Below are 142,687 nucleotides of genomic sequence, written 5' to 3'. Positions count from 1 at the left end.
CTTTCTTTCATTAGTTTTGATTTGTTCTATCTTTTTTGTATGTGTGTGTACTTTTCAAAAGAAGAAGATGTGATTCTCTTGATTTAGCAGCTTGTAACAGTAGTCTTCTCTCAGCCCACTGTGGATGCGTCTCTCCCGGTGTTCCGGTTTTAAAAGTGACCCTGTAAACTGGAGACCTTCAGCTGAACGTGTCAGTGTTTGTGGAGTTTACACAGCTGTTGAAACTCAGAGGGAGTTCCTGGGAATGCAAACTAGTTTAGTTTTTATTAAGATTTCAAAATATCCTCATCAGATATTTAATGATCGTCTAAAGACGTTTATGAGGGATGCATCCGGCTGAGAGTCTCCAGTTAACAGGGTCGCTGTTTAAACCAAAACACCGGTCGATCTCTGCCACGGCTTTTTGAGTTCAAAAGGATTTTAAAGCCGTGTTGAAACGTCTTTGCTACTCGCGCTTATCTCCTCTCACGTGTTGATTCAGTGAATCCATCTGTGATGAAATATAGCACCATCTAAAACAGTGCCAGCTGAGTCTCTTCATGCTAACAGGCTAACTGTTGTGTTGCTCATAATGATACCTGCCTGTCCGTCTGCTTCTATGGTGTCATCTGTGATGAATGGCATTCCTCTTTGTTTTACTGCCCTCTACTGGTCTGGTGGTGTAGTGCATTTACTTTTTTTTCTCCATATGTCACAGGCCTGATTTACACAATCTACCGGGACTTCAGCCCGCGGTTGAAACGCAGACAACAATGGGGGCACAGGAACCTTTTAGTTCAGCGTAAAGTAGTTCTGGGGGCTAAAAGACCCCGGAACTCTTGGTCGAAATGCACCTTTTGATGGCTTGTTTGTCACAGAGGTCAGTCTGGACAAGACCGCCTGCTGACGTCAAACGTCTTCAGTGAACTTGGCAGAGTTGGAGTATCACACGCAGAACAGAGTCACAGTGACGCTGTACTCGATACATGAGCATGTGTGGAATGCATCTTGTCCAATTCGATTATGTGGTCAGAACCAACCTTGTATAATCCACGATTCATTCTACAGAGGTGACTTTAAAACTCACTGGAAACAGTCTCACATGCACAAAAGGTTCATGTTTAGACCTGGAGTCTGAACTCCTACACAGCTACATTCACACAAAGTGCAGGAACAATGAAACAGCTACTGGAGTTATGTGTGATTAGTGTGTGCTTCATCATGTTCATGCTGTACATCTACATTCCAAAGTGCAATTCTTCTCCTGCCCATTCAAAGCCTGGAGCTGAGGCCGTCCTCTCCGTTCAGCGTCTTCCCTGTGTGGGGACAGCTGTACCTTGTTCTTCTTCCACACTGCTCACAGCAGCCAGCGTGCAGACCAGCAGAGAATAGTCCCTCCCCGTGCCTCGGGAAACACATTAGCTTCACCTGGAGGAGGGAGGTCAGCTGACAGCTTGTTGACAAGCTTGTGCATCTAAAAGAAGGAGGCGCACTTTGCCTCGGAGGAAGTTGACATGGACCTGAAGCAGATCTGTTGACGAGGACACGGTCCATGTTCCCTCCAGCCCTGCTGCACTGTCTGGTGGGCTGAAGTCCTGAATGGAAACAACAAGAGACATGGTGACTGTCTGAACATGGTGACTGCTATCTATCACTTTAAGGGAATATAAACAACTTGCACTATAACACAGAACATTTCCCACAGTAATGAAAGTGAAACGGACACTTGATCTGTGAATTGACTAATGAACACCAGAAACCTTTAAAGCAGACTCATGTTACCTTGAGAAGAAAGTGAAATAATGTTAACCTGATGATCTCTTGGTGAGGACAGAACCACCATGTAACCTTTCTAGGCTTGGTAAACTTCCCGTAACCTCTCATTCAAATGTGTCTTTGTGTTGGTGTGTGAGAACACTGTTAAATGTTCCCAGTATTCCCTCCGCCATGACACAAACTGTTCATTCAGCTGGAGTTCTTCTAACACAAGGCCTCAGTCTGGACCTGGAACTTTTCAGGCTGTTTAACCGACTTCAGCAATCTAAGAATAAGTGTGAACAGCAGCTGCACTGCCCTCAGCAGTGTCATGTAAGGCTTATAGTCACACTAGAGGACGTCTTATGACATCTTCATAAGACGTCCTCTATAAATGTCTTATGACATAGTTTCAGAAACTAAACCTAGATTTAAGTGTGACAGCTTTTTTAAAATAGAAAGGAAAAGCAAACAGTAACAAACGCTGTCTCTTCAGCTGCTGTTCAGAGAAAATAAATAAGTCATTGAAACCTTGAAAATATGGAGCTGTGTTGTGTGCTCTCTAGGAAAATATATATATTTTTAACTTAACTCCTTTCACTCTGGTTCAAAGGTTAATCAAATACTTGCTTCTGCACTTCCTGAACAATGTATTTGTACCTTCGTACCTGCTGCAGCTCACCTGGATGTTTAGGCTGCGCAGCACGGCACTGATGCTGAGCAGGTTCCTGATGGAGTTGTCGATGTGGCTGTGCAGTGCTGTGTTGGTGACTGATGTCTGTAGCAAGCTCAGGGCTTGTTTTAAGAGCCACAAGCCAGTCTGCACCTCCTGGGCTTGCTCCAAAGCCTTCAGAAATAAAGAAAGCAAGAGCTGAAGAGTCTCATTATGCAAGAGATACGGAACAAAAATAGAGCACATTAGGTTCCAGGAACTTGTAACACATCTCCAGCCCCTCTAAATCTGTTTCCAGTGGTAACTTACATTCTTCTTCTCCCATACATCAAATTCCACTCTGGTCTGGGGAACAGTGACGGAGTCCGATAGGCTACATCCTTCCCTGCATGACTTCTAAGAAGGCACAAAGAATTCTGTTAATGTTCTGGTCCTCTTGTGTCGTTGAACTTCATGTTCAGTTTGGAGGATTCCAGGATCAAAATATGTCTGAATCCATGCATACATTTTCCCCTCACCATAGCCACTTCAGCGTCTCGTGCCTCCTTGATGAAATGGTCCAGGACCCTTAGGTCACAGATCGGTCTCAGCGGGGATGGAAGGCCTGGTTGGGTCCATTCCAACACTATCAACAGCAAGGCAAGCAGTCCTGTGATCACAGAAGAACAAACACAGTCACTCAGCAGCTGCTGAACACTGACTGAACATGTTCTCATTCAGAACATTTATGTTATGTTTCTGGTTGATGGTTATAAGCTGATGATGAATGTTTTTAAACTCTGTATGCCTGTCCACAGAATGCTGCATGAGGATTTGAGAATAAGTCATTTGCTAGCCGCTGTGCCGCTGTGCTAAAGAAAGTCTTACCTTCTACATGAAGGAGGGGTAGAGTCCTAAGCTGGCTTAAACCTGAGGACTCTTTCTCCTTTGGCATTAAGATTCCCCCTGCTCTACGCCAGGCTTTTGGGATAACTATATAGAATGCAGAATTTGTCCCCATTGTTTTTGCATATACAAACTCCAATCAAAAGTCTCAGAGAACTAAAAACTGTCCTCTCACACAGGGGTTCCCAAAGTGTGGGTCGGGAACCCCTGGGGGGTCACGAGACACAAATGGGGGTCGTTAGATGTGTTCCAGAATGTTCTTTTTTTAAGTTATGTAAAAATAGTACATTTTATCCATTATAGTAAAGAAAATCAACAAAAATAGTAGCTGAACTTGAAATAAAACCTTGAAAATAGAAAATGTAAAGAGTGTTCTGCCTTACTTTTCTCCAGATGACTCCTAAGTTTAGGGTTAGTGAACAGTGAATTATCTGAAGCATCAGTAGCAGCAGGTTCATTCATAACAGCACAGGAAACACAGACACATGCTCATATAGGTAGGGTCATTTTCTGCAGACCAGCTAAATGAAGCCACATTAAATCACTTTGAGGGACAGTGGGGGTCACGGGCTGAAACGTTTGGGAACCCCTGCTCTGTCAGAGTCTGGGAGGAGCAGCAGAGCTGAATGGAAAGAAAAACCTTGTTTTTTAAGGTTTGTCATGATGAGGTACTGAATGTAGATTTGTAAGGGAAAAATGAATCTCAACACTTTTAGTAGAAATCCCATAAGTGAATAGTGAAGTAGCCAGAAATACTTTCTGATATATGCACTGTTTGCATTTATCAAAAAATGCTGAAAACCAACCCCCCCCCCCCCCCACACACACACACACACACACACACACACACACACACACACACACACACACACAATGAAAAAGTGCAACACACAGTACAACCAATGGAAAATATCGGGGGAAAGGGAAACTATAAATCCTAAAATCAGTCACTCTCTCTCACACAATACAGTTTAACCTTGTATCTGACCCATTGTTATTACACTAATTCATGATTGAAAGTCAGCTTGAAGCTTGAGCACTACGCTTTTGAACTTATAAAATCCTGAAAGTATTTATGCATTTCATCCAGATCTCTGTTTTCTTAAAACCTTTGGTCAATGTCAGCACAAAACAGCAGAGCACGCTGATGGACAGAGAGAGGTTCAGCCTTGCTTAAAGATCTTATTTGTAAATGGTAAATGGAGTTGTATTTATTAGGGATGGGACATGATTTTCGAATGCTCAAATATTCGTTCACTTATTAAAAGTTGAAGAGTTAATGTGACTATTATGTCACTTTGAAAGTACTCTTTTCATGGTTTTCACCGGGGCCTGGTTGTAATACAGTATTCCTGCCAGATGGAGGTGATAAAGTGTCTTAAAGCTGTTTGCTAACTGCATTAAATAACAGAAGAAGAAGAAGGCTAACAGCATTAAACGTCGAAAGAAGTTGAAAACGTTAGTGACAGTCTCTGGAAATCAAGCGGCAAACTCTGGTCTTAAAATATGAAGCCCATGCTTAAGTTCTAAAAACTGCAGTTCATGGAGCGTCCACTAGAGGCTGGCTGCAGAAACACCAGAAACCACATACACACCCATTCAAAGAGACGATCTTTACAGCAGAAATAAACATGTTTACAGCCTGGTTCAAAAAACTGTTTAGGTCTGAGTAGCTCATTTCTCTACCTGTACACACTGTACGGGTGAATTTATTATAACTCTGTATTTATGAAGATATCAAACTTACGAGTTTTGCCCAAATAAGGACATCGCTGACTTGAGTGACAGGCGGGAACACTGTAGCTGTTAGCGAGGAGGCTAAAGGCCCGCCTCTTTACCTCACACTAGATCCACAGAAGTTAGGTTGAGTTCAGCATTTCCAATATGGCACCCGCCGACAATCGGCTTCAAAACAGTGCTTCAGGTACAGATGGGTGACGTCATAGAGAGTGCGTCCATTATTTATACAGGCTGGAAATACATATACAGAGACTGAGCATGGCTGTAAAATGTAAACATACGCGTACACAGTGTCCGCTACTAGCAGCACCTTGTGCCACTCAATTACGAATAATCGCTGAATAGATGTCAGTGATTATGGAATAGTATTTTGGCTTGAAATGCTCATCCCTAGTACTATTTAATATAATATAGTGCTTTTCTGGTCTTTCTCACCACTCAAAGCTCTTTTACACTACTCATCACAGTCACCCATTCACAGCACATTCACTCACTGATGGTAGAGGCTGCTATAGTAAGGGACCATCAGTGTTAATCTCATTAATACACATTCAAACACCTCTGAACATTAGAGGGAGCAGTTTGGGGTTCAGTGTCTCGCCCAAGGACACTTCAGCATGTGACTGCAGGAGCTGGGATCGAACCACAAACCTCCCGACTGATCGACTCTACCCACTGAGCCACAGCCGCGCCTATATTTGTACTTTAATTCATTTTCCACAACTTCTTAATTCCCCCCATTGCTGCTCAGCAAATATAAACGTTGTGGATCGTTAATACCCTTGATAAAATCCCTTTATTCATATATCTTCAATTTGCTGTTATTCTGTTTTCTGGATTTAATAAGATTATGAAGCATCATGTCTCATGAACTTCTGAGAAAATATGATTTGAAGTGCTGTGTGATTGGGATATAGTCACCTGTACAGAAACGTACAGACATGACTACAACTTAGAGAAGACTGTTGGCTTATACATCCAGCTGTATGTGTCTTTTAGGCCTGATGACACAGACAAGCTGATAGTTTTGCTTGATTGTCTGACTGCCATTAAGGACTGGATGGCTGACAACTTCCTGCAGCTAAACGCTGACAAGACAGAGGTCCTTATTGTTGGTTCTGATACTATAGCTTCCAGGGTTGCTCAGTGTATTGGTTCCCTCTCTTCTGCTGTCCAGTCTAAATTCATAAATCTTGGAGTTATATTCGATCAGTCCATGTACTTTGATCACCACATAAAACAGTTGTCCCGGTCATGCTTCTTCCATTTACGAAACATTGCCAAACTCAGGTCTGTTGTGTCACATCCTGAACTGGAAATGATCATACATGCTTTTGTTTCATCCCGACTGGACTATTGTAATTCACTTTTCACCTGCCTCAGTAAATCGTCCCTCCATCGTCTTCAATTAGTCCAGAACGCTGCTGCAAGGCTGTTGACCAAGTCCAGCCGGACAACCCACATCACTCCGATTCTATCTTCCCTACATTGGCTTCCAGTTAAATTTAGGATTCATTTTAAAGTTCTCGTTTTCGTGTATAGAGCTCTGCATGGTCAGGCTCCTGAATACATCGCCGACCTGCTCCACCCCTACCTTGCCAGTAGGCCACTCAGGTCTTCTGACCAGGGCTTGCTGGTTGTCCCCCGAGCGCGCTTAAGAACAAAAGGTGACCGTGCTTTTGAAGTTGTGGCACCGACATTGTGGAACGCTCTTCCTGTAAATGTCCGTTCTGCTATATCTGTTGTCGCCTTTAAAAAACTTGTGAAGACACATTTATTTAAGCAGGCCTTCGACTCACTGTGTTCACACTAATGTTCTATTTATGCTATTGTCTGTTTCTTTTAATGTGTTGGATATTTTCCTGTGAAGCACTTTGTGATTTTATTCTGTGAAAGGTGCTATACTAAATAAAATGTACTTACTTACTTACTTATAGCCCAGATTTAGAGAATCAGAGTGGTTCTATATCTGGGCTGTTAGCTAAAAAGCATCATTTTTAAATAAAGAAAGGATAGCAGTTCATAAACTCATGTATCAAGGTTGGAATTAGAGAGGTTCTACTGTTCCCAGTCATGTGGGCATCTCGCCTCATTCCTCCGTGTCTATGCTGAATGCACTCTTTCACAGGGGCCAGGATGTGTGACGCAAAAGGATGATAGAAGACACAGGATCAGCCCAGGCAGACAGGTCAGACACAGGCTAGTTCAAGTACCCAGACTTTCAGACAGATTGCTGAAAATGAGTACAAAAAAGGTAATCTAATATCACAGGTTCCTCTCGAAGAACGTTTAGAATCAACACATCCTTACATTATCATGCATCTGGTTCTTTGCACATGTATGTACAGTGTGTAATAACTATTATGAACCCAGTGTTGTTTCCTCCTTGTCTTCCATGACCCGTTATTGGGAGATACTGATTGACAGATAGAATCAGTGTGTCTATAAAAAGGCACAAATGACTCGCGTTTCTCAGAATCTGTCTGTAAACATTTTTCACTATGTACATTTGGAACAGCACCACAACCTCCTTCTGCACATTTTCAGAGCCATTCATAGGCTCACTGTAAATTATGAATTATTTATGAGGATTACACAAAGTAACCAAAGAAGAAGAAGATGAAGACGGCATTAAACTCATTTTAAAGTGTCTCACACGAGTAATAAATCCTTTCACACTGGGCCTGTCGTCATCCTCTCTGCGGTTAAGTTCCACTTTATTTTGACAGTTCTGAATTTAAGAGCAGACTTTGGTAAATTTTTCAACTTCAAAGTAAATGACAAACTTTAAATCTTTGTGCATATGGTCCTTTTCAGACCTACTATGGTGCTTTAATCTACACAAACCCAGGAGGTCTGACCACGTTACCATTCAGGAGGAAGACTTCAGATCAACAGTGCTGCTTCAAGTACACTTAACATACCTTTTATACAGCCCTCGCACAGGCAGAGGGATATCTGCACGTCATTTTCAGAATTGCGGCCACATTGCTAAACGAGTGTGTGTGTGTGTGTGTGTGTGTGTGTGTGTGTGTGTGTGTGTGTGTGTGTGTGTGTGTGTGTGTGTGTGTGTGTGTGACTCAGCTTGAGGATTATTGGTGACCCTCTCAGCCACTGCCTACGTGAGAATGCATCAACCTGAGCTGCTCACGAGCACGTTCTCTATCTACGTTCTCACCATGTTGGTGGAATTTGCGATCCAGGAAGGTGGCCAAACTAAAAGTTAACAGCCGAGTGCGCCAACATCAGCTGCCAAAAGACATGTTGCTATTTCAAGTTGGAAGCAGCGGCAGAACTTTGCATAATGGCAAGCTTCACTCCAGGTATGTGACAGATACTTTCAAAGGTGTCTGGATGCTCATGTGAGATGATGACTTTTACATTTGAACTTTACAGAAAGAGCCAAGATAGTTCAACAACTAGTCAGCATGACACTAAAACTTAAAATTGCACAGGTATCTGATAAGGCAGTACTATTTAAAGCAAACCAGAGCAATGAGATTGCCGCTGTTGTCCTTTCTATTTTAAAAGGCTCTTTCCTGTGACAAAGTGCAGAACTGTGAGTAAGAAGCTATCAGATGACACACGTGAGCTCACTTCCTGTTAAGCTTTACTGGAATCCCCACAGCACTCAGCCTTCCAGAACCTTTCGTTCACTTCTGCTGATGTGGGATGTGATGGCTGCAAAAAAAAGTGCTGAGTCAGCTTTCACATTAGGTGCCCTTAAGTATACAGTGTGCTGTGTCATGCTAGAGAAGAATGACAGAGGTATTTTTACTCGTGAACAAGACAGCAACATCAAACTGCAATACTCTGCAGACAAAGACCTCCAGTTGTGTTACAGTGACAGTAACACATTTTAACAATGGATGGGAATCGAACCAGCAACACAGATAGATTTAATCCCAAACTCAAAGAATAAGACTCAGGACCAGCAGGTTGCAATGCAAACATGCTTCCAAATGACTGCGTTATGGAGACTGACATGTCCCATCAGGTTTGTGTCACAGCCATCAATTGGTATCATTTAAGGGTCATTATATCAATAGCTTAAATGTTAAAGAGCTATCAAAATATATTTCCATGAACTGTGATAAATGAAGACAATCCAGGAGAAAGCATGCAGAAAGTGGTCTTTTAGGATGTGACATTTGGCACACAAGTCAGAGAATAACATAAAACAGTCAAAACTTCTCAAATAAAGTCAGATTTAAAACAAAATGTGAGATACTCTTAAAATTAAGTATTTTTCCATTTAGTTTTGGTAAGTTTTTAGTTTTATATTTATCCTGAGCACTTTAAGATATTTCCATTGAATAAAAAGCAAGATACTATTTATGTATTACTATTATTATAGATTAAAGTAATATTAATAATAAAAATCAGCATGCTATCCTCTTTAATTAACGCAATAAACGCGTGCGTAAATACTGAACATACACAGTTCAGAACAGTGGCACTGAACACAAACGCATCAGACCAGGCAATAAAACAAGCGCTCTTACCTCTACCCGTTTTCTGCAACATTCGCAAATAAGTGCCGCATGTTTTAAAAACATTTTGAAAGAATCAAACAGAGTAACGAGCTTCAGAGCTCGAGTTCCAAACACCAGTCCAGTCAGTCCAACATACAACCACTGGTCCCTGCGTTAGACCGACCGGCGTGTAGGTCCTGATAAAAAGACATGTGCTGCTGGTGAGAGCAGGCACCTATCAGACTTTGCATCACCGCTGTGCAAAACCTTTTATTTACCTCCCCTAAGGATATAGCGATAACGCACTGGCCCACAAGGACGAGGGCGCGCCTTTTGCGCACCGTGGTGAGCGATTAAACATCAACCCTGCATGCAGTCCCCCTGTGTGGAAAGCGTGAAAAAGACTTGCTACAAATGCCAGTGAACAGAGAGAAAAAAATCTGGAAGGCATGTCCATAACTCACTGGGAAACTCCATAGCGGTGTCCACATAGCCCCTCACAGGGTCCTCGCGTTTTGGCCCTTACGTCCGACTATTGGGTCATTAATTGGAAACGAAGCTCTTTTGTGGATCTCCTACACTTATCCGGTAGGTGTTTCTTAAAACTGATCCTGTTTGATTTTTTTTATTGATGACTTTGAAAATGAAGTTGCATTGTTTCTATGACGACAATCTCAACTACCTCCTCCCTTAAGTCAAAACTGTTTTCTTTCATTGTTATCCAAATAATAGGCTATCCCTGTTTATCAAATATTTGGCCTAAAAAGTAAATATTGTCTTTAAAAGCCTCGCGGAGACTTCCCACCCATTGTTCGGATAGCTTTCAGTTACGGTTACAGTGATATATATTCTACTGCTTCGTGTTAAGAATAAAGATCAATATGTAACTTATTCATGGAGAGGTAGACTGGTTTGAATGGTTTCATATAAGACAGTTAGTGGTACCTGCTTTAGTCAGGTTGCAGTCGGGGACCACACTGGTCAATGATGCCACACAATAATCAAGCTGTGACATAGATCAGGGGTTCTCAAAGTGAGGGTTGGGACCCCCTGGGGGGTCGCCAGACACTAATTAGAGGTCGCAAGATTTATTTATTTATTTATTTAAGTAATCTAAAATGTCGTATTTTGCCATTACTGTAAATATATGTATTTAAAAGTAATTCATTTAGAAATACAAAACATATTTTTATGTTTTTCTGCCTTTCTTTAGATAACTCCTAAGTTTAGAGTTAGTGAACAGTTAATTATCAAAGCATCAGTAGCAGCAGGTTAATTCATAACAGCACAGGAAACACAGACACATGCTCATATAGGTGACTCATTTTCTGTTGACCATCTGAGGTATGAAGCTACATTTAATCACTTAGAGCAGGGGTTCCCAAAGTGTGGGTCGGGACCCCCTTGAGGGTCGCCAGACACAAATGGGGGGTCATGAAATGTCTTCCAAATGTTTTTTTTAGAGTTATCTAAAAATAGTACAATTTACCCATTATAGTAAAAGATATGGACAAAAATAGGAGCTAAACTCGAAATAAAACCTTGACATTAGAAAATGTAATGAGTTTCCTTCCTTTCTTTTCTCCAGATGGCTCCCAAGTTTAGGGTTAGTGAACAGTTAATTATCAAAAGCATCAGTAGCAGTAGGTTAATTCATAGCGGCACAGGCAACACAGACACATGCTCATATACTGTAGATAGGGTCATTTTCTGCAGACCAGCTAAATGAAGACACATTAAATCACTTTGAGGGACAGTGGAGGCCGCGAGTCTTTGGCACCTATATTTTGGGTGTCGTGGGCCTGAAAGGTTTGGGAACCCCTGACATACATGAATGTGTTTAACCTTTAAATAACCTGAAATGTCAGTTTCAGAGTAAATACTGAATTTCTGATCTCTTCAGAGAGGGTAGATTTGTGTAGGGTTGTCACGTTGTCGGCAGACAATACAGTACGTGGTGAATAAGTCTATTTTGAAACACCACCACGCCCCCTTTTCCATTAGAATACACACATCTACCTGTTTCTAGCTTGTGAACATCAAACACATCCACGTCCATGTATACATGTTGATGGGATTACAGACAGTGAAAAACATTCTCTTAGATTGTTTTAAACTTGAGGTTACTGTAATCTGGTCCCACATCATAGAGCTCATCACTTGATATTGAGTCTTGACAGTTCTAACAAGCATGGAGAATTTATAATCAGAGCCCAATATTCTCCCCACGTTGAGTTTATTTATAAACTATAACAGACTCTTAAGTAATATATGGTCAGTGGGGAATTTAAACACCTATATGAAAAGGAAGGAAAGCCCTGAAACAGGATGACAGGATACCTTTGTGAAGAACAAGGGGAGTCCCTGAACATGTGATGAGTATGACCCGCATGTTAATACGGTAGATGCACCCAGCTGAACATCTTTGGACTTACGGGATCCTGGATGTTGTTCTTGACATCCATTTTCTATACATGAAATGATGTAACATGTTTGGAAGAATAATGACGTTGGCCCTTTTCATAGATTTCAGAAATCTATAAGGAGGAAGTCTAAACAAGGATCGGTTGTATCGTTGTATTTCTGAGGATACATTTGTTCCCTTTGTATTTTGCTCGCACCCCCCCCCCCCAGTGCAGTGTGTCTGTATCCCTGAAAGGAGCAAATGGGATTAAATACACCACAGAAAGTTCTTCTAAGAACAGTGTACAACAGATGCACTGATTACACCATTGATCACTCAGTTTATCCTGCTGTGTGTGCAATATAATTTCACTCTGTAGACCAGGGGTGTCCAAAGTACGGCCCGGGGGCCAATTGCGGCCCAAGGTCCATTTATTTATGGCCCCAAGCTTCCATCTTAAATTGTGTTATTTATAGCACAGAAATTAATCACATTCTGAATCATCTGTACATTTGCAGTTTCTTTCAAGCGCACACACAAAACTAAAGTCAATCCAGAAACGTCTCAAAAAGCTTCATATGGACTACCTGTTTAAAGCCAAAGCTCTAGGAATTCTTCAAGACGGCAATAAAAAAGAAACACAAGAACTCTTAAAGTTGACAAGTTTTCAAATTAATGTTTTTATCATGATGAGAAAATGTTCTTGATGAACACTAAAACTTCAGAAGACACAAAAGAGGACAAAAGACAAGATCAAATTATGAAATTGTGCAGAAAAGGGAAAATTTGGTGCATCAAAAATGTTCAGAACTCAGGAAAATAATTATTTTGTTCTTAAAATGTTGCCTGCTTGTCAGAAAGGTCTTAAAAACCACATAAAAAAGAAGTGTGATGAAATCTAGATCATGATCCTGCCATAGGAAAATAATGATACAATACTTTTCCCACATTGCCCGACCAGATAACGTTTGCTCATGTGTACATGGCTTGTGGAGAACTGAGGACTACCTAGTTGCTGATTTATTGAGACAAAATTTAAAATGATTGTTATTAAATAAATATTTCATACATAACTTTTGGGATTCCTAAGTCTCAGTAGGAGCCACTGGCCCTGAGGTATTCTGACAACATTATATGTGGCCCTCTTTGAAAAAAGTTTGGACACCCCTGCTGTAGACCGTTAGGTCAGAGGAGGCTGTCAGGGTTTTGAAATGATTAAGTGCATTCAACTAAAATTTAAACTTTACACAATAAGAAAAACCTGCAATGTGCTGTAACATTATTCAGTACTGCAATGATAATTAGGGATGGGACATGATTTTTGAATATTCGTTCACTTATGACAAATCGAATAATGTGAATGTTATTTCATTTGGAAAGTACTCTTTTCAGCGTTTTTACCGGTGCCTGGTTGCTATTCAGTATTCCCACCAGACGGTGGCTATAAAGCGTCTTTCAGCTGATTGCTAACCGCATTAAATGACAGAATAAGAAGAAAGCTAAAGAATTCAAAATCGTTGGCTACAGTCTCTGGAAATACATGTCTGTAGTTACGTGAAATTCAGAGATAATCGCAGACACTGAGCATGGCTGTAAAATGTAAACATACACAGCACGCTGCTGCGTCACAGAAACACCGACATAAAGGTTGAGACAGACGCTGACAGTGCCCGCTACTCTAGCAGCACCTCGTCCAGCTCCATTATGAATAATCACTGAATAGATGTCAGTGATTATTGAAAAGTATTTTGGCTTGAGATGCCCATCCCTAACTAGTGAGAAAGTACAGGGAGACAGTGACACAAGAGCTGTTCTATTTCATAAGGTCTTCATCAACCACATTTATTCCACTCTTCCCTCCTGCCTCAGCCAACCTGTAGCTAACCTCACAGCGACCCCCAGTTTCCACAACAGTTAACCTGAGGCAACCAAAGCCCAGCTTCATCATACAGTCAATTGATGTAAATACATGACTTACGTATCCAAAGCTACATCTGATATGTCACATGATGAGTTCAAATGCAAAGCACATAAACATAAGATTGTTGTTTTTTTAAAGTATCATTTAGGTCATCTTTTTTATGTGTCTATTGGATTTCTAGAACTAGCAATGGGAAAGCCATATATACATATATATATATATATAGTTTACATTGTAAGTTTTTGTGTTTTAAGTTGCATGTAAAAACCGTAGTCTGTATAAATAATGGACGTAGTATCTGTGAGGTCACCCATCTGTTTCTGAAGCGCTGTTTTGAAGCCAATTGTTAGCGGTTGCCATCTTGGAAATGATGAACGCAACATAACTTCTGTCGAGCTAGTGTGAGGTAAAGAGACAGGCTTTGAGCCTCCTCGCTATCAGCTACAGTGTTCCCGCCTGGCAATCAAGTCAGCCATGCCCTTTGGGCAAAACTCTTACCTTAAATATCTTCATAAATACAGAGTTATAATAAATTCACCCCGTACAGTGTGTGCTGATAGAGAAATGAGCTATTCAGATTTTAACAGTTTTTTGAACCAGGCTGTAAACATGTTTATTTCTGCTGTTAAGATCGTCTCTTTGAATGGGTGTGTATGTGGTTTATGGTGTTTCTGCAGCCAGCCTCTAGTGGACGCTCCATGAACTGCAGTTTTTAGAACTTCTGCATGGGCTTCATATTATAAGACCAGAGTTTGGCGCTTGGTAAAAACGTATGTATAACATACCATTTACATCATGTATATAATGTCACTGATTATGATTCACTGGAGATGAGAAAACCAAAGTTAATAACATAAGAGAGTAGAAATGCAAAAAAACATGAAAAGCAGTCAGAAAAGTTCCTGCCCAATGAATCAATCAATCAATCAATCAATCAATCAATCAATCAATCAATCAATCAATCAATAAATAAATAAATAATCACAACAAATGTTCTCCTCAGACTCTTTCCAAACAAAGCAGGTCTAGGCAACTCTATGTTCTATTATTAACAAAGACCCAACACCAAGACAGGATAAGATCCAGTCCCATCTTCCAGACAGGACTCAGTCTGATCTCATCTTAATCCACCATGAGCAGAGCACTTTGCAGCATTTAGCAAGTTACAGTGGCAAGGACAAACTTCCTTTAACAGGCAGAAACCTCCAGCAGGACCAGACTCATGTTAGACACACATCTGCTGGGACCGTGTTGGAGAGAGGGATAGAGGGAGATGAAGAGAGAGAGATGTAGTTGTATCAGCTGGAGTCTGGCACGTCCACAGCAGAGATCCAGAGATCCAGAGGAACTTACGAGGCAGGGAGCTCAGGGACTCCAGGAAGTCTATGGTTAGTAACTTTAATGGGACAGGGAGAGTACAATACAAAGAACAGAAAGTGAGTTCTAACTCTCATGATGCTGTTTAATGGTGTAATGAATGACCTCTTGTGATCAGGATCTAAAAATGAGCTCTAATGGATTTTGGGCTGGTAAAGAGATGTTCTCTTGTGACCTCCTCCGGGACATCTTGATCCTTACCAATCATGCTTATTGTACAGTATATTGGAAGATGATCACTGTCCCTTTGGTTAATAATGAAAGGTAATTACACACACGCACAGCATGAGATGTCTACTGGCAACAAGTAGTGGAAAGATCACCCATATTGAAGTGAAGAGGAAACTCCCCAAATGTTCTTACAATAGAAAGATCATTCTTCCTCAAAATGGCTTCAAACATTTCATACTGAGCATACCTCACAGTTTTATAATGCTTCCTTTAGTATGAGGGGGACTACAGTTTAGCATGAAAGCAACACAACCTTTTTTTTAAAAAAAAAGCAATGCTATTGGCATGCCTTTGTCCAAAATACAAATCAAACAAATTCAGCTCCACTACCACCTCCAAGATAGCTTCAATTGAACCTGATGACAAAAGGACTCATGAAACAGTAATGACTCATCTGTGCTACTATCCAAAACACTTCTTCCATAGTCAAATGTAGGCCATTCCCAAGCTGGAAACATAAAGCAGCAGTGTTGAAGTTCATCTGTGGTAAAATTCTCAGAACAGATATCCTTCAATTTGGCTTCCTCGTGATACGATACAGCAAACAGAACAAGGACAAGCAAACGGGACAGCATGGTGTTACCTACTGATGGCACAGGATGCATTTTATTGGATTGAAGATGTGTGAAGATGTACCTCTGTAAAATGTGGATATAATGAGATCTAACAAGAGAATCATTTCTCATTAACAGGTTGAGACGAGTCATTGGCTCAGTCAGAAATGTCATGCAGAAAACCTATTTTCTGCTCCTGAAGCAGGCGTGTTTATGTGTCCTCAGCCTGACCCGAGGCAGTCCCTTTGGAGCCAGAGTAAAGGAAACATATAGATGTTTCCTGGAAGTCCTCTCTGTATGTCACAGAGGCAGGGCTGCAGGAGGCTCGTCCATCAGACAGGAAGCACAAGTATGTTTGCATACGCATTACAAAGAGCCAACATGCAATGTCAAGTGACACACATCGCTTCACTCAGGCATGCAAACGTGCCAGGAGGTAACTGTTATCAGTATACTATTTTACAAGCGTGTGTGAGGAACATGCACATCATGCACGCAATGCATACCCAAGTTTACACAAGTGAATGGTGAAGGGTAGCAAAACAAAAAGAGTACTGAGTTACTTATCATGATGGGAAAAATAGTTATAACAATAATAAAAGGAAAAATGATTCTTGTGCGATATTAAGACAACCCTCATGTTTCCAAGAGCAAAGAAGAAATCTGATTAACACCTCTGGATGTCACCTGTCTCACGTCTACTTGTCTCCTCCTCAAAATGATGATGCAGAAATGTAAAACATGGGAATCCCAAAGTGACTAATATGCATTTGAACTAAATTAACTTTATTTTCAGGGTCATTTGAGACACATTCAGCCATACCTTAAGTCTTTCTATTGTGAGTCAGCTTTATGGTCACTGCAGAGCTAAGCTGAACACAATGTTGACTGATTGTTGAACTGTTTGCTCAAAGGGCTGTTTGCTTATGTCTGAGCCAACATGAGAGAGAGAGAGGAGAGGGAGACAAGGTACGTGCTGCAAGCCATGCTTCGTGGCCAGGGCAGGGGATTGAGGTGGGAGGTGAGGGACGTGTGGGGAGTGCGGGGGCAGGGGAGTCCAGTCTCAGTGACTCCTCGGGTGGAATTGGATATGCTTATTGGAATTAGAATGATATAAAAGAGGTGTGGTGATGTTCATTTTCTGGAGGATCCTGAGTGTTCTCTCCCTGTGCCAGGCGTATAAACACACATAAACAAGGACGTCCAGAGGTGATGAGAATGATGAAGGAAATGCTACATGAGAGTCAGTCTGTAGAAATTACATCTGTGTAATTGTGTGCGTGTGTATCTGTGTGTGGGTGTTTGTGTGTGTGTTTTTGTGTGGGTGTGTATGTTTTGCTTTCTCATCCAGTTTTCAGGCCGAGAGCCAGCCAGGTCTACTCCTCTGGCGCGACACAAGACAGGAAGCTGACATAAAAGAATGGGGGGACCGACTGTGAGGGACGCAGGAGCCAAGGCAGGAGCCAAGACAGCAGACAGTGACGAGGTCGGAAGTTATTGTTTCAGCTTACAGGCATCCACAGTGACCAGAATCTTATCACTATACTGACCCCACTTTGATCCTGTGGTGATGTCCACAAGAGCATTCCAGGACAGGAACCTCATCACTGAGTTTCTCCCGGCACAAATGCTGTCATTTGACCAGAGGGTATCACGTTAAACCCTTCTCTGTCCCAAGACTCACACTGCAGTGGCAGCCACGTGCCATCCAGTGTTTCAGAATAGCTGTGAGAGTCATGACAGCTACAGTGGGACACTATATGTGCATTTTTGACCAAGAGTTCTGGGGTCTTTTAGCCCCCAGAACTACTTTCCCCTGAACTAAAAGGTTCCTGTGCCCCCATTGTTGCCTGTGTTTCGACCGCGGGCTGAAGTCCTGGGTAGATTGTGCAAATCAGGCCAGTGACATATGGAGAAAAAAAAAAGTAAATGAACTACACCACCAGACCAGTAGGGGGCAGTAAAACAAAGAGGAATGCCATTCATCACAGATGACACCATAGAAGCAGACGGACAGGCAGGTATCATTAAGTAATGATACCTAAGTAATATTAATCAATCAATCAATCAATTATGAGCAACACAACAGTTAGCCTGTTAGCATTAAGAGGCTCAGCTGGCGCTGTTTTAGATGGTGCTATATTTCATCACAGATGGATTCACTGAATCAACACGTGAGAGGAGATAAGCGCTAGTAGTGTTTTGGTTTAAACAGCGACCCTGTTAACTGGAGACTCTCAGCCGGATGCATCCCTCATAAACGTCTTTAGACGATCATTAAATATCTGATGAGGATATTTTGAAATCTTAATAAAAACTAAACTAGTTTGCATTCCCAGGAACTCCCTCTGTGTTTCAACAGCTGTGTAAACTCCACAAACACTGACACGTTCAGCTGAAGGTCTCGGTATGGTATTGTCAGAGTGCTGAATACTATATTGATGATAAGAGAAAAATAATGATATTCAGCAGGTGGAATTGGAGGATGAAAGCACCTGTCAGGAACCTTGGTTTCATCTTTGACAGTATGTTCAGATTTGATAAACAGGTCAGCTCAGCTTCTTCCAGTTGAGACTTCTGGGCAAAGTAAAGACCGATCTCCCTCCTCAAGAGTTTGAGAAGGTGAGCCACATGTTCATCGTTTCTCAGCTGGATTATTGTAACTCTTTGTATTGTGGTGTTGATCAGTTGTCTCTTCGTCGCCTACAGCAGGTACAAAATGCAGCTGCACACCTGCTGACTGGGAAGAGATGACGTGATCACAAGACGCCTGTACTGGCTTCTCTTCACTGGCTTCCTGTCAGGTTCAGGACCCAGTTTAAGACTTTGTTGTTGGTTTTTAAAAGTTTACATGGGTTGGCTCCACCATACCTGAACCAGGCTGTAAACATGTTTATTAATGCTGTAAAGATCGTCTTCTTTGAATGGGTGTGTATGTGGTTTCCTATGTTTCTGCAGTCAGCCTCTAGTCGACTCTCGATGAACCGCAGTTTATAACACTTCCACATGGGCTTCATCGTTTGAGACCGGAGGTTGCCGCTTGGTTGAATGACGTTTTTTTTGTGCCTGAAGGCATCTTCTTAATTACCTTCAAAAATGTTAGAGGATTACTGAAGCCATCAGTCATTTCATTTACATTAAAGATTGAAATAGCTGCAGAAATGAGAGAAATATGTTTCTTAAATGCTTAAAATATATAGTCTGTTTTCAGTATACAGAGCTAGATCTCCCTCATACATTATATCACCAAGTTCATTTGAAAACCATGGGCTGTCATATTGTCTAACACATTTTTGAAATGGAACATGCCTAATAACCTGTCAACATAGTGATTCCAAATGTGATTGTCACAGTCTGCTCACCTCCTCCCCTCTGTCAGTAATTTTCCACTCTCCTTGCCTCTGCTCCACTCTGCTGGCCAGCCACACCCTCTCATCAGGCAACCCAGTTCACCTGCACACTCACCTGCTCCTCATCTGCAATCAAGCCGCTTTATAAGCAGCAGCCACTCTCCACTCCTTGCCAGATTGTTCTTTGACCTCATGCAAGACTTTCCAGCGTTCTTCTCCGGACTGATCTCCTGTTGCCGACCCTGCCTGCCCGTGACCATCCCTCCTCGCCGCTTCCCAGGAAAACACCTACGCCTTCTGTCCCTGACTACAAGTTCTGCCTTCGCCCTTCTGGGGTTCTGCCTGTCCGTCCTTGTGGCCGTTTGGTGTCCTGTCCTCCTGTGGAGTACGAGTGAGTCTGTTCTTCAACTCCCTCCAGGATCTGTCTGTCACCGGTGCTCGATTCGTCAGGCTGCCATCGAGCCCCGAGAGAGACTCCATTCCCTACCTGTGTTCGAGGTAAAGAGTCTATTCACCTGTTGCCCGTGTCTATTGATGAACTGATCAATAAAGGTCATTACCAACTGATCTCTTGGCTTCCGGTACTGCTTGTGGGTCCTAACTCAACCCATTACAGTGATACAATTTATTTCTGGGTCTTGAATCAGCCTAACTTATCCTGATCACAGAAATAAAGCTCATATCAAAATGCCTGCCCACAGACCTATTTAAAATGTCTTAAATAAAATACATGGATGTTGCTTTATGCTCGTTAGACATGTTTGCTAGATTAGGGTCAAGCTGGGTTAACAAATTTGTTCAGGGTTTGGCCTCAACAGTGATTCTATCATTTGAGTCAAGTGTTTAAAGTTTTAAAGGCAAAGGATCAGAAGCATGAGAACGCCAGACCAGGTTTAAGTCCCTGATAGTAGTTTGTCCGGTTGGTTTATTAGCACTTTCAGTTTCAACAAAAAAAACTCGAGGAACATAAGCATGAGCGGGAGCAGACCAATATTTTAAATTTAGATGTGATAAGAATATTAAGTTTGAGCTTCAAAATGTAGGCCATAGAAGGTGGAGCACAGAGCTAAAGCTCTACATCTCCCTTTGTGGCCTTGAATCTAAGAAAATAACTTTATTTAGAAATGCAGCCTTAATGTTCAGTGTCTAAGTAAATTGGCTGGCTTCACTTTCAAAGAGCAGACCTCCTAAAAACTAGATTTCAACATGACAGCATATCAATGATCTCAGCAATGTTCACTTTCTACAGATTTACAAAATATTTAAATGTATGTATCGCCCAAGCATTGTACCTGTGAAAAAGCATATTCAAATTTTTAAAATACTCAATCGTTTCACAGAGCAATCTCAAAGGCAAAAAATAATTAAATATATAAATAGATTAAATATATTTATATGAATAAAATTTTGAAAATAACTTTCTTGGCCAATCGCATAGATAATACTATACTTGAAAAAACAAGAAGTTATTGTTTAGGAACATGTACTATTGTTAGTATACACATGTATCACTAGTAGACAAACAAAGTCTCTTGGTGAGGAAACCTAAGTACAAACAAGTGTGGGTGACAAACCACCCGCTGCCAGTAAAACAGAGCAAGAAAACAGGAGATTTTTGCAAACACCAGGAAGTCTTAGATTGGATATGAGTCAACAAAAGAAAAAGAAAGGAAACTACTGCAGCAAACCTCAGTCCTCACGAGGCACCATCCTGATCAGACACTAGTAACAACAGGTAGGGTCAGCATGCCATCCTAACAAACACTGAAGCTTTCAACTCAACACATATCCCAACTTCTCAACAGGCTCAGGAGATCATATTTATGATTAATTTGTGAAGACTTACACAGCGTTGTTTAAACTAAGACTTCAGGCAGCTGCTTATTAGTTTACGCCATGCCGGGCATTCCCCACATGGTGGTTCATAAACTGTGGTGTGGTAGTTGTATGCAGATGTTACGTGAAAACATTATCCTTGGAACAAACTATACTAGCAGTATGTACTGATGTGGTCTAAATTCAGTATGTAGTATGTGAACAAGAGTAAAATCTGCAGTATGCCAAAACTCCCCGGATGTCTACTGATTCAGGAACATGTCTCAGTCTGCATCGGACCAGTCTCCCTCACGTACTGTTTCCCACAATGCACAGTGCTAACATTCCTCTTCTTTTTTCTGACGGGGCACTCAGTTTTTAGGTGCTGTGAAAATTATTAAATTCCATATAAACCACTTCTTAACTTTTTAAATCATAAGTGATGCTAAAGAAGGAGTTTATCTATCAGCCTGGTCGTTGTTTACTTCAGCTCTGAAACCGGAAATCCAGCGACGCCTGACCCAGCATCCTGCAGACCAGATCCAACAGAACAGACAGACTACAGACTACCTTCAGACACAGTATGTAGAATGTACTACAGTATGTACTACAGACTAGCTCTGTGTTGTCCTCACTCTCTCCTTGTTTCTTGTTACTCTGTATTAAGGTATTAAGGCCCAAACAAGTCAACCGACAATTTAGCATACAAATATAATTTCAAGAAGACAAAGTTGGAATGTTCAAATGCCAAATAGACAGCATTAGAAATATTACTCCAACATTAGCATTTTCCCTTTATGTAATTCAGACTATAGTTTGTTTGCATTTGAAACATCTGATTCATCTTGGCCAAGCCTCTTTGTGGCTTATGAATGGGATCTCATAGCACAGCCAAAATATGGTATCCAGCCCAATGATGTTAGGATAGCATCTCTGTTTTTACCTAACCATTATCAGGGGAAAGAGTAGAAACCCAACAGCCGTAAGTCCCACTGAGGCTAAAGCACACAAATAAATGAGAGAGAATGAGGGACGTCTATTTTTCAACGGATTCCTGTTTATTTTATGATGGTGCCAACTAAGACAACAAATACACATAAACATGCCAAGAACAACACTTGCATCACACACTCCAATAATAAGACTCACAAAAAGCATTAACCAAATATCAACTGCCTATATGAAGGCAAGGCAAGCTTTATTTGTATAGCGCATTTCATACACGAGGGCAACTCAATGTGCTTTACATTAAAACATTAAAAGCATTGGAGACATTCAGACAGGCATAAAAGAACATAATTAAAATGACAAATATAATAAAACAAAAGAAAAGGAAAATTAGAAATATATTAAAAATTACATTAAAATTTTAATTTAAAGTGGGTTAAAATAATCTAAGATAGGAAGGCAGAGGTAAATAAAAAAGTCTTAATCTTTGATTTAAAAGAGGTGAGAGTTGGAGCAGACCTACAGCTTTCAGGGAGTGTGTTCCAGATATGTGGTGCATAATGACTAAACGCTGCTTCACCATGTTTCATTCTGACTCTAGGGACTGAAAGCAGACCAGTACCTGATGACCTCAGAGGTCGAGGTGGTTCATAAAGTAGTAGCAGATCAGCAATGTATTTTGGGCCTAAACCATTCAGGTCTTTATAAACCATCAGCAGGATTTTAAAGTCTATTCTCTGACAGACAGGAAGCCAGTGTAGGGATCTAAGAACTGGAGTGATGTGATCTACTTTTTTGGTCCTTGTTAGGACTCGAGCAGCAGCATTCTGTATGAGCTGCAGCCGTCTGATGGACTTTTTAGGGAGTCCTGTAAAGACCCTGTTACAGTAGTCTAGTCTGCTAAAGATAAATGCATGGACAAGTTTTTCTGCATCCTGCTGAGACATAAGTCCTTTAATCCTTGATATATTCTTAAGGTGATAGTAGGTGGACTTTGTAATTGTCTTAATGTGGCTGCTGAAATTAAGGTCTGAGTCTATGATTACACCAAGGTTTCTGGCTTGGTTTGAACATTTCATCTGTGCAGATTGGAGCTGAGCAGTAACCTTTAACCTTTCTCCCAGCTGACGGGGAGGTTAACTTATCCAGTGCCTACAAGATAAGATAATCCTTTATTCATCCCCCAACGGGAAATTCATGGAGTTACAGCAGCAAACAAAAAGGTGTACAGTACAAGAATTTAACAAGAATATACATAGGAAAGAAATGTTCATCAAAGACGACAGATTGGCCATAATTCTCCTGTCAGCCACCACCTCCACAGGGTCCAGGACTGAGCCAGCCTTATGGCTATAACATTGTTATCTAGTACTATTACTTTTCAAAAGAAGATTCTCTTGATTTAGCAGCTTGTAACAGTAGTCTTCTCTCAGCCCACTGTGAATGCGTCTCTACCGGTGTTACGGTTTTAAAAGTGACCCTGTAAACTGGAGACCTTCAGCTGAACGTGTCAGTGTTTGTGGAGTTTACACAGCTGTTGAAACACAGAGGGAGTTCCTGGGAATGCAAACTAGTTTAGTTTTTATTAAGATTTCAAAATATCCTCATCATATATTTAATGATCGTCTAAAGACGTTTATGAGGGATGCATCCGGCTGAAAGTCTCCAGTTAACAGGGTCGCTGTTTAAACCAAAACACCGGTCGATCTCTGCCACGGCTTTTTGAGTTCAAAAGGATTTTAAAGGCGTGTTGAAACGTCTTTGCTACTCGCGCTTATCTCCTCTCACGTGTTGATTCAGTGAATCCATCTGTGATGAAATATAGCACCATCTAAAACAGACCAGCTGAGTCTCTTCATGCTAACAGGCTAACTGTTGTGTTGCTCATAATGATACCTGCCTGTCCGTCTGCTTCTATGGTGTCATCTGTGATGAATGGCATTCCTCTTTGTTTTACTGCCCTCTACTGGTCTGGTGGTGTAGTGCAGTTACTTTTTTTTCTCCATACGTCACTGGCCTGATTTGCATAATCTACCTGGGACTTCAGCCCGCAGTCGAAACACAGACAACAATGGGGGACCAGGAACCTTTTAGTTCAGGGTAAAGTAGTTCTGAGGGCTAAAAGACCCCGGAACTCTTGGTCCAAATGCACCTTTAGTGAGTGGTCGCCTGAAATGCACTGGTATCAAGACGAAAAAGAGAAGAGATGGTTGGCGACCTGTCCAGGGTGTACCCTGCCTTCTGCCCAATGTCAGCTGGGATAGGCTCCAGCCCCCCACGACCAAGAACGGGGTAAGTGGTCCTTGAAGGCCACCATTGCTGCTGGAGCTTCACCATCACGTTTCAATCTACAATCTGACCCTGAGATATCGCTAATTACTCTCAATTTTACATACTGTACCTTTAGACCAGATCAGTATACCTTGTTTTATCTGAAAGGCTGTTTTTTTTTGATACATGCATGGACTATTCTCTGCATTGTTGGACAAGGGAAAATGAAAAATATCATCATAAAAGGAAAATGGCTGCATAGTCTAGATACAGATAAGAGCCTATTTGTAAGTCAATACAATGTCTATTTTCATGGGTTAAGTCAAATGGTGAATGCTTAATGGACTGTTTATATAGCACTTTTACATTACTTCTCAAATTCACCCATACACTGATGTGGGACCTGGGATCGAACCCCCATTGAGAAATGTTGTAGTCCTGATATCTAGTTTCCCATTTGTTCTGCCTGACTACCTCCCACTAGACTACACAAACTAAACCAAGTGTTTCTACAGCAGACAGACAGCACATGCATGTCATGGCTGTGTAGCTGCCCCACTCCTGTGTCTGTTTATTCTAGTCGGCTTGTTGCCTCAGAGATATTTTAGGTTCCATTGTGGTTCTATGACCTCTTTGCTCCAAAAACAAAGCCATGAGGAATTTTCACAATCATTCTCTCTCTCTCTCTCTCTCTCTCTCTCTCTCTCTCTCTCTCTCTCTCTCTCTCTCTCTCTCTCTCTCTCTCTCTCTCTCTCTCTCTCTCTCTCTCTCTCTCTCTCTCTCTCTCTCTCTCTCTCTCTCTCTCTCTCTCTCTCTCTCTCTCTCTCTCTCTCTCTCTCTCTCTCCCTCTCTCTCCCTAACACAATCTCAGCAGGTGTGTGTCTAACATGAGTCTGGTCCTGCTGGAGGTTTCTGCCTGTTAAAGGAAGTTTGTCCTTGCCACTGTAACTTCTTGCTAAATGCTGCAAAGTGCTCTGCTCATGGTGGATTAAGATGAGATCAGACTGAGTCCTGTCTGTAAGATAGGACTGGATCTTATCCTGTCTTGATGTTGGGTCTTTGTTAATAATAGAACAGAGTACGGTCTAGACCTGCTCTGTTTGGTAAGAGTCTTGAGAAAACATTTGTTGGGATTTGGCGCTATACAAAAAAGACTGATTGATTGATTGATAACTATAATTTGCAAAATGTTTACATTTTGATTGAATTCTGGCTTGTGTTGTACTAACTCTCAAATGTACGTCAATTTGGACTAAAGTGTCTTCTAACTGTAATTGTGATGTTGTAAATTTAAAATGAGCTCAAATAAAGCCATCAACTGTGAAGTGTTGTCTGTGTTGTATGTTTTTCTATCCTGTGGTCATGTACAACTTACTTAAAGTCTGCTTTGCACATAATGAGCATCCTCAGCTAAAGAAGAGCAGCACTGTCTCAATCTGCTTGCATGCAGCTCGGGCGTTTAATATCTCCTGACTGCACCGAGTTCTAAAGATTGCAGAAGGATACTGTAGATACAATGATTCAGTTTATGGTGAGTAAAAATGGACTTAGCGTTATAAAACTACCACTTCCTAAGATTAATACATTTTGTGTGACAGAAAAATATTTTCCTCCTTCAATGAATTTATTGAAGTGTATTACCGAGTTTACATTAATACATCTCATCTGCCAACATTTATGGTCTGTAGAAACTTGTTGTGTATTGGTGATGATTTAACTGATACGAGTCATGAGAACACTGTATGTGATGGATGCTTTATTTTCAAACTCATGGTTTGGTTGTTGACAATCTCCGCACCCACCTTGACAAGATAGAGAGAGGCTCTTTAAGGACCGACTGACAGACGTCCTGTCCAGTGGGACTGCTGCAGGGTGAGGAGGGGCCCAACTGTCGCGTCTACCTCATGCCTCCTTCCTGTCAAAGAATACACAGAGGCTTAAGTGACCAAGTACACGTATAAATAAAATCAATCAATCAGACTTTAATTGTAAAGCACTTTTCATATAATGATATTGTAACACAAAGCGCTGTACATAGAAATAATATAATTATAATAATAATCCCAACCATGCCCTGACCCCGAACCCACCCCACAATCCATGTAAGGTTAAGAACATGATATACAATAATAAGAAGAATTAAATAAATAGTAAAGTAATTTAAAAAATAATAATAATGATAATAAATCTAAATAAATAAATAAGAATTAATTAATTAAAAAGAAGTTGCTGAACGAACTGAGGAAACGCTCTCATGATATCTTAGTGAGGAAACACGGGAGGAAACATAAGAAAAACTCAACACAGGAAATGAAACTCACCAAAACAAAAATTAATTAATAAGATGCACTAAAAGATTAAACCAGTAAAATAAACCTAGATGCCACACTTAACGTTAAGCAAAGTTAAACAGAATAAAATATTAAAATGCTCAGAGGTCATCTGTAAAAATCCTAACATAATAAGATCAAATTTACAGCTAAATAAAACATGAAATAATCCACAATAAATTAAATATATACAGTATATATACAAAATAAAAATAATATAAATGTGCCTATAATAATTTTAAATAAGACATTATGTACTTTAAAAAGTGATTAAAATTTGAACTAGATAATAAATAATATAGTGAGATGGAATAAGACTATTATAGGAATAAGACTCAGTTAAAATACAGAAGTTGCTATGGTCATATTATGACCTCATTAAGACAAGTGGTAAAATGAATGCCCTAAAGTAGCACACTGAATTTTCTGTAAGGGGTTAAGAACCTGTATTTGGGGGAGGTCTGTGTCCAGTGGTGCCACTGTTCCCTCCTTCAGTGTATCTCAAGCAGTTATCAGACTCACAGCACTCACAGAAAGCATCATCTCTGTCTGCTGAACGCCATCTGAATGACAGAGACACAGTTTGATGAAGGACCTCATTAGTAAAACCCAAACTATAATGTTTACATCAAAGGATGCTGCAGGGTTAACTTCAGGCTATAACACCTCATCAGGAACCGACTGAACCACTGAGGGTAAACTACAGTGTGGGAGCCTCACCTGAATGTAGGACCATGAAAAAAGCAGGCCTTGTCGAGGTGGCTGGGTGAGTTTGGTGTCAGGGTGACCTTCAGGTGGCAGGTGATGAACAGCTAGAAGAAAAAAAGTCAAAGCAATATAGTAAATAAATGCAAGATTCAATTTAACAATGTCAATAAATCATCGATTAAAAATGAATGTAGACTGAATTATTATCTTTACGTAAAAATGTGAATAATCAGGCAGCTATGATCCAACAGAGTCCGGTTACCTGGTCTCCAGACTCCTGGTTGAAGCGGGGGACTTGGACACTGAAGCACAGTCTGTTGTTTTGCTCCCTGGGAAGGATTTTGGATGAGGACCCTGGCAATACACTGTCCATTAGACATCTGTAATGGACACACACGATTTCACCAGAGGCACTAAACTGACATGAAGCATCAAACCAAACACAAGGTGAATGATGGCGATAGTTGCCTGTGATGACCTATAGCATTACTTTAAGCGTGCTTGGGTGATTGACACTGTGTCATACAACATATATTTCATGTGCTGAACATCCACATGTCATTCAACTACCATGTTCTTTAACTCTGAAGATAATATTTACCCATGCTTAGTGATAAATGTATAGCTTGGTAAAGACAGAGGGTCGGGCTTCAGCGTGGCAACACAGGAGTCCACGTAAAGAGTAAGTGGAGGATGGAGAGGGGCCTCAACACCAGCCTCCAAAAACACTGCTTCCCCCTGCTGGTACTCTGAGGAACTACGCAGAGAGGAACAGTCCTCTGAACAAGAACAAGTACCCTTTAATAAATGTTACAGATAGATCAATACATACAAATATTACTGTTTCAGAGACATATTAGAAATGTGAAGTCAAAGTTCAATTACAGCAATATCCAATCCACTTAATTTATATAGCACATTTCAAAAAACAATCAAGTTTAGCAAAGAGCTGCACAGGGAGGTAAAATAAGTAAAAACACACAGAACATAAAACGCTGTCAGAAAATAGAATAAAAAAATTTAAGATAATAAAAACACATTAAACACTTTAAAAAAAAGGTTAAAAACACACACAAAAATGAAATAAATAATAAAAAATAAAATGCTGGGTTAAAGGCCAAGGGGTAAAAATCATCGACTGTATAAAATATGGACGTAGTATCCGTGACGTCACCCATCTGTTTCTGAAGAGCTGTTTTGAGACCAATCGTTGGCGGCGCCATATTGCTTCTGTGGAGCCAGTGTGACGTAAAGAGGCGGAGTTTGAACCTCCTAGCCAACAGCTGCAGTGTTCCTGCAGTCAGCTGTGCCTCTCATTGGAAGACTCGTAATCTTAATATCTTTGAAATTGCTGCTTTAGAAAAAAATTCACCCCCCTCACAGTGAGAGGACACCGAGAAATGAGTTATCCAGACTACACTCATCTTTTGTACCAGGCTGTAAACATGTTTATTAATGCTGCAAAGATCAGCTTTTTCCCATTCATGTGTATGTGGCTTCTGGTACTTCCGGAGCCAGCCTCAAGAGGATCCTCGATGAACTGCAGCTTTTAACACTTCCACATCGGACTCATATTTTTAGACCGGAGGTTGCCGCTTGGTAAAAAAATATATTTTAAGGCGGGATTTAAAAGTCGTTAATGTTGGGGACAATCTAACATGGGGGGGTAGCTCATTTCACAGTTTTGGGGCCACTGCCGAGAAGGCACGGCCACTCCTGGTTTTCAGCCTGGTCTTAGGGACCACTAGAAGCTGCTGTCCTGTAGACCACAAAGACCTTGTGGGAGTGTAGCTTTGCAGGAGGTCTGAAATATACTGTGGAGCTACTTAAAGATTTAAAAACAAACAATTAAATCTTAAAATGAATCCTGAAATGAAGAGGGGGCCAGTGGAGGGAGGGGAGGATGGGGGTAATGTGCTCTTGCTTAAGGGCGCCAGTTAAAAGTCGAGCAGCAGCATTTTGGACTAACTGTAGTCGTGACAGGGAGGTCTGGTTAACGCCAGCATAAAGTGTGTTACACTCTTCCAGACAAGTCCAAATAAAAGCATGTATCATTTTCTCAAATTCATTAAAAGATAAAACCGATTTAATCCTAGATAAAAGCCTCAAATGGTTAAAACAAGATCGGACTACAGCATCGATCTGTATATCTAATTAAAAATCTCCGTCCATTATAACACCCAGATCAGTTCCTGTGGGTTTAACGTAAGGTTGCAGGGAGCCCACGTCCAATATTGTGGCCTTATGTGCAGCACTGGATTCAAACACAATCATTTCAGTCTTGTTTTCATTAAAGTTTAAAAAGTAATATAAAAAATAAAATATCACCTTCCATGGTATGAAGGGAGAAGTGCAGGAGGCCAAAGGCGCTGATAGTGGAAGTCATGGGCTGCCAGGTTGGGGTTATTGGTTCTCCACGTACTGTCTGCTTTCTGGGCTCACACAAAGATCAGGTTCAGATCTTTAAAAAGAGTTGGTAAAAACGGACTGCAGCTGTTGATGCAGCATAAAAAGTCAAAACCAAAGAATGTATATGGTAGCAACTCTCAGGGTACCTACATGAGGGCAGATTTAATAACATTGCATCTTAACATTACCTTTTATAATGGCACTCAACAGGTATGACAGTGCTCATCCCTCTGACTATCTCAGTGCCTGTAGAGACAGGAGTGACGGGGGGAATCAGGAACAGCTGGTTGGAAAAAACGAACCCCTCGGGATGTGCCTGATGATTTGACAATAAGAATTAATGTAAGAAAAAGGGAAAAGAAAAGAAATGTATTATTACATTCATTAAAAATATAACCTGATTATGTTATTGTACGTTATCTGGGTATCACACAGTCTAGTAACACTACATTTTAACGTTAGAGTGGGGATAGTCTTGCAATGCGAAGTGCATTATTTCACAGGGTTTGGTACTGTAGAGCAGGGGGTCCCATACCTTTCAGCCCACAACCCCCAAAATAATAGGTTCATTTAGAGTCTACAGAAAAGTAGTCACCTACATGCACATGTGTCTGTGTTTCCTGTGCTGTTATGAATGAACCTGCTGCGTCTGATGCTTCTGTTAATTAACTGTAAACTAATCCTAACTCTAAGCCTAACCTCAGGAGTCATCTAAAGAAAGGCAGAAAACTAATGAAAAAGGTATTTGGAAGCTTTTATTTCTAAATGAATTAATTTTAAACATATATGAAGAGTCCATTTTTAAAGACAGATAACTCACTATTTCAAATTTTTCAAAATGTTTCAAAAAACTTAGTTTTTCTAGAACTAGCTTAGGTGTTATCAATCCACTGAAGTTGGGTGGCTTTGCCCAAGTCAAAATGACATTACTAATTAGAGGTATCTTAAGAAATCAACTTGATTAAAAATGAATAAAATATTTTTTGCTGAGAGTTTTGCTTTTGCAAATTAACTCTTCATACATATTTACAGTAATGACAATATGCAACATTTTAGATCACTTAAATACATTTTTTTTTTAAACTGCAACCTCCCAGGGGGTCTCGACCTTTTTTGGCCCATGAACCCCAAAATATAGGTGTGAAAATCTTGCGACCCCCACTGTCCCTAAAACGTGATTAAATGTAGCTTCATACTTTAGCTGGTCTGCAGAAAATTTGCCACCTACATGCACATGTGTCTGTGTTTCCTGTGCTGTTATGAATGAACCTACTGCTACTGATGCTTTTGATAATTACTGTTCACTAACTCTAACCTCAGGAGTCATTTAAAGAAAGTCAGAAAACTAATGAAAAAGGTATTTGAAAGGTTTTATTTCTAAATGAATTACTTTAAATATATATATATTTACAGGAATGCAATATACGACATTTAAGATTACTTAAATAAAAACTGCGACCATGAATGAGTGTCTGGCAACCCCCCAGGGGTCCTGACCCCCACTTTGGGAACCCCTGCTGTGGTGAACAGGAAGCATTAGTTTAGGGTAACACCTGATAGCTGATACACAGAAGTTAACTAGAAACTAAGATTTTCATAGAGAGCAATTTTAGAAAAAAAATACACCTGAGATCCAGTGAGATCTGAATTATAAACTTTTTCCTACAGCTTCTCATTAACCCTTCTCTGCTTTCCATGCACCCTTCTCTCCCATCTCTCCTTCCCATGCACCCGTCTCTCCTTTCCATGCACCCTTCTCTCCATCCAATGCACCCTCCTCTCCTTCCCATGTACACGTCTCTCCATGACATGCCCCCTTCTCTCCTATCTCTCCTTTCCATGCACCCTTCTCTACTTCCAGTGCACCATTCTCTCCTGTCTCTCCTTTCCATGCACCCTTCTCTCCATGTCATGCCCCCTTGTCGCCCATCTCTCCTCTCCATGCACCCGTCTCTCCTTTCCATGCACACTTCCCTCCATTCAATGCAACCTTCTCTCCTGTCTCTCCTTTCCATTCACCCTTCTCTCCTTCCCATGCACCCGTCTCTCCTTTCGATGCACCCTTCTCTCCATCCAATGCACCCTTCTCTCCTTCCCATGCACCTGTCTCTCTTATCTCTCCTTTCCATGCACCCTTCTCTCCATCCAATGCACCCTTCTCTCCTTCCCATGCACCCTTTCTTCTGTCTCTCCTTTCCATGCACCCTTCTCTCCTTCCCATGCACGCTTCTCTCCATGCCATACCCCCTTCTCTCCCATCTCTCCTTTCCATGCACCCGTCTCTCCTTTCCATGCACCCTTCTCTCCTTCCCATGCACGCTTCTCTCCATGCCATGCCCCCTTCTCTCCCATCTCTCCTTTCCATGCACCCGTCTCTCCTTTCCATGCACTCTTCTCTCCATCCAATGCACCTGTCTCTCTTATCTCTCCTTTCTATGCACCCTTCTCTCCTTCCTGTTCACCCTTCTCTCCTGTCTCTCCTCTCCATACACCCTTCTCTCCATGACATGCCCCCTTCTCTCCCATCTCTCCTTTCCATGCATCCTTCTCTGCTTTCCATGCACCCTTCTCTCCCATTTCGCCTATCCATATACCCTTCTCTCCTTCCCTTACACTGGCCTTAGTCCCACAGTCTTGAAGTCCAGCAGATATAACCATCTCATGTTCTGACACTGTTGGTTCGCAGGATCTCTGCTGTGTCTTGGTCGCTCCAAGTCTCAGAAACTCAGGCCTGAACGGAATCCGTCTGTCTTCGAAGAACTGTCTCTTCACAGAGATCATCACGTTGACTTCTCCGCATCTCACCACCAGCCCAGCTCCTCCTGGTGAGTCCCTGTTTTCTCTCTCTCCATCATTCAGAGCTCCGCTGACAGACAGAAAACCCGACAACAGGGAGAGGAAAATCACTGTTTGTTCACGGGCCTTCATTTGTTGAGGACAATAAGAAGCTGTGAGGAGAAAGAGCGGCATTAATTACAGTCAGGTGTGTTCAGGTACGCTGCCCCCTATGTGCACCGGCTTGCGTTGTGTTCATGCACCCTTCAAAGTCAGACCAAACCCTTTTACTACCCTGCTGAGACTAACCCTTCAGGATTACGTTACAATTAGGAAAGATGTGATTCCTCATTCAGATGTCACTGAATACCTACATGATGTAGCTTTTATTACAAAATCCTCTTTCAGCTAGACTTTTTCCGATTTCATCCTTTAAATTAAAGCAAAATTGACAAGTACAGCTCTGAATGGTGTTTATTTTACTGTAAATATTTCTAACTTGATTTTTCACTAAAACAGCTGATATTAATTTGTACTTTTCCAACACAGTTTTTAAAATTCCGAAACAAATGTACTTGAAGCAGCAAAACCGAGAATAAGTTAAGTTTTCCGAAAGCCCCTGAATGCATCATTTAGAGGAAAGGCGTTAAGGCGGAACTGAAGAACGGAGGAAAGTGACTCACACGGATTGTTATTGCAGTGACACTGAGAGCAGAATGTTTCCACGTTACTGACAGCTGTCACACTGAGGAGGTGTTTAGTGTGAAATAAACCTCTATCAGAAACAGACTGTGAACATGGACGGAGAGGTCCCTGAAGAGGACTGGAGGATAGACTGGGGCGGAAGTGGAGCCGACCAGGGGGAGACCAAGGAGGAACACTTCCAAACTTTACTGAAGACAGTACACACTGGACTTCCTGGTCCCCTCACAGAGTCTGTGAAGTGTTCTTTAATAACAGGAGACTACCTGTACTTCCATTATGGCTGTGATGGGCAGGATGACAGGGGCTGGGGATGTGGATACCGCACCCTTCAAACAATGGCTTCCTGGCTTTGCCATAACTGGTCCCAACTCCAAGACCAACAAAGACCTCCTCCAAGCCTCCCTGAAATCCAACAAGCCTTAATCACCATGGGGGACAAACCCGGCACATTCTCACGCTCTAAGGAATGGATCGGTACGTTTGAAGCCTCCCTGGTCCTGGACTACTTCTATGACGTCCCCTGTAAGTTGGTGCATGTGAGAGGTGGGGGTGCAGAGCTGGAGCAAGTCGCAGTGGAAGAGCTCCATCAGCATTTTCCAAAGCATGGGTCCCCTGTCATGATGGGAGGAGACAGAGACAACTCCTCTAAGGGGGTATTAGGGGTGTGCACAGGGGACAAGGGGAGCTACCTGCTCGTTCTGGACCCTCACTATTACGGATGTGAGTCTGAGAAGGAGGAGCTGCAGAGGCAGGGGTGGGTGGCCTGGAGGAAAGTCTCGTCTCTGGATCACTCATCATTTTATAATCTGTGTATGCCACAGACTGCCAAGAAGTGCACACAGACTGATTCCTGAATCCTGAATTAGAAAGTGAATGACAATGTAAGTCTTCAAAAATAAATGTGTTATTGAGAGAGACTGTGTACTCTATAGAAAATCCCCCCTCCAGTAATTAAATCTACCTCTGGCCTGTACATTAATGTTAAGTTTGGATCATTGACCCAGCTGTCCCAGTTATTTAATCTACCCAATGTCCACTTCTTCAGGTATCTACAAGTTAGACATTTTATCCAGAAGAGTAGCACCTCCTTCCCTAATGTCCCAGCAAACAACACAACTGATCATATACTGTCACTATCCCCACATCGCAAACATCTTATTCCTGTCTTGTAGATCAGTATAGATAATTGTGTTCCTCTCTCACTTCAGGATATCAAGAGACTTTGGGAAACTGATATGGTACAGAAATGACAGCTAAACAATGGGAGGCTGTGCTTAAACTAATATACCTCCTCCCCCTGTGCTAGACACCGCCTGATACAGCTCAAGGTTGTGCTGAGCGACTATATTCTTTAATACAGACCCTTCAGGTCCTCGTTGTCGAGGCCAACCTGCAGATCATATGCACATGTTCTGGTCCTGTCAGAGACTTAAAACATTTTGGCTGCTGGCTGTATATCCAAGATCTCCACGGCTGAGCCACTGAGTAAGTTTCCCTTTATTTAAAGTGTTTAGTTTATTAGTCTGCCTTATAGGTGTATAGATGTATTTAGTCACAGTTGTTAATTTGATGGAATGAGAACTATCACCATAGTCATCTTATCTTTGTGTGATCATTTCAACAGACTCAGCAGTTGGATCATAATAAATATCCTTTGGACTGAAGGCTTGCCTAGTGGTGCTCTGTTCTTACCGTTGAGTTGGTCATATCCATCACACCAGCATCCCTTAAAGAAACTATTCTTCACACTCTGTGTGTATAATACATTTACAATGAGCCCAACAGTTATCCAGCAAATGAACTCAAAACATTTAAAAATGATTACAGACCTTTAGGAATATATTTTTTTATTATTGCTCCATTAAACTCGAACCCTAACTCAATCACGTTAGCAAAGATGTTAACTCAAATCAGTATTTTTAATGCATATAATCATTGCATTGATTCATATTCTTTTCATTTTGTGAAATAAATGTCATCAAATATTCTGGACTTTGTGAAACAGCTGCTACAATCATTATTCCAAAACAACCTGCACTGTGGTTATAGAATGTTTTTAAACTCTGGTCAGACAAAAATAAACATTTTAGAATTCCTCTTGACTTTTTGGAATAATATGATAAACAATTTCTACTTTTTTTCAACCCTGTTACACCAAGTGTATCATATTTGATACATCAGTTTTTGAGACCTCTACATCATCAGTGTGATATATTTATTCAGTAAAAAACTGATGTATACGATCAGAGACATGCAGTGCATGGATAATCCACCAGGTGTGAGTAATTCATGCAGCAGAAGTCAGCTGTGGATCAGAGACCCTCTCAAGGTTTTTCAGGGATATTTTTAACAGTTTAGAATTGTTCCTGAAACAGCAGGTATATAAGGTCATTTATTTCCTGTCAATCATAATTTTATTACATTTCATACATTGTTCCATAAAGCAACATACAGTCTTTTTATTATTTAAGAACATGTTTAAATGACATAATGAGGTATATTTAGAGTAGAAATTGAGATATTTATAACGTATATTGTATTTTTATATATATGTAACCTGCTGTATCATGATGATTGATGACTGGTTGAATGTTGCCATGGCTCCCTAGTAAATAATTATCTTCTGCTCATTTAATTCCACTAAAAACTGAACAATTCAGAGAAGAAATATACAATACATATGTTATTTTAATGTGTTGTAGATAAAGAATATGTATGATGTTGTCATGCAATATGAGAAAAAATAATTCTAGGTTTGAAATTACTTTGGGAAAAATTTGAAGGAAACTGAAAGTTTAAATGGTTAAAAATGTTGTTTTTATATAGTTTGTTTAAAAAAGAAGAAACTTTGAACTCAAAATTTATACCAAAATGCCTGATGTATCAAATATGATACAAATTAAAACTCATATATGAAAATGTATATTTAATTTTTTTTATTATTATTTGTCAGAAGGTCCAATAAACATTCCATTTTTAAAAGAATTAGAATTTTCTGACAATTATCTGATGGTTCAGGCTTGTGAAGAGAATCTGCAGGAACTTTTAACCTCAAGCAATAATAACACACTTCAGATTATAATGTAAATCTCCCTCTTAGTTGTCAGGGACACAATCATTATAGAAAATCTGAAAATTCTTATCCACATTCATCCTTCCTTTGAGAAACTTCTCCAGGTTCTTGAGAGGAACTTCCACCATGTGGTTGTTGACTCTGTCATTAAGCCCGTACGCTCCAAACACAGGGAACTTGTAGCGGACAAAGTATGGTGCATTCTGGTCAAACTCGGTGCAGCAGTAGGCTGACCACACGTACTCCGGTACAGCCACCCGGTCCAAGTTGCTTCGTCGGATCATGTGCCCAGAGGTGGTGACCCCAGTGACCACGAAGGCCTTTCCACGGCAGAAGTTGTTGAGACGTTTGCGGATGATGTCCTGGTGCTCCGCCCATGGACCCATGTTAAACTCCCTAATCTGTGGCACCACGTTTGTCAAGCTGTAGGTGGCAGCTTTGTCCAGAGGGTCGGCCTGATGCTCGTCAGGATTGAGCTGGCCACGTTCATACTGAACCACATCAGCGTAGTCCTCCAGGACTGCTTGAGTGTCCTCAAAGTTCATGTGCATGCTTGCAGATTGGGGGAAGGGCTCCATGTTGCTGCTGCTCTTCTCTGAGGCCAGCTGTAGAGGGACAGAGATAAGGAGGGGCGCAATATTGATTCAAATTTAGTAAACAATTTTAAACCTATAAAAATAATAAAACAGGAAACAATTAGTTTACATTCATTTTGACATATCCATGCAAACTGCCACATTCACAAGCAAATGAGAAAGACAGATTTGCATACTCACTGTCTACAGCTATGTCAATGGTATCTCAAATACAATTCATCACCAGTGATGTAGCTTATCTCTAACTTACTGTGTTCCAAACAGTAACATAGTTGTCCCAGCTCCCTGAACCACTTATTGATACACATTTGAACACATGCAAAGAAACCAACAGCACAATATACTGGAGAGGCTTTGTAATGTGTCTACATGCATAGGAAAGGAAGAAGAACTGACCCATACTGGATTAGTTTAAGACTGAAAAAACAAACACTTACCTGGGGCTCAAACATCCAGGGAAAGTCGACCTTCTTCTCCCCGTCAGACTTCTTGAAGGTGTAAGCTGAGTAGATGGGGATGTGCTTCTGAGAGTCATACAGGGTGACATAGCGGGGTTTGTCCTCGTACCTCTGGCAGACCTTCTTGAAAGAGTTGCTGAGGTAGCCTCGAGGTGGAGTGCCCATGTACAGAGAGTTCTTACAACGTTCTGCATGATTAAAGTCCTCCACCACTCCGGCCTGGGCCTCCTGGAGCAACACCAAGCCCAGCATGCTCATGACGGCTGCACGGACAGAGGCACCGTTTCCTGTTAAAGGTGTCATCACTCGAGCTCTTCACCTCAGTCTCACAAAGTCCGGATTCTTTTAGACCTCTTAAACGCTGCTTGCATGTATCCCTCGAGGCTGTACAACATCAATTAGTGTCTAACAAGTCCGGCCTCTGTCCCAGCTTCCCTCAACAAACTGCTCTGCCATTGTGAAGTCTTTTCCATATATTCAAATTGTCACTAGTATTCACGGTGGTAACTCAAAATACTGAATGTTATCAACTGAGGAGAGAGCTTTTATTACTCTGGCCTGCAGAGGACAAGATGAGTTGATACTCTGCTATGAAAAATTACACCTTCCCATCAAGTACTGCACAAATAGTTAGCAATGACAAATTGTATTCACATTTCCTTTTGTTTTTAATTTTTGTCTGGTCCTGCTGGAGGTTTCTGCCTGTTAAAGGAAGTTTGTCCTTGCCACTGTAACTTGCTAAATGCTGCAAAGTGCTCTGCTCATGGTGGATTAAGATGAGATCAGACTGAGTCCTGTCTGTAAGATGGGACTGGATCTTATCCTGTCTTGATGTTGGGTCTTTGTTAATAATAGACCATAGAGTACGGTCTAGACCTGCTCTGTTTGGAAAGAGTCTTGAGATTACTTTTGTTGTCAAAAGAGTCTCTGTCTATGGCAGAGACTCAGAGGAACCTACAAGACAAGGGAGCTCAGTGACTCCAGAAAGGTCTATGGTTAGTAACTTTAATGGTGACCCAATACAAAGTGTTTTGAATTTCATTGAGATATATTACAATGCTAGTTACACAACACAGTGCATGCTTGTTACGAGCAGACAACAGAACAGATACAAATATATGTTTAGAGGTGTGACAATAAACTGCACCTGTTGAATGTGTCAAAAAATCTGAGGCAGTTTAACTTTTGTTTTCAACAGTTTATTACTTCAAATAAGACAAAGCAGTACATGTCTTTACAGTTTTAGAGATGCTTGTGTCAGGTTAGTTCAGAGGGGGTTCAAATCTTAGCTAGTGATGTTCAATCATTTGTTTTCTAAGTGTGTATGTATAAACTACAAATTCAATGTTTTAATGACATAATCAAGCCATTTTATAAATGACCAAATACACATTTGACATTACATAGCAGGAAAAGCACAATTATGTGGAGGGTAAATAAAAAATGACTGAATACCATCAAGCTTAGTTTCAGTGTTCATGTATTTAGCACAGACTCACTGTCATACTGCTTTGCCTGGAGTGCTAAATAAGAGCAAAGGCATTGTTATAAGTACCCCTGAACTTTTCTCACTGTAATCACATGAAAAAGGCAAAGGAAGACAAGTACGTATATAATGACCATGATATTTCAGTCATAACTGCTTTTTAAATGAGCCTATTTGGTTCTACTAGATGCTGGAGGGACACAGTCATCCACAAAGATCTGAAAGTTTAGATCTACAAAGGTTGTCCTCTTAAGGAACTCCTTCAGCTTCTGGACAGAGACTTCTACAACCTCATTGTTTTGCTCATTGAGGCCATAGTGAGCAAAAGAAGGGAATTTATAGCGCTCATTATAGGGTGTGTTGTGGTCGTAGTCAACACAGCAATAAGCGGACCACAAGTACGTGGGCACTGCAATACGGTTCATGTTTAGCCTGCGGATCATCTTCCCCGAGGTGGTGATACCTGTGACGATGTAAGCCGTTCCACGACAGTAATTGTTTAGCCTTTTGCGGATGATGTGCTCCTGTTTGTTCCAAACTCTGTTGTTGAAGTCAGGCACCATGGGCACAACGTTAGTGAGGGTGTAGGTGGATGCCTTGTCATCTGGTTCATCTTGATGCTCGTCTGGGTTTAGGGAGCCACGTTCGTAATGGATGGCGTTTGTATAATCCCCCAGAACAGCTTGGGCATCTTCAAAATTCATGTGCATATAACCACTTGGGAAAGGCTGCATCTCATCTGTGCCGGAGTTTGTGGATAGCTGTGTGGACGGACAAACAGAGACAGCGCAAACAAGGATGAAAATGGGACAAGAAAATGTTAGTGATGGAAGCTTTTGTTGCTTGCAAGGATGAGCTAATCCATACTACCTCAATACAAAATCAATCATCAATCAATATTAAGTTAATAGCACAAAATCACAACAAATGACATCCTAAGACCCTTCACAAACACTGCAGGTCTAGACCGTACTCTAAAGAGACTCAGCTGGTCTGTTTTAGATGGTGCTATATTTCATCACAGATGGATTCACTGAATCAACACGTGAGAGGAGATAAGCGCGAGTAGCAAAGATGTTTCAACACGGCTTTAAAATCCTTTTGAACTCAAAAAGCTGTGGCAGAGATCGGACAGTGTTTTGGTTTAAACAGCGACCCTGTTAACTGGAGACTTTCAGCCGGATGCATCCCTCATAAACGTCTTTAGACGATCATTAAATATCTGATGAGGATATTTTGAAATCTTAATAAAAACTAAACTAGTTTGCATTCCCAGGAACTCCCTCTGTGTTTCAACAGCTGTGTAAACTCCACAAACACTGACACGTTCAGCTGAAGGTCTCCAGTTTACAGGGTCACTTTTAAAACCGTAACACCGGGAGAGACGCATTCACGGTGGGCTGAGAGAAGACTACTGTTACAAGCTGCTAAATCAAGAGAATCACAGCTTCTTCTTTTGAAAAGTACACACACATACAAAAAAGATAGAACAAATAAAAACTAATGAAAGAAAGAGAAATCAAGTGAGTCACAGATGTGTGTGATGTTATTGTGGACGGAGGGAGGAATAAAAACACTGCGGTTAATCTACCAATCAGACACGTTCAGCATTGCAGGCCCTGCCCCCCGAAAGTCCCGGGACCTTTGAAAAGTACTACCCCCTAGTAGAGGCTTTTCAGGGGGGGAGATTATCTACCCCTGAACTAAATTTAGACCCTGGGTCCACCGGTCGAAACACACGTAGTTCAGGGGTAAAGTCCCTTGTTTTGTGTAAAGTTCCTCCGGTCGAAAACAAATTGAGTTCTGTTATAAACAAAGACCCAACATCAAGACAGGATCAGATCCAGTCCCATCTTCCAGACAGGACTCAGTCTGATCTCATCTTAATCCACCATGAGCAGAGCACTTTGCAGCATTTAGCAAGTTACAGTGGCAAGGACAAACTTCCTTTAACAGAAAGAGAGATGATACTGGTGAGGCAGATAGTAGAAAAAAGAAAGCATGCAATCTATCACTTCATGTTCAACATTCAAATTGTCTTTACCTGGGGTTCGTACATCCACGGGACATCCACACATTTGTCCCCGCCTGAGCGTTTGAAAGTGTACGCTGAGTAGACAGGTATGTGGTCCACGATGTTGTAGAGCGTCACGTAGCGTGGCTTCTTGTTGTAATGTTGACAAATGAACTGGAGAGATTGGTGTTCCACTCCGGTTGGTGGTGTTGCCATGTAGAGGAATTCCCTGCACTCTGGAGACAGCTCTTTCTCCACTCTCCCTCTAACAGCTGATGTTATCATGTTGACAACAAGGAAAACTGTTTTCACCCAGAACGCCATAATCAGGAGGACTTTAGTGTTACTCATGCAAGATGTTAAAGTGATCAAGGTAAAGTCAGGATGGCTCTGTTAACTCCGACAAATATTTGAATGTGTCTCTATATCTCCCCATGGAGCTCAGTAACACAGGCATGGAGGTTAACACTTCACACTGGGCTATCAGTATTTACTATGCAAAACAACTCACTTCTGACAGCAGATCCACCCTCAGTCAGAGGAACCGTTACGATACACCACTGCAAAGAAATACATGTTTCCTTACTGTAAGGGATGATGTTACTTTATTTGATAAAAGTTCTGTAATAGAAAAGTAACATGTATTTTTTTTAAACATCATCTTGCAGGCAGATAATTACCCAACATTAGATGTACTAAAGCACCTTGATAAATAGAAACAAATATTATGCCTACACTGAGGAACTATGTGGGGAAGTTTTGTCTCACATCTGATTTGGATTGATTTAGGAAAAGGAAAAATACAGAGGCAAGGAAGGACAACGGGAAAACATGTCAGCTTTCAGTGTCCAAAGACAAGAGGAACAAAGGGGAGTGTGAAGAATGTTCTGGAAGCACAGAATAATGAATCTCCTCACGCATATAAATGACTTTATTGAATGGGAGACAAAGGAGGCTGTCGGGGAGAGGACATACGGCCATATTTAAAACAGGGAGGTTTCTATTTTTATGGATTGTATCCTAGAAGTACGTGGGCCCCTTAGACTCTTCTATGAAGCTCTTAATGATGAGATGTTATTAACTTTGTAAAAAACTCAGAAACATGAGCTCTATGTCAGTTATCTGAAGTAACATCAATGGAAATACAAATGTAGAAGATATTCTTGAATTTATATATAACTGCAAAGATGGGTAGATCCTAGTTAATAGCAGCTAGCTGGCAGACATTGACTCTGTATGCAATGACTGACTGTATTTAATTCAGCCATCTTATTTAGATTCACTTTACAGAAGTTATCAAGCTGCTAGTAGACTATTGCAAGACAGTCGAGCTGCAGACCTCCACAGTCATGCTGCAGACCTCCACAGTCATGCTGCTGCTTGCTGGAAACACACAAATAGTTTCAAAATGAAATCGCTTTGAACCTCTGGTTTAAGATGTCAGAAATGTTATTTACTCTAATCCCGTAAAAAGTATGTCTTAACCAAGCTAACAACAACAAGACTCATCCTCTACGGACCAGACATAGCTAACGCTAATGTTCATGTAGCACAGCTAACGCTAATGTTCTTGTAACTATTTTAAAACAAAAAAATATATCCTACTAATGTGACATTCAGTAGTTTGACTAAAGTCTAAAATAGTTGAAACTATGAAAAATAATTTTTTTTTAGTATTTTTTCACTGTTTTGGAAATTTAAGATTAGCCACCTACCGTTGTCTCCAGGTGTAATCACTACAACAAATAATATCACTTCAGGACATGACTGTGGAACAGTACCCACGGTTGCTTAAAGTGTGGTGAAGACCTTAGACTGGTGCTAGTCAAGGTTGTAGCTGGACCAAAATACTACTTGAATAAGCTGCAACAGCATGATTATTCAAACAGGGAAGTCATTGTAAAGCTGTTCAAATGCTTAGACGTAAACCTCTTTCTACCAGTTATCCAAATGCTCCCAGTTCCTTGGCCCGTTGTAAAAACACACAGGAGTACGTCTGTGAAATAAACTCCTCACACTAAAGTGCAGCTTGCATTATAACTATAAGGAAATGGGATAGTTTTAATAAACTGGCTTAAATGATTTTATAAATGTTCTTGAAAACAAAGAAAAAAAAGATGATTTGACTTCACACAACATGAAACATAGCTTGTGACTTAACACTCCATTCACAGTGAACCCTTTATCAAAAATGCAAGAAACAAAACTAATTCTATTTGATTTTATTCATGTTTATTTACTGATGTTTGTAGGAGCACGCAGCAGCGCTTACTGGTCACCTTCCTCCAATTTCAGTATCAGACCACAGGAGTTCTGTACTGGATTTTATTTATTGGTGTAACAACAAATCTTTGGATGAATGTATAAGTCAAAGAACTACTTTTTTATTGATTCCTGGTCCCAGGATAATATAGTGCATGTAATGTAAAAAAAAATTCTGCTTGTTAGATATTTACACACAAAAAATGTTGTCTTTTGAGTATTACCATTTCTACAGTGAAAGCCTTCTTAGAAACATTAGCTGTGGGAGCCATAAATGAAGAAGAGTATTTAAATTTTTTTTAGAACATCTGACGACTTCACATCAGTTCTTTCTCACTCATTATTATTGTACATTAGTGACTGTCAGTGGTGGACAGTAACAAAGTAAATGTACTAAAGTAAATGTTTTGAGTATCTGTACTTTACTTGAGTATTATTTTTTGAGGAACTTCTTACTTTGACTCCATTTAAAGACAAATATCATCCTTTTGACTCCTCTACATTTCTATCAGTGCTCTAGTTACTCTCTACTTCCTCTTTGAAGTCAGCTGATGAATCTTCTTTTCTATAATCAGATCCCAAAGACCGTAAACTGTTGGTGTTCTTGTGTTTGGTTTGTCTCAGTGGTGTAGCCGTACCTGGGTTGAGCGTAGATCAAACGTTCTTCAGATCAGTGCGTTCATTTAGTCGTGGTGTTGATGGCTATGACTGAGAAGGATGATGATTCTCTGCCTGAGCACCACGGCCATACTTTAAACCCACGTTTAAGGTTTTGAAATAAAGAATGATTGTTTGTATTGTTGTAAATCTCTGATCTGTTTACCACACAAACTTCATCACAGCCTCCAAAACATCAGCATCTAACCTGAGAAAGCATGTGGAGGTCTGGAGCTAACACACTGCTTTGATTCCAGAGGAACATTGTAAACTTGTCTGTGCTTGTAGTAACTTAGTTTAGATTTCATGGTAGACTTTTTACATATGAAATCATGTTTTCTAAATAAACAGAACAGAGCAGAATGTACATCCATGCATTCTTGACTGACATCATGCTTTGTGAAAATACGTTTAGAGATATTTTAAAAAGTACTTTGAATACTTCAGTATTTTTAAAATCAAGTACTCCAGGACTTTAAAATCAAGTCACAATCTGACTGAACAACTTTCACTTGTTGGAGTAATGTTTGACCAGGAGGACCTATACTCTGACTGAAGTCATGAAGACGTGGACTTAGTCCACCGCTGGTGACTGTTCATTAAGATCCACTGGTCAGATCTCTCTTCTTCTTAAAGGTGTTTTCTGACACACAGCCCTTGTAGAAAATTGTCAGGTCACCGTCTGGGTCCATCTGACTCTTCAGGAAAGTTTCCAAAGTATTCAGAGGGACTTCAATCACTTTTTGGTCCGTATATTCATTTAGCGCATAGCCTCCATAACTAGGGAACATGAACCTCACCTCATATGGAGAGTTACGGTCAAACCTCGGGCAGCAGTAAGCCAACCATAAGTATTTTGGGATTGCGAGATGGTCCCTGTTTCCTCGTTTGATCATTGCTCCAGAGACGGTGACCCCAGTCACCATGAAAGATTTGCTGTGGCAAAAGTTGTTGAGGCGACGCCGGATGATGTCCATATATGGGTTCCAGGTAGTATCTAAAAAGGTGGTGAATAATGGGACTACATTGGTCAGAGTATACGTGGAGGATTTGTCATTTGGCTCTGATTGGTGCAGGTCAGGATTCAGGGGGCAACGTCTATACTCTACAGCATCCGTGTAGTCCTCAAGCACAGCCTGACTGTCTCCAATCAGAGGAGGGGTGTCGTCAGTCAGGGGAAGGGCTCTCATGTTGCCACTTTCAGCATCAGAAACCAGCTGTATGTAAGAGAAATTAAAGAAATGTGGTCAAGCATGATAAGAGTTCGATGAAAATATTTAATTTATGATTTATAATTTATACAGTATCAATCAATCAATCAATCAATCAATCAATCAATCAATCAATCAATCAATCAATCAGTCAATCAGTCAATCAGTCAATCAATCTTTATTTATATAGCCCCAAATCACAACAAACGTTGTCCTCAGACTCTTTCCAAACAGAGCAGGTCTAGACCGTACCCTATGTTCTATTGTTAACAAAGACCCAACATCAAGACCGGATAAGATCCAGTCCCATCTTACAGATCCAGTCCCATCTTTAACAGGCAGAAACCTCCAGCAGGACCAGACTCGTGTTAGACACACATCTGCTGAGACCGTGTTGGAGAGAGGGATAGAGGGAGATGAAGAGAGAGAGAGAGATGATAGAGGTGAGACGGATAGTAGTAGTTGTAGCTGTTGCCGCTGGAGTCTGGCATGTCTGTATCAGCTGGAGTCTGGCACGTCCACAGCAGCAGGCCGAACCTACGAGACAAGGGAGCTCAGGGACTCCAAAAGGTCTATGGTTAGTAACTTTAATGGGACAGGTAGAGTTAAAGTAAGTGATGAGGGGCTTGGGGGGAAGAGGGTGAGCTAGGATCCCAGTGTGCCAGTTCCCCCGGCAGACTAAGCCTATAGCAGCATAATTAAGAGCTGGTCCAAGCCTGATCCAGCTCTAACTATAAGCTTTATCAAAAAGGAAAGTTTGAAGCCTACCCTTAAAAGTAGAGGCAGTATCTGCCTCCTGGACTCTGACAGCAGTAATAATATAAATAACAGTAACATATGTAGTCAGATCCAGAGGCTAGTTAACTTAGATTATCATAGCTTGCTTTTATGAACAGAAATTAACGAACCTTTCTTTTCCCTATTTTTCCCAAAAGATTTATGCCAAGTCTCAGTACAGTGTTAATTTAAAAAAATGATTCAAGGTATAGTAGCAGTGGTACTCTGACAAAGATTGAAATGTGTTATCCATAAGGTAGTGGCCAAGCAGCAACCTCTGGCCATGAAAATTGAAGCCAATGCGGAAGTGTTAAAAACTGCAGTTCATTGAGCGTCCACTTGAAGCTGGCTGCAGAAACACCAGAAACCACATACACACCCATTCAAAGAGACAATCTCTACAGCAGAAATAAACATGTTTACAGCCTGGTTCAAAAAACAAGTGTAGTCTATACGAGGGGTGAATTTATTCATAACACTGCAGTTTAAAAGATATTAAGATTATGAGTTTTCCATTATGAGAGGCACAGCTGACTTGATTGCCAGGTGGGAACACTGTAGCTGTTGGCGAGGAGGCTCAAAGCCTGCCCATTTACGTCAGACTAGCTCGACAGAAGTTATGTTGTGTTCAGTATTTCCAATATGGCACCCGCTGACGATTTGCTTCAAAACAGCTCTCAGGAACAGATGCGTGACGTCAAGGAGACTAGGTCCATTAATTATATAGTCTATGGTCGTGGCCTTTAACTTAACTAAGCTAACGAGTCACTGGCTACAGCTACATAACATGCTAACAGGCAATACAGTGACAGTTCTTGTCTTGTCAAGCTAAACAGAATGGAAAAATATAGTTGACTAAATGTACTACTTTATTAAATGGAAATGTTAAGAGGCATGTCTGTGTAATAAAAGGTAATGATTCCAGGAATATCAGCAGTATTTTTAAATGCACCTTTGGTGATTTTACAAACAACACTTTCTTCTTTGTCTTTGCTCCTTGACAATGAAGACATGTACTGATCGTTAATGCAGGGGCAACTGGTTTGAGATTTTAATAGGGACCGTAGATTGTATGACCCCAACATGCAGGCCTGCTGGTTGTACCATAAGTCTCTAAAGGTAGTTTGGGAGGTAGAACCTTCAGTTATCAGGCCCCTCTCCTTTGGAATCCTCTACCAGTCAGGTTGATGCTACCCAAATAAAGATTGATTGATTGATTGCTTGATTGCTTGACTGTAAAACAGTTGACTTCTCCAATGTTAGACAAAGTTTCATCGTTGCCTATTTTTCCTGTTTAGCGTCTGCTCATTTTAACACAACTGACAAATAAAAAGAACACATTATAGGGTGTTTTCTCTCTACCTGTGGCTCATACATCCATGGTGTGTCCATCCTTTTCTTCCCATCAGACTTCTTAAAGATATAGGCTGAGAAGACGGGAAGGCGGTGACTGCTGTCATACAGCGTGGCAAAGCGCAGTTTGTCTGCATACTTCTGGCAGATCCTCTTCAGAGTCGTCCCCTTTATTCCTGCAGGTGGTGTCTGCATGTAGAAGAAATGGCTGCAGTCTCTGAAGCTGTTTGAAACACTCGCACTAACCCTGGAGAATGCTATTAGCAGGGAGAAGGACAACGTGCAGATGCAAAAAAGATGCTTCATCATCTCACAACCGGAGATGGAGAAGATAATTTAAAACCAAAACAATTCTCATCATGTGGGCCTGTCATGTGACCTCAAGCATCACGAAAAATAAAATGAATACAAATCAACATGAGGAGAGTTTAAAATGCTGTTACAGCCCAATGTGTGTGGTGAAAGACTGTTGCACAGAGAAACTCAGTATGTAAATCAGCAGCAGCTCAGGGAGGATCTATTGGTTGGCTGACTTATCTTCCCATACAACGTCTGTGCAGCCATGCACAAGGTTTTGATAAGGGTGTGCGCATGCTCTAACTATTCTAGTAATGTCTCTCCTTCTACAGGATTTGCTTGTGACCAGAGAGTCATTAACTAGTTTCTGCACAATGTTCCTAACATCTCGAAATAAATGTATGAATGTGGTCTCCACAAACCTACGTTCAAGCATACTTCAGCTCAACCCTGTCCTCTTAAAGCCAAGTGGTACAACCTCAAGAGTGGCATCTACGCTCTGCAAACTACTGTATGTCAAAAGGGTTTCAATTATGGTCAGATATCTGTGCTTACTTAAAGCAACATGAATATCTTCAAAAAGTTTTTTGCCATGTGCATGATTAAATTCCCATTTATTAACCATTAAACCGCACACATAATTAACATAATATAACTTTGAACTGAGAAATTTACTTTATCAGGGCCAAGCACCGACTGGTGCAGAGGCTCTATTGCTTTCCTTAGGATTACTAAGTAAAGGAAACTCGAGACTGACCTTTTTAGTCTCACTTTTAAATGAGTTTCATTCTCATAACAGCTTTGTTTATTTATTTATTTATTTATTTATTATCTAGTTCAAGTTTTAGTCACTTTTTATTCTATTTCATTTATTTATTTATTTATTTTAAGTATAGCATCTTATTTTCTTTTAATGGTTTAATATTTCAGTGTATTATTATCTTAGAAATGTGTTGAGTTTTAACATCTCATTTTACCTCCAGTGTTTCCTCATTAAGAGATCATGAGAGTGTTTCCTCAGTCCGTTCAGCAACCTCTTTTTTATTTTTCATTTATTTATTTATTTTATTTTCATTATTATCATTATTGTTGCATATATTGTGTTCTTAACTTTAGGATTGTGGGCTGGGTTTGGGGTCGGGCTGGGGTTGGGATTAGGATTAGGATGGGGGGTATTTTTATTTTTATGTATATCTTTTTCTTAATTAATTATATTTTAAGTTTTTTTTATGTACAGCACTGTGTTACAATGGCATTGTATTTAGACAGTATCATTAGTGTTGAACAGCGCCATCATCTGTCCACAGACTGATCCAATGCTTCGGACCAAACAACCTCATGTGGCGCATGCGCAATACAACATTGCCTTCAACATGCCCTGCTCCTCATTCAGTTCACTTTCAAGGGTATTGATAGCAAACTGCAGACATTACGCTGCTGTGCGCTAAATACTTGATGCTTCTGACTCCGAAGTGTGTGAATAACTTACTCTTACATCACTGTCGCCTTCTGTACCTGCATGTCGTTGTGTTGAGAACATTGATCTGTCTGTTTTAATGTACATAAATAAAGTTCTATTCGCTCCTGAGTCCTGGTACTTGACCTATCCGGACAACATGCTCTGAATGTGAACATGCCTCTGCACAGTGCGGGACTCATCGTTGTCAGGCTGGTAAATAGGGGTGTGTTTGCTCTGCTCCGACATTGGTTAGCAGCTTGTCACTGTGCAGTCACGTGGTATCACACGGACGGCCATGTTTCCGAAACACAAACAACAAGAAGAGCAGCGAGCAGGAGCCAGCAGCAGACACATACTGATACCATAGACTGGTACCACAGACTGAGACCACAGAGTGAGACGCAGGAGGCGAGGGGACTAATAATACACACATACAGAGCGCGATTCTGTCGAGTAAATAGGTTTACAGTGTTCACAGAGACCAATGCATCCTGGTTGTAGAGGCGCCGCCGTGCAGACAGCCAGCCTGGTATAAACAGTGAAGGTAAGCCATGGTTCCTCTTTAAGCTAGCAGGCTAACGTGTGCTAACGAGCTAACCTCCTGCTGCTCCGAAGGCTCGGATTTATCTCTGATGGGAATAGATTTAAGTTTGTTAAAGTTGTCCTGCAGTGAATGTTTGTGTTTGTGTTGTTTACATCGTGTTAGCCTTAGCTTTAGGCCGATATTGGAGTGTTGGTGGTCTCCCGCACACTGTCGGAGCAGGCCGGGGACTCCGACACTCCGCCCCCTCCGCTCCGCCATCATCTCTGGAGCCAACCGACAAGGCCTCACGATACACCGTGGGTTCGGTAATGCAGCTAGCTTCAGAGCACAGCTGTAATATGCGATAAAGAAATCACACTCTGGGGTTAATATAGTTTAAACTTAAGTTTAATTTTCATCCTTCCACTGAAGAGTTTGTAAAAATGAGGTTTAAAGTGTGCTAATTCCGCGTTAGCTCACAGCTACTCATGCTAACTAGCGTCAGCTCGTCCTGATGGTAACAAACAGAACGACTAAACTATTTAAAGTTCAGTTTTTAAAATGACTATTTTTAATTAAACATCTGATTTTGTTATATAAATGTAAACCTACTTAATTGAAATAGTAACAGCTGAGATTTGAAGGGCACAACATTTATACAAATACATAACAATGACTTTCTGTAAGCAACGTACGAGCTTTATTTACACCAAAGTACAATCTGTACTATAACAACACTTTATATGCTACCATGCTTGTGTTGTCAGATGATGCTGTAAATGTATTGTTTTAATGATGTGGTGCTTTCTGTACAAATTGATAAAACACATCACTTTATAAGTGAGAATATACAAATATCCTATATTTGCAATTAATCACACACACAACTTTGTCAAGTACAAACCCTTGAAAATATTAAATATATGCAACTGGATGTAAATGTAATCAGTCTGTGGACTGAAACATGCTGGTTGTAGGACTTATGGTCAGGCTGCCTAATATGTGTTGAATTGAAAGGAATGCATTGTAATCACATTTCACTCATGTTATTGTTTCAGTTGTTTAGTTGATTGCACCTGCTTCTTACACCAGTAACATTCGAAACTAGTTCAAATGTTGTTCTATAGAAAGCAGTTCAGAACCTGTAGTTTATACACAGCCAAGGAGAGCGGGACAGATTAATTGGTCATGCCAATTAATCGGCTGATTAATGATATTCTGATCTAGTCTGCCTGTACATATCCTGTACATGTAAAAGGCAGATTATAACAATAAACATATCAGACAGTGCATGCAGCCTTCAGTGTTGCTGATGTCTATCAGTTTCAACATCTCCCTTAATAAGAACACATTTTCCCATTCTTAATGACCACTACACCCAAGGTTAAGACATGCTGAAGAAGCAGATGAAAAATGACTGTTTTGAAAGGTGGGATGATTTGGAGGATGAGGAGATGCAGAGGGTTCTCCCAGATAGATTAAGTCTACAACGCGTTATCTGCAAGGGATTACATCCTTTGGAAAAATATGATGAGCAAGATTTGCTCTCCTGAGTATTAACGTATGTTGTAGTTGATAATTTTACCACAACATCACTGTTATTATACACACTTTAGATTAAGGATTTAGTCTACAGTTATCACCTTAATACGACACTTTATCAAGATTTACATACCTCCTGTTGTTGTTCTGCGACAGTAACGTAAGTTTGTTTCAGCTGTCGGTCAGTTCTGAGACGATTAGGCACGGAAGATAACAATGTAACAACCCCTTCATCAAAATTGGTGCTTTCCTCTGATTGGCTGCTGGAAGTGTTAATGTCATATCTGCGACAATGTTTTGATTAGCTTGGACGTTACGGTCTACTAGTTCAGATGAACCTTACGTCTCTGTGCTGAAACCAAACAACGACACAACTTAAGTTACAAACTAACTAGTTTAACGTCTGGTTTAGTGAGGACTTCACACCCTAACATAGGACACAACTTACACACATCTGGTGCAACAGGCTGCTGGACATTGAACTATCAGAACTTTGTCATTATAACAAAACAAACAACATTAATTAATATTCTAGCATTCACAAAATACAGGTCTTCAACAGACTCTAACAACTAATGAATCACTTACACTCATGTTGAGGAAAAGCTGTCATCTGTCAGCCGCCTGATTCCACCCTGCTGTGTGTGTAGTACTTGTTACCTTAAATTGTCCTTATTTATCAGGAACATGTAATGTTGTGATAGAAGCTGTATTGGTTAGGTTTAAAAAGTATCCTGGCCTGGGTCTAATGAAGTCACAGTTTTGATTCACATCAGTCAAAGAAGTCTTCCAGGATATTCTTTACTGGGAGTGCTGCCTGATTTTGTTGCAGTCTGAACAAAAAAATAGCTGTTGGTCGGTACGCTTTGAAGCTTTTCTTCACATTACACATCCAATGGGAGCCACTGGGATTACTGGGATCATTTCACAGTACGTTTTCTCTGTACAATGACGGTTTGAGATCAGCCATGACACATACATCAGTGAATACGCTTCTGTTTGATGAAGAGTTGAGAACATAGTCTTAACTCCTCATAATATTAGTAATAGTACCATGATAGTAAGGCTAAGTGGACTGCTAACTGCTTCAACACTGGGAGTTATTATTATGAATAACCACAAAAGAATTAGAGTGTAAGATTTGTCATCATGCATTGATGTTGTAGAGTCTTCTAAAGACATTGGGCCTCATTCACTAATGAATGTGTAGAAATATATAATGGGTTGTGTGATGTCTTCCAGATTTTTTTTTGAAGTTGTCTAAAATAGTACATTTTACCCATTCTAATAAAATATCAACAAAAATAGTAGCTAACCTTGAAATAAAACCTTGATAATAGAAAATGTGATGAGTTTTCTGCCTTTCTTTTTGCTAGGTGGCTATATGACAGTCATCTGGCTTTTTTCTTTTACTGAAAGTAGTTTTAATATGTCATGCATTTAGTTCAAAGAGTATGTGTTTACATTTTCTGAGAAAGTTGGTCACCCTCATTTGTGCGTACGCGTGGTCTGAGGAAGTTCTAAATTTCTTTGTAGTGCAAGAATAAATTCAAGTAAGAATATATTGATGAATCCCAGATTTGTGCTTCAAACGTGCGTCCGCACAGTTTAAGCACGTATCCGTGCGTACACACTGTTGAGGTGCACAGTGAATGAGGCCCAATGTTGTTTGTGGCTGTTTGTGAAAGCTCCTGAAAGAGAAGAGCCTGAGAGCCCTCGTTAGAAAGAGCACCTGACAATAGACTGTAAAATAAATGGACGTAGTGTCTGTGACGTCACCCGTCTGTTTTTGACACGCAGCGGCAGGATGGGTACCGAATTCGGTACTTTTATAGGTACCGACCGAATTCCGTCGGTACTACCGAGTACCGATTCATGTAAAATCAAACGGTACCATGTTTCGGTACCTAGGCGAATCCTTGTGACTGTGAGGGAGTTGAAGAATAGGCGATTTTTTTTTTATGCTTTCGCCCTGTAATAAAGTCAGAGGCTGATCGGGTGGACGTCACTGCTCTCTGCATCTGCGCGGGAGCGCGCCAAACGGAGCCTGCAGCTGACGGGCGTGCGCACTGACCGCAAGGCAGAACTGCAGGTGGATTAAAGTTTAGTTTTTATTTACAGTCTATGGTTGAGACAAACTCTCTTGCTCCAACTACCTGCCCTGTTTATAACTGTTCTTGTGTGCGTGAATGACCAAGAAGTAAGTTGTGTGTCCTGTTATTATAAAGAGACGGAGAACTGACCTTTTCCCGTCTGCAGGCGTTCACGTGTGTTCATTGATGAACTCCCGAAAGAGCAATTAGACGCCACGAGCACGTGTCAGCTAATATATCTAATCACCTATATAATCATGTTTTTGTTCATTTCATGTTAAATGAAATAAATATGTTAAATAAAAAAAAAATTTAGATTTTATTATTAAACAAATTAACATTTATTACCACATAAACACACGCAAACGTACCGAAAATTTGTACCATTGAGTACCGGTACTGATTCCCAGGTACCGGGTATCGGTACCGTATCGTTTCAAATGTGAAAGGTACCCATCCCTAGCGGCAGCCATATTGGAAATGTTGAACTCAACCAAACTGCTGTGGAGCTAGTGTGAGGTAAAGAGGCGGGCTTTGAGCCTCCTCGCTAACAGCTAGTGTTCCCGCCTGTCAATCAGTCATCTGAACCAGGCTGTAAACATGTTTATTTCTGCTGTAAAGATCGTCTTCTTTGCACACTCCAGAAACTGCAGTTTTTAGCACTTCGGCATTGGCTTCAATTCTCGTGGCCGGAGGTTGCCGCTTAGTGAGTTTGTTGAGAAACACTAGGCAAAGAGTTTGAGTGAATTTGAATGAATTCCCGGGTTGGGACACTACAACTTTCCAAAATTAATACAATGCACTCGTATCTCGAAAGTAAGAAATCGGTCAAAATGTTAACATGTAACTAAAGTTGTTTTTTTAGCATCACAAAGAAACTGTATCCACGGGTTGACTTTCACGTGTTCTCCTCAACCAGTTGCACCATTTTAGAAAGAGTGGGTTCACAGGATCACTGAAATGAAGCCCGTAGGTTTCTGGATGGTGAATCTCCTTTGAGCTGCACTAATGTTCAGCCATGATTGAACATTAGAACAGTGGAGGGATACCACGGTGTGTTTCACTGTCACAGTGTGCTGTAGGAGCTTGATCAAATTGGCCTTTCAGGGGAAACTGCACAAACGGTGCGTAAAGGTTCCCCAATGGAAAACTGAATCACACTTTCTTTCCTATCACAAACACGGAGGCAGGCCGCCAAGTTGTGAAAACGCATCAGCTAATTCACGTGTACACTCCTAACACTACACTCTCCATCTTCTTTCCAGTTGTGTAAAAGGAGGAGGACGGGAAATAAAGGAGTTACCTGGAGGGTGTCCATCGATCCACATTTCAGTTGGAGGGAGAGAAAAAGACACGGAGAGAGAGAGAAAGAGAAAGGAGAAGAGGAGTGCGAGTTGCGTCTGCTCTTGGCAGCTGTTCCAGCAGCCTGTTCATTGTTTGGGCTGTTATTTTGTTCCTGTGTTTTCTTTTTGATGAATCAGTTCATGTTTTAAACTTTGATGTGAGATATTACTGCTGTAAAAAAAAGAAAACAAGCAAACTGTTTTATTGAGTTCCATTGTTGATTTCCAAGGTTCATTAGTTTCTTTTTTTATGTTCAACAACATTTTCTGGCTGTGAGTAGGAGGAGCTTCCATTCTCCAGTGTATTGTTAACGCCCCTTCCTTAACTAGTTAGGACCTTATAACCTGGTATTCCTCAAGCACCTGAAACTGGCAGCTATTCTCGTTGTGTCTGTGTGTTTGGGGAGCTCCGTGACCACAGCTTAAGCACCACTCAGCCTTCTAGTCACCTAAGCCTAACTAAAGCAAGCCAGTTCCAGTCTGGTCCAGCCCAGTCCAGCCTGCTCCGTTCATCTGGACAGGGTAAGCCTCTCTAGAGCACATTTGTTATCTGTTTCACGTTCACATGCACTTCTTACTGAAACAGTCAAACATTGTTTGTGTGTTTCCCCCCTCAGATACTCAGTTCTGTGTGGACGTGAGGAATATGACTGCTGAGACTCTTAACTTCGGCCCAGAATGGTAATTGATCCAACTTCTTTCTGTTATTTAAAGCAGTACTGTATACAAATGGTACTCACAGACATGAAACATAGAGAACATGTGAATATAATCGCTCTGATTGTGACTTTGTGCAAGGTCTGAAACAGTTCAAGACTGAATCAAGTGGATGTGTTGATGATTTGACTTTGTACAGAGTATACAGTATTTTACTTTAAGCTTTTGTCCTTATAAACTCATCTTCTTCTGCACATAGTTTACTCATTAACAGACTTCATGCTGAACCCATGAGGGTTTATTTTTTGGATTGTTCTCCAGATCTATATCAAGCAAAAAGGTCCATATTATTAAATTACCGGATTTGCTCATCTGCCTTTCTTATCAATCAATCATTCAATCAATCTTTAACTGTATAGCGCCAAATCACAACAAACGTTCTCCTCAGACTCTTTCCAAACAGAGCAGGTCTAGACTGTACTAAAAGTTACATTTTACATATAAATGTAAATGTTAAATATAAATTTTAAATATTAATCCAAATGTTAAATGTTATATCAAAATGATAAATATAAATGTTAACTTTAAATCTAAATGTGAAATATAAATATAAATGTTAAATTTAAATCTAAATGTAACGTTCTGAGGATTGTTGCTGTGTGCTTAACTTTACAAACGGCGCCCCATATAAACAGAGCAGGTCTAGACCGTACTCTATGTTCTATTATTAACAAAGACCCAACATCAAGACAGGATCAGATCCAGTCCCATCTTCCAGACAGGACTCAGTCTGATCTCATCTTAATCCACCATGAGCAGAGCACTTTGCAGCATTTAGCAAGTTACAGTGGCAAGGACAAACTTCCTTTTAACAGGCAGAAACCTCCAGCAGGACCAGACTCATGTTAGACACACATCTGCTGAGACTGTGTTGGAGAGAGGGATAGAGGAGAATAAGAGAGAGAGAGATGATCGTGAAGAGACAGATAGTAGTAGTAGTAGTAGCTGTTGCTGCTGGAGTCTGGAACATCGACAGCAACGATTCAGAGGAACCTACGCGACAATGGAGCTCAGGGACTCCAGAAAGATCTCTGGTTAGTAACTTTAGTGGGACAGGCAGAAATGTGAAAGAAGTGTGTAGTGGTATCTCCCTTTCACTCTGCCTCTGCAGTGTGTTTGTATTGCGATTAATGGGGGGCGTAGTCTACAGTTTGGTAGCGCTCCATCTCTAACGGCCTGGGACTGCTGTGTGCATTCTTGGTGCGCTGCCAGCCTCAAAAAATATTTCTCTCTGTACACATCTACAGCTGCTCTCCTCTCAGCGGCCCTTCTAGCTCCCTTTTATCCTTTTAGTGGCCGGTTTTTGTGCTGACCACATACAGCTGCTGGGCCAACTCCCGAACAAGTCTTTAGATGCCTTTTACAGTCACAACATTAGTTCAACCATTTGAGGTTTTGTTTGCGGTGGAGTCAGCAGTTGTATCAGTCATGATGGTGGAATTCTCGCATTTAGATCCATGTTATAATATTATGGCAGCCATTGCTCTGGAACTCACAGACAGGTTGATGAATTTGGATTTATTTAAGAGAAGCATCTGTAAGATTCTTGTTTATTCTGTCAGGGAGAAAAGATGCAGTTCTGTTCAGGTGAATACAGTTGACATAGTTTCTCTGAAGGCTGATTTATACTGCTGCGTCACCCCTCCACAGCAGGGGCTGATGCGAACATGAGCCCCACACACTTGTGCGTCGATGTGTCCGTGTCGCGCAGTAATTCTGCCCCAAAACACTTGAGGGCAGTGTGGTCTCTCTGTTAGCCGGTCGCCTGCTTCCGGCCCCGCTACGATCTCTGTTTACTTTTCCACAGAGATTCAGAGCGTGTTATGTTAATCTACAGCTGATACATGTTGCTGTTTATCATACAGACATGATTACATGAAGAACAGAGAGGAGGAGATCAAATACACGGTCGATGAGTGGGGATCACGGAAGTGCTGTAAATGCAGGAAATACAATGCCGCCGAGCGGACCAATCACAGGGCTTACGGTCTGCGTTGATTCTACACGTAGTTACTTTTTTGAGGAGGTGCACGTCAGCTACGTGCGTAGGCCTCTGTGTATGTACGGGAGCTGCACCGACGATTCGACGCAGGACTATAAATCAGGCTAAAGGGCTGTTGCAATAACCAGTATTAAGAATAAGTGTCTTTTAAAATAAATTAAATGTTGATATTGTGCTAAAAAATGGTAATACCACTTAACAAATGATTTTATAGCAGGGGTTAGTAGTGATTATTTTCCCTGGAAGCAGAAGAAGGAGCAAAGGTAGAAGAAAAATTGGTAGTTAGCTTACAGTCCATGGCTTATACAGTATGGTTGTCAGCTAGCTGACTCAGTTTGTGGCTTCTACTGCTGCGCAAAGCATCTTAGAGGAGATGACAGATAAGAGCGAGGTACTCTACCCGAAACGCCAAGAAGTTTCCCTCGCCAGTTTGGAAGTTTTTTGGATTCTGAAGAAGAGATGAGGTGTTTGTGGACAACACTGTTGATAAAAAGGCGAAAATAATACATTTACAGAGAACAAGCCAAAGACATGATGAGTGGATGTTAAGCCAAAGATATCAGAGAGGTTGGCTGTCTGTGGTCTCACACACAAGCTCTCCATCCCTGCACCAGATAGTGGTTTTGATTTAGTTTGCATATTGTTGTCAGATGTTGGACCTTGTAGATGTTTGGTTACCAGTTTAACTAGTTTTCCTTTGCACTATTCATTATGAATCAATCAATCAATCTTTATTTATAAAGCACCAAATCACAACAAACGTTCTTCTCAGACTCTTTCCAAACAGAGCAGGTCTAGACCGTACTCAATGTTCTATTATTAACAAAGACCCAACATCAAGACAGGATCAGATCCAGTCCCATCTTACAGACAGGACTCAGTCTGATCTCATCTTAATCCACCATGAGCAGAGCACTTTGCAGCATTTAGTAAGTTACAGTGGCAAGGACCAACTTCCTTTAACAGGCAGAAACCTCCAGCAGGACCAGACTCATGTTAGACACACATCTGCTGATAAATAATACAAATAAAAATGAATAATATAAATTAATAAATAAGAAAAATATAAATAATATAAATATACATTTCAGTATTATATCGTTATTATGAATTTTATGGGCCATGTTAACCCTGAGGTGAAATACGGATATTGTGACACCCTAGTCACTCCTCTACCTATATTTACTCTGTTTGATATGCCACATGCCACCAGCGTGCCTTTCATGAGGCTTTGCCATCCCTCTTAAAGCCAACACCCATCGGGTATACTGGTCTTTGAGTTACACATGGTTTTGATATGCTGCTGTGGGTCAGTGGCGCTCTTTGTGGAGGCATGTGAATGGAGCCATTGTTAAATGGCAGACCTGGAAACCCTGCATGCTGGTAATAGCTTTTTAAACTGAAGTCTTAAGATTGGAAAGCTAATATCTTCTCTGTTGAGCAAAGGGTATTTAGTAAGACCTGCGTAGGAGTAGGGTTGATTTGTGACGGGACATTAAGTACATTCCTTTTTTTACCTTCTGCAAGATGCTGTTCTCTCATTCAGAAAAAAGGAAATGTATCACTTGCACAAGAGCTCTTCGGTTGTTTTGGATTCATGTTTCACAGGAGTCATTATTTTATATTAAAGGTTAGCTCTCTTCAGTAGTGAGAAAGAAAGTGTTGCTTTAAATGATTGGTCAATAATTATGGAATAACACTGAGCAGTATCTTTACATGTTAGTTTATTTGATGTGTTTTTTATTGATGATTGATCAAATATTAAAATATAATATAAATCCTAAAATAAAGACTAGTATTTGAAATGCAGCCAGCCCCCTAATTACAGCCGGGATCATGTCCTCTGCTAATTTATGCCAAATAATCAGAGTCAGCACTCTCAATCATTTGCTCTGTGCTCTAATCCCCTCAGTGCTGCTTTACTGTATGTCCACATCTCTGATGAGCTAAATGGAGAGGGACAGTCCTTACCATCTCATCGTGAAGTCAATTCATGACAGATGTGACACAATTTTCACCATTTGATATTTAATAAGTAAATAAAAGAGGAGTGACACACATTCATCAATACATTGAAAAAAAAACCAAATAGATAAAATAAAATTAAAAAAAAAAATTAACAAATAAAAAATAAACAAATAGATTAAATAAAATAAAGCAATTCAAAAAAGGGAAGGGGGTGATGAGATACTGCCCCAGACTGATTATCCCCTGGTTATTATAATTGTAGCGACTTCAAAGAGCCAAAAGTCACTGAGAGGCTGAGGTCGGGCCGAGTAAAGTGCTTGATGCGCTCAAAGCAAAAATCCCTGCTGTCCAAAAAAGTAAGTTTAACCTTTTATTAATGAAAGAGGATAATCAACTCATGATAAAATGCACAATAAGATGATTAAAGTGTTCAAAAGAAAAAAAGCGGTCAACAAAGTACGGAGACCAAGCTCACCCCCTCTCTCTACCTCCACACAAACACAACAGGTGGCCTAAATGAACTGAATATCCCCGCCCCTAACACATGACCCGTAAATAACCTAATTAACTGACCCCCCAATAAACCATATTGTAAACAAACAACGAAAATAACACCACAAAAAAAATACAAACTATATCCTACCCTAAACCTCCAAATAACATACTCTAAACACTCGACTCCTTCATGGCTCCTACAATAATTATAGTAATGTCAGAGTAATATTAACAGACTTTATGTACAGATGTATTATTTTGAGGTCATTCAGTGGTGGAAGTGTAGTCTTGATCACTGATGAGTTTGAGCATGACGGAGATTACCGCCAGCTCTCATCAGAGGGTGAAAATGTGACTCTAACTGTGCGTGGCTGTTAGTGCAGGTGTTAGTAAATAAGGTGTTTACTCGCATTAAGGTTCCTTTGCACAGAAAGTGGCATATTTGGCTCCAAATGAATATGTAGTGGCTGAAATAAATCTATGCTAACAACACGGGTGCACAGAGCCGCTGTTTGTTCCGCAGTTCATGGAGCATTAAACCCTCTACACAAGCTGTTTTTTGGGCTCGTCTGCACACGTCAACGAGGTGCAAAAGCTGCGCAATCCTTATGTGAAAGATGCCCTCACTTTGTACCAAAATATGAACAATTATAAATCTCAAGTGGAGAAATTTTGTTTTTGATTTAAATGGCTGCCTCTTATACAAGCCTGCTCTATATAAAGGCCTGGTATCTTCTGCAGTAATAGGAAATAAAAGCCCTGGTTTATAGACACAAAACAACATTCTACCTACTGCACAACCAATATATTGGACAGCCAGTGTCATTGGTTGATTGGCTTTTTTATAGATACGTCTATAATCATTTTTAAAAAACATAAATGTTTTCCATGTCAAAAACAAAGCCAAATGCGTTTTTTTGACATGGAAAACATTTACGTTTTTTTAAATTATTAATCGATAATTGATCATTAACATTTCCAAAGATCAATCACGGAAAATACTTGAAATTTGCATCTCTAATATAGACATTTCTATAAAATCATAATAATATCAAATAAAATATGATGACAGAGAATGAATAAGTCAATTAAATAATTAAATTACATTCTACATGTAAAAAATGTATATAAAAAAACAAGCAATATAGAGGATTCCAAGCCTCAACAGTGGATGCTCCTGCCTGATGAATTCCAGCCAATGATCTTTCTATAAGAACTCTATCCCTGAAGCAGTTTAGAGACTAAAGTACTTTTTAGTCTCACTTTTAAATGAGTTTTATTTCACCTTGATTTAATTATTTGTTTATTTATTATCTAGTTCAAATTATAGTCACTTTTTAATCATTTATTTACTTATGTATTTATTATCTAGTTCAAATTTTAAACACTTTTTATTGATTTATTTGTTTATTTAATTATTTATTTATTTAATATCTAGTCTAAATTGTAGTCACTTTCTATTTATTCATTTATTTATTTAATTCAAATTTGAGTCACTTTTTATTTATTCATTTATTTATTTATTTTAAATTTAGCATCTATTTTCTTTTAATGGTTTAATATTTTAGTGTTTTATTATCTTAGAAATGTATTTTATTTTTGTGAGTTTCATTTCCTGTGTTGAGTTTTAACTTCTTATTTTACCTCCAGTGTTTCCTCATTAAGATATCATGAGCGTTTCCTCAGTCCGTTCAGCAACTCCTTTTTTATTTTTCATTTATTTATTTACTTTATTTTCATTGTTATTATTATTATTGTTACATATATTGTGTTCTTAACTTTAGGATTGTGGGCTGGGTTTGGAGTCGGTGTTGGGGTTGGGATTAGGATGGGGGGGGTCTTTTTATTTAAATTTTTATATATATCTTTCTTTTTTTTTAATGATTCTATATGAAGTTGTTTTTATGTACAGCACTTTGTGTTACAATGTCATTGTATGAAAAGGGCTTTATAAGTCTGATTGAGTCTGACTGATTGTAGTTAAACCATTGTTTTAAAGACAGAGGTTCAGTACAGAACCAGGACTGTATCATGGTCTTCTTAGCAGCAGTGGAACCTGCAAATATGATTTTTCGTCAGGCCAATCTGGTTTTATCTCTGAGAGCAGAGTCATCGTTAAATCAGAGTAAGGATGGTTGTTCAGGAAGTGGAATTTTTTTAATATTTTCAAGACACTTTGTTACCTTAGACCAAAGATTAAATACCACAGGACTCTCCCAAAAAACATGGACATACGTGCCAACAGTATCCTGGTTACATCCAGAACAGTTTGGACCATCGATGAGCTTCATTTGGAAGCAGCTGTGTGGTGTTGCATAGTATTTATGGACAAACTTCTAATGAATGAGTTTGTGTGCTGGATTTATAAAAAAGCTGCTCTTCCTTCTAGAATCCGTAAAGTTATCTACCTCCAAAAACTCTACTGTTGTACTGTTCAGATCTAAGATCTGGATGTTCTGTTCTGAGATTGAGACTAATCATCCTAAAATGAACATAATCCTAAATCTTAATGATTCCTCACACAGGCTCCGTGCACTGTCCAGTGGGGGGAGCGTGACATCCCCCCCTCCTTCCCCCGCCATGCCAAAGTACAAGCTGGCCGAGTACCGCTACGGCCGAGAGGAAATGTTAGCACTTTATATCAAAGACAACAAGGTGAGTTAAACTCTACCAATTCTTCACTAAGAATCTTAATTATTGAGTCATGTTGAGAACTGAAGTTTTTGTGGAATTAACAATGTGTAGTTTTGTATTACTAAGTGTCTGATGTGTTCCTCCTAGGTCCCCGAGGACATGCAGGATAAGGAGTTTGCTGCTATTCTGCAAGATGAGCCCATGCAGCCACTGGCACTGGTGCCTCTCACTGAGGAGGAGCAGGTCAGCTATAAACACGTTCTCACAAACATACTGAGACCTGCAAATCTGTCTCAGCTCATCATATGAAATGTGATCATGATACAACCACCATCCAAAGTGAGCTCTTCTGTTGGTTGAGAAATGTGGCTGTGCGCTCACATTCCTCACATTCCTCTCTTTTGCTTTTTTCCACTCTCTCTGCAGAGGAACTTCTCCATGTCTGTGAACAGTGTGGCGGTGCTAAGGCTCATGGGAAAAGGGGTGGGTGGGGCCGCCCCAGCTGGAGTGGTCAGAGGACGTGGGGCCACACGAGGTGGTCGAGGTAAGACTGAAAATTAAAAAGTAAAAAATATGGTCACAAATAAAGTAGTGCATTGATTCAGCCAAAGCCAACTCATTATAAATACACAACCACTCATTCAAAAGCCAACATGAGTCCAAAAGCAACAGATTTACTGCCTGAAGCCCTTGGCTGAAACTACAATGGCTGTTTTCCAGGGAAAGTAAGAGTTTATTCAAGCCAGCCACTCTGGAGTGTTTATTTCCCTTTTTTTCCACCATCTTTATGCTGCACACTTCCTCTTGGCCTGTCTCAATAGTCCTCCTCTTGTCCAGCCACACCTGCACACAACCCCCAGGCTTCTGAACTCACTTTGTGTACAAGCAGCACCTACTTATGAGCGGCCAATGTAAACACCAGCTATCCCGTCCAGGACAGCAGAGGAAGTGCAGAGTGATGCAGCATGGGTTTGATCACTCGTGTGCACTTTGTGTTGCTTATGCATTAATAGCACAAAGTATTTCTTATGAAAGGTTTAATCATTTGACAAACACAATATGAATAAACTGACTTAACAGGAAATAACAGAGCACGGTTCTCAAGTTCTCTCACTAAGATGGTTATGTCAGTTTTAAGAAACTCTATCTCTGTGTTTGTGAACAGGACGAGGTCGTGGTGAAGGTGGTTTTTACCAAAGAAGTATTGAAGAGGCTGAAGTGGGTTTCGGACGCAGTGTGCGAGAGATCCACCGCAGCCAGAGCTGGGATGACCGGTAAGATAACAGGCACACTCTTCCTGGAGGTTAGACAGATCCTGGTGAAAGCATTTTTACTGTTAATAGAAGCCGTCATCAAGTTTAATAAAGTCAGTCATCTTCACAGGTATATTTGAAAATGATCTTTGATATTTTGAGATATTGTTTCACCTTTGCATGTATTGTATTGTATTAAAGCTGGGGTTGGTAGTCTCGGAAAACTAGCATGAATTTGAATGTAGCACTTCCTCAGGACTCCGTCTAACCCCAACCCCATGATGGTGACTAATTCAAAACCGGTCCTCACCAAAAAATTATCATAGTGAAAGTTAAAACCACAAACAAACATGGCTGCTGTTAGTACTCACAACTATCATGCTAGCATTATCCAGTTGTACTGGTGACACGATATCAGGAGAAAAGTTATAACACATATATAATACTGTAACAGCTCTACTGTTTGTTAAACGTGTTCAGTGTAGATGTTCTTAATTCCTACAGTGTTGACGGTTAGTGAAGGCATCAGGAGAGGTGTAGAGTGTGTGAGCCGAGAGAGGAGAGACAAGAGGAGAAGTTCTTCATTCATTCAAACATTGATTGTTGCTTTGTTGGTTGGCGTGATCACGGCCGACAGTGACCGGTTATCAAAACTCAACATGTTCAAGAATCGGCTCGTCATCCCTACAGCGTCCGGACGGACGCTACATTAAATATACATTTTCTGTAGGACTTAGTAAATGTCATTAATTCTTCTGCTTGTCAGAGCCCCCGTAGTGAGAGCTTTTTAGACTCTGATCTGGACTACAGTCCTGAGCAAAGCACCTCATCAGGTCAGAGGGGACAGGCCCGAGGTCGAGCGAGAGGGGCAGTCAGTAGAGTCAGGGGAAGCAGAGGCAGGGGACGAGGACTCGGAGTGCACGCTGGGGAAATGTACGTGCAGGAGGCGGGCAGAACGGCAGGACGGGATTTGATTGGTTTAAAATTTTGGCACCCAAAAAACGGTGATTGGTTGGTGTTTTCCCAGGATTACTCTGGCTGTAGATGGCAGCTTTTTTTCACTCTTTTTTAAGAACACATTATGTATTGATTGCCATCAGGACATGAAGATAATTTAAATCAGTATAACAAAAAGTGGATCTAAATCAGACTACCAACCCCAGCTTTAACTGCAGCATCTTTTTGTATGTCTTTTTAATGTATTTATTTAGAACTTTCTGTGAATGAGCCGTGTTTCCCTATGATAAAACTGATTATACTCTGTGCATATTAACCTCTCTCTATCATTCAGCTGACATGACTTTTTCACCATCTCCATCCTTTTTTAGGGGTGAGCGTCGCTTTGAGAAGCCGCTGCGTAGAGAGGTAGGGCGTCCCGGCTTTGAAGAGACTGGAGTTCCCCCAGGTCCTCTGAGGAAGGAGTACGCGAGGGCTGACAGTGATAACTGGCGCACCCTGCGGGAGGAACAGGAGGAGGAAGAGGCTGAGCCAGGCAGCAGCTGGAGACTAACTGGACCCCGCAGGGATGGTATGAAAAACACAAATATTTCTTTATTCTCTGGAGCGCTGCCTCAAACTCATATTTGTCTTGAAAACAAAAACTATCCAGACAAAGGCCTGATGATTCACTTTCCTTTTATATGACTTTATTCACTAGTATAGGGCTGGGATTGTGAATAAACAGGTGATTTCAAGTGCATCACATTTTCAAAACAAGCTTGAGCATTTGTGTAATGTACACCACCAGTCAAAAGTTTGGAAACACCTTCTAATTCAAGGGTTTGTACCTATTTTAATTATTATAAACACTGTAGATTAATACTGAAGACATTAAAACTATGAAAGAACATATATGGAATTATTGAATTAAATAAAAAGTGTTAAACAAAGCAGAATCTGTTTTATATTTTAGATTCTGTAAAGTAGCCCCCTTTTTCCTTCATGACAGCTTTGCACACTCTTGGTATTCTCTCAGTCTGCTTCATGAAGTGGTCTCCTGGAATGGTTTCTAATTAACATGAGCCTTGTCAAGAGTTCATTTGTAGAATGACTTGCAACATGTGGAGCAGGCTCATAATCTCTGCAGATATACAGTCATAAAAGTGAAGACTCAGACTTCAACAAGGGAACTGAACAGAATCATATTTCAGACTCACAGTGTCCAGTTTTCTGTCTACTCGTTCTTATTGAGAAAAATAAGCATGTGAACGCGGTCAGGTGTCAGCCGGGAGCGCAACCGGGTCAGAATCAGAGAAAAAAAGGACCTGTCGCACAGATGCATCACCCAGCTGAGCATCTCCACCTTTAGCCGAGTCACTTGGAAACATGCTTTAAACTTAAAACACCTCCCTGATAGGTGAACTAAATATGTGACTACATGATGTTTGTTCCATGGGACAGAGAATCAGAATCAGAAACAAAAAATGGTAAAAAAGTAAGTTCTTAACAATCAATTAATCCATACTCAAATCATCGTTTCCTTAGTTGACCACATAACACCAAACATAGTGAGAGCATATAAGTGTTGAGAACAGGGATACGTTTTAACCAATGCCACAGAACTTGAGTTGTGACAGTGTGTGCAGTAGGTGTATTGTCTCTTGTAGGTCTTTACAGTGGACATAGTGACATCTAGTGGCGGTGTAGAGGCATATACAAGAAACAGGAATTGGGTTTAAGATCAAATACAGCCTCACTTCAAAGCCTCCAGCTAATATCATAGATCCAAGGACACGACCACATGATGTCAGGGCAGGCTGAGAGACAAACTTTCACTTTGAGCTGAACCTAGTCTGCTGAGTCAGTGAGCTCTTCTAAATCTCTCCTGAATACATACTTTTATCACAGAGCCTTTCCTGATTTGATCTAAATTTAATTAAATTTTGTTTTGTTTTATTTTATTTTAACCATCTTAAGAAATATATTTTAAAATAATTCTATTCCTTTAGAGTTCTTTAGGGGAATTTTATGTCTTTTTAAAATGTTTTATTTATTTATATTGACTAGTGTGATTTTATGAACTGCCTGTTTTATTTTGCTGCCCATATGAAGCACTTTGTCACTTGTTTTTTGAAAAGTGCTCTACAAACAAAAATATTATTGTTATTATTATTATTATTATTATTATTATTATTATTATTAGTCTGTTCTATTAATGTCCCTCTGCTGACCGGTTCATCTAACCCTGTACTGTTACACTTCCTTTAGCAGAAGGAGGTCCTCGCTCAGCAGGCTGGCGGGACCACGTTGGTCCAGGAGAGGGTCGCCGGAGGAAGTTTGATTTCGACTTCCGGGACTCTGACGGTCACGGTGGTGGTCGCCGGCGTGCAGGCAGTGAGGGACTGGAGGATGACAGGGACGGCCTTCCAGAGTGGTGCACAGATGAGGAGGACGGCGAGATGGGCACTTTTGACTCCTCTGGAGCTTTTATGACCATGAAGGTGGGGTTCCTTCTGGAGCTGTGATGTACCTGTTCATATTCACAGAGTCTCAAACCATTTTCTTCTTAAGAAATGTATTTTAAAATAATTGTATTCCTTTAGAGTTCTTTTAGGGGAAGGTCTTTTAAAATATTTTTTATTTTTTATCTTGACCTGTGTGGTTTTTCAAACTGCCTGTTTTATTTTGCTGCCCATGTGAAGCACTTTGTAACTTGGTTTTTGAAAAGTGCTCTACAAATAAGAATTATTATTTTTCATGGAGCCAAAGCGCTTGTTTAAGTTACGTCTATAATTGATAAATATTGAAAAAAGGTCTGTATTGCATTTGAATTTTACTGTACCTGTTGTATTAGGGGTGAGCATTTTTTACCCTCTTTGATTTCTTCTTCTTCTCCCCCAGAAGGGTGGCAAGGAGACAATCCTGGAGGAGGAGTTTGATTTCAAGGGAATAGAGGAGTTGGAAGAAGAGGAGAGCTTTGCTGACGCAGAAAGGAACGCTATTGAAGGAGAGAAAGAAAGGGGTGAGAAAGACTTGATCCTTCCTATGTTTGAGGATTGTAGGATATTTTCTGATTGACAAAAATATACAATTGTTCACGAGTGAGGGGAAAATGGAGTGAGAGATTGACAGACGGATTGGGCAGCGTCTGCAGTGATTCTGCCCCGGCCTGTTGTGGTGAAGAGAGAGCTGAGCCAGAAGGCAAAGCTTTCAATGTACCGGTCACACTATGTTCCAACCCTCACCTCTGGTCACGAGCTGTGGGTAGTGACCGAAAGAACAAGATCCCGAATACAAGCGGCCGAAATGAGCTTTCTCCACAGGGTGTCTGGGCTTGGCCTTAGAGAGAGGGTCAGGAGCTCAGACATCCGGGTGAGGCTCAAAGTAGAGCCGCTGCTCCTCCACATCCAGAGGAGCCAGATGAGGTGGTTCGGGCATCTGGTCAGGATGCCTCCCGGACGTCTCCCTGGGGAGGTGTTTGGGGCGTGTCCGTCTGGGAGGAGGCCACGGGGAAGACCCAGGACACGCTGGAGAGATTATATCTCTCAGCTGGCCTGGGAACGCCTCGGTATCCTCCCAGGAGAGCTGGTGGAATTGGCCGAGGAGAGGAGTGTCTGGGCTTCCCTGCTGAGACTGCTGCCCCCGCGACCTGGACCTGGATGAGCGGAGGAAGATGGATGGACAAAAGATACACACAAATTGATATATGGACAATGTCCTCCAGTCAGATAATCAAACATCCTTGTTTACTCTATGAGCTTTGTGCTTAGATAACTTTTAAGACTTATGCATTGAACTTCTGTTAATGGGCCTTTACAGGTACAGTAGTGTGTAACAGGTTATTGTGTCATCCAACTAAACATTTGTTTCCTTCTTTTAACACAGAGAGTAAGGATAGTGGCTCTGCTGTAGGGGATGGTGAGATGAAGCCAGTGTCACCCTCCTCCTCTCCTCCAGTCCACTGTGCCCCTCCGTTCCTGGAACCTCGGTCCATCAACGCTGGCCTCGCGTTGGAGAACCTCCTTCTCAATAACAGCCATGCTGTTAAAGCCAGCAGCGCACCCAGCGAAGGTTCCTCTCTTCCCTTATTCTTAACTCCATGTTTTTGTTGAAGTTGACTTTTCTGTCACCACCAACACTAAAATAGATTTACTCAGTAGAAGTGTCGTCAGTCAGTCAGTCAGTCAGTCAGTCAGTCAGTCAGTCAGTCAGTCAGTCAGTCAGTCAGCACCAAATCACAACAAACGTTATCTCTAGACTCTTTTACAAACAGAGCAGGTCTAGACCACTCTATGTCGAATTATGAACAGAGACCCAACTTCAAGACAGGATAAGACTCATGTTAGACAGCCATCTGCTGAGGCCGAAAATAATAAATGGGACATTGATGTAGAACTCGAGCCATGATTTGAATCGTACTGTAGAACTCGCATGAGCACCGCCAGACACGGCACAGAAAAACATCTGCCCTACGCACCCCACGGTAACTCTGCAGGGACATATGGTTCAAAAAGGAGAACACGTCAACCAAACACAGGACAGTCTGCTACATTAGCAACCTTGTTCTCTATACCAGCATGCCACTCTGCAGCTAGTGGCATGCAACAGGGCATGTTTCAATCCACTGTCACTCCCCGGTTGGAAAGAGGGATAGAAGAGAATAAGAGAGAGAGCGATGATAGTGCTGAGGTGGACACGTCCGGCACGTCCGTATTAGCTGGAGTCTGAAATATTCAAACATTGGGCTCATGCGTTCTTAGATTACAAAATGCTCATTTAAAGTCTTCAGAGTCTCTCCAGCTCTGTAACTGTAGAGCTTTTGCTTGCTTGCATTCAGCCAAGCTCTCAAAGTGTCTGCTGAATGTGTGGGAGGAAATTCAGCCTGTCTGATATTTTTGGTTTGATACACAATCTATTTCGACCCAGTCATTTAATATCTTGTTTACTAAACCCACTGTGCCTGCTGTGTCTGACACAGAGCTGGTAGCTTGCTCTTCCCTCGCACGTCTGACATCACAGCTCCATAAATAAGAATACTACAAATAAGGTCCATTGTTTAACAAATGTTTCTTCTTCTTGTTTTTTTATTCAGACATGGCTCCGATAGGGGGCTCCAAGCCGCAGCTGAGCCCAAACGTTGCCGCCTCCTCCAGTCTGCCTCCCCCACCCCCTTCATCTGCTGCTCCTCTTCTCCCTCCATCAGGGGGAGACACAGAGGACGATGAGGGCATGAAGCACCTGCAGCAGGTATGAACAACGGGAGGCATGTTTCCAGCAGCGGTATCTGAAATATTATCAATCCATCTTAATTTATATAGCGCCAAATCACAACAAACGACCATACTCTACGTTCTATTATTAACAAAGACCCAACATCAAGACCGGATCAGATCCAGTCCCATCTTCCAGACAGGACTCAGTCTGATCTCATCTTAATCCACCATGAGCAGAGCACTTTGCAGCATTTAGCAAGTTACAGTGGCAAGGACAAACTTCCTTTAACAGGCAGAAACCTCCAGCAGGACCAGACTCATGTTAGACACACATCTGCTGAGACCGAGTTGGAGAGAGGGATAGAGGAGAATAAGAGAGAGAGATGATAGTGGTGAGACGGATAGTAGTAGTTGTTGCTGGAGTCTGGCACGTCCACAGCAGAAGGATGTCTACAGCAGTAATGTGTAATTGTAGCAGTAGGCTCATTGTGTAAAACTGTCAGGTGCTCATATGATAAGGGGAAAAAGAAACAGACATGAGTATGTAGTACGATTTTAACAGGGGAACTTGGCGCTCTGACTTGGCCTGTCTGATTTCCTCAGGCAGAGAATAAAGAGTTCCAAAGCCTCCGGGCTTTGACAGCAGACACCCTCTAGTTTGCTGCCCGGCCTCTAGAACTGACAAAGCTGGCTGCAAGTTTGGACTGGAGTGAATGGTATTTGGATGACAGATGTGTAGTGAGGGAGCCTGTGAAGTAACTTCTCAGATCTTAATATTGATTGTAAAGCAAACAGGGAGCCAGAGTTAAATAACTAAAACAAAGTGGATGTGATCACACTGTGTTAAATCTTTGGTTCAAAGCCTGGCAGCTGAGTTCTGGACAGTCCAACATTTTCAATATTCTCAGTCAAAGCTGGGGTTGGTAGTCAGATTTAGATCCACTTTTTGTTATACTGGTTAAAATGATCTTTATGTCCTGATGGTAATCAATACATAATGTGTTCTTAAAAAAGAGGTAAAAAAAAGCTGCTATCTACAGCTGGAGTAAACCTGGGAAAACACCAACCAATCCCTGCCATCAGGAGCCAAATGATGAAACCAATCAAATCCTGTCCTGCCCTCCTGCCCTCCTCCTGCAGAGCGTACATTTCATGTTTGTTTGTGTTTTTTAACTTTCATTATGAGAACCGTTTGTGTGCAAAACACAAACCATGTGCTGAGGACCAGTTTTGAATCAGTCACCATCATATGGTCGTGAATCAGCGGCGCTCGTGCATGTGAGCGGGGGCGTCGTTTTGGAGGAGCTCCGAGGGGAGGGGGGAAGGGGTTAGACGGAGTCCTGAGGAAATGCTACATTCAAATTCATGCTAGTTTTCTGTGACTGCAAACTCTAGCTTTAAGAATATACAGATAATCTGCAATGGATGAAAACATGTATTACTTGTGTGGCTCAGCATCAGGGTCTTACTCTCCTGCAAGGTAAACTGATTTGATGTCCGTAGATAACCTGCATATGCATGTGTTGTTATGTTTAGGAAGCAGAGAAGATGGTGGCGTCACTGCAAGACACTTCACTGGAGGAGGAATGCTTCACCCAGGCTCTGCAGCAGCAGCAAGAGAGCAGGAACACAGCAGCTGCTCTGCCCCTGTCACACGAGGCGGCTATGAAGTGGTTCTATAAGGACCCACAGGGAGAGATCCAAGGTCAACTTCCACAATCACACACAAAGGCATAGCATGTTGATTTATTAGCACTGGCTGAATGTAACTAATCCTATCTTTCTTTCACCAACAACCAGGTCCCTTCACCACAGTGGAGATGTGTGAGTGGTTCCAGGCCGGCTACTTCACTATGACCCTGCTGGTGAAGCGGGGCTGCGACGAGGGCTTCCAACCCCTCGGGGACGTCATCAAGATGTGGGGCCGTGTGCCCTTTGCCCCGGGGCCTTCCCCTCCGCCCCTGCTGGTGAGACAGCCACCACCAACGCAGCGCCCGCAGCCCACCCGGGGGCCCGCCGGGACTGTGAGTCAGAGCTCAGCCAACGTAGAGGATGGGGAAGGGAGGATGCAGAGGAGAGGAAAGATTGATAGACAGGTTACGGTAAAAAAGACCAATGATTCATTCTGATTTACTGTAACAGGCACCCAGTTTACGAGTTTAACCCCATTTAAAAACACCAAACTGTATGTTGTCCTTTCAGTTGTTTTCAAAAACATGTTATGCACAAGCATCCTGTAAAATTCACTGATTGCATCTAAGTTTCATGTTGGTTCTAGTGGACCAGAATAGTCTGTATTACCTATGAATGTGGCACAGCTGATCAGATGTCTGTGAATATGTAACAGCATGTAACTTCATACATCTAAGGACAATGCATGCAAGGACTGCAGTCAAAAAAAAATGGAGAAACATAGCATAAGCAAATGTTTCCTAGACTTAGCCCACGGTGCATTATCTGTTTTGATAACTTGAAAGATGAATTGCATTAAGTGCAGATTGTGTGATTTTAGGGGAACCTGGACCAGGAGCGCCTGAAAAAGCAGCAGGAGCTTGCCGCAGCAGCTCTGTATCAGCAGCTCCAACAGCAGCAGCTATTCCAGCTCATTAACAGGTCGGTGTTCGGAGAGTTTACATTTCAGCGTCTGGGTTAATACTCCTTTATTTGTGTCTCAGTTTACTTTAAACTCTACTTTTGCCTGCTTCAGGTGCAGTGAGCCTGGTATCATGCCTTCTATGAACAGATCGATGTCAGTGCCAGATACAGGGTCCATGTGGGACATGCATACCTCAGCTTCACAGCCGTCAGGTACTGTTGAAGAAGCAGCTGGTTGTTTCTGTGTATGCAATGAGAAACTCGTAAATACTGCTCCCAATTATACCGACATAAGTCAAATATGTTCTTTTTAAACAGGCGGTGAAGCCAGTCTTTGGGACATAACAATGAATCCTTCTACTCAGGGTCCAACACTCGAACAGCTTCAAAAGGTGGGTTTGTAAGAATTTGAGCCGTATAATTCCATGTTTTTTATTCTTTATTTTTTAAATATATGAAATAGATTTTATTCTATAATTACAGGATCTTAGAATCTAATAATTGTATTTGTTAGTAATAAAACTGTTAAAGCTTTACTGTTGATTGTAAAGTACTTCTTACTACAGCTAACTAGAGATATAGATTAAAAAAATGATTTGTTCCCTTTTTGATTTGCGTATTTTATTCCTTTTAACACAACCGCCTGTTTTTTTCCTTTCAGCTCCAGCAGGAGAGGCGAGACGCTGAACTCAGGGCAAAGCGTGAGGAGGAGGAGCAGCGCAAGAGGAGGGAGGAGAAGAGGAGGCAACAGGAGGAGCAGAAGAGGAGAGAGGAGGATGAGCTCTTTAGACGCAAGCAGGTGAGACGAGTAACTTTAATGGGACAGGTAGAGTTACAGTAAGTGATGAGGGGGTGAGATAGGATCCCAGTGTGGCAGTCTAAGCCTATAGCAGCATAACAAAGATCTGGTCCAAGCCTGATCCAGCTCTAACTATAAGCTTTATCAAAAAGGAAAGTTTGAAGCCTACTCTTAAAAGTAGAGAGGGTGTCTGCCTCCTGGACCCTGACTGGTAGATGATTCCAAAGGAGAGGTGCCTGATAACTGAAGGCTCTACCTCCCATACTACTTTTAGAGATTTTAGGTACAGCTCACTATGATGCTAAATTTTATAACGGGTAAATACTTTTTATCGGTGACGATCTAAACCACGAAACACGTTAAAAACACACATTTTGACGGTTTAGGGAGTGAAACAAATGATCTATTTCTGAAGTCTGTAGGACCAAGCACCAAACCTGGGGCGACAGAACTCACTCCATTGCTGCCCCCGCCCTCTGGAACACTCTCCCCAAACAAATCAGTGACTGTACTGAACTACCCTCTTTCAAATCTTGGCTCTAAACTCACCTTTACAGATCTGCTGTTAACTGTCGGTGTTGCTATATTCACTGGTTCTTGTTTGTTTTGTATGATGTCTTTTAATGTCTGCTTTTACGATCTGCTACATAAAATAAATCTATTATTATTATTATTATTAGTAGTAGTAAACTGATGATCTTTCTCATCATTGTCTTACAGTGTCGACAGCAGCAGGAACTGATCATGAAGTTGCTGCAGGCCCCCCAGCAGCAGGGTCCTGGGGCAGGTGGCTCAGGCTGGAGTGGGGGTCCCTCCTCTGGGCTCACCAAGGCAGGTAAGCCTCAGGCCCTGGCTCTGCTGGAGATGCAGCAGGAGACAGAGAGGCTCCTAAAGCAGCAGCAGCAGCAGCGAGCCCAGCAGAGAGAACGCGTGAGTACAGAAAGCTTCACATATCTCTAAAGTCTCAAACAGAAACTATAGAGGGCAGGAATAAAACTGCACATTTCTCATGATCCTCTTTCTCTGTGTCTCCAGCACTGTGGCATGTCCATGGGGGGCTCCTCCATGGGAGGGCAGTGGGCGGATGCTGTTGGCATGTGGGGCGGTCCTGGAGGGATGGAGAGTAAGAGCAGCAGTGGAGGCTCTTCAGGCAGCATGGGCATGTGGGACGAGGCTGTGAAGAATCAGTCCGGCCTGCGTGGCAACAGCAACAATAACATGGGCTTGAAGAACAGCCGCAGCAGCCCTTCACTCAGGTACATGAAGCTTACCTACAAAGGCACATTACCTGTTAATGATACTCTTCTTCTGTTTCTACACTCTCTGTGGCAGAGAGCATTTTAGAATGGTTATTATTTTTTTGGGACGTTCAGTGTATTTTTGTAGTTTATTTGTGTTGCTGTTAATGCAGAAAGCAGATATGAACTGAACCCTGTACATCCTCTGCAGTGAGCAGTACATGATGCGACGTAAGCGGACTGAGGATGAGGAGAAGCTGCTGAAGCTGCTGCAGGGCATGAAGCCTCAGGACGGCTTCACCACCTGGTGTGAACAGATGCTGCATGCTCTCAACACCTCTGCCAACAACTCTTCCTCCTCTGTGGATGGTATGTTGTTCAGCTTTTATGTATTTAGCAATGTCAAAGACCAGAAGACCTTGTTACAAATAACAATGTTCATATTTATACGCTCAGAATGACCTCAACATTCTTCACATGTTCAGCTCAGCTCTGTTTAAAACGCTCTGTGTTTTTTTTAAGTTGCCACAATTGTGGCGTACCTGAAGGAGGTGGAGTCTCCCTATGCAGTGCTGGACTTCATCCGGTCCTACCTGGGGGACACAGTGGAAGCCAAAGAGTTCGCCAAACAGTTTCTGGAGCGACGTGCCAAACAGAAAGCCAACCAACAGAGACAGCAGCAGCAGGTACGCCTGAGCCTGACAGCTCTTCAAAGATAAGAGCAGCACATTTCAGAAACATGACCTGGTCGGATACATCACTGCTTAGAAAATCAACATAAGAGGCAGAAACTGTTGCTACTTTAAAACCATGAAAAGACAACTATACAACAGATACAAAAGACAAAGAGCAGAAGCTGTTTTGCTTTTAGATTGATTTTGTAACTTAAAAGCTAACAGCCAAATTCCACCAGATCCGTGTCCAACCGTCCGTCTCTGATCCGTCACAGCACCAGATCTTATAGGTTTCTATTCTATTCAATGTGTTAACTTCCACTGGATCCGCTCCGTTGCATTCCGGCTGCGTCTCTGATCCGGCAGGTTCAGATCTGGATCAGATACACAAGACTTCTATTTGTGCCGGATGCTGGAGCACGACGCATCAATCTCAACAGAGCAGATGGAGCGGGACAGGAAGTCAGGTTTCACCAAAACAAAATGAAAACATCCGGTTAATTTTCAGAATAAAGCACTCTGTGTTATCACCAGATCGTATTTCACTTAACTACAACAACAAACCAAAGTCATGATGAGCGGAGCCAGGCCTGGAGTCAACAGGTCAGAGGTTTTCAGAGGACCAGAAAGACAACATGGATGAGGAGAGGAGGAGGAGGAGAATCCTTGATTCAGTGATTATCGCAGGAAAACCTCGGTCACATGACTCCAGCTGTCCGGAGGTCCTGCTCCGTCCTGCGTTCTGAAAACGCAACCTGTGGGTGATGGACAAGAGAGCATGGAGCCGGACTGCAGCGGATGGGACACGGATCTGGTGGAAGTACTGAGTACAAAGAACCGAGCTTATGCCTGACTAGAAATGCTTTTCTGGCTTCTTATAGAAGTGATACTCACTCTTACAAACACCTGAGACCAGCCACAGACCAGCTTTAAAATGGCAGCTCGAGTCTGTTAGTCCGTTGTTAATGTCTTCGTTTCTCTCTATGTATCTCAGTTATCAAAGGAAGTGGCTGGAATGAACATGAACTTCCCTCTGCAGGTAAACACTGATTTACCTCTGTACTGTATCAGAAAGCTAAAGGAGCTGTTAGTACAGAACATGGTAGATGTGGTTGTGCCTTTTTGCATCCTTTGCTGCTACCACAACAGCTTGTTTCCTCTGCTTCTCATAGCTAACCTGAAGTCTTTTATTTGTACTTCATTCCTAAAGAAACAAGGTCAAACAGGAGAACTCAAACAACAACAAATAAAAACACATTATATTGAGAAGAAGACTCAAATCTAAAACAATTAGTGAGCTCAGCCAAAGTACAGGATGAGAAAGGGAGCATACTGAGGTATGTATGATGGTGTTTATTTCTCTGTCCTTCTTTTTGTTAGGACTCAATGCGAGGTATGAATCCAAGCACCCTGCAGTCCATGTTTCAAGCCAACCACATGAGCAAGGCTGGGCTCTATGACAACCAGGGGGGAAAGATGAAGAAGAAACAGCCCATGATGCTGCACTCTGATCCCAGCATCTTAGGTATGTGACCTCACCAGCATGCAGTAATCCAAGGCTTACATGACGGTTACAGAGTTCAATTCATTAACTAAAATTATGACGATAAATATTCATAAACAACCCTTTTTTCACGACAAGCTAAAAAACAGCACTGATAATAAAAACTCTGACAAACGTATGTTTTGATTTTATTAAGATGATGACAAGACAAAAACAGACGTCTGTTTACAATTTCACGTTTGCGCCGCTATTACCATAAACAACTCCAATTTGGTGAAACATTTGGATTTGGAAGATTTGATCTACTCATTACCATCAAAGATGCAGAAGCATCCCGGAGTGCTTTCTTTAGATGAAAAATGCCTATTAGTTATAGTCGCATTTTAGTCTCTGAGCCCTTTACAGAGACCCGACATCAAAGACAGGATCAGATCCAGTCCCATCTTCCAGACAGGACTCAGTCTGATCTCATCTTAATCCACCATGAGCAGAGCACTTTGCAGAATTTAGCAAGTTACAGTGGCAAGGACAAACTTCCTTTAACAGGCAGAAACCTCCAGCAGGACCAGACTCATGTTAGACACACATCTGCTGAGACCGAGTTGAGGAGATGAATCAGGAGAATCAGGGTTCCTATAAAGTAGAATCCACACATGCTTCACACCAACATTACAAACACGTTTTTGATTGTCATTTAAACGTCCTGTTTGGTTCACCCTCTCGTCTGAATATGGTTCCACTATGGATCACCACAGCAGCACATAAGCACAGTGAAATGTCCTGTCTGATATATGCTGATGTAGCTTATTTTTGTATGACCCAGTAATGTATAACTTTTCAGAATATGGGGCTCTTCTGCTCTTGTAATGAATTCCTGGATTACGTCTTTGTCCCTTTGCCCACACAGTCTAAGCCAGCCCCTATAACTCCCCCATGTCTCCCTCCTCTGAACTGTACTCTGCTTTTTCCTTCTCCTCTCTCCCTGCCCACCCCACTCCTCCCTACAGGGTACTCATTCCACAATGCGGGCGACTGTCTGAGCCTGAATGAGATGGAGATGGTGGAGGATTACTGATGTGATGCAGCGCAGCAGCAATAGCTACCTGAGGCCTTCTGTCTTTTAATCAGACAAACCTGATGACGAATGTGCACTGCTGGGGGAACCAGGGGGTGAAGGGTAGGAAGGGGAGCTATTGTAAGGGGAGGTGTAGTGTGAAGGTGCCTGGAAGTGCGCCTCCCACTCTTTCCTTACCTCTGGGAAGAATCAAAGGGCTCCCTGCTGTACCAGTTGATCACTTGAGCATGGGAAAGGGGGGTGAGAAGGGGTAAGGTTAAAAAAAGATGGGTATCCTCTGGCACTCAAAAGATTAAGCACCTTATACTGAACTAATGCACTTTATTGAGATGGGATTTGATAGTTTTTTTCTTAGGTGTGTGTGTGTGTGTCTGTGTGTGCATACATGTGTGTGTGAGTGCGTGCGTGCGTGCGTGCGTGTGTGTGTGTGTGTTGAGAATGAGTGCACATACACACGATCTGTGTGCGTGTGCTGTGGAACTGGAAGGGGTGGAGAAACAGTCGGTGGGGTGAATGGTCGGGATGTTAGGTTTTCAAAGTCAGGGGGACCTTTAGTTGAAACCTTATCAGAGAGCAGATCCTTTCTCAAAAGACAAACACTGTTGATATTTCTCTTGTTTAGCATTTTTTTACGTTTATATAAAAAGTAAAGCTATTGAAAAATGGATTATAAAAAACTTGAAGATTTGCACTTGCCTAAAAAAGAAATAACAAAAACCACAAAAAAATCAAACAAATGGGGTTAGTGATAGAAGTGAATATTTTTTTGAATGTGTCTGAATGACTGAGAGTAACTGATGAGTGATGGTTAGTTTGTGTCAGTAATATACGAGTCTGCACAATGGTTTGTTTTCTTCATTTGTGTTGCTTACCAAGATGTATGGAACATAAGAGGCCATTTTTGTCTTTTTGTTCAGATGGTGATTTTGTATTCTCATGTTCAGAGTGTGTGTCCCTTCTCCAAACAGGGACTGTGTATGAGTGAAAGTGAATGAGAGAGAGAGAGGCCAATTGCACAAACACATCCTTTCTCTCACCAGCTTTTCATCCCCAGATAGGCGAAATAGAAATGCATACATTTGTAAATGTTAGCTTTGCGCTCATGACATGATGACCACCACTAGTTTATTTCCCTTAGCTTCTCCACACGGGGATCTATCTGTCTGTAGACCTGCGAGGACGAGCAGACAGGGCAAATCATGAGGGACATTACTGTGTGTGCATCAGAGTGAGACTTTGAGTGCGTGTTTTCAGTGTGCATGATCATTTACTGTTCATAGAAATGAGTTAAGACTACAGGTACTCATTTTGTATACATGTGCTTTTTTTGTATGTGTATGAATGCACATTTGTGCCTAAGAACTCTGATAGGGTGCGTGGCCATTGAGACATTAACTCTTTTTTGAGAGCGAGTGTGACGTGTGTCAGTGCTCAGCACAGTGTATGTAAGTTATATCGTAAATATTTCTTGTTCAGTCTAGGTGTGATCCATCAGAAGGTTAGTCCAGTCTGTGTTCCTGGGATGTGATCACGTTGCCTTCTGTCAGCTCTCGAACTTGTGAATGAAAGGTGTCGAGTTTCTGACTCTGAAAAAAAAATACAGCATCTTAATGTGCAAGTGCACAGAACGGTGCATGAAATGTTAGCATATTGTGTTACTTATTCGTTGTTGCAATTTGATAATGACGAGTTTTGTTTTTTTTAATGAAAAATATATATGAATATATACATTATATACAAAGTTTAAAAAGTATTTGGACTAAGATAATGAGCACTTGGGGCTGCTATTTTTTGTTGTGTTTTAATTTTTTTCCTTAATTTGTTTTTCATTTTGTTTTATTATTGCCATGTGAAGTGTGTATTTTTTCTTTTCTTAAGAAAATATTGAATGTATTCCAAAAAAATGACAAGAAACCCGTGCTGATACCAGATATTATTTTTTTCCTCAGAAGATTTCAAAATACAAAAAAAGCTTCAAAGAGTTTATGGAAGACTTTTTTTACACAGTGGAGAAGAAAAAAAACCGTTGGGATGGATTCAGTTGAACACACTGCCTCTACAATCCTGGTCGTACAAATAATGACTGAGAATGAAAGGACGGACTCTTTCGATTCCATACTGGAGCTTTGGTTGTTTACAAACCACATGGATATCTGTGGGTGCAGTTCTTTGATTTTGTTTGTTTTTTTTGTTGTTTTTTGTTCCCACATAAACAATGGGTGGGGTTTGCAAGTGCGCTTCTGCCATTTGGACATTGAGTGGTGTTGGTTTGAGGAGGAGCTTCAGGCGGTGCAACAACATGGACAAGATCCTTTAACTGGACTTAATAAGTGTGTGGTAGTGGAGCCTGAAACACGCTGATCAAACACGGAGTGGCGGTGTGAAAATCAAGGCTGAGCCGTTTTTTTGGACGACGGCGTGCAGGGCTGCAAAACCCTGGAGGGAACTTAGAGGGTGGTACGAGTACACCTGGTTAGTGCACTTGTCTTCACCTCAGCCCTCGTGAGCACTCGCACCCTGCCCTCACCAACTCACCTATGCACTTTTGTTCATTCAAGCTGTGAGGTACCTTTTTGGGGATGGGAGCACAATTACAACAGGAGGATTGCGATGACTTTGACAAAGTCACTGAAAAAAATATTCCCAAACTGAAATAAGAGACTTGAGAAGCGTTGTCTTCTCCACCTCCTGTATATAACCATATTTTTGTATTATCTGTCAGAGTAGAGAGGAATTTGAAAAATGGATGAAGGAAAAATTCATGGGACATTGCTTAAATGGAGTGAATGTTCTTCAAGAAAACCAATCTCTTTTTGAATCTAGTTTGAGATAGACTTGCTGTGAGTTTCCCTTAGTTTGTCAGTAACCCTGTAATAATTAGGGCTGGATGGGAAAACCACGTGGATACGGACTGAGGTGTCAGCTCAAAGACTAACTGATGGCTACTTATCAAAATGGATGTTTTTGCAGTTGCTATAAAGAACCTCATCTTGAGTGTTTGATCAACATGCACAGTGAAGAGGCAGACGTGGGTTTGAAGACCTATCAGCGAGGATGCTTCCACTCGGTCTACCAACCTGATGACTGTCTCCATGCTGTGAGGAGGCTGCAGAAGGAACAATCCTTGGCATTGGTGAGATTTATTCATTGACATTGTGCTGTGTACCGATGACTTAATGTGATATGTACTCATGACTAATGCAAAGGCGTTTTTTCGACCGGAGGAACTTTACCCCTGAACTATGTGCGTTTCGACTGGTGGACCCAGGGTCTAAATCTAATTCAGGGGTAGATAATCTCCCCCCTAAAAAGCCCCTGCTAGGGGGGTTGTACTTTTCAAAGGTCCCGGGCTTTCGGGGGGCGGGGGCCTGCAATGCTGAACGTGTCTGATTGGTAGATTAACCTCAGTGTTTTTATTCCTCCCTCCGTCCACAATAACATCACACACATCTGTGATTCACTTGATTTCTCTTTCTTTCATTAGTTTTTATTTGTTCTATCTTTTTTGTATGTGTGTGTACTTTTCAAAAGAAGAAGCTGTGATTCTCTTGATTTAGCAGCTTGTAACAGTAGTCTTCTCTCAGCCCACCGTGAATGCGTCTCTCCCGGTGTTACGGTTTTAAAAGTGACCCTGTAAACTGAGGGGTATACTACGAAGCCGGATTTGCAGTTATTGATGTAACTTCAGGGTTAACTCTGGATCTTCTGTACTACGAAGGTGGTTCCCGTCTTACCAGGGTAGATCACCATGGTTACTCATCCTGGACTCCTAACCTGCTCCAGAGCAGGTTATGCTCAGGATCAGAGATCAGTTTGGAGAAAACTCCGCCCACTGACCAATCAGCTCGGTCGATCACAGAGCTCTGTGAGCTGATCGCGAGTGGAGGGGGGAGAACTGCGGTCAAGCCCACAGTGGAGAAGAGACGGGCAGGACACTTTGTCTACCTGTATGATTTTATATATAAATACTGATGACAGTTATTGGTTATCTTTCACATCATACTTAAACAGAATCTGAGATTATTCAGATGAAATTGTTTTCATGCATTAAATGTAAAACTGCGCGTGCTTATCACTTTGAATCATGTTCTCATTTTTATTTCTCCACAGCGCTCGGTTTGTAACGTCAGGGCTGCAGCTGAAATATTACGTCTAAAACTGTCACACACGACACAAGATGAAATCAGAGAGAGAGATCACTGTCAGGGAATAAACAGAGTTATTACAGTCGGATCTTTCTGTACTAGTGATGAGAAATAAGATCTTATTTACGCATTCAAACAGGTTTTGTCTGTTCTCTCAGTTCTTTCTTCATGTTTCAAACACAGCTGGGTTGAAGTTAATCTGGATTATGTGTTTAACTTCTTCATAATTTTCTTATATCAGTGCAGTGATTGAGATTAATTTCAATGTGCTGACGGCAGACTTTCCATGTCTGTGATTGGTCACATGTTGCCTTCTCCGCCCCGTTCATGTGAACACACTCAGGGTAATTCTGGATTGACTCAACATGTTGATAACCAGCTTCGTGTGAGAGTTTAGCGTGATCTCCTTTGTCAGGTTCAGTGAAGTCGGATCAGGAGAAGATATCTAGGATATGCTGAACTAGCTTCGTAGTATACCCATCTGGAGACCTTCAGCTGAACGTGTCAGTGTTTGTGGAGTTCACACAGCTGTTGAAACACAGAGGGAGTTCCTGGGAATGTAAACTAGTTTAGTTTTTATTAAGATTTCAAAATATCCTCATCAGATATTTAATGATGGTCTAAAGACGTTTATGAGGGATGCATCCGGCTGAAAGTCTCCAGTTAACAGGGTCGCTGTTTAAACCAAAACACCGGTCGATCTCTGCCACGGCTTTTTGAGTTCAAAAGGATTTTAAAGGCGTGTTGAAACGTCTTTGCTACTCGCACTTATCTCCTCTCACGTGTTGATTCAGTGAATCCATCTGTGATGAAATATAGCACCATCTAAAACAGACCAGCTGAGTCTCTTCATGCTAACAGGTTAACTGTTGTGTTGCTCATAATGATACCTGCCTGTCCATCTGCTTCCATGGTGTCATCTGTGATGAATGGCATTAGTCTTTGTTTTACTGCCCTCTACTGGTCTGGCGGTGTAGTGCATTTACTGTTTTTTCTCTCCTGATTTGCACAATCTACCCGGGACTTCAGCCCCCGGTCAAAACGCAGACAACAATGGGGGCACAGGAACCTTTTAGTTCAGGGGAAAAGTAGTTCTGGGGGCTAAAAGCCCCCGGAACTCTTGGTCGAAATGCACCTTAAGGGGAGTGTTTGAATGATTGGTTGATGATGATCCTTTGCTCTCGTCTGTCTTCATACAGGATTCTGGCTGTGCTTTATTTGCTGCCCTCTGCGAGGAGGATCTTATCTACAGCCAACCGATGAACCAAGTTAACCCTTACTCTGTCTTTTGAACTTAACCCTAAGAAACTTTCCTGTCTGGAGTCGGACTGGGCAAGCCAGTGGCATTATCAGTTGGATAGTTACCAGATGACGTTGCAGCTTATCGACCCGCCTGCGTTGGGAGTGTCATGTTTGGGATTCCAACGGCGAGGACGAGGATAAAGAGGCATTACTTGCCCGTTGACCGTCAAACCATCAGTCGGTTGTGTGGACTTCTTCGAACCAGCAGGACGGAAGATTTGCCCTCGTATCCAGACAGCAGAGACTGAGTGCCGGGTTGGATTGCAGCGAGGTGGATGGATGAACTGAAAACTTTGTACAAAAAAAAACAAACAAACTTTGAAACATGACAAAACACAAACACGAACCTACATGTCAGAGTCTAGATTCTGAAAGAAGTGGCAGACACACTACATGCACACCTACAGCAGAACAACATACACTCACATTGGATCTCTCTAAGAACCATGTCTGCACACCTAACAGGGCTACATCAATGTCAGAACACACACACACACACACACACACACACACACACACACACACACACACACACACACACACACACACACACACGAACACACACACACACACACACACACACACACACACACCGAGGCTCGTCAGTATAAGCGTTGAGCTGTGTAAATAATGTAAAAGTTTGTGTTTTGATTTTTCTCTCATAGTGGTTTTGCTTTGTTTCTCTGTTGAACATGCCTTAAATTGTATAGTTCAGACCTGATGGCTAACTGAAAACTGTTGATGAATTTAAGTTGAGTTCACCTTGATGACTGTCCTCTGAAGTCACAGAGAGAGAGGAGCTTTGGAGAGACAGTCTTCTGTATTAACCTGCTTTACAAACCACCTCCAGAGTTGCTAGTTGGCTCCAGAATAGAGCGGCGAGCGATCCTGGATTAATCTCATTTTGTTGGTGGTTGGCTTTTGTTGCCCTTTTGGTTTCCTTTGAATGAAGAGTGGATTGTTCAGATTACCTGTCGAGATTTTTGCTGAAGGTTCAGGCTTGATAAAGGGCTGAAGTCTGTACCGTGTGGAGCTGAGCTGACTGGGTGAATGAAAAGAATTGCCTCAAAACACAGATTCTGTCTGTGCCATTACTATTGTTGGATGTACTGCACTTGACCAAACTGATTCTGAGCAACAGGACCTCTCTGAGAACCAGGGTTCACGTCTAACACTCCTGGGTGCTAAGAGTTTTGGAAACAGGCTGGTACTAGAAGCCGGATTAGAGGGGCAGGTTAGTATATAAGTGTGTGGGTTTGACACTAAACCTCGTGGTGGGTCTCTACCTGTCCTCGTTTGCCTCTGCTCTGTCTCTGCAGCCGGTCGTGCTGCTGATGGTCTCTGATGGCACTGAATAGTCGAGGTATTCGGTCAGATGTGAGTTGTGTGAAGGGATACTCCATGCACCGATCATTCTTAAGGGTCTTGTTCCACACACGCGCACACACACACACACGTTGAATTTGAGAGATTACCGCTTTTAGTCATCTGATAGTTGACTTTCTAAACTTGATAACGAAACAGATTTTAATCCATTGGCAACTGATCTTTGAATATCATCCATTGAGGCTTTGAATGTGTGAACCGTTGTTTCAGCTGTAGCTATAGCTAACTTTGAAAAGTAGAGCTGTTGACTTGATGCTGAGTTGTGGTTACTAACTTTAGAGTTATTGTAATCAGTTGCCAAAACACATAAATTGACTTTAACCATATAGTATTCAACCAAGTCTCTTGTTTCTGAATGACTTTAAAATACCTATGTTTGACATTTTTAATGACTAATATTGTGTGGTGTTGCTTATTGGTAAGTCAGTGTCTTTAAAGAGTAAACTGAAGTTTCTGCAGTTGATTAAACTGCACTACACTTGCTTTTATGACTACATAGACGGCCTCAGGCGTGATCTCCTGTTGCTCTGCGATGTTCCGTATATCATCAGGTTTACTTCAGCTCTGTCAGCTGCGTCTCCAACAATGCTGCAAAAAGCAAATACCACAGTGATGTTCCCGTCAGCTCAGCTCCACAGATTCATGAGAATGAATGTTGTTAAAAACACAGCATACATACAATGAAACTTTTGAACAAGAACAATGAAAGATGTGTAAATAGTTTTGTTTGTTTGAAGAACAAAATAAATATGAATAAACGGCATTTAGACTTGACTGAGTCTCATTCCTTTACATGTATTTGATCACCTGTGAAGTGAGTGTGTGATAACTGGCAGGTAACAGAGCCTCATGTGATACACTGGAATCACTGGCACACCCCTTAACTGGTTCACTTCCTATCCCTCCAGCGGCACTCAGTTCATTCAATTCAAATCCTTCACATCTCACTCATCTCCAGTCACTATCGGTGTTCCCCAGGGTGCTGTCCTGGGCCCTCTCCTATTCATCTTCTATCTTCTTCTTCTTGGCAATATCTTCAGTAGATTCAACATCAGTTTCCATTGCTATGTGGACGACACCCAGCTCTATCTGTCAACCAAACCCACCTCCTCCCTCCCACCCATTTCCCTCTCTGACTGTCTGAATGAAATAAAATCCTGGTTCACCTTCAACTTTCTCAAATTAAACAGTAATAAAACCGAGGTTCTCCTCATTGGGACCAAATCCACCATTTCAAAGCTTGACTGTTTCTCATTTACCATCGACAACTCCTCAGTTTCTCCCCCCCAGGTTAAGAGTCTGGCTGACATCCTCGACAGCACACTATCATTTCAATCCCAAATCAACAATGTCACTCATTCTGCATATTTTCATCTATGTAACATCAACCGCCTCTGCCCGTCCCTCACACCCAACAGCACTGCCATACTCGTTCACACCAAGGTTATTATAGTTTTGCATTTTTCATTAGTTTTTATTTTTATTTCGTTTTGACTTTTTGTTTTCAATTTCAATTTAGTTTTAATTAGTTTTTGAAGCGGGTTTGCTAGTTTAGTTTAGTTTCTATTTTTTGAAAATGCTTAGTTTTAGTTGAGGTTTTTATTAGTTTCAGTTTTAGTTTTAGTCTTTTTTGCCTGTGTGCCTGGCCGGGGGTTAGCTTCTGTTTCAGGGTAAGGGGGCTGGGTGCTCTCTCTTGCCTTGACAAGGTATGCTAGGTTAGCCGTCTTGTGTGAGCTTTTCAAATGGACTTTAAGATTAGTGGGATTTTCCCCCTTGAGCAATGGTCCACATATTTTATCACCTTCCATTGCAAGGCACTTACTCCTATCAGAGACAGTCATATTCAAAGTAATCCCAAATGGGGCTCTGCCGCTTTCTCCTGACTTTCGCTGCCATTAACGCTCTGCAGGCAAAGTGTGGACGCGTGCCTGCTTGTGCGAATGAGCCAAATTAAGTGAAACTGGCAGAAAACAAACAAAAAATTCATATCCTAAAAAAATAGGGAATACTGGTGGATACTCTGTAGGATAGTACTCTCCCTGGGGTGTTGGTCAGAACACACTGGACAGGAGACAGTGAATATTCTCCTTGTACAGCACAACAGTACAGCAGACCCAATGAGGCCACAGAGGCCAACACATCAAATAAATACACAAACATAAGGGTGATGGTCACAGGTCTTCTTCTTCCATTCACCTCATAACACCACCTGCCCGCTGGACCACCATGGGGTCCAGAGCCTTCAGCCCGTCTGCCAGAAATCCATAACATCAACTCTCTTTCCATTTTCAAATCACATCTTTTTAAACTTTCATATTCACTCTGATTACACCTCTTCACTGCACTTTATCTGATCCTGTTAATTTTATTTGTATTTATTATTTATACTGTATCATGCCTTGTTGATTTTATCAGCCTAATTTTAGATTGTTCCTTTTTTTTTTATAACTCTGCCCTGTAAGGTGACCTTAGTGCTAAGCGCCTGTAAATGAAATGCATTATTATTATTATAATAATAATAATACCGGGGGTCAGCTACAGGGAGGCGTCGCCGTCAACGGCGGAACTCTCGCGATAGTTCGGAACACATGGCCGCCCATAGTGTTTAGTCTGAACTCTCGCGATAGTTAGGAACACATGGCCGCCCACACTGTTTACAACTTCCCGACATGAAGTGAAGAGTAACACAAGATAAGACGTACACGGACGTCAAACACACTTCTATGCTTGTCCTGCAGAAAGAGGAAACTTCTCACCATTGAGGAGGAAAAGAGAACTCTGAGCTGAAGCGGAACTAAAGGCCGGGGAACCGAAACACAGGTAGGCTAATGCTAACAGAAGCTAACGCGATGTGGCTGCTGCTGTGGACTGATAAAGGAAGCTGAAGCGTGCTTACTTTGACGTTTGACATTCTAACGGAAGCAGAGAAACTTTGAAAGCTTTCCCAGGTAGTAAGCTTGGTGAGCCCACACCTAACGGACGGATAGTAAACCCCGTAATGCTAGTTCGGAGCGTGGGCTCGTCTCCTGCTCTCCACAGGTGTCTGCAGGTTGTTTGTACACACAGCTTAGCATCAGATATTTATTCCTCTCAAGTCCCCCTCCTTTAATTTACCTGCACACTCTTTACGTATGTTTGCACATATTATCTTTCATCAACCTTCACCATTGTCTGCTTGTGCTGTCCCCTCAGACTAACTCTCCAGGCTCGTGGGTGCTGTGATGTCCTCCACCCCCAGCAGACTCAAACACCCACACTGCAGGAAGAAGCACTATCCAAGCAGCACCTACCTGACCCACGTCTGACGGCAAACCACCTGAGAAAAAAACACTTGGACTCAAGGTACAGGACTAGACCGAATAGACTGATCCAGGTATGTCTGACTCAGCAGGAGAGGGGGGAAGTGGAGGTGTCACAGGTGCAGGGCAGGAAGCAGAAACAGATACTGAACCCCCTCATCAGGTGCCACCTTTACCCGAAGAGAACACCTTAGACACAGGAAGGACATCAGAAGGGGGAGAACCTTCTGCGAAGCGGTCCAGAATGAATGAGGGAGAACCAGGACTCGAGCAGACTGCGAAGCCCATGAAGATGGATGATAACACACCAGCACAAGCTGCTCCACCAGCTCCACTATCTCCACCAGCACAAAGTAGAGTATCTGAAGATGCATGTTTTAAATGAAAGAATAAGAGAGTACAAACAGTTCATTAAGTTCAGATTGTTTCCAAGTCTGAGTTTACTCTTTGATGCCAGGAACTGGAGAACAAACACACTCTGAAGAGGAAGGTCAAGAAGAGGTCCCCAAAAGCAGGACAGGAGAAGAAAACTGCCATCAGAACGGGGATGGGGTCCATGATGCCCCCTTGGACAACGAGGAGACAAAAACGGAGGAAGACAGTCCTGCTGACAGCCCCGGTGGAGGACAGCAGTAAGTGGACACAGGCTGATTTTATTTTACATGACAGAGTAGGGCTAGGGAATTCATCTGTTCTAACAGTTCCAAAAATGTAAATATGAATATATCATCAAAGACAGGAAGGAAAGGTTTGTGGGCCAAACTGGGTCTGAAATGATTTTGTCATCTTGTGTCAGGATGATTTAACAAAGTGCCGCCATACTGAGCAAGAAAAGCAAAGTGAGGGGTAGAGCAGATCACAGATGTCACAGTGTGGATCATCTATGTCACGGATCAGATCCTCTTTTGGATCAGGCAAAACAAAAAACAAACCTTAATGATCAAACATTTTAACAGCTTACTTGGTGTTGCTCATAACTGTGCATATCAAGGCACAATGCATCTCTGTGCATCCCCATAGTGTACTGCATCCTCCATTTTCTTCCAGCTGTTGGATAAACCCAAACACCCGTTTAGTCTAACCCGGGGAGTCCCCAGGATGCGTGTGCGCCGCGCTACGGCTGCGACGCGGCTTTGCTCTGTCCGAGGGCTTGCGCCCTGGTCCACAGGATGCGTGTTGGGAGCGTAGCGCCAGCTCAGAGCAGCTAGGATCAGCTGGGTCCATCATAGAGAGAACTACATACAAATAACAGGTTACAGAGGCACGCTCCTGAGATAGAACTGAGACGCACCGCAGCGCGGCCTGTGGACCCTAGAGCATTGGCTAGAATGGGAACGTTCACACTGCGTAGCCGTAACACAGTCAGTGATATAGAAAGCTGCATCATTTCAATAGAGTAACCCCCTAACTAAGAACAGTTTCACAATACACTAAAAATAAATGATTATGTGAATGACAAGTTTGAAATAAAACTTATTCAAAAAATTCTGGAAACTTTATTGCGTTCAGTAATTTCTCCCCTTTGATAATAGCAGTAGGTGTTGCACTACAGTTGAGCTCATAAGTTTACATACTCTGGCAGAATTTATGAGTTTTTTGGGCCATTTTTTAGAGAATATGAATGATCTGATCTGATAGGTTTCTATTCTAGTCAATGTGTTAACTTCCTCTGGAACCGCTCCATTGCATTCCGGATGTGTCCCTGATCCGGCAGGTAGGAGCCCTCCGGATCAAATACACAAACTTTAATTAATCTCAACAGAGCAGATGGAGCGGGACAGGAAGTCAGGCACCAAAACGAAATGAAAACATCTGGTTAATTTTCAGAATAAAACACTCTGTGTTATCACCAGATCGTATTTCACTTAACTACAACAACAAACCAAAGTCATGATGAGCGGAGCCAGGCCTGGAGTCAACAGGTCAGAGGTTTTCAGAGGACCAGAAAGACAACATGGATGAGGAGAGGAGGAGGAGAATCCTTGATTCAGTGATTACCGCAGGAACCAGTGGGGTTATGTTGGTCACTCTAGCACGCCCAAGCTGATACCACAAGTGTTCAATGGGGTTGAGATCTGGACTCCTCTCCACTCCCAAACTCTGGAGGTACTGTGATGATCCTGGCTCTGTGGGGGAGAGCATTGTCATTCTGGAGGATGGAGTTAGGTCCCAATCAGGTGCCAGTCATACACCTGAGACTGTTACACACCTGGCAGCTCTTGAAGCTCAGAACAAGAGTAAACACCAACAGGAGGGTACTGCTGGGGATTTTGGGGGGGGGGCTACCCCACACGTTTAGCTGTGCTGCTCTTTCCCAGAATGCACAATCCTTACAAGTTACACCTGGTTTTAAAGGTAACCAATCAGGCTTTCCAACGATACAACACACAACACCAGTTGTTTTATTTAATCTGGGCTAAAGCACTGTGCTTTCCTGTTGAGTGTTGCTGTGGAGTCGAGCAGTGTTAGAATAGAGTGAGCTCTCTTTTGCTCCAATCAAAACCCATGATTGTGGACTTATGTAATAAGTAATAAATATGTAATGAGCAGTGTTAACAGTTAAAAGAGAATGGATCATGTTTTCAGTTTCCTCAGCGCATGGCAAGTTTATTTATAAAGCAGCATTCATACATAGAGCAATTCAAAGTGCTTTACAGAGATAAAAACAGAAACCAGAACAGGAACAATCAACAAAACACACAACAAACACTTTGAACATTTACATTTTATATGAAGCCGGTTATGTTTGATCTACTCTCTCTCTCTGTATTTATGTAACTTATTCATTATTATTGAGCAGCTAGAGCAGCTAGTGCAGAGTAGGGCTGTCAACGATTATTCTAAATTCGAATGTATATTCGAATATAAAAAAAAACGGAGATTCGATTGTGAAAATTAATATTCGACTGTGGAAAAAAACACATCGGCGGCTGCTTTGCGAGTGGGCGCACTGCATGACGCGTCAGGGACAGGTCACAGGAGTCACGCACAGCATGAAGCAGACGGCAGAGAGAAATCCTTCCCTCCCCGGATCCTCAGTGTGCTCTGAACGCGTCTTTTCCTCCGCTTGGAGTATAGTGAATAAAAAGAGATCTGTCCTCTTCACATGTGGACTGTCTTCTTCACATGTGGACTGTCCTCTTCACATGTGGACTGTGTTCTTCACATGTGGACTGTCTTCTTCACATGTGGACTGTCCTCTTCACATGTGGACTGTCTTCTTCACATGTGGACTGTCCTCTTCACATGTGGACTGTGTTCTTCACATGTGAACTGTCTTCTTCACATGTGGACTGTCTTCTTCACATGTGGACTGTCTTCTTCACATGTGGACTGGCCTCTTCACATGTGGACTGTCTTCTTCACATGTGGACTGTCTTCTTCACATGTAGACTGGCCTCTTCACATGTGGACTGTCTTCTTCACATGTAGACTGTCTTCTTCACATGTGGACTGTCTTCTTCACATGTAGACTGTCTTCACATGTGGACTGGCCTCTTCACATGTGGACTGTCTTCTTCACATGTGGACTGTCCTCTTCACATGTGGACTGTGTTCTTCACATGTGGACTGTCTTCTTCACATGTGGACTGTCCTCTTCACATGTGGACTGTCTTCTTCACATGTGGACTGTCCTCTTCACATGTGGACTGTGTTCTTCACATGTGAACTGTCTTCTTCACATGTGGACTGTCTTCTTCACATGTGGACTGTCTTCTTCACATGTGGACTGGCCTCTTCACATGTGGACTGTCTTCTTCACATGTGGACTGTCTTCTTCACATGTAGACTGGCCTCTTCACATGTGGACTGTCTTCTTCACATGTAGACTGTCTTCTTCACATGTGGACTGTCTTCTTCACATGTAGACTGTCTTCACATGTGGACTGGCCTCTTCACATGTGGACTGTCTTCTTCACATGTAGACTGTCTTCTTCACATGTGACTGTCTTCTTCACATGTGGACTGTCTTCTTCACATGTGGACTGTCTTCTTCACATGTGACTGTCTTCTTCACATGTGGACTGTCTTCTTCACATGTGGACTGTCTTCTTCACATGTGGACTGTCTTCTTCACATGTGACTGTCTTCTTCACATGTGGACTGTCTTCTTCACATGTGGACTGTCTTCTTCACATGTGGACTGTCTTCTTCACATGTGACTGTCTTCTTCACATGTGGACCGTCTTCTTCACATGTGGACTGTCTTCTTCACATGTGGACTGTCTTCTTCACATGTAGACTGTCTTCTTCACATGTGGACTGTCTTCTTCACATGTGGACTGTCTTCTTCACATGTGGACTTTCTTCTTTACATGTGGACTGTCTTCTTCACATGTGGACTGTCTTCTTCACATGTGGACTGTCTTCTTCACATGTGGACTGTCTTCTTCACATGTGAACTGTCTTCTTCACATGTGGACTGTCTTCTTCACATGTGACTGTCTTCTTCACATGTGGACTGTCTTCTTCACATGTGGACTGTCTTCTTCACATGTGGACTGTCTTCTTCTCATGTGGACTGTCTTCTTCACATGTGGACTGTCTTCTTCACATGTGGACTGTCTTCTTCACATGTGACTGTCTTCTTCACATGTGGACTGTCTTCTTCACATGTGACTGTCTTCTTCACATGTGGACTGTCTTCTTCACATGTGAACTGGCCTCTTCACATGTGGACTGTCTTCTTCACATGTGAACTGGCCTCTTCACATGTGAACTGGCCTCTTCACATGTGGACTGTCTTGTGTTTTTGGTAAATAACCTGTCAGGCCTAAGACCCTACATTGACAGTGGACTCAAAGAGCCCAACAGTCAGTGACACTGGGATAAAATGCAGTTTTTCCTCTTTTTTTTTATACAAGCGCCAAGAATGTAAGTGGACTACTTTTCGTTTTTAACTTTAACTTCAATTAATGTTAATATTTGCTTCAATCACTGAATGAAGCCTGCCTATATTAGGGACAAGAGTCGGGACCTTTAATTGCTCGCACAAGTCTTGTTCAGAACTCACTCAGCGCATTGCGCACAGAGAGGGGGGGCGAGCGAGAGAGGTCTACGGTCTTAAAAGTGTTAAGATATAGACCATTAGGTCATTTACTTGTTTTGTAATGTGTAGGTATGTTTTAGGCATGTTAGATCTGAAATAAAAATACATATACAAGTAGTTATCTTTTTGTATTAGTTTGTCCACCTGTTATTGACATAATGCGCAAATATAGATGTTCGAATGGTTCAAACCTATGTTGTTGTTTTTTTGAGTGAATATTCAAGCGTCATTTTGGAGCAATTTTGACAGCCCTAGTGCAGAGCAGGAGTACCTCAGGAACTGTTGTAGCACCTTGTGGTAATCACAATGATGATAATTGCACAGCTATTGGAACATTTGTAATTGCTGGTGAGTGTTTGATGTTGTCATGCTTCCTCTGTGCATTTTATAAAAGCGTTTGCTTTGAAGTGGGGCACCAGGAGCACGGCAGCATTACCTGATTAAATATTTAACACTATCAATCATCATGATGGTGAAACTCAAAAGAGATGATACAGGATGGAAAAATGATTGAATTAACGTGCAGCGCTGGGAAATGTAATTAACAGTCCTCTCTACTTTGGAGTGACAATGACTCAATGGAGCGGCTCAGTCCTGCCAGAGAAATGTTGAATTTACTGAATGTTCCTGTCTGTGATGGTTGATTCCATGCTTTATGTACACATTTAAGATAAAATGAGCATCTTTACTGAAGAAGTCACAGATCAGGGTAGTAGTTGATCCTTTGATTTTTTTACCCCGCCTCAATAAATCAATCAATCTTTGTTTACATATCACCAAATCACAACAAACGCTATCCTCAGACTCTTTCCAAACAGAGCAGGTCTAGACCATACTCTATGTTCTATTAACAGAGACCCAACATCAAGACAGGGTCAGATCCAGTCCCATCTTACAGATATGACTCAGTCTGATCTCATCTTAATCCACCATGAGCAGAGCACTTTGCAGCATTTAGCAAGTTATAGAGGCAAGGACAAACTTCCTTTAACAGGCAGAAACCTCCAGCAGGACCAGACTCATGTTAGACACACATCTGCTGAGACCGTGTTGGAGAGCGGGATAGAGGATAAGCTAAGATAGGAAGTACAGTCTCTCTGTGTGTTGTGTGATGTTCCCATGGTTGTCCATTAAACCTATGATGTAATAATTCCCCCTTCTTTCTGATCCTGCTCTCAGCCTCGGCCTAGATTTTACCCAGAACCCCCAGCTGCTGACTGGTTCCTGGACTGAGTTTGCCACAATTCCAGAGAATTACCTCAAAGGCTGTAAATGGTAATCTCTTCTAAAATGTCCCATAATGCATCATGTGGATTAAGTGTTGGAAGCATGGAAGGTTCTGAGAATACAATTGCCATGTCATTGTTATATTTGTGAGTCGATTGTTTGATATATACCAGAAAACATCATCACAGACCATCATCTCTCCTTTTTGAACCAGGGCACCTGATGGTTCCTGCATCCTGTCCAACAGTGCAGACAATGTACTCCGTGTGTACAACCTTCCTCCAGAGATTTACAGCTATAACTGGGACTTGCTTCCTGAGATGGTGAGTACGCAGCGAGCTTAGCAGCAGAAGTTTCCTTAATGTGTGCACAGAGAACCGAAAAAGGACTTGACCATTGTTACGTTGCTAACCTACAGACAACCTTAGATGTGTGTTATTAAAGCGAAAGAAAGATCAATCAATCAATCAATCTTTATTTGTAAAGCGCCAAATCACAACAAATCTTATCCTCCGGAGCAGATCTAGACCGTACTCTGTTCAGTTATTAACAAAGACCCAACATCAAGACAGGATCAGATCCAGTCCCATCTTACAGACAGGACTCAGTCTGATCTCATCTTAATCCACCATGAGCAGAGCACTTTGCAGCATTTAGCAAGTTACAGTGGCAAGGACAAACTTCCTTTAACAGGCAGAAACCTCCAGCAGGACCAGACTCATGTTAGACACACATCTGCTGAGACTGAGTTGGGGTTGAAAAGTTGGCTTCTTTTCACTCATCTTTAAAAAAAAAGGAAAAGAAAATAATAATTTAATATTATGAGTACGGCTTTCATTTATTTATCTTGATTTTATTATTATTATTATTATTATTATTATTATTATTATTATTATTATTATTATTATTATTATTATTATTATATCTAATTGTACTTGCTCAATGTCTTACTTGCACACTGAACTATTTTAATTTTTTATTTGTATGTTATTTATTTAAATTTTTTTTACAGTTTATTGTTATTATTATTATGTCTATGATTTTTTTATACTTCATTTTATTTATTTTTATTAAATTATGTTTTTTAATTAAACTTAATTATTAATTGATTAGTTTATTTTTATTTAATGTTTTGTCTTTCTGTTAATTAGCTCAACCCCCCCTCTCAAACCACTGTCCAATGGGCTACAACACACACACACACACACACACACACACACACACACACACACACACACACACACACACACACACACACACACACACACACACACACATGCATGCATTGCTAGTCACTGTTTTGTCTCCTTAGTGTTCACTTGTTGTCTTTCACATTGTTTTGTGTACTACATATTGTATTGTCATGTCTCTCACTGTTTTGTATTGTTCTGCAACACTTGGATAAATAAAAAAAGGCTTCATGAAAGCCTTCATTTTACCCTTTACACTTATTTTACCACCATATAGTGTGTGCTTTTTGAGTCAGTGAATCATATGTCCGTTAATGAAATGCAAAAATCCTTAAATTTATTGATGCAACTCATCATTGCACAATTTTTGACATGGTTTCAAGTAAAATAAATAACTGAATGTAACACAAGTCCATTTCAGTTGTTGAGTTTGAAAAAGAAAACACAAAGTGCTCAATAAGCTTTTTGTTTCTGTAAACACAGAATGTGAACACAACACAACATTTCAGTCTGTTATTTGTCACAAAGCTGCTTCTTAAAACAACCTGTAACTGAAGAAAATGCATACAAAATAAAGGCAATGATGCAGCAAGGAATCAAACCTGAGTTATGGAATTGATCTCTACTCTGTAAACAAACATAGTAACATTGTAAACATCAGCTCATCATAAGTGATTGCCTTAGGACAAGTATTCTAATAGTAGGACTAGCTAGTCCTTGTGAGGTACCATCTCTCTCCATTTAGGTTTCCCACCGCCCAGTGACATCACAAGGAGAAGGAACATTTGTCTGGGGAAATGTTTCCGGGGACCGCTTATTCGTGGCACCACCTGTGCAAGTCCTCACAAACACACATCTGCCCCCTCCCTAAATTAACAACATGTCGAAGCACCGGCTACGTCTGCAAACAAACTAGGAAATTCATGATGACAGCATTTCAGTCACATGATCTCAATTTCCATGATATTCTGCGTTTAACAGTAGATTCAGTTTTTATTGGTCAATGCTGCGATTCCTTGAACACAGAAATCATAGGGCCCTAGTTATCCACTGTTTGTGAAAAAGGTAGATGATTCAGATTGTGTTGCTCTGATCCTCTCTCTTACTTTTGACTTCTTGAATAACACGGTAGAAAAAAGCCTTTGATATTGTCCCACAGCCTGTCTACACATCACATCAGTCATCTACAGACCTGTGTGCTTCACTCTTTCCTCTTGTCATCCTGTCTCAGAGTCCAGTGCTAAGGATGGCGGAGGGAGACACCATCTACGATTACTGCTGGTACCCTAAGATGAACTCCCTGGACCCTGACACATGCTTGTGAGTTCAGCCTGATCTTTTCCCAGACTCTGTCCTGAGCCTCAGCTCTTCACAGCTGGATAGATGAGACATTTAAAGTTCACTTTAAAGGTCAACCTGCCGAACGCTGACGGATGTATGAACAGAAGAGTGTCCATGTAGTTCGGTGGAGCTGCTGTCAGCTGGTGATTGGTGTTTTTAATCTAGCTGGAGTAAGACACTGTGTGTTTATGTGTCCGAGGAGGATTTTCTGCATGCTCGAGCTGGTCTCCAGAGTACTGAAGACACTGTTGACTGCTTGTGACCCGTCCTCTGATCCTCGTGGTATGTGCTCTTGTTGTGGGAGCCAGCTGCCAGCGTGCAAAGAGCCTGTAAAAGCTTTGTGATGTCTCTCATTATGAGTGAAGAGTTGGCCTTCATCTTGTCTCCTTTTTTCCTCCGTCGCAATCCACTCCGCTATTTGAGGCCCACGGTGCTTTTCAGCGTGATTCAGCCCACTGACAGCTCTCTTCAGTCCAGACAGCACCTGAAGGGCCTGATGATTCCCTGACTCGGGGCTTTCCTTCTTTTCATCTCACTCTCTTTTTTTTTGCCATTTGTGTGCAGGCACGCGCTTCAGCAGGCTTTAAAATGTGGTAATAATGACATCACTGTGAGTAGTGAGAGTGCTGTGAAGCAGTGCCAGCATCAGTTCCACCCCGCCGTCGCCACGGAAAATGCATATCGTACGTGGCGAGGGAGGTAGGGCCGTGCTAACGAGCTGAGGTCAAGCTGCCAACAGTTTTCACTCCTTCCCCTGCGCCCATCATCCCCCCGTCACAGCCCCGCCCTCTGACACATTCTTCTGATCAAGGCCCAGCACTGGCTCTGTTCCACCCCAACACCAGACAGCATTCACTGTGTGAGAGGAGGGGGTCGGGGGTCAGGAGCTGCATGCTCAAAGATGAGAGCAGAGTAAGCAGCATAGTGATCAACAAACGACTCCTGTGGACAACAAGCCTCTTGAGAGATCTGTGTCTGTCTGCCAAAGCCATGCAAAGACCTGCCTGTTATGAGAATGAGGACTCCAGGAGGAGCTGACAGCAGATCATCTTCATATCAGAGAGGAGCACCTGCAGGGCACAGCTAGGGGCGCAGACATGCTCAGAATGAATTATGAAGGGGTGAAGCAGGTACATAAAACATTGTTTTGGAGGTTATTTAACACATATATAGCTAACCTGTTTGTAACTCCTCTGACGCTCCCTTCCTCCCCTCTTTCCACATCTACCATTTTGTCTCTCATCCGCCCCCCCCACGCTCCTTGAACCCTCCGTCTGCCAAAAGCCACGCATTGTTGATGCCCCTCCTGTAGAGAGGGAATAAGGGCCCCTGTTATGGCTTGGTTAAGTTGCACTGAGTTCTAGGCATTGCTCCAAGCTAGCAGCAGTCTAGCAATATAATTGGGCATTTCCCTGCTCTGGAATAAAGCTGCGGCTCAGAGGGGCCATAACAGAACACGGCTGCAGCGGCAGGGGCTAATTTCCTTTGTCTAATTGAGCCACAGTGATGTTTAGGCATTTGTTCAGTTCCAGTAATTAGAGTTAAAAAGGCATGGCTCAGTCTTTGGCCCTGATTTGAATCAATAATAATGTGCTGTGGTCTTGTCTCCATAATGAGGCAGAGCACAGTGCTGTGTGTTTGTGTTGATGCACTGAAACATCCAGGTGGAAGCAGTTAGGAACACGACTACCAGAAAATGACTACAACAAGTTTCTGGGTCATACATAATGTATACGTTTGAGTTTGCTTTGTTCCCTCTGAGATGCAGGTACAGCATTTCATTCTACCAGTGAGTGTGCCTCCCTCCATGTGAAAACTGAGTCCACACTGAAACATCAAGTCAACATCAGAGCTGCGTTCAGACAGCGTTCACGCAACATTGACGGGACTCTGTCTACACCCATTCCCTTCCGTCAGCACAATTCAAACACAGATAATAGCTTCAAGCTGCAACAGGAGCAGCACTACACTGTATGCAGCTTTCTTTTGATAGCAGTGAGGATCATTCCTGATCTACACTGAACAAACATATAAACACTACACTTTAGTTTCTGCCCCCATGTTTAATGAGCTGAACTCAAAGATCTCAGTCTGTTTCTACGTACACTGAAGGACTATTTCTCTCAAACATTGTTCACTAATGTGTCTAAATCTGTGTTAGTGAGCACTTCTCCTTTGCCCACATAATCCATCCACCTCACAGGTGTGGCATATCAAGATGCTGATTAGACAGCATGATTATTGCACAGGTGTGCCTTAGGCTGGCCACAATAAAAGCACACTCTAAAATGTGCAGTTTTCAATCAATCAATCAGACTTTTGCTGAACGAACTGAAGAAACACTCTCATGATATGTTAATGAGGAAACACTGGAGGTAAAATAAGTTCTATATGTGTGTGACGTCACATGAAAACTATGCCTCTCAGGCTTTTGCCCACGTCTTTATAACTAATTCACCTCCCTTCTTGTCACTCGTTCTTTCTCCACAGCCTGGCCAGCAGCAGTCGTGACAATCCAGTCCATGTGTGGGATGCATTTTACGGGGAAGTGCGTGCCAGTTTCAGACCCTACAATCACCTGGATGAGCTGACAGCAGCCCACTCACTCTGCTTCTCCCCTGACGGGACTCAGCTCTACTGCGGCTTTGACAAAACTGTAAGGGTCTTCTATACCGACCGGCCTGGGAGAGACTGTGAGGAGCGGCCTACTACAGGTTGGTCATCAACTTCTGTCACACACTTTTAACTTTTAGCATTATTAGCTGTGTCCCAATCCAGGGGCTGCAGCCTGCTAAGGAACGGCCCAACCCTGTGGTCTAGCCGTGAGTAGGTCACTGGCTAATGTGGACAACTACCCAGCACCGCTAGTGTAACTAATACAACCATCACCAACATTTCAAAGATAGTTTTATAAGTCTTTTATAAAATTTGATAGGATCCCGGTGTGTCAGTGTGCCAGTTCCCCCGGCAGTCTAAACTTATAGCAGCATAACTAAGAGCTGTTCCAAGCCTGATCCAGCTCTAATTATCAATCAATCTTTGTTTGTATAGCGTCAAATCACAAAACAGGGTAAGGCTCAGTCTGACCCCACCTTAATCCACCATGAGCATTACACCTCGCAGTATTTAGCTAGTTACAGCAGAGAGGACAAACTTCCTTTAACAGGCAGAAACCTCGAGCAGGACCAGACTCACTCGTTAGACAGCCATCTGCCTCGACTGAGTTGGGTCTGGAAAGAGGGATAGAGGAGAATAAGAGAGAGAGGGAGCGGTGATAGTGATGAGACGAGTAGTAGAAGCTGTTGCCGCTGGAGTCCAGCACGTCTGTATCAGCTGGAGTCTGGAACGTCCACAGCAGGAGGACGTCTACGGCAGCTCAGAGGAACCTACGAGACAAGGGAGCTCAGGGACTCCAGAAAGGTCTATGGTTAGTAACTTTAATGGGACAGGGAGAGTTAAAGTAAGTGATGAAGGGGTTGGGGCTTCAGGGGGTGAGATAGAATCCCAGTGTGTCAGTGCGCCAGTTCCCCTGGCAGTCTAAGCCTTTAGCAGCATAACTAAGAGCTGGTCCAAGCCTGATCCAGCTCTAACTATAAACTTTATCAAAAAGGAAAGTTTGAAGCCTATTACTAAAAATAGAGAGGGTGTCTGCCTCCTGGACCCTGACTGGTAGATAATTCCAAAGGAGAGGGGCCTGATAACTGAAGGTTCTACCTCCCATACTACTTTTAGAGACCTCAGATATGACAATTAGCCTGCATGCTGGGAGTGTAGCGTTCTAGAGGGGTAATAGGGCACTATGAGCTCTTTAAGATACAAAGGTGTCATTAAGGGTTTATCTGTATGATTATTTATTCTACCTGATATGAATTGCAACAACTAGCAAACGATGAGTTACAGTAAGTATGGTTCCCTGTATGAGAGCATGGACCCCTTTAAAAACTCTCCCTGTTATTCAAGGGCACTTCAAACTCTGAAAGTTAAGAATCGTTCAAAGAAAAGAATACACAAGTTATGTTCCTTTTGAAAATCAAACCGACAAAACAAACAAGGTAAACAGGGACGTTGTGAGAAGGATGATGGGAAGTTGTTGGTTTTTTTCTTGTATTCAGAAGTTTCTTTTTGACAGCCAGCTGTCAAAACACACGGGCTGAAGTCTCCTTGAACAAACCAACAAGGAGACTTTTTATTCTGTACCTGAGAGGAAACAAATAAAGGGAACTAAATGTTAACTGTGATGAATACCCCATCTCTGTCACACTATTCAAACACGTTTCAGTGCACTGGCAGGTTGGAGAATCGCACCTAGTGCACTGAACCTTTGTTAGTCTAGTAGTCGACAGGCTGAAGAACCGATACCAACCAGGTGTGAACCCAATTTTTTCCCAATCAAGAGTTCTGTTTTCATGCCATTCATTATTCTGAGTGTAAGTAGAATGAATACTTATGAGGCAGCATTCAACCGATCAGGTAAAACATGTTAGATATTAGGATTACATTTAGTCAACTAGTTCACTACCACCCTGCCATGTTTACAATTCAACTCAATCAATCTTTATTTGTGTAGTGCCAAATCACAACAATCATTCTCCTCAGACTCTTTCCAAACAGAGCAGGTCTAGACCGTACTCTATGTTCTATTATTAACAAAGACCCAACATCAAGACAGGATAAGATCCAGTCCCATCTTACAGACAGGACTCAGTCTGATCTCATCTTAATCCACCATGAGCAGAGCACTTTACAGCATTTAGCAAGTTACAGTGGCAAGGACAAACTTCCTTTAACAGGCAGAAACCTCCAGCAGGACCAGACTCATGTTAGACACACATCTGCTGAGACCGAGTTGGGGTTGGAAAGAGGGATAGAGGATCCTAGAGTGTCAGTGTATCAGTTCCCCCGGCAGTCTAAGCCTATAGCAGCATAACTAAGAGCTGGTCCAAGCCTGATCCAGCTCTAACTATAAGCTTTATCAAAAAGGAAAGTTTGAAGCCTACTCTTAAAAGTAGAGAGGGTGTCTGCCTCCCGCACCCTGATTGGTAGATGATTCCAAGGGAGAGGGGCCTGATAACTGAACTGAAGGTTCCTTGGGGGGTATAATCAGGAATGTAGGGGCTGCCAGAGAGTCATCTTTGAGTGGATGTGATTGTGAGTTCAGTCTTTTCAACCTGTTAAAAGGCTGACACCCTGCCAAACGCTGCTCTCTTCTCCTCTCTGCAGTGAAGAAGCAGGGCCAAAGTGGCATCATCTCCTGTTTTGGCTTCAGCCCCTGCCAGTCTGTTTACGCCTGTGGCTCTTACTCCCGCTGTGCTGGCCTCTACTCCTGCCAAGATGGCACCCTGCTGGCTCTGCTGCCGACCCGCCATCACGGAGGCCTCACCCATCTGCTTTTCTCTCCTAACGGCAACTACCTGTACACTGGCGGGCGCAAGGTGAACACACACACACACACACACACACACACACACACACACACACACACACACACACACACACACACACACACACACACTTGGATACAGACAGCTAGGGGTTACAATGCTGCTTGTTTTGGATGATCACAAACCCAGAATCAAAAGGCTTTGTGTGTTAAGCAGGGAACAAACAACTTTGCTCTGTTACAGAGGAACAGTGGTTTACTCAAGCATCATCAGAGCTTTGGGAGGAGTTTTAATGCAGTCTTCCTGTCTTGGTGGCATGGTTCAGCTCCACTAGTTACTCTGATAAGGTGTCGGGGCATTCCTCTTGGACTTCACTGTGTTACACGAAAGTTCTGCTGAGCTGTGTCATCCCAGAAGCTTGAATTTGCTATAAATCAGTTGTGAATGACAAGTAGACAAACCCTCAGTGTCAGGAGTCTTCTCGTTTCACACAGATTATCCTCAATGTTCTTTTGATGCAGACGGAGAGACTCGATTACTGTTCACCTCTGTGATTCAATGCCCTCCATTCATTCCTCTTATCTAATGTCACTCGCTGCAGATTAGATATAAACTAGCTTACCATTCCGGAGTGGACAGAGCTGTTCTGTAACATGCAAGTTACTCTGCCAGTTCATTTATCTACAATTTAGATACAAGGTCAAAAGTGGAGATAAACTGTCTTCTCTTCACAGAGTTCTTCGGAGTCAGCATGCTCATCCTCACTCCAAATGACACGTACCAGAATACATAGAATCATACACCCCAGCATAGTGAAACCAAGCCACAACCTCCAGTCCTCCTGCAGTGCTAAAAACTGCAGTTCATGGAGCATCCACTAGAGGCTGCCTGCAGAAACACCAGAAACCACATAGACACCCATTCAAAGAGACGATCTTTACAGCAGATATAAACATGTTTACAGCCTGGTTTAAAAGAACAGTTTAGGTCTGAAGAGGTCATTTCTCTACCTGTACACACTGTACGGGGGGAATGTATTATCACTCTGTATTTATGAAGATATTAAACTTTCGAGTTTTGCCCAAATAAGGACATGTTATAAATACAATGCCGCCGAGCGGACCAATCACAGGGCTTGTGGTCCGTGTCGATTCTACGGGTAGTTACATTTTGGAGGAGGTGCACGTCAGCTACGCACGTAGGCCTCTGCGTAGGTACGGGAGCTATGCGGACCCCCGGCATAGGCTATGCCGTCGATTCAACGCAGAAGTATAAATCAGCCTTAAGCGCCCACCCCATATACAGAGGCTATAGCCCTTGTCACAGAGGTCGCAGGTTCAATTCCAGCCTCAACCTTTTCTGAATGTCCTCCCCCCACTCTCTACTCCCCACATTTCCTGTCTCACTCCAACTGTCCTGTCCATTAAAGGAGAAAATTCCTCAAAAATTTTAAGTTACATTTTTTTTAATTAAGGCCCGCCTGTTTACCTCACACTAACTTGGACAAAGTGAAGTCATACTCAACACTTCCAATATGGCACCCACCAACGATTGGCTTCAAAACAGGGCTTCAGAAACAGATAGGTGAAGTCACGGAGACTACGTCCATTTATTATACAGGATATGATAGAACTTATATTTCCCTCCAAAGTACCCTTAAAGACTAACTTTAATAAAGTGTTCACCATGTTAACATGTCAGCCATGGACACAAATTTCAGCTGGACTAAAGCAAACAACTTCAGGAACATGGCTGAGCAGATGAACTTGTGAAGAAAACAAACTCACAGGTTTTATTTTTCTAAACTTAAATGAGCATGTAGGAGATCTACATCTGAAAAGAGGAGTGAAAGGCTCACTTGGAAGAGAGAAGTAGATAAAGTCAACTTTGACAAAGACTACAGTGAAGACGTGCTCCCTGTGAGACATGCTATGAGATCACTTCTGCTGTGCAAGGTGCCGTGTCCACTGCTGTGCATAAACACGCTCAGAGTCTGCTGGTTTGCGTCTCAGCGCTCTCAGTCAAAATAATTCAACTGTAAGAACACCGCCATGCTCATCAATGTTACTACTTGATCACTGACCAATCAGAATCAAGAAGGGACGGGACTTCTGATATGAACTTTGTCAACAACAATGGCAGTTGTGTACGGAGGAGAAAAGTTCTCACACATTTTTCGAGGTATAATTTGATTGTTTAGAGCTGCTGATGCTCTGACACGATACAGAGCATTTAAAACAGACCCAACAGGCACTACTGAGGGAAGCTGAAGTGCCACAGGAACACTTTCATAACCTAGACACAGTAAACGCTAACAAGAGCGCTCTGAAATTGAGGTTGTGGGTGCTGGCGGCAGCAGTGGACACGTTACCTAAAGGTGGATTCATTGAAGTCCAGTTTAAGGGTGCTGCAGTCTAAATTTGCATTTGCATGATAGGATCCAGAGATTCTGTGCTGGGACCTCAGGGAGCCGGGCAAGGTTGTGTTCTCGCTCAAGAGGAACGTGGCTACAAACCAGCGCATCTACTTTGACCTCGACCAGTAAGTTCATCGTTACTGTGTTAGCTTAACGTGACGTAGACCACGTAACATATTCATGAACATTCATCTGGTTTAAAGAAACTCCATAGTGTTTAATTTACAGATGGCTGTGTACCTCCTGATACACTACATGTTGCTTCTTGTGCTGGTTTGATTGTGGACAGATTGTTTTGTGTGTTGTCTCTAAAGGTCAGGCCGGTACCTGCTGAGCGGTGACACAGAGGGAGTGGTGTCGGTATGGGACACCCTGACAGCTTCTACTGATGGTGAAGAGGAGCTGCTGCAACCCCAGCTCAGGTTCAAGGCCCACTGGGACTGCACCAACGGTATCAGGTAAGGTTCTTATTGTTGAGGTCTTATTGGCATAATTCAAATTCAACCACACCCTCAAATTACAACTGTTCATAACAACATAGTGATAAACATTGAGAAGTCCTAAAGGAAAGACAACAACGGACTTCAATTATACACATCAGGAAATGTAGAGATGAAGTGATGCAAGTCATCTCAGTCACTGTTTTCATACCTGACTGTCCTGCTAATATCAATCAACCAACCAATCAATCAATCAATCAATCAATCAATCTTTATTTGTATAGCTCCAAATCACAACAGACTAATCTCAAGACTCTTTTCAAAACAGAGCAGGTCTAGACCACTCTATGTTCTATTATTAACAAAGACCCAACATCAAGACCAGATCAGATCCAGTCCCATCTTACAGACAGGACTCCAGCAGGACCAGACTCATGTTAGACACACATCTGCTGAGATGGTTGGAGAGAGGGATAGAGGGGTAGAGGATCTCGGTGTGACAGTCTAAGCCTATAGCAGCATAACTAAGAGCTGGTCCAAGCCTGATCCAGCTCTAACTATAAGCTTTATCAAAAAGGAAAGTTTGAAGCCTACTCTTAAAAGTAGAGAGGGTGTCTGCCTCCTGGACCTGGTCCAAAGGAGAGGGGCCTGATAACTGAAGGTTGTACTTCCCAGACTACTTTTAGAAAGTTTAGGTACGACCAGCAGGCCTGCATGTTGGGAGCGTAGTGTTCTAGATTGGTAATAGGGCACTATGAGCTCTTTAACAAGCAGAAACCTCCAGCAGACTCATGTTAGACAGCCATCTGCCTTGACCGGGTTGGGGTATGAAAGAGGGATAGAGGAGATTAAGAGGGAGAGAGAGCGATGAGACAGATAGTAGTAGTAGTAGTTGTTGCCGCTGGAGTCCAGGACATCAACAGCAGTGACTCAGAATAAGAAGTAGGACAGACTTAAACAAACCCTTAAACATGTTCTAGATTTGGGGAGAAGTTGCATGTAATTTCAGAGTGGTAATGTTACACACCATAAACTAAAGAGCAGTGACTGGAGCTTGTGTCTACCTTCATGTGATAGTATGGCCCTGTTGCAGTGGAGTTCAGTTATTTAATGCATGTGGGATACATTAGTTGTTTGTCAGTGTTTGACCTCTAAGTCTTCTTTTAATGCATGACACTGAAAAACACCAGACCTTTCAGACCCTTCAATCGCTCTCCTCTGCAGCATTCATCCCTTTATGCCACTGTTGGCAACATCCAGCGGACAGCGGCAGTTCCCGTGGCCTGGCGACAGCGAGGGTGACTCAGCGTCCGACGGCGAAGGAGGAGAAGCTGTGATGTCACCACAGGAGACCAGACAAGACAACACCTTGTCCCTGTGGTGGGCGGGGCCGCTCGGCCCTGCAGCAGGGGAGGGTCAGGAGCAGAGTGGAGCTGAAGTGGAAGCCTGAGGTCGTCAGGGCGCAGATTGAGTTCCACCTGCCGCCTTGTGATATTTATTTTGGGAGTGATTGTTATGGATCAAATGAATTATGGGTCACAGATTCTCTTTGCCATCAGCAACATGAAGTCTGGAGGTGGGGGGTGTATTTATGGATCTTTTTAACTTCAGAAAAACATTCACAGTCTAAATAAAGTTCACTACATATCATGATGTTTAGCATATCTGCAGACACAGTACTCTCAGAGTTACTATGAAAGGACTGTACATCAGGTCAGTACGTACTCCAGGGTTCTTCATTGACTTCATTGTTGTAATGCCAAATTATTCGAATAGGAATCGGAAGATGCCAAGAATGTGGTCGATGCTAAAACCAAGGAGGGTTCCCTTCAAACCTTACTCAGGTTGTGAAACATGTAGGTTGCACAAGGAGTTCACTGTGGCCTCGTGTTTTTAATTTCTTTATTGGATTAGTTAGGAACAGCAGTTTGATCTCCGAGCGTCATCATAAAGGATATTTTAGTAAACTTTATTTTAATGAGGAATCATCTTCCTGATTTAGAGGAGTTTGGTGGATTGGAAGGCCTTGACTGGTGTGAAGCAGCCCAGTGTGTATTTAGTGATGGGAGTGGTCGTATCTGTGGGAGTGTTTGTTTACGTGTATCGCTGCAATGCTGCCCTGGAGATTCCTACCTGCTTTAGTAACAGTAAGTGCCATTTGTTCTTGAGCTTTGCTTTTGTAACCTGATAGGATCTCCTGTTTTTACCTTCTTTTTTTTAAACTGTAGGACGCACTGAGTGTTGTGTCGCAGAGTGCATGCCCACAAATGTATATTTTTGTAAAGCCACGATGATCATTCTGATTTTTTGAATGTATACTCTGTAAGCAGCTAGCTTGATCACTGCAACCTCATTGCAACCTGTGAAAGTCTGTAAGTGTTGGGTTCACCAAGCAATGTCTTCTGACTATTCTTTAAACTGATCAGATTACATTTAGAGCTGTTTGGTTGTGTGGCAGCACAAACTCAATGTTCATATGATGTTCAATGTATGGAAGCCTTGTAACCTTAGACACCAGGGAGTCCATGTGTTTGGATTCCAGTGTCAATCCAGGTTTTACTTCTTGGAACTCTTCGTTTGTTGCCAACGGTTCTGAAGCTACTATCCCACTGTGCTTCAGACTTTAGCTTTACCAGGAAGTGTTAGGAACCATGTAGGCCTTTATGGTAACCAACCTTAGTCTCCTGTTAGGGAACTGTGTGTTAAACAGGTGGATTTCTGCTGGCTTTGTTCAAGTGGAGTGAATTAAAAGCATATCTCTTCACAACTTGTCTTATTTGCTTTTGTCCTTTGTGTTTAAAGCTACAGAAGAGGATTAGGGACACTGGAAAAAATAAAATTAAGGTCAAACATTTATTATTATTCTGAGGGAAAAGTCAGAATTCTGAGATCAAATTCAGTATTCTGAGATCTACAATTTCCTTTAGCAGACGCTTTTGTCCAAAGCGACGTACAACACAAGCAAGAATTTAGACTGAAGGGACAAACCTTAGTATGTGCGAAAAAGTGCTTCAAGTTGATTGGCCACAGGTTCTGCCATCTAGTTCCAGAAGAAGTGCCAGGTTTTTTTTAAAGATAATCACGACAAATAATTCAAGTCAACAATATCGTTCAACATTCAACAGCATTCAATATTCAGTGCTAAATATTCAATAGGAGCTGGGTTTTAGACCTTCAGTGTCAGACTTCTGAGAAAAAGTCAGAACTATGAGAAAAAGGCAAAATTATGAGATTAAAGTCAGAATTATGAGTTTGAAGTCATAATTGAGATTAATGTCAGAATTATGAGATTAAAGTCAGAATTATGAGTTTGAAGTCAGAATCGAGATTAATGTCAGAATTATGAGATTAAAGTCAGAATTATGAGTTTACGGTCAGAAATCAGAGAAAAGAGTCAGAATTTTGAGATTAAAGTCAGAATTCAGAGAAAAAGGTCAGAATTCAGAGATTAAAGTCAGAATTCTCAAATTAAAGTCAGAATTTTTAGATTAAAGTCAGCCAGAATTATGAGATTGAAGTCAGAATTTTTAGATTAAGTCAGTCAGAATCCTGAGATTAAAGTTAGTCAGAATTCTGAGATTAAAGTCAGTCAGAATTCTGGGAAAAAATGTAAAATTCAGGGATTAAAGTCAGAATTCTGGGATTAAAGTCAAAATTGTGAGATTAAAGTCAGTCAGAATTCTGAGATTAAAGTTAGTCAGAAATCTGAGATTAAAGTCAGAATTCTGAGATTAAAGTCAGTCAGAATTCAGGGAAAAAATGTAAAATTCAGGGATTTAAATCAGAATTCTGAGATTAAAGTCAGTCAGAATTCTGAGATTAAAGTCAGTCAGAATTCTCAGAGTAAAGTCAGAATTCGGAGATTAAAGTCAGAATTCTCAAATTAAAGTCAGAATTTTGAGATTAAAGTCAGCCAGAATTATGAAATTGAAGTCAGAATTATGAGAAAAAGGCAAAATTATGAGATTAAAGTCAGAATTATGAGTTTGAAGTCAGAATTGAGATTAATGTCAGAATTCTCAGAGTAAAGTCAGAATTCTTAGATTAAAGTCAGAATTCAGAGAAAAGAGTCCGAATTCTCAGAGTAAAGTCAGAATTCGGAGATTAAAGTCAGAATTCAGAGAAAAAGGTCAGAATTTGGAGACTAAAGTCAGAATTCTCAAATTAAAGTCAGAATTTTGAGATTAAAGTCAGCCAGAATTATGAGATTGAAGTCAAAATTCTGAGATTGAAGTCAGTCAGAATCCTGAGATTAAAGTTAGAATTCAGGGATTAAAGTCAGAATTCTGAGATTAAAGTCAAAATTGTGAGATTAAAGTCAGTCAGAATTCTGAGATTAAAGTTAGTCAGAAATCTGAGATTAAAGTCAGAATTCTCAGAGTAAAGTCAGAATTCTGAGAAAAAAGTCAGAATTCAGAGATTAAAGTCAGAATTTTGAGATTAAAGTCAGCCAGAATTCTGAGATTGAAGTCAGAATTTTGAGATTAAAGTCAGTCAGAATCCTGAGATTAAAGTTAGTCAGAATTCTGAGATTGAAGTCAGAATTTTGAGATTAAAGTCAGTCAGAATCCTGAGATTAAAATTAGTCAGAATTCTGAGATTAAAGTCAAAATTGTGAGATTAAAGTCAGTCAGAATTCTGAGATTGAAGTCAGAAATCAGAGAGTAAAGTCAGAAATAAGAGAGTAAAGTCAGAATTCAGAGAGTAAAGTCAGAATTCAGACTTTAATCTCAGAATTCAGATTTTTTTTCTCATGATAATAATAAAAAATATATTGAAAGAATTGTTTTAAAAGAAATGTAGTGGCCCTCACCCTCTTCCATTTAAAGCAGACCAGAGGTGGGTGCCCTGTAATAAATGCAAACTGAATGCCAGATGAAGTTACTCTCCAGTTAAGAGGCAGCTCTGAGAAGGCTAAAGGGACTGTTGGCTGTCGCTTATGAGATGGAAACTATTCATAGCTTTCACCTCCCCGACTCACATTCTGTATGAATGTGCACACACTCATGTATTTGATTGTCTGAAACCACAGGGGCACGCCGAGCGGAGAGCCAAGTCGGAGAGCTGCACTGTTGTGTTGAGCATGTTGCTTAGCGACCGGCTCTTCCTCGGGAGAGGAAAGTGGTGAGAAAAACGCCGAGTAGGAAAATTGGGGGGCAGAAACAGAAAAGTGTCAAACAAGTGTAATAGATTATCTATTGGTGTCGTGATTGCTTGTTTGTCTGATGGTCTGGGCTGGTCTTAATCTCAGCACTACCAGAGAGTGAAGTGTGTGTGGGGTGATGAGTGAGACGCCGTTTGAGACCACAGGCTCAGAAAGTCGCTCTAACACTTAAAATCAGTTGGACGTGTGGACAATTCTTTGAACCTGATGTTTTGTCATGTAGAATCAATCAATCAATCTTTATTTGTATAGCGCCAAATCACAACAAACGTTATCTCAAGACTCTTTTACAAACAGAGCAGGTCTAGACCACTCTATGTCAAATTATGAACAGAGACCCAACACCAAGACAGGATAAGACTCAGTCTGACCCCACCTTAATCCACCATGAGCATTGCACCTCACAGTATTTAGCTAGTTACAGTGGAGAGGACAAACTTCCTTTAACAGGCAGAAACCTCAAGCAGAACCAGACTCATGTTAGACAGACATCTGCTGAGACCGAGTTGGAAAGAGGGATAGAGGAGAATAAGAGAGAGAGAGGGAGCGGTGATAAGTGATAAGACAAGTAGTAGTAGCTGTTGCCGCTGGAGTCAAAAACGTCCGTATTGAGGACGTCTACGGCAGCTCAGAGGAACCTACGAGACAAGGGAGCTCAGGGACTCCAGAAAGGTCTATGGTTAGTAACTTTAATGGGACAGGGAGAGTTAAAGTAAGTGATGATGGGAGGGGGGTGAGGGGGTGAGACAGGATCCCAGTGTGTCAGTGCGCCAGTTCCTCCGGCAGTCTAAACCTATAGCAGCATATCTAAGAGCTGGTCCAAGCCTGATCCAGCTCTAACTATAAGCTTTATCAAAAAGGAAAGTTTTAAGTCTACTCTTAAAAGTAGAGAGGGTGTCTGCCTCCCGGACCCTGACTGGTAGATGATTCCAAAGGAGAGGGGCCTGATAACTGAAGGTTCTACCTCCCATACTACTTTTAGAGACTTTAGGTATGACCAGCAGGCCTGCATGAATGAGCTGTGAAACTTTTTATGTACAGCTTCACTCAAAATGATTCAACCCTCAATTAAAGTCAGGTTTATGAGAGAAATCTACAAACTAACTTCCAATAAACAAATCAAACAAGAACAGTTTAAACAGCTCGACACAAATAAAGTCTGCAAGTCTCAAACTATTCAACCCTCTAATACACTGCTTAAAAGAGGACCCATTTCCAAATCAGGGGTCGTCTCCAGCACGCCTGATGCAGTTTAAAAAGGCCTTCATTATTCCCGTCAGTGTGGTAGAGATAGAACACATCAAATAGGGCTTTGTTGATGGTGACGTTTGACTCCATGTTCCCCTCTGTTCATTTCTGTTTAAATCTTGTTATAAATATCTGAATGTTCCCCTTGAAGTTAAACCTGCATCAAGTCCTGTTGCTCATGATATGTCAGAGGCTCTCCTTCCTTACCAACAGCGAGATTATAGCGTTTCCATTGATCATCCGGTGTCTGTAATGTCATCTCCTACGTCTGTCAGTATATTATCTGTATGTGTATCTGCTCCAGAAAGCCTGCTCGCCCTGACCCCGGTGCTGTCACAGATGACAGTGGAGCCATTATCTTCATCCCGAGGTGGCTGTAGTGTAGTCTTTCCACTTGTGCAGTTAATGAGCCAATCCACATAGAGTGTTCTGTGTTTCTGTGTTATGTGCCTCCATTTATGTCGCATCCTGAGTGAGTCTCCATGGCCTTGCATAAGTGCCTTCCATTAGACAGGCGCATACACACAAACTTAGTCCCAGGGCTCATCACAGGAGAGTGTGTGGAATGGTAAGTAATGGGATCTTGATATTAAGAAAGACATTTGAAAACAATTATTCAAATGGCTGTCTGCCTATTGAATCTCCTAATCCCACAGTGAAGCACTCAAGCAAACACTCAGCACCATGACCCCAGCTGAATTAGCATGGAGGAAAAAAGGAGCACACAGCTCTGATGTTCAAGATGCTAAAATGTCTAGACGGCTCTCTGGTTTGTCACTCCCATACTGCCTTTGAAATGAGAAGGCTTTTCAGAACATGAAGCAGAGGGAGCAGAGTCGCTGCAGCTTTTAGAGCTTTTTTTGTCATACATGGCATTTTTCAAAATGTCAAAGAGACGGCTCCTTTATCTCTGAGAGACCTTCGTTGTGTTTGACAGGCGCTTAGCACATAACTTCTCTCTGACCCAGGACTAGCACATCAGCAGAGGAGATGTAACATCCAGTTCTCCTTAGGCTTAATATGTTATGTGCTGCATGCTACATTATTTAATATACCTCCCTCTACAACTCTGAAGGGAAGCACAGCACCAGATAAAGAGCATGGACCTGTAGAGCTGGATTTAGAGCAAAGATATTACAATAATAATAGCATATTATTTGATTTGCTATGTATGGAGGAGGATTTAGGGCCACTGGAAAAAAAAATCTAGAGGGCAGCAAGAAAACCCTTTTTGTTGTAGGAGCAATTTAAAAAAAAATCTGACTTTAATCTTTGAATTTTGAGAGAAACTGCAGTTCATGGAGTGTCCACTTGAAGCTGGCTGCAGAAACACCAGAAACCACATATCCCCTCTTTACGACGGAGGCTGGTTCGGAGCCGGCGCTTAATTGAGAACCTTTTTTTCATGTTTCAACTGCGAGTGAACCAGCTCCAGGCCGGGAAAACCAGTTTTTTTTATTTATTCAATTTATTTGTAAAGGGACCATGTACAATATTTAACATAAATGTCACCATCTGATGCATTGTACCAGAGTTAGCTTAAAGCTAATTTACATCTGCAGTCCCTTGGCAGGTCACAATTAAAACATCACATTGTAAAAACACTTGCTTGCACACACACAAGCGCACGCGCACACACACACACACACACACACACACACACACACACACACACACACAATCAAACAAACAAACAAACAAACAGTATGTATATCAAGTTAAAAGTATCAAATCAGTGGTTGCAGTGTTGAGTTGCAGAGCCGCTCCAACTCTTTGCTGGTCTAGAACCGCAAACTGCTTAAGTCAGGGGAGAGGGGCGAGGGGCGGGGTTGCCGTGAGCAAAAACACAAACCAAACATGTTTCCTCCATTGTCCTGCAGCGACAAAATCAAAGAGACTAATGGATTCCAAGGCAAAGCAGTGGTCGGCCGAGGAGACAAGCTGCCGTTGTCCGCCATCGTTGTTGTTGTGAGGGAAAGTTTGCGTTAGCACTGCTGGGAAAAGCGGTCACGTAAATCTGACGTCGGGATGTGACTCTTCCGCGGGCTTGAGCGGGCGGAAAAACAAACGGGTGCTGTGTTGGTTCGCGACTTCAACCAGCTCAACCAGGGCGAGCACCCAAAGAGGTAATACACACCCATTCAAAGAGCCCATCTTTACAGCAGAAATCAACATGCTCACAGCCTGGTTCAAAAAACAGTTTAGGTCTGAAGAGCTCATTTCTCTATCAGCACACACTGTACGGGGGGATTTATTATAACTCAGTATTTTTGAAGTTAATACATTTATGAGTTTTGCCAAAATAAGAACATCGCTGACTTGATTGACAGGCGGGAACACTGTAGCTGTTAGGGAGGAGGCTAAAGGCCCGGCTCTTTACCTCACACTAAAAGCTGATTTATACTTCTGCGTCGAATCGACGGCGTAACCTACGCCGTAGGTCCGCGTAGCTCCCGTACCTACGCCGAGGCCTACGCACGTAGCTGACGTGCACCTCCTCCAAAATGTAACTACGCGTAGAGCCGACGCGGACCGCAAGCTCTGTGATTGGTCCGCTCGACGGCTTTGTCTTTCCCGCATTCACAGCACTTCCGGGGTCCCACACATCGGCCACACATCGGCCCTGTATTTCATCTCCTCCTCTCTGTTCTTCATGTAATCATGTCTGTATGATAAACAGCAACATGTATCAGCTGTAGATTAACAGAACATGCTCTGAATCTCTGTGGAAAAGGAAACAGAGATCGTAGCGGGGCCGGAAGCAGGCGACCGGCTATCAGAGAGACCACACTGCCCTCAGGCGTTTCGGCGGAGAATTGCTGCGCGACACAGACACACCGACGCAGAAGTATGAGGGGCTCATGTCCGCGTCAGCCCCTGCTGTGGAGGGGAGACGCAGAAGTATAAATCAGCCTTAAAGGCTGATTTATACTTCTGCATTGAATCAACGGCGTACCCTACGCCGGGGGTCCGCGTAGCTCCCGTACCTACGCCGAGGCCTACGCACGTAGCTGACGTGCACCTCCTCCAAAATGTAACTCCCCGCAGAGCCGACTCGGACCGCAAGCTCTGTGATTGGTCCGCTCGGCTGCTTTGTCTTTCCCGCATTTACAACACTTCCGGGATCCTGGACATCGGCCACACATCGGCCGTGTATTTCATCTCCTCCTCTCTATTCTTCATGTAATCATGTCTGTATGATAAACAGCAACATGTATCAGCTGTAGATTAACATAACACGCTCTGAATCTCTGTGGAAAAGGAAACAGAGATCGTAGCGGGACCGGAAGCAGGCGGCCGGCTATCAGAGAGACCGCACTGCCCTCAGGCGTTTCGGCGGAGAATTGCTGCGCGACGCACAAGTATGTGGGGCTCATGTCCGCGTCAGCCCCTGCTGCGTAGGGGAGACCATAGACTGTATAAAATATGGACGTAGTATCCGTGACGTCACCCATCTGTTCCTGAGAGCTGTTTTGAAGCAAATCGACGGCGGCAGCCATATTGGTAATGCGGAACTCAACCAGGCAGAGTGTGACGTAGTGTGAGCCTCTTAGCCAATGGCTGTGTGTTCCCGACCGGGAGTCACGTCAGTCATGTCCTTATTTGGGCAAAACTCATAATCTTAATATCTTCTTAACCGTCATGTTAGAAAAAAATTCACCCCCCGTACAGTGTGTGCCATTAGAGAGATTAGCGTTGTAGGGCCAAGCCGTTTTTTGAACCAGGCTGTAAACATGTTTATTAATGCTGCAAAGATCGTCTTTTTCCCATTCATGTCTATGTGGTTTCCGGTGTTTCTGCAGCCAGCCTCAAGCGGATTTTCGATGAATTGCAGTTTATATCACTTCCGCATTGGCTTCATCGTTTGAGACCGGAGTTTGCCGCTTGGGGGAGACGCAGAAGTATAAATCAGCCTTTAGTTTGGTTGAGTTCAACATTTCCAATATGGCACCCGCCGACGATCGGCTTCAAAACAGGGCTCAGAAACAGATGGGTGACGTCACGGAGACTGCGTCCATTAGTTATACAGTTTATGCTTAAATCCCCAAATTCTGACTTTTATCTCCGAATACATTTTTAAAAAGCACCTTAAATGTATGTTTTTTTGTTCTCCAGCCATGCCTCCCAGACTACAATAACAACTAAGGGAAAAACTGAGCCCTTTGAGCCATCATTTGATCATTCATTGTCTTTCCTGTCACACTATGACTGACACCAAAATATGAATTATCTTCCAGCCAGTGGTGAGTTTTTGATCTGTTTGACCGATATAGTATTTGACTTTCAAAAGGCCAGGGGACAAGGCAGGATGTCTGTATAGTTTCTCTGTCATCCAGGTCTTGGTAATCTTAATTGACTGTACTTGCTTGAAGCTTCTCCAGTTCTGAAACAGTAATGGTCCTCCAACCTGCATGATGCACCACAGTGTCTGTACAGCAGCATGGGACAGACAAACCAAACACTGGCTCTGAGGGCGGATTCTTGTATGCATGCATGAATCCATTCATCCGTTTAACCAGAGCCTCTGACATTTCTGTGCACAGAGTGAAGCCTAGTGATTTTTGGTACATCTCTTTCCATCAATGAATCAATGAATCAATGAATCAATCTTTATTTGTATAGCGCCAAATCCCAACAAACACTATCTCAAGACTCTTTCCAAACAGAGCAGGTCTGGACCGTACTCTATGTTCTATTATTAACAAAGACCCAACATCAAGACAGGATCAGATCCAGTCCCATCTTACAGACAGGACTCAGTCTGATCTCATCTTAATCCACCATGAGCAGAGCACTTTGCAGCATTTAGCAAGTTACAGTGGCAAGGACAAACTTCCTTTAACAGGCAGAAACCTCCAGCAGGACCAGACTCATGTTAGACACACATCTGCTGAGACCGTGTTGGAGAGAGGGATAGAGAGAGATGAAGAGAGAGAGAGAGAGAGATGATAGTGATGAGACAGATAGTAGTAGTTGCAGCAGGAGGACGTCTACGGCAGTTCAGAGGAACCTACCAGACAATGGAGCTCAGGGACTCCAGAAAGGTCTATGGTTAGTAACTTTAATGGGACAGGCAGAGTTAAAGTAAGTGAGGAGGGGGTTGGGGGGAAGGGGGTGAGATAGGATCCCAGTGTGTCAGTGCGCCTGCTCCCCCGGCAGTCTAAGTCTTTAGCTTCACATCATCGTATTAAAAACATTAGGAGTGATTTCCACTGAGATCAGCTGATATTGTAATAATTGTTCTTTGTATCAGGTTGAATGAGCCATGTCCAGTTTTCCAGAGGACCTGTACACCTAATGATGACAGCTCATGACTTTTTTAGTTCATTGCTGTGGGAATAATAAACATGTAAATCTACTAAGTTGTTCAAAGTATTTCTTTTTGACATGAAGAACCCTCACTGTGATCACTGTGATCACTGTGATCGTGTCTGCATTCTGACATTAGCATTTAGCCCGAGGCACCTCCATGCACAGCTCTGGAGCTGAAGACGGCCCTGTAGGCCTATTAGCAGAGCTGTGTTGCACTGTTATTATTGTGAGTGTCAGGTTCCATGTATTTACCACATGATGATCAATGATGGCACTTCCTGTTAGCATTTGTCAAGATAGGAGCCAAACTCCAGAATAGCTTGTGTCAAAATGAAACCCGTATTGTTCTCAGTTAGATGGAGAAGGTAATTTTCACGCCTACACATTTTCAGCTCATTACAGACGGCCCGGTCTGAAGTTCAGTCGACTTGAGGTTTCCTTGACGAAGCCTGAATCTTGAGGGCTATTTTTTCATAAGTCCCCTCCTACCCATTTCATCAGCCGCCAAAATAGCTGCATTCATATGAATACATCCAGTTTCCGTTCCAGGCAGCAGCGGTGATTGACGCGTCCTTGTTCTCTGGTTTACATTAGATGTGAAAATAATTGGCACCTGTATTCATGCACATGCTCTGAAGCCGGGGAAAAGCACAGCACCAGAGGTTTTATTTTACTGCGGAGTGTGATCCTCTTTTATTCACTCCAGATGTGGAGGCACACACATGAACATCCATCAGGAGGAGCGGTGTGGATTAAAGCAGAGAACAGATATGTCATATCATCGTGTGCTGCTCCTGCTGGCAGACAGAGATGAGGAGCTCTGCATTGATATTTCTCTCACGAACACAGAAGCCTTAATGCATATAGAATATCAACTTAAGATATGTACTTGCATGTCTGCCTCTGCCATCCGCCTATCCTTCACCTCATCCTCTTTTCATCATCTCATCCTGCTCTCCCACTTTCCCTCTAGCTATTCCCGTAGCTAGTTATCGTGAGGGTTAGCCTATTGAAGTACATTAAGCATCAAGTATCCCAGCCGGCCCTGACAGATTGGATGTGATCTTGGTGGTTTAGTAGGGTGTGTGATGCCTGCGGAGAGTAATTGCTTGCGTAATTGCACTCTGGGGAAAGGTAGAGCAGTGGGGTCTAAATTCATCCTTGGACCTGCCCTGAGGCTGCATGGACAGCTCTTGTCCCACCGTCTGTCCTTTCTTTACACCTTCCTGTAACCATCCCCTTTCCTCATCCCCCTCTCCACAGTGGCTGGAGGGAAGGTTTACCGAGGAGTCAGCAGTTGAGACGGCTGGAGGCGGAGCGGTGTCAGGGGGAGCAGGTGGAGCACTCGGCCAGGTCAAAGGAGCTCTGCTTGGAACTGAGGAGGCAGATGAGGAGGGGATTAGGAGGAGGAAAGAGACGCCCTGTGGATAGTGAAAAGGGAGGCAGAGGGTGGGGGGTTATGCGAGGAAAGGTGTGTGTGTGTGTGTGTGTGTGTGTGTGTGTGTGTGTGTGTGTGTGTGTGTGTGAGTGAGTGTGCTCAAATAGATAGAAAGAAGAGGAAAAACAGCCAAAGGAGGCGCATTGTTGTTCTCTTTAAGGATAAAGTATGAGGAGGCTTTAGATGAGGTCTTTTGTTTCCTGGTTTCACTCCAAGGACAAAGTCTGAATACAGCTGACTGTAATAACACTATCTGTCTGGCGTTCATTAGTATGTATAAACATCGTTCTACTCAACATAAAATAACAACATAACTCTGTGACTCTACCTGTTTTTATGGCATCAGGAATAAACAAGAGCTCACTGTGAGGACAGAGAGGGAGGAGGATTATCTGCTGAGTTGGGAAAACTTTGTCTGTCACTTGAATCCAGCTATGGGTTGTAGTAGGAAATTAGCTTCGCCCCCTTCAGTATTACCGGCTTCCCCGTACAATAAGATAAGATACTCCTTTAATCGTCCCACAACGGGGAAATTCATGGAGTTACAGCAGCAAACAAAAAGGTGTACAGTACAAGAATTCCAACAAGAATATATATAGAAAATAAATGTTCATCAAAGACGACAGCTTGGCCATAATTCTCCTGTCAGCCACCACCTCCACAGGGTCCAGGACTGAGCTGGCCTTCTTCACCAGTTAGTTCAGTCTTGCTCTCCTGTATCCTGTCCGCCCACAGCAGGTGAAATCCTTCCAATGTGGCGTTCATGTCCGGTGTTAGCTCTGTTAGCATGATGAACTCTGGTGCTGGGTTAGCTGGTCCACCAACAATGTACTCAAGCTCAGCCTTGTTTGACAACAACAGACTAGTGTGGCGTGGGAACCCTGCCCTTCTCGCAAATAATTTGCGTCTTGGGCGAATAGTGCGGTCGTTTGTTTCTAGTGTAGCGTGACATTACAGTTATTGAAATAAAACAGCCAAGAGCAACTCAAGCTATGGATAAAGTGCTCCAATGTCCAAGCATTCAACAGTAAAAGCTCCTGTGAAAAATAGTAGCTTTTTGTCAATTTTGGCAACTCCTGTTGGTACATATCTTTTTTTGTTGTCATAGTGTTCAAAAACAAAACAACTAAACAGACAACAAGAACTCACTCTTATCTGTACCACTGAAACTCATCATTCATCTTCTCTTGAGTCTTTGTTGTGGAGAATGTAAAAAGGCTGTTTTTGCAATGTCCTGTTTATTTTCTCCACTGACACCATGCTGCAGTATTTTTTTGTATTAAACATAGCTAAATAGAAATAGTCACACTTTATGCAGATAGTCTTGCTAGCTTTTGCAGCTCATGAAGAGACACCAATATCAATTTACGTTTGTTTCACAACCAGCTAAAAACTCCTCACAGGAGCTTTAACAGACACTGTTTGAGATGGCGTGTCAGATAAGGAAGTTTGCATTGACTTCTGAAGCTGAGTAAAACATCTAAGCAACAAACTACCTGATGCTTGGCCCCTATAGCGAGGGGACCAAGTTATGGTATAGTATGAGTCCACTTGTTGCCTTTTGTACCTATGTTGGTTATATTCTCCAGACAACATGACAGAAGTAGACCCTACCGTTGATAAAATATGAGGGAGCGACCGCCACCCCTGGTGTCCTCATGTCCGAAATGAAACGCAGATAATATCCTTTGGATTAGATAAGACATTACAAATTGCCTTCTCTGGTGTCCTTTCATTGGAAAATGCATGAAAAAGTGCCCTCTGAATGCCCCTCAAATGTAAGAAACGTAAAAAAAAAAAAAAAAAAGCCCTCTGGATGCCCCTCTATTGAATTTAATAGGGAGTCCTCTGGGTTCCTCTTTGATGGACTGAATGTACAAAAGTCCCCCTGGGATGCCCTTGTAGTTATCTATGTTATGTTATGTTATGTTATGTTATGTTATGTTATGTTATGTTATGTGATGTTATGTTATGTTATGTTATGTTATGTTAATTATGTAATATAATCAATATTATAGAAATATATAAATAGTAGAAATATACCAATGTAAAGTGGTCCTTTTTCATAATTCAATTTCCACCACATTTAGTCACAAAAATATTCACCGCCATGGAGGGAAGAAGTGTTGGGTGATAATAATGTTCTGGGGTGGGGTGCACTTTTGTATGGGCCCTGCCCCTGAAACAGCCTGATGACGCCACTGCTTTTATCCCATGATGGCATACTTCTATCCTGATGACAGTGGTCTCTTCAGAATCACAGGATCCTCATGCATAGAGCAGAAGGCAAGGCAAGGCAGCTTTATTTGTATAGCGCATTTCATACACAAGGGCAACTCAATGTGCTTTACCTTAAAACATTAAAAGCATTGGAAACATTCAGACAGGCATAAAAGAACACAATTAAAATGACAAATATGATTAAACAGAAAAGAAAAGGAAAATTAGAAATATATTAAAAAGTACATTACAATTTTAAGTTAAAGTGGGTTAAAATTAGCTAAGATAGGAAGGCAGTGTCAAATAGAAAGGTCTTAGTCTTTGATTTAATGCTTCACCATGTTTCCTTCGGACTCTTGGGACTGAAAGCAGACCAGTACCTGATGATCTCAGAGGTCGAAGTGGTTCATAAAGTAGTAGCAGATCAGCAATGTATTTTGGGCCTAAACCATTCAGTGCTTTATAAAGCATCAGCAGGAGGGATCACTGCTACAATGAATGAAGTATGGAAATGTGGTGGAAAGATCCCACTGGCAGTGATCTTCCACAAAGAGATCATTTTTATTTTTCACTTGTATTTCTGCCACAACCCACAGTCTGTTTGATTACAGTTAGTTTAATATTTCAACAGCCAGCAGCTTTCCTTTCTAAAAATACAACAGGTTACATAAGGCAGCGCTGCAAATAGAAGCTAACATGGTATTATCAAAGGAAAACGGGGCTTTAAATATAGCAAACCCAATTCACTCCCACAAATTCCTTTTTGGCGAGATTTCTGCTGGAAAAAAAAAATCTGATTCGTTTTTTTCATTATCCCTGATTAGATGCCTCAATCCTCTGGTTCTCAGCATCCTCCTGGAGACATTGTGGAGTAGTTTGGGCACATTGTATACATATGTTGTTTTGGTCTTGGCTTTCTGAGTATGACACTTGAAATATCTTTAACCCAAATGAAACTCTGAAAGTTCCTTAAAGGTGTCTGTGAAAGGGAAACAGGATTCTTGTTACTGCAAGAAAGACAGCAGTTAGCCACAAAGTCCAGCTCTAGCCCTCCCTCAGCCTTTCAGTGAACTTAAGACTTTATTTGTCCATAACTTCATAAACTCTATTTGTGGGATGGAGAAAATGTTCTTTATTCTCCAACTTCAGAAGGGGGCGAACAATGAGGGAGAGAGGATTGTCTTTTAAATACATATACTTCAGTACATCTGAATGCTGCTGTGTACATTGTGTACTGTGTTACATTTAGAGCTATGCTTGTGATCTTCACATTTATTTTTGTCATGACCAATAGATCTAATAAAAAATCACTGTTAAATCAAAATGTTAAATCCAAATGTAAAATGTTGGACATAAATGTTAAATATAAATGTAAAATACAATATAAATGTTAATTATAAATGTTAAATATAACATAAATGTTAATTATAAATGTTAAATATAATATTTATTTATTTACTTTATTTTTTGTTATTTCCGCTAGGTGGCAGTGTGAATTTGCATATTAGCTAAATATTTAGGATCACAGAGCAACATTTAACATTAAGATTTAAGATTTAGATTTAACATTTTGATTTAGATTTTACATTTAGATTGTATATTTAGATTTAACATTAAACAATTAGATTTAACATTTAGATTTAACATTTAGATTTAATATTTAGATTTAACATTTAGATTTAACATTTAGATTTGACATTTAAATATAACATTTGGATTCAGATTTTACATTTAGATTGTATATTTAGATTTAACATTAAACAATTAGATTTAACATTTAGATTTACCTTTAGATTTAGCACTAAACATTTAGATTTAACATTAAACATTTAGATTTAACATTTAGATTTAACATTAAGCATTTAGATTTAACATTTAGATTTAACATTTAGATTTGACATTTAGATATAACATTTTGATTTAGATTTAACATTTAGATTGCATTTTTAGATTTAGATTTAACATTTAGATTTTAGATTTAACATTAAACATTTAGATTTAACATTTAGATATAACATTTTGATTTAGATATAACATTTTGATTTAGATTTAACATTTAGATTGCATATTTAGATTTAGATTTAACATTTAGATTGTATATTTAGATTTAGATTTAACATTTAGATTGTATATTTAGATTTAACATTAAACATTTAACATTAAACATTTAGATTTAACAATCAATGTTTATATTTACATTTAACATTTAGATTTAACAATGATTTCAAATTAAATATATATTTTTCACAACATAATTCAGTGTGAAGAAGATCACACATATTCCTCTAAATATGATTTAAAAAAGTGCCTTTTAAAAATTCACTGTGTTTTTAAGATGATTTGGAGCTAAATGTGGAGAAATGTTGTTGTTATTTTCAGTGTTCACAACTTCAAAAGTATCCTGAAATGTCAGGCAGATTTATAACGTAGTGTGCTTCACTCTGAGCACAAATCACAACATACTCAAAATCCGTTCTGGATTAGTCTGATGTGTGAAAGTTATAACCCAGCAGTATGTCTGGGTTAGAGTGAGCACTAAGGCTACCTTTATATTCTTAGAAGCAGGCTGAGGGGTTCAAGTAGCTTCCTGCAAATAAGACATACGGCCTGTTACTCTTAAAGCTGATTTAATTACAGATTAAACACAGTGTAACCACCCATTGTGCAAGTTCAGGGTCTAAGATGTGCCAAGTTTAAGATTTGCCAGCAGAATTGAAAGTTGATTGATGTAAATTGGGAGTAAGGTTTGCATCAGAGGTTAGAGGACATGTACAGTTGGTGAAAAATCCTCACAGGTTTGGCAAAACAGGCACAAACACACAGACTGCTTGAGTATGCAAATGAAGGTAGATGTGTGAGATCAGCTGTCAGGTACAAATTGTTTACTGATGCAGAATCAGCAGATCACTGTGTGTGATCCATATGTTTGATCTGCTCATCACATGTTGCACAACCCTTCAACTCTTCTAATTTAATCCCCCCACCCCCTGCCACTCTCTGTCACAGGGAGATAGGAGGGCATGTGTGTGTGTGTGTGTGTGTGTGTGTGTGTGTGTGTGTGTGTGTGTGTGTGTGTGTGTGTGTGTGTGTGTGTGTGTGTGTGTGTGTGTGTGTAAAGATGAGGAAGCTCACAGGGACAGACAGATGCAGAAGGATAAAGACATGCAGCTGAGATCTATCAGCTGGCAGGCGGGCAAAGGTGCCATGCTCTGACTCCAACCCACACCCCTCATGCACAAACACACATTTGTGCACCACCCTTGGTGTGAATTTCATTCCCATCAGGGTGCATGTTTTCCTGTCTGAGGTCTTTGTATTGCTGCCACTGTGTGTGTCTCTGTGTGTGTTTTGTACAAACATCCTCAACCTTAACCCTCACATGCAGAATGTTAACCATGCACTTACTGTCATTGATTATGTTTGCAGCAGTACGTGCTGCTTGAAAGTGATGCACATGTCAGTTTTGTGCAAATGTGTGTATGCATATAGTTATTTATAGTTCATAATGTGTGTGTGTGTGTGTGTGTGTGTGTGTGTGTGTGTGTGTGTGTGTGTGTGTGTGTGTGTGTGTGTGTGTGTGTGTGTGTGTGTGTGTGGTGTGTGTGCAGTGCGGTCTGGCAGCTGGAGCAGACTGCAGCCAGAGTCACCAGGGAGCGGATGTGGTTATGAAGAAGAGTTGAAGGTCGGTGCAGTAAATGAGGTCAGCGTCAATAAATAAGCTTTAATAAGCACTGACATACCAGCGAAACACATGCATCTTCATCCTCCTCAGGTTCACACATCACCTACAAAGCACACGCTGTCTTTCAGGACTGTGGCAGATCTGATGTAGGTGGTAACTTAAAGCTCTGCAGTTTTTAAAAATGACTCATCCTCAACACACACAAACACAAATGCCAGTGTGAGCCACATTCTGCCAGTTTTCCCCACACACATAGATTCCCAGACAGAGCAGAAGGTTTGTTTTTCATGCCAGCTCCACCTCTGAACTACTGTTGTCTATAAACCAGTCTGTCTTCCTCCACTACATTTAGCTCTGTCATCTGCCCTGCCAAGGTTTTGGGAGGTCAGCTCAACAGAAACAGCTCCATCTATGCTGTCTTTTCTTTTTTGGTCCTCTCTCTCTCTCTCTCTCTCTCTCTCCATGACCAACTCTATAAAATCACTGTGCTGTATTTGTTGCTTGTTTGGATCCCATAACCTGCAATTACAATTTGTGTTGAAAGCATGCTATAATTTTGCATCGCAGGGAAAGAGCTGCACTTTTGTCTTACTTGCAGATTGCTCCTCAGCTTGCAGAACTTTTCTGGAGCACCTGTGCGACAACACATCTGCTCTGCTAAAGTACCTTTGAGCAAATCAACAAGCCTTTCTAGCGTCAAGTCTGCACTCCTTGTAAACCTGACTTTCTCTATCATCTTTGTTCCTCCCTCCCCATGCTCTCCTCTGTCTCCATCTCACTTTCATGTCCTTTCTCTCCCTGACAGTGCTGCAACAGCAGGAGGTGTTGCTGGTGCACTGAATGTTTCCCCCCACTGTTGTTTCAAAGTGAAAGATTCTGCATGAAAAGTATCACAGGTCTCTGTCTTAGCTCCTCTCTCTGCACAGCTCTGTAATTGTTTTGTTATGCAGTTAGAGTTTGGGGAACTCAAGGATTCAACATTATGATGAAGCATTAAACAGGGTAGCTAGTGTACGGGAAAAATGTCACATGGGCCGTGGTTATGGACGGCATAATACAATCTTTTTATTCCTTCTTAACGTAGCAGAAAAAAAATCAGTCTGTCATTGTCAGTAAGGCTCAGGCACAACCTCACGAGAACTGAAGCACAATGCGCAAGTGTTAAAAACTGCAGTTCACGGAGCGTCCACTAGAGACTGGCTGCAGAAACACTAGAAACCACATATACAACAATTCAAAGAAGACAATCTTTACAGCAGAAATAAAGGTGTTTACAGCCTGGTTCAAAAAACAAGTGTTTTTAAGAGATATTAAGATTATGAGTTTTCCATTCTGAGAGGCACAGCTGACTTGACTGACAGGCGGGAACACTGTAGCTGTTAGCTAGGAGGCTCAAAGCCCGCCTCTTTACGTCACACTAGCTCAACAGCAGTTAAGTTGAGTTCAGCATGTCCAATATGGCTCCTTCCAATGATTTGCTTCAAAACAACAGCTGTTTTCAAACCGCCTACTATACCAGCAGTATGGACTGATACGGTCTAAATTCAGTATGGAATATGAACAAGAGTAAAATCTGCAGTATGCCAAAACTCCCCGGATGTCGTACTGATTCAGGAACATGTCTCAGTCTGCATCGGACCAGTCTGCCTCACATACTGTTTCCCACAATGCACAGCGCTAACGTTCTCCTTCTTCTTTGTCTGTATATGACCGGGGCCCTCAGTTTTTAGGTGCTGTGAAAATGATTAAATTCCATATAAACCACTTCCTAACTTAAACTCATAAATGAGCACTTTCAGTAGAATCAGTAGTAAACGGTGTGAGGTCGTGTTCCTGAAGAAAGTAACGTGTTTCCTTAGATTACTGACATATATTCCAAATAAATATATATTCCTGTGTTACTTGCCGGCTTTACTAACTAGCAAAAATAATAAGTAATACAAGTTATTTTGTGTTACCACAAATAAAGGGATGGGACATGATTTTTGAATGCTCGTTCACTTATTAAAAATCGAAGAGTTAATGTGAATATTATTTCATTTTGAAAGTACTCTTCATCGTTTTTACCGGTGTCTGGTTGTAATACAGTATTCCTGCCAGACGGTGGCTAGAGAGTAAAGCTGTTTGCCAACCACATTAAATAACAGAAGAAGAAGAATGATAACCACATTAAATAACAGAAGAAAAATAATGATAACTGCATTAAATAACAGAAGAAAAATAATGATAACTGCATTAAATAACAGAAGACGAAGAATGCTAACTGCATTAAATAACAGAAGACGAAGAATGCTAACTGCATTAAATAACAGAAGACGAAGAATGCTAACTGCATTAAATAACAGAAGAAGAAGAATGATAACTGCATTAAATAACAGAAGAAAAACAATGCTAACTGCATTAAATATAAGAAGAAGAAGAATACTAACTGCATTAAATATAAGAAGAAGAATGCTAACTGCATTAAATAACAGAAGAAGAATGCTAACTGCATTAAATAACAGAAGAAGAAGAATGCTAACTGCATTAAATAACAGAAGAAGAAGAAGAATGCTAACTGCATTAAATATAAGAAGAAGAAGAATGCTAACTGCATTAAATATAAGAAGAAGAAGAATGCTAACTGCATTAAATAACAGAAGAAAAACAATGCTAACTGCATTAAATATAAGAAGAAGAATGCTAACTGCATTAAATAACAGAAGAAAAACAATGCTAACTGCATTAAATATAAGAAGAAGAATGCTAACTGCATTAAATAACAGAAGAAAAACAATGCTAACTGCATTAAATATAAGAAGAAGAAGAATACTAACTGCATTAAATATAAGAAGAAGAATGCTAACTGCATTAAATAACAGAAGAAGAAGAATGCTAACTGCATTAAATAACAGAAGAAAAACAATGCTAACTGCATTAAATATAAGAAGAAGAAGAATGCTAACTGCATTAAATAACAGAAGAAGAAGAATGCTAACTGCATTAAATAACAGAAGAAAAACAATGCTAACTGCATTAAATATAAGAAGAAGAAGAATACTAACTGCATTAAATATAAGAAGAAGAATGCTAACTGCATTAAATAACAGAAGAAGAAGAATGCTAACTGCATTAAATAACAGAAGAAGAAGAAGAATGCTAACTGCATTAAATAACAGAAGAAGAAGAAGAATGCTAACTGCATTAAATATAAGAAGAAGAAGAATGCTAACTGCATTAAATAACAGAAGAAAAACAATGCTAACTGCATTAAATATAAGAAGAAGAAGAATGCTAACTGCATTAAATAACAGAAGAAAAAGAATGATAACTGCATTAAATAGTGAAACAAGTAGATAACGTTAGCGACAGTCTCTGGAAATACATGTGAATTTCAGAAGCAGAGATAATCGCAGAGACTGAGCATGGCTGTAAAATGTAAACATACACGCCACGCCGCGTCACACAAACACCAACATAAAGGTTGAGACAGACGCTGACAGTGCCCGCTACTAGCAGCACCTTGTCCAGCTCAATTATTTCAAATAATCTCTGAATAGATGTCAGTCATTATGGAATAGTATTTTAGCTTGAAATGCCTATCCCTACCTCAAATGAAAACCCCTTAAAACCTCATTCTCATTACCCATGTTGGTTATTTTCTCCAGACAGCATGACAGAAGGAGACCCTACCGTGCAAAATATGAAGTAGCATCTCCTCCACAACACAAACAGCTGTCAGCTCTTTTATTTCCTCCTGATTGAAACTTTCACCTGAACTAGAAGCTAGCTGTGGCTGTTTGGAAGCTGTACCACCACCGACATCTTTCTCCTCCTCAATGGGCCTCGCCATCAGGTTTGCATGGCTATGTTTAACTTACAGAGGCTGCACATTTAGAGCAGAGTTCATAGCAGCAGAAAAGCTTGTTTCTCACCAGGCACAGCTTACATTTCACTATGAGATGTTGTTCCTGTCCCTTTTGCCCCAAATCTCAAAATAATGGGAATATTTCCACTAAATACACAACATCTCCTCTGCTACCTCAATCAATCACTCATTGGATTAGCTAGCTACACATGCACACTGGTACTCAGCTAACTACCATGAAAGAAACAGAGGGAATTTTCTTTTTTGTGGTGTCCAAACCATAGTCTGTATAAATAATGGACGTAGTCTCTGTGACATCACCCATCTGTTCCTGGAGCGCTGTTTTCAAGCCAATTGTCGGCGGGTGCCATATTGGAAATGTTGAACACAACCTAACTTCTGTCGGGCTAGTGTGAGGTAAAGAGGCGGGCCTTTGGCCTTTTCACTAACAGACAGTGTGCCCGCCTGTCAGTCAAGTCAGTCATGTCCTTATTTGAGCAAAACTTGTAAGTTTTATGTCCTCCAGTTATGAATAAATTCCCCCGTACAGTGTGTGCTGATAGAGAAATGAGCTCTTCAGACTAAGCTGTTTATTGAACCAGGCTGTAAACATGTTTATTATATCTGTAAAGATCGTCTCTTTGAATGGGTGTGTATGTGGTTTTGTGTGTTTCTGCAGCCTGCCTCTAGTGGACGCTCCATGAACTGCAGTTTTCATCACTTCCTAGGGCTTCATATTTTAAGACCGGAGGTTGCCGCTATTTTATAACATTATTGCTTTTATGAAACTGGGTAACAGACTACTTACATTGCAAACATGTTACTTTACTTGTTACAACAAAAAAGTAATCCAAGTACTCTAATGGAGTACTCTGTAACATGCTCCCCACGCTAACGATGAAATGATGATCTGTAAAGAAAAAGGAGCAGCCAGTAGTTTTCAAAGAATGACTCTCACTGACTCAGTGTTGAGGTATCCAGGGATTAGACTAAAGAGAAAAGTCTCAGGTATCCTGACTTGAGGTCTAATTGGTCAAACTTGGTCACATGGATCCTTCATTTCCCACAATGCAGTTGACTGTAGTTTATCATTTTATCATGTCGATTGATTTGATCATTTTTATTGTTACATTAGTTTTAGGATATTTTAGTATGTTTAGAGCATTAGTTAGTCCTGTCTTGAAATTCTGTAATGACCTAACATCTCACTGGCTGCAAAACAAGTTTACCTACAGTTACAAATAAAGTAACCTGACCTGACCTGACCTGACCTGACCTGTCCTGACTGTCCTTGTAAATGCCTTGCTCTATAAATCCACAACCCTGATTAAGAAACACAGTGTTACAAACGTAAAGTCCTAAAACTAGAACAACACTAATGACATCACTTCGACACCATCAGCTTTTCCTTTGTTAAATTCAGAAAGTTCCCTCCAGAGCCACAAGTAAAGCGATCGAGCTCTGAGCAGCTCTGGAAAAGGTTTACGACCACAAAGTGTGTATGACAAGAAGTAAAGTATGTGAATTAAGAAACAGAGAAGAAGAAAGGAGACCTGAAAGTGTAAGAGGTTTATTTAGCTCGACAGCCTGCACCATCACTCTGACACACAACCAACTTCATGATCTAAAGTTTCCACATGGGGGCAGTACTGCCCCAATTTTGATAGTCCTCCTTCCCTCTATATCATGCATGTGTCCCTGTGTTTAGCAGTGTGTGGATAAGAGTTAGTTTTCTTGAGGACAGGGGCTGTAGACTAAATACTGATGTGTGTGGCCCCTCGGGGCCTGTCACCCAGCTCGTCCTGTACCTCATCAAGCTGGTCGGCCCACTTTGAATAGTTGGAGAAAGTCTTCCTCTTCTCTTAGGACAGGGGGACTCAGAGGTCCACATCCTCTCACAGATCAGGGATTCTTGTTGTTTAGACTGGAGTGTAGACTTATGAGGTGAGAGCAGACCTGTAATATGTGTGACATCATCCTCTGAAACGAAGTGTTTATCTTTATGTAAGCTATACTTTTCTAAACTATGCAAATTAAACATTTCACCCGTTCAAATATTGTCATGACATTTTTTTAATAAGTTAACTGGGGCTTATTTAAATCCCGAATAAATCTTATGTACCCTTTTATGGACGGATTGCTTTGCTTTGACATTTTGTAAAATGTTCCCCAAAAATCCAGCTGGACTGTTTTCCATTCAGCCTTCTGTCGGTGCCACATGTGATGCCCACTAAATGCATGGAGGGCGCTCTTGCTCTTCCATCATGGCGCTCAGCAGAGGAGGGCGCACGTTGGCGAGCGTCTAAGGAGGTGGGGGGTTCTTCTTCGGCGTTTGAAAGAAGGCAGAATAGAGCGCTAGGGAGTCCAGAGGTCCGAGTTGGGGGGCCCTTGAAACCCAGAAAGGAGGAGGAGAGAGGAGGTGCTGAAGGGGACTCGATACCGCCCCCCCCGAAAAAGCCTGGAAGAATTGCGCTCCGTCAGTGCGCCCATGCCTGCCAGTCGGAGGATGGGGATTTTTTTTCCATTCATCCACGTCCCCTTTTTCCCTCCGCCTTCTTTCAAACAAGCCAGTCGGTCTGTCAATGTGCTGCAAGCATTAGGGCAAGTCAAACCAGTGGGATTTTGAGGCAGAGAGACGGATGAGATAACGAATGAAGCAAGCGCTTTCCTCTGGCCGAGCAGCGACGCGTCCAGCTCTCCAAATGATGCGCTGCATCAGATAGGCGTCAATTGCACAAGGACCGATGCGTACAGCTCGCATCCTATTTTTTTAATCACTTCACAAGTTTCACGTTGGCCTTTATGTGACATGATCACACTGGGGATGCTTTTGTAGCTCTTTGGTTTGTTTCTCTCAGTTTTCTTGGGTCACGCGTTGATTTGAATCCAGGACTACTCACCGATTTGGATCCTGATTTGTTTTTTATTTGATTTTTCTATCTCAGTTTCTGAAGAATTTTTGGATTTACAACCCGTGTTCAACCTGAGTGTTTAACAGAGAGGAGAATAAGGATTGTAATGCGCACTTACTAAGCCCACCAAGCATCAACATGTCTTTATGAGGATGGAGCTGTGGACACGAGTGACATCTTTTCCATTTTAAACGCGTTACCTTCACAGTTTTGGCATGAGCTCGACTGTTCTCTTCTAAAAGACATTTATTCTTTTTGTATTCCCGCCTTGTATGTTGGAAGGTTGGTTTTATTGCGAGAAAACAAGGTAATGGGAGAGAAATCACACAGAGTCGGCACAGAGAACAAGGGAACATTGTTCGGAAAAAGACAATTAGGGCGCACAGAAAGGCAGCAGAAATAGCTCCTGGGTGGTGATCATTTTAAAGAAAATACGATTCCTTGGAGTTATTTTTGAGTTGAAGAGCACTGCTTCGGAAAAAAGGAGGACTAAAAACAAATTAATGGGAAAGTCATGGGATTGGCACTGAAATAGTACAATCGTGGACGCGCAGGAAAACGGTCGTTTCTGGAAATCCAGGCGCAAGTTTCTCCTGCTCATTTCTGAGTCTGTTTTTGTTTAGATTTGATGCATTTCGGATCCATGTGGTTGCACAAAGCAGGCTTTCAGTTTACACTTTGACTGCCTCTACCTATAGCCTGCTCGGCTGTAGACGCACATCCATTGTTTTGAGAGTCTCCTTGCAGCAGCATCGGAACAGAAAATAGTGCCCTTATCTTTTAAATGGGGCTACATATGCTGGGAGTGAGGGTTGAAATGGCGTGTCGAAGGAGTGGGAATGGATTGTGGATCCTGCTGGTATTCTTACTGGATTTACTGGGGACAACGGCCAGCAATATGGAGCCTATCTACTGGAATTCCCGGAACGAAAGGTAAGAGCTGTTCTCTTTCATATTTTACTGGTTGCAGGTTAGAACTTGAAGTTTGAAGCCCACGTGAGGGAATAAACTGATCGAATAATTCCTGTGAGGCTGACGTGCATCTCGTGCAAAGAGTAGGGGAAAGAGAGCAGGGGACAGAGAGCATGTAATGACTGTAAAGTGCGTAAAAGTAAAAGCAACAACGCGTAAAACACAGAAGTTCAGGAGGGGGCAGATCAAAGGCCTATTATTACACCATTACTTCACATTTTATACAAAGTGAGCAAATTCTTTGACTTCCATCCCAACACAACATCATTCAGTCATTACTGTTTGGAATCTGACAGGGTTTCACTGAAATCTGATCAATGTATACACTAGGAGCAGAAACAGGCCGCTCAGTTTCACAGCTGGTCTAAATTTGTCACCCTCACATTGATTGTTGAGGATAATCCAGCTGTACTTGTTGTTGCTAAAGTCCCTGTAAGCCAGGAAACACAGCGGCAGTGTGCAGGATAATAAAGACGTGTGTGATGCTCTAATTGCAGTTGCTGGATGACCTTGATTAAAGTCTAGGCCCAGGCCCACAGGCCTCATGAACACCCCTTCTGCCCATTCTGCCATGCACACTCATTTACATTTTTCCCTGCCTCTGGAGAAGGTGTCAGGCATTAGCTGAGGAAATGTCATTTTAAACACCTCTCGGCCGGCCGGCTTAACGACCAACACCACTTTTCTCACACCTCTGCCAATTTCCCACTGTTTGAATGGCCCTCCTTGAGGGTAGGTGGGTTGGAGGGGGGTCTATGGAGAATAAGAAGGCCGCTTGTATAGAGGTGACATTATGCTTCAATTCTGCAATTTCTGCCTCGATTTCTCCTGAAAAACTGGGGCAGTGACAGTTTTCAGCTGAACATTTGGGCCACAGAGCGTTCAGCACACTGGTCATGAGGAGCATCGTTGTCTTCTAACAAAGCAAACATGACTCGTTTCAACGGGAACACAAAGAAACACAGAACAGAGTTTCTTAGAAGGCAACCCTTGCCACCCCAGCTCACACCCCTGCCAGAGCCTTTTCCAAACACTAACAGGTTTTTAATGTGTCCATGTGCTGTAAACTACGGCCTGCCCAGTTGCTCCCCTCTCCACAGATGTGACTGTGCGTGGGCCCCCGCTGTGGAGCCAGGCATGAAGCCCTTAATGAGGGCTTTTTTTTGTCAGCAGTGGGTGGATTCACCCAACAGGGAGCAGAATCGGACACGGGAGGGTAATTTCCACTGAGAAGCTAACAGCCCCGGCTTTTGAGGCCTTACAGGTGATTGTCTCCTAATGGAGTCTAGTGTTAGGTGGGTGTCAGGGCTTAGTGAATGGGCATGGCTTGCAATTAGATGGGTGGTGGCTTTGACGCCATTCTCCATATTCATTTCCACAGATTTGCTCACTCATATACTCAAAATACAAAGCCTATTGTATATGATGAAGCTTATTCACGAAGCTTCCCATTCACAGTTAATCAGCTTAGTCATTCCTCCAGTTTATTTTCTTGGCCCTTTTACACACTTCATGTTCTTGTTTCTCCTCGCTCCCTACAAGACAAGAGCACTACTCCAGTTTCAGCTGCCTCAGGGCAAAATAGGTTTTGGCCCTGGGCTGAAATATGTTAAGGGCCCATGCTTGTCCAAGTGGTGAATGTCTTCCAAGGACGGGATCCTGAGCCCACACACATCTGGTTTGTTCTTTTGAAATGAGGCGAAAAGAAAGCCGGAGCAGTAGTGTGTATCAATCAGGCGCAGGAGCACATGTATGGTTCACATCTTGTCTGTGTAGCAAATGGTCTGTCACGTTGTTAACCTCTAGACCTCTGCTGGATGTGCTGCTTTGAAGTGTAGACCGTCCACCTGCACCACCTCCTCCACCTCTCCGTGAGCAGCTCCTTCTCCTCTTCACCCTCTCCACCTTTCGCCCTCTTTCTTACATGTTCTTCCTTTCAAGCTGCCCTCCCATGACTCTGCTCCATCCGCTTCCATCTCTCCCTTCTTTTTTCCTGTCCTGTCACTTTCCGTCTGTCTCTATCTCTACATCGCTCCGTCACCCCCCCCCCCCCCTCCCCAAGTGCAGTGACCAGACGCAGCAAATTGGAAACATGTGTCACATCCAGCCACTAATTATAGCGCTACAGCAGCCACTGACACACTCAAAGATGTGTTAGGAGTGACAGGGTGAGGAGGGAAAGGGGGCACCCATGCCTCTGAGTCCATCCCCTGATTAAATCCTGTAATAAATAACGGATAAAATGATCAGGCTGATGTAAGTCATTGTAAAATACAGTATCAAAACGCCATCAAGAGTAGCATCCACCCTTTTATTGACTGCTCCATCAACTGAAATGACTACAGAACTGGCAGAAAGAGAAGAGACGGAGGTGTTCTGGGAGGAATATAAACAGAGACAGGTGCCAGGAGGTGAATGAGAAACAGAAGGAGCCACAAAGAGAGCAGAGTGAGGGGAGGGGGGGGCAGTCCTAACCCTAAGTAAATCAATACCAGTTAAGTCTGAAGTGCCAATACAGGTTCTGCTTGAGGAAGAGCGAACTGAACCAGAACGATCACCTTGGAGGGAGCTTCCCCCTCAGACATACATTATCCTTATCTCAGCATCTCCTATTATCGGCCTTACACGGCCGCCCTAATGAAAGATCGAATCTTACATTACTGCTCCGGAGTCCGGGGGGGCGGTTGAGGTGAACTGGGTGCTGGAGTGGCAGGTGACCCACGCACACAAGGGTGCAAAGACTATTCGTAACACCAGATCCGTGTCCAGTCCCTCTCTGATCCGCTGCGGTCCGGCTCCGTGCAGCAAGAGCGCCGGATAGCTGCAGTCATGTGACCAAGGTTTTCCTGCTGCTATCCCTGAATCAAGGATTCTCCTCCTCCTCTCCAGTGTTTTATTCTGAAAATTAACCGGATGTTTTCATTTTGTTTTGGTGCCTGACTTCCTGTCCCGCTCCATCTGCTCTGTTGAGATTGATGCGTCGTGCTCCGGCATCAGGCAGAAATAGAAGTCTTGTGTATCTGATCCGGAGGACTCCGACCTGCCGGATCAGAGACGCAGCCGGAACACAACGGAGTGGATCCAGTGGAAGTTAACACATTGACTAAAATAGAAACCTATCAGATCCGGTGCTGTGACAGATCTGAGTCGGATCTGGTGGAATTGGGCCTTAACTCTCCTGGACATATACACTCACAAAGAAGATGATTGAAGCAGAGGCATGTTCTGGCTGCAGTCTCATGTCCCATCGCAGCATATGGACTTTTGTAGTTTTTGGCTCTTGTGCGAGTGTAATCACAGAGTCTTTTCTCCAGGCCAAGGCCCCCTCTCTTCATCCTTTTCCTCTCTTTCCATGCGTCGGTAAACGGCTGTAGATTATTGTAAACGCCTGCTGAGGGGGGGCGTCTCCTTGCTCGCCGCTTGCGGTGACTTGTAATACAACTATTCCCCCTAAGATCCACATTAAAATTTAATCCCCCCTTTTCCAGTTTCTCAATAATTCATTAATCGCCGGCTAATTGGCGCCGGATAAAAGACCAGCTAACTAGGCTAAGTGTTTCAACTACAAAAAACCAGAGGACTCAAAAAAAAAAAGAATCACTGGAAATCTTCTCAGGCATTCTGGAACTGAGGCAGAGAGTGGATACGTGTTAGTGGGTCAAACGGGGTGTCATATCAAAGCCACGCATTCCAACACCCAGTTATTGATTGTTTGTCCACACCCGGTTTCACCTCTGTAAAAAATCCACCCGTAGGTTTCCCATTCATGAATAATTCATGCATGCACCGAGGCTTTTCTGGGCTGTGTGGATAAGTAAGCAAGAGCCTGGTAAGCCTACACGCATCCTTAGGCTAAATGATTAGAGAATATCCACTGGGTAGTTTTTTCTTCTTCTGCAGATTCTTACAGTGAGTGAAAACAACACCAGGAATGTTGTGGAGAGCAGAAGAGGAGGAAAGAATATGAACCATATTGCTTGAGCTGCCTGTTAAAGCAAGCAGGCAGCAGCAGCGACGGCGGCGGCCCCCTCTTTTCTCTTTTCTCTTCCAACCTCCCTCTCTCTTGGTGAAAAAGAGGAGTGTGTGTACGTTTACGAGCTGAGAGCAACAGGAGCTGTGAAAAGAGGTTTCAGCTGATGTGGCAGAATGGAAAGGCCAGGGGAAGGAGAGGGAGACGGCAGCCAATTCAACCAGAGGCTGGGATCTGTTCTCTCTTTCTTTCATGTTTCTTTCATTCTTTTCTTTCATTCTTTGGGTGGATGGACACAGGTATGCAGCTGGACTGTGAGAAACACAGACAGATCCATCGCAGCCGCATGCTCTCACCAGATGCCTCATACATGACCCTCAGGGGGCAGGACCTCCTCTCCGGTCTGTGTCGGACACGCGTGCAGATAGTGTGTGGTCCTAATGTATCTCCTTTGTTGCGTTTAACACACACTGTTAAAATGAGATGGTAAACACAGACAGGAGGATGTTCACACACACACACACACACACACACACACACACACACACACACACACACACACACACACACACACACACACACACACACACACGAGAGGTGAGGAAATTGGCAGGCGTCACGGAGTGTTGTTCCACTCAGAATTCATTCATTATTTCATCACTCGATTATAAGTTTATTTGGCAGGGGCAGTGTGCATTCATCAACATCATCACAGCTCTAAAGCACTGTTGTAAATATGCTGGGGTTAGCGAAAGAACTCATTTGCTCCCCTAGTCCCCGGGGCTTTAGAAGTGACTTTGGGATTTTGGTAATTGTTAAAAGTGCTGATGATTAGGATGAAGGAGATTAAAAGCGTGCGCCCGGCTGAGCGAGTTCAGAATGTTGGAACACATGCAGGAACATGTCTACCCAGGAAACACACACACGCACATACTCACTGGATGTAGTGGTAACAGTAATCCAAGCCTCAGGTCTGAAGGGGTCACATGTGTCTCAGCATCACTGGGCAGATTGCCCTGGGTGGCTGAACCCAGAGCCCCTTATAGCAAAGCCAGCCAACACACACACACACACACCCACACACACATACATTGGCTTCTCATTAGCTTGCTTCACAGCACACCCTGCCTAAGCAGGATCATCCAATCCTCCTGGCAGCATTTGGACTGGGCCAGGTCAATCCTCCTCCCCTGGGTGACACAGAGAGGCAGACTGGTGGGATGAGAAGCCATTATGAAAGTGTGTGTGGACTTTATAGGCCAGGGGTGTGTGCAACGTAGAGGCAACCTCTGTCACACTCTTCATCACCCTCTCTATTCGTCCTTTTACTCACGTTGCACTTTCTTGGCCCTTTCATCCACCTCCTCCTCTGTCATCCTTTCTTCCTCCTCCCCTCCTTGCTCTGGAGTTTTGGTGTGGCTCAGTATCACGAGACTCCCGGCTCTGTTGCAGCTCTGCACATCTCCACCACACTGGGATGTATTTTAGCAGCAGCCACTGTGGCTGACTGCGGCAGCGTTCCAGATAGACAGGGAAGCAGCAGGAGGGAGTGACACTGTTACCATTTCATGTGTGTGTGTGTGCAGACTCTGTTCTGTGACAGAGGAGGTGCCGGCAAGGGTGTTTGTGCCGTGAATACTAAATTGTGTGTTAAGATCTCCAAGTTGTCCTGATGTGTTCCATGTGCACTTCCACTGTGAAACCTCTTCTTGTTTCTGTTTTTAAAGAACTTTCAGACTGGACGGATTGAGACGTTTGTTTTACAATGTATGTTGTTGTGAGGAGTCTTCACACCTGCTCTCCCCTCCAGTCCTCTTTTGCATAGCCATGCATATGGTTAGGCAGAACTTGTAAAATGCAAAACTAACAACAAAGACTTTGTCCTCTTATTTCACAGTCACTTGCTGAACAGCCAAAGCCCATTCTAGTTTCAGTCTTTTCCTTTGTCTGTTTCATCAACACTGAAACTCCATCACGCTCTTTCTGCTCCTGCCAGTGGACTTCAGCGCCGCGCTTTGATTGGCCACCAGGCCAAAATGTTAAAGAGAGAGTGTGTTATCATTCAATCTTTATTTATATAGCGCCAAATCACAACAAACGTTCTCCTCAGACTCTTTCCAAACAGAGCAGGTCTAGGTCTACTCTATCTTCTATTATTAACAAAGACCCAACATCAAGACAGGATAAGATCCAGTCCCATCTTAGCAGGACCAGACTCATGTTAGACACACATCTGCCTGTGTTAGTGTCTACTCAAGAGAGACAAATGAGCAGCTCTGCAGGTGGGTAGCTGTGCGGGGTCACAGCTGAAGTTTTTGTAAACATCTTGGACCAGCAAAGACGGCAGGAGTAGAAGAAGTGGGTGTTGTTGGGGTGAGATGAGGGGAAGGAGCAGAGAGAGCTGGGCGGTCAGAGAGGGATAGAAAAGCCCGAAACAGTGAGAGGTAAGCAAGCTAAAAGTGAGATGGATGGTGAGGGAGCTGGGCCGGGTTTGACAGTGGTACTAGCTGATGTGACACAGCCCAGACAGGCAGAGTGACTGATGATCTGTGGGTCACCACCGTGACTAGCTGCTTCCTGCTCTCATACAACTAAGCCCACCCCTCATTCCTCATTACTGACACGTCCCATAATATTTATCCCTGTGAAGTCCAGCATGAAACCTGGTAAGCTTTAGCGGAATTCATTGACTTTTGAGCCGAATGAGCTCTTTGATCAGCTTTGTGCAGCAGGATTAAGAGAGCGGTTTCCCATCTCTGTATTTTCAAAAGATCATATAGTAAGATGCCAGAATGCAGACTGTGCTTAAACTTCACACAGTATGCGAGACTCAAAGAGGCAGAAATGATGCCAAGTGCCTTGTGGCAGAGCAGTGTGTTGATAGTCTTAATTTGCCAAAAGCTAAATCAATTCCTTTAAAAGAAAGCTCTTTTGTTCCACTGAATAATCAATATTTGAAGTTCATTGCTCTCCAGGATGTGCTGTTATCTAAATCTAGCACTGAACCTATACCTTCTCTCAATTGGCCTTGGATACTTCCTCCTCATTTTCTAATTTCTGTTTCACAAAAGAGAATCTGTTTCCACGTGTTGTGTACTGGAAAAAAGAAGGATATGAATCCAGTGAATGTGAGACAGCCTGCTTTTCAGACACAGTATAAGAGTTCTTATTCAGAAGTCAACCTCCATTCTACTCTTTTGAGGCTGCAGTCGAACGGTGTCTCTGCTCCGTCTTTGATGGAATTCATCCTGGCCAATTGTTGGAGAGTCTGGGAGTCCTTGCTCTCTGATTCTGCAGAATGCACTCAAAACCTGACATTTGCCAGTATGCGTTCCTTTTATTGTTCTCCATTGTTGCAGAACTGGAACACAGTTTCTCTCTTTGTTCAGAATAACAAAAATACACTGTCAAACATTGAGACGGACCTCGAAACGCAAGAAAAACAGCGAGTGAGGTCCTTTTGTAAGTGACAAAGTGGTTACAGGCGACGTCTTCTTTAAATATCTCCCTTGCCTTTATATTTTTGGCATTAGAAGCTGTTATCCAGAGATTTGCACAAACATAGAGCTGCAAAAGTAAGCACACATGAATCACTGTGCCTGCGAGGACTCTGGTTACAAAGCAGAGCAACAACTCACTCCTCAACTACAAAACAAAACATGGCTTTTATTTGTGAGTGGGGGGATTGGAGGGGGTGTGGATCCTCTGGCTGCTGCAGTGGACGTTTGGTCTGCTGTGTGGGAGATGTAAAGACCTGTTACTCCTAAGTATCTTAGCTTTAAGATAATCTTTACCCATTTACTAAGAATGGGTCAGAGATGATCCTCATGCTAAGAGGCTTCAGGGGGGAAACCCGGTCCAGCTTTGCCCCACTGCAATAACTACATTTATTACGCTGTATGAGGACAGGCCTACCTCCCTACCTCAGACCTCTCTGTGATATTCTCCATCACTAACTTCCAGCACTTGATTATTATTCCAGGCTTCGTGCTTTTTTCTCATCAGATGCTCGTATGTGTGTATGTGTGTGTGCACATATGCATACTTCTAATTAGGAGGTAAAAGACCGTACAGTGAGCCTAGTCCATCTGGCTTTGGCATTAGCCCATCACTCTTACAGTCTATAGGGAAAACTGACCTTGGCGAGCTGTGCAGGGTAAAATCAGGCGCTGTTTCCTGGGTTCTGCACTGGATATAATTTTACTAGGATTGATGTTAATAACTCACCATTAAGATGGAAATGTGAGATTAAGATGAATTGTTGTTTTTTGGACTCAGAGAGTCTGGACATCATGTGGGGTAGCGTGGCTGTTTTCAGTTTGTAGAGATCACACACTGAGATTGCTTGCACAAGTGTTTCCATTTAAACTGCTAATGTGATTTAAAAACTTCTCACTTGTGGTTAAGCACGGTGCATTTTTGTCTCAAGGTTGAGAACAGAAACTGTGAGAAAAGCAACATTTATTTCTCAGTCTGAACGTTAGCTCTGGAATATTGCTGCCTGAAAGGAATAACCTGTTGGCTCCTGTGAGAAGACCAAGAAACCTTCTCCACAGCAGTGTCTCTTCTTTGCATTAAAGGGACAGTGTGTAGAAAAATTCTAGATTCTAGATTGAAACGCTCCCCTGCTCACCCCTCCTGTTGGTGAAACCATGGTGGCCTTCATGGACAAGAAGCTTCTGTAATGCATAATAAGTATGATCCTCCATTGATTTATACTGATTCTTTTGTGCTCAACCACAACCACTCTCATCTTCTTCCTCTTCCAACCAATGCATTTTGCACAGCCACTCACGATGATTTTTGAATGATCAAATATTTGTTATCGTATTAAAAATCAAAGAGTTAATGTAAATAATATTTCATTTTGAAAGTACTCTTTTAATCGTTTTTACCGGTGCCTGGTTGTTATACAGTATTCCTGCCAGACGGTGGCTATCAAGCGTCTTAAACCCATTTGCTCACCGCATTAAATAACAGAAGAAGAAGAATGCTAACTGCATTAAATAACAGAAGAAGAATACTAACTGCATTAAATAACAGATAAGAGTACTAACTGCATTAAATAACAGAAGAAGAAGAATACTAACTGCATTAAATAACAGCAGAAGAGTACTAACTGCATTAAATAACAGAAGAAGAATACTAACTGCATTAAATAACAGAAGAAGAATACTAACTGCATTAAATAACAGCAGAAGAGTACTAACTGCATTAAATAACAGAAGAAGAATGCTAACTGCATTAAATAACAGAAGAAGAAGAATACTAACTGCATTAAATAACAGAAGAAGAAGAATACTAACTGCATTAAATAACAGAAGAAAAAGAATGCTAACGCATTAAATAACAGAAGAAGAAGAATGCTAACTGCATTAAATAACAGCAGAAGAGTACTAACTGCATTAAATAACAGAAGAAGAAGAATGCTAACTGCATTAAATAACAGAAGAAGAAGAATGCTAACTGCATTAAATAACAGAAGAAGAAGAATGCTAACGCATTAAATAACAGAAGAAGAAGAATACTAACTGCATTGAATAGAGAAACAAGTCGAAAATGTTAGCGACAGTCTCTGGAAATACATATGTTATTGCATTTATGCATATTTTTAATTTCTGCATGGTTTTTATTATTGTCTTTTACTCAACTCATTTAAATTCTGGTAAACCATTGTCATGTGCTTTTGTGTTTTTTTCTCTCACTATGTCTTGCACTCTGTAAAGCACTTTGTAAACCTGTTTTATATAAATTGATTTATTATTATTGTTATTATTATATGTAGTTGCATGAAATTCAGAACTGGATATAATCCCAGAGACTGAGCATGGCTGTAAAATGCGTCACAGAAACAGCGACATAAAGGTTGAGACAGAAGCTGTCAGTGCCTGCTACTATTATTATGATTACGAATAAATATATGGACCTTGTGTTTACGACCTTGTTAAAATGAGTATTAAAATTAAAATCTGAATTTAAAACCACGCCCAGGTTTGTGACATTTGATTTAATTAGCCTGTTAAAATCTCTCAGAGGGGTTTGGAGTTTTTCTCCAGCTGCTTTGGCTCCGACTAGAAGAAAGAAGAAGAAGAAGTGGAGAGTCATCTTATCAGCTCACTGAAACTTGGATATCTATTTAAAGTTAGCTCACTTTAGCCTTCTTTAGCTTGTGGTTGTATCACACTAATTCACCCTGTGATGATATTATGAAAAGGGGAATTATGGGTAATGTTGGCTCAAATGTAACTCTTTATTTATATGATTATGCTGCTGTTGAGTTGGATGCATCAAACAGTCCATGAGTTTAAAACCTTCAGACTTCCTTTGCACAAATATATATGCATGACTGTTGAACTCAAATGGAGCTGTTTTTTCTATGTGTGAAAAAACAGACATTTTATTGATCATGTATTTTTACCTGTAGCTCCAAAGTATCCGAGCTGCCTGCCTCCAAATGTTGGTTCTTTGCAGTATACAGAGCGCAGTGCTTTGTTGTCTCGGACAAGTAACTCTAACTAGATCCATCTTGTATAGAAGGAGCAGTGAAGTGGATCGTTGTTGACCCGTCGACATGCCATCATCTGATACCCCGGCACTTCACATAATACACAACTCCCAACTACTTTTTTAGCGCTTTTATTCCTCTTTTACTCTCTCTTTTCTGTCCTCATGTCTTGCACACACCAGCTTTCACACACACTACCATGTACAAACTCAGGCATGCATGAACACAGTGGAGAGCTTGTATATACACACACATACTCATGCATGCACAGATGAAAAATGTTATTGCTCTCAGTGTTGGAAAAAGTCCAAGTAGCGGGGTTGAATTTCTTCAGAGGTACCCCCCTCCCTCTCCCTCTCCCTCTCCCTCTCTCTCTGTCAGTAGCATATCCTTCTCTCCTTCTTGCCACTACTCTCACTCTCCCTCCTTCACTCCCTCCGCTCCCCTTGAACAAAAGAGCCCCCCCATGCCTCCACTGAAAGCCTCGTACACACTCGACTCTCCTGCTTCGCACTCTCCCACACGCACTCTTACCCCTCTCGTCGTCTGTAAAACCAGTCCACTTCTCCGCACTAATCCCCTCCTTCATTCCTTTTGTCTTTTCTTTCACTTTCTCTCTCGTCGCCAGGCTTACCACCAGTGTAAATTTCCTTCTCTACATATCCAAGCCGTTATCATGTTACA

General features: G+C 41.9%; 9 protein-coding genes across 16 annotated transcripts in view; 4 read left to right on the top strand and 5 right to left on the bottom strand.

Moving 5' to 3' along the window:
- Nucleotides 1-816: 816 nt before the first annotated feature.
- epoa (erythropoietin a) lies at nucleotides 817-10,084 on the bottom strand. 2 transcript variants are annotated; one of them, XM_034676906.1, is made up of 5 exons: nucleotides 9,972-10,084; nucleotides 2,926-3,056; nucleotides 2,717-2,803; nucleotides 2,417-2,581; nucleotides 817-1,574 (listed from the first exon to the last, which is right to left on the bottom strand). In XM_034676906.1, exons 1-5 carry the CDS (start codon nucleotides 9,982-9,984, stop codon nucleotides 1,422-1,424), a joined length of 549 nt encoding a protein of 182 aa, XP_034532797.1. In that variant the 5' UTR covers nucleotides 9,985-10,084; the 3' UTR covers nucleotides 817-1,421. The 2 variants fall into 2 exon arrangements, with proteins under 2 accessions (XP_034532797.1, XP_034532796.1); XM_034676905.1 differs by lacking the exon at nucleotides 9,972-10,084 and adding an exon at nucleotides 9,538-9,581.
- Nucleotides 10,085-26,114: 16,030 nt separating this feature from the next.
- On the bottom strand, nucleotides 26,115-32,815 carry LOC117807554 (zona pellucida sperm-binding protein 3-like). 3 transcript variants are annotated; one of them, XM_034676880.1, is made up of 8 exons: nucleotides 32,439-32,815; nucleotides 30,014-30,141; nucleotides 29,745-29,848; nucleotides 28,018-28,195; nucleotides 27,679-27,796; nucleotides 27,429-27,520; nucleotides 27,153-27,271; nucleotides 26,115-26,293 (listed from the first exon to the last, which is right to left on the bottom strand). In XM_034676880.1, the coding sequence occupies exons 1-8, from the start codon at nucleotides 32,793-32,795 to the stop codon at nucleotides 26,205-26,207; spliced, it is 1,185 nt and encodes a 394-aa protein (XP_034532771.1). In that variant the 5' UTR covers nucleotides 32,796-32,815; the 3' UTR covers nucleotides 26,115-26,204. The 3 variants fall into 3 exon arrangements, with proteins under 3 accessions (XP_034532771.1, XP_034532772.1, XP_034532773.1); XM_034676881.1 differs by having other exon boundaries at nucleotides 32,445-32,815; XM_034676882.1 differs by having other exon boundaries at nucleotides 32,631-32,815.
- Nucleotides 32,816-33,153: 338 nt separating this feature from the next.
- ufsp1 (UFM1-specific peptidase 1 (non-functional)) lies at nucleotides 33,154-34,969 on the top strand. Its single transcript, XM_034676883.1, has 2 exons — nucleotides 33,154-34,248; nucleotides 34,387-34,969. The coding sequence occupies exon 1, from the start codon at nucleotides 33,398-33,400 to the stop codon at nucleotides 34,157-34,159; it is 762 nt and encodes a 253-aa protein (XP_034532774.1). The 5' UTR covers nucleotides 33,154-33,397; the 3' UTR covers nucleotides 34,160-34,248; nucleotides 34,387-34,969.
- Nucleotides 34,970-36,259: 1,290 nt separating this feature from the next.
- On the bottom strand, nucleotides 36,260-37,978 carry si:dkey-85k7.10 (endonuclease domain-containing 1 protein). Its single transcript, XM_034676902.1, has 2 exons — nucleotides 37,412-37,978; nucleotides 36,260-36,983 (listed from the first exon to the last, which is right to left on the bottom strand). The coding sequence occupies exons 1-2, from the start codon at nucleotides 37,733-37,735 to the stop codon at nucleotides 36,402-36,404; spliced, it is 906 nt and encodes a 301-aa protein (XP_034532793.1). The 5' UTR covers nucleotides 37,736-37,978; the 3' UTR covers nucleotides 36,260-36,401.
- Nucleotides 37,979-38,609: 631 nt separating this feature from the next.
- Nucleotides 38,610-41,413, bottom strand: LOC117807522 (endonuclease domain-containing 1 protein-like). The gene is made up of 2 exons (XM_034676842.1): nucleotides 40,963-41,413; nucleotides 38,610-39,679 (listed from the first exon to the last, which is right to left on the bottom strand). The coding sequence occupies exons 1-2, from the start codon at nucleotides 41,281-41,283 to the stop codon at nucleotides 39,089-39,091; spliced, it is 912 nt and encodes a 303-aa protein (XP_034532733.1). The 5' UTR covers nucleotides 41,284-41,413; the 3' UTR covers nucleotides 38,610-39,088.
- Nucleotides 41,414-44,403: 2,990 nt separating this feature from the next.
- LOC117807205 (endonuclease domain-containing 1 protein-like) lies at nucleotides 44,404-49,001 on the bottom strand. The gene is made up of 3 exons (XM_034676360.1): nucleotides 48,979-49,001; nucleotides 47,202-47,449; nucleotides 44,404-45,068 (listed from the first exon to the last, which is right to left on the bottom strand). Exons 2-3 carry the CDS (start codon nucleotides 47,385-47,387, stop codon nucleotides 44,451-44,453), a joined length of 804 nt encoding a protein of 267 aa, XP_034532251.1. The 5' UTR covers nucleotides 47,388-47,449; nucleotides 48,979-49,001; the 3' UTR covers nucleotides 44,404-44,450.
- A 108-nt stretch (nucleotides 49,002-49,109) lies between these two features.
- gigyf1a (GRB10 interacting GYF protein 1a) lies at nucleotides 49,110-85,162 on the top strand. 4 transcript variants are annotated; one of them, XM_034676358.1, is made up of 26 exons: nucleotides 49,110-49,492; nucleotides 54,372-54,971; nucleotides 55,067-55,130; nucleotides 62,157-62,286; nucleotides 62,413-62,508; nucleotides 62,692-62,809; nucleotides 63,431-63,539; nucleotides 64,847-65,046; nucleotides 66,726-66,958; nucleotides 67,362-67,479; nucleotides 68,343-68,528; nucleotides 69,550-69,704; nucleotides 71,207-71,375; nucleotides 71,471-71,772; nucleotides 72,183-72,283; nucleotides 72,378-72,478; nucleotides 72,584-72,657; nucleotides 72,927-73,064; nucleotides 73,785-73,994; nucleotides 74,100-74,320; nucleotides 74,514-74,671; nucleotides 74,825-74,988; nucleotides 75,971-76,015; nucleotides 76,357-76,501; nucleotides 77,488-80,688; nucleotides 82,900-85,162. In XM_034676358.1, exons 3-25 carry the CDS (start codon nucleotides 55,096-55,098, stop codon nucleotides 77,553-77,555), a joined length of 3,276 nt encoding a protein of 1,091 aa, XP_034532249.1. In that variant the 5' UTR covers nucleotides 49,110-49,492; nucleotides 54,372-54,971; nucleotides 55,067-55,095; the 3' UTR covers nucleotides 77,556-80,688; nucleotides 82,900-85,162. The 4 variants fall into 4 exon arrangements, with proteins under 4 accessions (XP_034532249.1, XP_034532248.1, XP_034532247.1 ...); XM_034676357.1 differs by having other exon boundaries at nucleotides 49,111-49,492; nucleotides 67,359-67,479; nucleotides 83,006-85,162; XM_034676356.1 differs by having other exon boundaries at nucleotides 49,111-49,492; nucleotides 67,359-67,479.
- A 1,837-nt stretch (nucleotides 85,163-86,999) lies between these two features.
- On the top strand, nucleotides 87,000-107,499 carry wrap53 (WD repeat containing, antisense to TP53). Of its 2 annotated transcripts, none has more exons than XM_034676408.1 (11): nucleotides 87,000-87,208; nucleotides 87,581-88,040; nucleotides 88,145-88,319; nucleotides 93,917-94,012; nucleotides 94,179-94,287; nucleotides 96,386-96,474; nucleotides 98,986-99,209; nucleotides 101,716-101,927; nucleotides 104,314-104,417; nucleotides 104,607-104,750; nucleotides 105,957-107,499. In XM_034676408.1, the coding sequence occupies exons 2-11, from the start codon at nucleotides 87,764-87,766 to the stop codon at nucleotides 106,180-106,182; spliced, it is 1,656 nt and encodes a 551-aa protein (XP_034532299.1). In that variant the 5' UTR covers nucleotides 87,000-87,208; nucleotides 87,581-87,763; the 3' UTR covers nucleotides 106,183-107,499. The 2 variants fall into 2 exon arrangements, with proteins under 2 accessions (XP_034532299.1, XP_034532300.1); XM_034676409.1 differs by lacking the exon at nucleotides 87,000-87,208 and adding an exon at nucleotides 87,316-87,437.
- A 22,406-nt stretch (nucleotides 107,500-129,905) lies between these two features.
- Nucleotides 129,906-142,687, top strand: part of efnb3b (ephrin-B3b) — a 110,013-nt gene continuing 97,231 nt past the window's right edge. The window contains exon 1 of the mRNA XM_034676118.1: nucleotides 129,906-131,489. Coding sequence (XP_034532009.1) covers nucleotides 131,341-131,489 — 149 coding nt within the window. The 5' untranslated portion in view covers nucleotides 129,906-131,340. The remainder of the gene's footprint in view (nucleotides 131,490-142,687) is intronic.

This window comes from Notolabrus celidotus, chromosome 23, assembly GCF_009762535.1.
Source record: "Notolabrus celidotus isolate fNotCel1 chromosome 23, fNotCel1.pri, whole genome shotgun sequence".
Classification (NCBI taxonomy): Eukaryota; Metazoa; Chordata; class Actinopteri; order Labriformes; family Labridae; genus Notolabrus; species Notolabrus celidotus.
Note: the sequence above shows the minus strand (reverse complement) of the source record. Positions and strands in the feature narration are given on the sequence as shown.

Coding starts and splice junctions, on each gene's coding strand:
- epoa (XM_034676905.1), bottom strand. CDS start 9,559: ATGTTGCAGAAAACGGGTAGAG. Junction 2,804..2,925: donor GAGACGCTGAAGTGGCTATG/GTGAGGGGAAAA, acceptor GTGCCTTCTTAG/AAGTCATGCAGGGAAGGATG. Junction 1,575..2,416: donor TGCGCAGCCTAAACATCCAG/GTGAGCTGCAGC, acceptor GTTTCCATTCAG/GACTTCAGCCCACCAGACAG.
- LOC117807554 (XM_034676880.1), bottom strand. CDS start 32,795: ATGCCGCTCTTTCTCCTCACAGCTTCTTATTGTCCTCAACAAATGAAG. Junction 27,797..28,017: donor ACATTTATCACTAAGCATGG/GTAAATATTATC, acceptor TGTCCATTACAG/ATGTCTAATGGACAGTGTAT. Junction 26,294..27,152: donor CAGACCTCCCCCAAATACAG/GTTCTTAACCCC, acceptor ATTCTTTGACAG/GAAGGAGGCATGAGGTAGAC.
- ufsp1 (XM_034676883.1), top strand. CDS start 33,398: ATGGACGGAGAGGTCCCTGAAGAGGACTGGAGGATAGACTGGGGCGGA.
- si:dkey-85k7.10 (XM_034676902.1), bottom strand. CDS start 37,735: ATGACACCTTTAACAGGAAACGGTGCCTCTGTCCGTGCAGCCGTCATG. Junction 36,984..37,411: donor CCTGGATGTTTGAGCCCCAG/GTAAGTGTTTGT, acceptor GTCCCTCTACAG/CTGGCCTCAGAGAAGAGCAG.
- LOC117807522 (XM_034676842.1), bottom strand. CDS start 41,283: ATGAGTAACACTAAAGTCCTCCTGATTATGGCGTTCTGGGTGAAAACA. Junction 39,680..40,962: donor CGTGGATGTACGAACCCCAG/GTAAAGACAATT, acceptor CCGTCCACACAG/CTATCCACAAACTCCGGCAC.
- LOC117807205 (XM_034676360.1), bottom strand. CDS start 47,387: ATGCAGACACCACCTGCAGGAATAAAGGGGACGACTCTGAAGAGGATC. Junction 45,069..47,201: donor CATGGATGTATGAGCCACAG/GTAGAGAGAAAA, acceptor TCTTACATACAG/CTGGTTTCTGATGCTGAAAG.
- gigyf1a (XM_034676357.1), top strand. CDS start 55,096: ATGACTGCTGAGACTCTTAACTTCGGCCCAGAATG. Junction 74,672..74,824: donor CTCTTCCTCCTCTGTGGATG/GTATGTTGTTCA, acceptor GTTTTTTTTAAG/TTGCCACAATTGTGGCGTAC. Junction 76,016..76,356: donor ACATGAACTTCCCTCTGCAG/GTAAACACTGAT, acceptor TCTTTTTGTTAG/GACTCAATGCGAGGTATGAA.
- wrap53 (XM_034676408.1), top strand. CDS start 87,764: ATGTCTGACTCAGCAGGAGAGGGGGGAAGTGGAGGTGTCACAGGTGCA. Junction 88,041..88,144: donor ACTATCTCCACCAGCACAAA/GTAGAGTATCTG, acceptor CTTTGATGCCAG/GAACTGGAGAACAAACACAC. Junction 101,928..104,313: donor TGTACACTGGCGGGCGCAAG/GTGAACACACAC, acceptor TTTGCATGATAG/GATCCAGAGATTCTGTGCTG.